This window comes from Mesoplodon mirus, assembly GCF_964341445.2.
Source record: "Mesoplodon mirus genome assembly, chromosome: 4".
Taxonomy (NCBI): domain Eukaryota; kingdom Metazoa; phylum Chordata; class Mammalia; order Artiodactyla; family Ziphiidae; genus Mesoplodon; species Mesoplodon mirus.
In genome coordinates, this window is record NC_138979.1 from 187,016,444 (window position 1) to 187,160,079 (window position 143,636).

General features: G+C 44.5%; 2 protein-coding genes across 7 annotated transcripts; one reads left to right on the forward strand and one right to left on the reverse strand.

Moving 5' to 3' along the window:
* The first annotated feature begins 10,075 nt into the window (after positions 1 to 10,075).
* MARK3 (microtubule affinity regulating kinase 3) lies at positions 10,076 to 117,620 on the forward strand. 6 transcript variants are annotated; one of them, XM_082619784.1, is made up of 18 exons: positions 10,077 to 10,299; positions 29,702 to 29,893; positions 47,382 to 47,435; positions 76,013 to 76,061; positions 78,004 to 78,069; positions 83,018 to 83,088; positions 87,935 to 87,991; positions 90,024 to 90,260; positions 90,420 to 90,539; positions 90,780 to 90,879; positions 91,197 to 91,309; positions 91,803 to 91,956; positions 97,233 to 97,450; positions 100,666 to 100,769; positions 107,890 to 108,147; positions 112,022 to 112,048; positions 113,328 to 113,372; positions 116,666 to 117,620. In XM_082619784.1, exons 1-18 carry the CDS (start codon positions 10,249 to 10,251, stop codon positions 117,009 to 117,011), a joined length of 2,262 nt encoding a protein of 753 aa, XP_082475910.1. In that variant the 5' UTR covers positions 10,077 to 10,248; the 3' UTR covers positions 117,012 to 117,620. The 6 variants fall into 6 exon arrangements, with proteins under 6 accessions (XP_082475911.1, XP_082475913.1, XP_082475910.1 ...); XM_082619786.1 differs by having other exon boundaries at positions 10,078 to 10,299; positions 91,851 to 91,956; XM_082619785.1 differs by lacking the exon at positions 113,328 to 113,372 and having other exon boundaries at positions 10,076 to 10,299.
* An 18,473-nt stretch (positions 117,621 to 136,093) lies between these two features.
* Positions 136,094 to 139,509, reverse strand: CKB (creatine kinase B). The gene is made up of 8 exons (XM_082619539.1): positions 139,430 to 139,509; positions 138,919 to 139,123; positions 138,552 to 138,706; positions 138,346 to 138,478; positions 137,833 to 138,004; positions 136,985 to 137,108; positions 136,571 to 136,760; positions 136,094 to 136,484 (listed from the first exon to the last, which is right to left on the reverse strand). Exons 2-8 carry the CDS (start codon positions 139,109 to 139,111, stop codon positions 136,306 to 136,308), a joined length of 1,146 nt encoding a protein of 381 aa, XP_082475665.1. The 5' UTR covers positions 139,112 to 139,123; positions 139,430 to 139,509; the 3' UTR covers positions 136,094 to 136,305.
* Positions 139,510 to 143,636: the final 4,127 nt, after the last annotated feature.

Here is a 143,636-nt window from a genome sequence, read left to right on the forward strand (position 1 = left end):
ACCAGGGATCAAACCGAGACCCCCTGCATTGGGAGTGTGAAGTCTTAACCACTGGACCACCAGGGAAGTCCCAAGGGTCCCCTGTTTTAGAACATGGAGAAAGGCATCGGTTTGTGCCTGAGGGGAAGGGTCTGTAGGGAGGGAGAGGGTACAGAGGAAAGAGGGGCCGAGGATCCAGGGAGGGTCCAAGGAAGGTTGGAGGGGGCTGGAAGGATTTAGGCCCAGACTCCCCAGATATGCAGGGAAGTAGAAGAAAAAGGTGGCCCTCCATAGGACCCAGGGCTAACTGTGGGGTCTCCCAGCCATGAGGCATTAAACACGTGTACGGTGCAGGCTGGTGGGTGGGTTGTTGCCACTTCTCTGACTCTCAGTGTCCTCTGGGGCAGACATGGCTCACCCCAGTATTTGCCCTTCCCCTACTGCCCCAAGGAGCTCCAACCCAGAAAGGGGAGGAGGTATGCCAAGGCCAGGGGCCACCCCCTTCCTCCTCTGGGGGCTCACCAGCCGCATGGGGTGGGGTGAATCCCACCCTTACAACAAGTTCAATCTGGCAGCTTTAAACTGGGCCAGACTTTCAACAACTGAAAATGTCCAGAAAGTTAGGAATTCAACAGAACTCCGCTGAAAACAGGGAGCAGAGAAAAACAGATTTATAGTCATGCCTCCTACTGAGTTTATATTCCTGAATAAATGTAGTTACAATAATAAGGAATTCCCTGGCGGTCCAGTGGTTAGGACTCGGTGCTTTCACTGCCCGGGGCCCGGGTTCAGTCCCTGGTCGGGGAACTAAGATCCCGAGAAAAAACCAACCAACCAACCAACCAACCAACCAAAACGTAGTTACAATAATGATAATGTTGCAAGAGGTATTATGTCCTTCTTCCCCACACTCCATTTTTATTAGATGGAAATTATGACACAAAATAGGTCCTGGGTTATTGCATTTGATGTCTGACAGCGATCTTAGAAGTAACATGTCCAAAACGGAACCAGATTTATTTCTGTCGCCATCCCCCAGCACCGTTCCCTCAACCACGTCTCCCCCATCTCAGGAAATGCTACTGGGAGCCAGCCTCAGTCCCTCTTTTTCTCTTTTCCCAAGCATCCAGTCCATCAGCAAGTCCTGCAGTCCTGACAGAGCTAAGCTCTCCCAAATCTGACCTGGCACGAACCCCCCGGCCCCAGCTCCCTCTTCACTCCTGGCTGTGCAGCAGCTTCCTCACCAGGCCTGCAGCTTCCCTCTCAGCCCCTCCACACCCGCCGGAGGGTCATTTTATTTTCTTTTTGGCCAATGTTTGTTCATGATTTTTATTTTTTAATGAAAACTGAATAGAACTGCAATTCCCCTCCTAGATGTATACCTAAAAGAATTGAAAACGGGTACTCACCCAGGTACGTGGGTACGCATGGCCATTGCAGCCCTATTCACCGTAGCCAAAAAGTAGCCAAATGGCTATGAATGGATGAATGGATAAACACAATGTGGTCTATCTGTACAATGGACTACCATTCAGCCACGAAAAAGAAGGAAGTACTGACACATACCACAATGTGGATGAGCCTTGAAAACGTTATCCTTAATGAAAGAGGCAAGACACAGAGGATCAAATTATGTCCGGTTCCATTGATATCTGAAATATCCAGAATAGGCAAATCCAGAGACAGAACACAGATTGGTGGCTGTCAGGGGTTGGGGGGGGGTGAGAGAAACTACTTAACAGGTGTGGGTGTTATTTTGGGGTGATGGAGATGTTTTGGAACTAGACAGACATGGTGGTTGCACAGCCTTGCCAGTGTACTAAATGCCCCTGAATTGTTCACTTGAAAATTGTTAATTTTATGTTCTGTGAATTTCACATCAATAAGTTATTTTTTTAATTGACAGGTACATCTCAAGTATTGGTCAGGAGTTGTGATACACAAACGCTCCTGCACTTGCTTCTCGTTTCCCTCTTCTTCCCCTAAAGGTAACCACTGTACCACTACCCTGATTTTTGGGTTTATCACTCCCTTAACGTTTTTTTCAATTGTTTTACCCCCTATGTTTGCATCCTTAAACAATATGTTGGTTTTACATGTTTTTGTTTCTGCACTTTGCATAAATGGAATCGTGCTTTATATAGTCTATATGAACTGTTTTTGTTCTCAAGAACTGTGATTCATTCACGTCGTTCTGCATAGTTGCAATAAAGTTCTCTCTGCTGTATACTGTTTCTTGGTGTGAACATGCTATATTCTTTATTCACACAGATAATGGACAACTAGGTTGTTTCTAGTGTTTTCCTATTACAAATGGCAATGTGGTAATATTTTTATGCATGTCCCCTGTGCACATGGTCAGAAGGTTCTTTAGGGTAAATACTGTGGATGGTATTGCTGGGTTGCAGAGGATACACAACTTCAAGCGTACTCACTGATGCCAGATTGTTTCCCAAGATGTCGATTGTATTCACTTATGCCAAGGAACCAATTTTTGGCTTTGTTGGTCCTCTGTGTGGTGTATGTGTTGCATCTCATAATTTTCTGCTCTGGTCTTTTTTATCCATTTCCACTCCTCCCAGCAGCGTCTTAGAGTGCCTTTCGCTCCACATACTCAGCAACACTTGGCTTTTGTCTGACTGTTTCTGGTGGCTGTTGCATGGTAACTCATTATGGTCTTGGTTTGCATTTGCATTAACAAATCAGTTTCAGCATTTGTTCTCACATTTATTGACCACTGTGAAGTGCCTGCTTTTATGTCTTTCCCCTGCTTTTATGTCTTTCCCATATTCATATTATGTTATTTATCTTACTAAATTGTAGACATTCTTTTTTTTTAAGTCTTTATTTATTTTTGGCTGCATTGGGTCTTCATTGCTGTGTGCGGGCTTTCTCTACTTGTGGCGAGCAGGGGTTACTCTTCATTGCAGTGAGCGGGCTTCTCATTGCGGTGGCTTCTCTTGTTGCGGAGCACGGGCTCTAGGCACATGGGCTTCAGTATTTGTGGCACGAGGGCTCAGTAGTTGTGGCTTGTGGGCTCTAGAGTGCGGGCTCAGTAGTTGTGGCCCACGGGCTTAGTTGCTCCGCGGCATGTGCAATCTTCCCAGACCAGGGCTCGAACCCGTGTCACCTGCATTGGCAGGCGGATTCTTAACCACTGCACCACCAGGGAAGTCCCAATTGTAGACGTTCTTTACGGAGTATGGATATGAATCCTTTATCAGTTACATCTTCTCTCGATTTGAGGTTTGTATTTTCACCTTCTTGATAGTGTTTTTGAAAAACAGAAATTGTTATAGGGTGGAGGGGAGATTTTTTGTAACTGTATGTTCCTTTGAAACTTTTAAATTTTGCACCATGTGCATCTATTACCAAAAGAAAAAAACTGAATAAAATTTGAATTAAAACAAAAGAGCTAGGGAACGCCCTGGTGGTCCAGTGGTTAGGACTCCATGCTTCCACTGCAGGGGGTGCAGCTTCGATCCCTGGTCAGGAAACTAAGATCCCACATGCCACGGGGCAACTAAGCCCGCGTGCCACAACTAGAGAGCCTGAGTGCCGCAACTACAGAGCCCACGCAACACAACAAAAGAGCCCGTGTGCTGCAACTAAGACCCGACGCAGCCAAAAATAAATAAATAAATATTTAAACAAAGAGCTAGTTTCTATCACTTTACCCTGATAAATTTTTTATTAGTCATTGTCTTGAAATTATATTATTCTTGAGTTCTTTTATATGTATCCTGTAAGTGACGCTTAAGAACTTTAACTTTTTCTGTTCACAGCTATATCCCCAGTGCTTAAACCACTGCTTTGCGTAAGGCAGGTGCTCACCTAACACTGTGGAAGAAAGGAACAGAGGAAAGAGAGTGGGGAAGGATAGAGGGCCACCCTTAAGTGCTAACATGGCTTATTATGGGGGTCCTGTGGCTCCAAGGGTTGGGCAGGAACCTATATAACGGAAGAAATATTCTCTCCTCTGACAGAGCTTAGACTTAAAAGTTATGATTTGTATTTGGGAGATTTGTATTTTGGGGGGATGTTTACTTTAATAGGACAGCCCTAAAGGAAGGGGCAGATATGACGCTCCAGGAGAGAGGAGGTTTTATTTACCCACTCATCCTTTTTCTCCCGCATTCTTTTGTTGCCCATCTGTCTTTGCCGCCAGCATGGTGTCAGAGCCACCAGAGTGGAATCTGAGGGCATTGCTTTCTGCCCTGGGCAGCTTGAGCACGCCTCCTGCCCTTCCTGAGTTTCCATGTTCCTGTCTGCAAAATAGAGGCAATAATACAAACACCAACACCTTCTGTGTTGCAGCACCCCTTACCAAGCTCTTTTGTACCCATTACCTCCTATAATGAGCTCAGTGCCCAGTGAGCTAGGTGAAACTGGACGGGAGGAGGAGTGACACTCTGACTCGCAGCCATGTGTGGCCTGGTAAGCCTTGACCTATGTCTCCAGATTCCAAGTCCTGTGCTCATCCAGGGGAGAACTGAGAAGTGCAGCTGCCCAGGAAGGAGGGTCCTCTCTGCGGTGGGAGGGTGAACTCTGCACATATATGCTGGCTATTCTCTGGGCATTATCTCCATGGATCCCCACAGCAACCATGGGTGGAAGGTTCTAATATTCCCATTTGACTGATTAAGAAATTGAGCCTTAGGACTTCCCTGGTGGTCCAGTGGCTAAGACTCTGTGCTCCCAATGCAGGGGGCCAGGGTTCAATCCCCGCTCAGGGAACTAGATTCAGCATGCCGCAAGGAAGATCCCACATGCCGCAACTAAGACCCAGCACAGCCAAATTAATTAATTAATTAATTATTTTAAAAAAAGAAATTGAGCCTCAAACACATGAAGTGATTTGCCAAGGTCACCTAGCATTCAGGGTCATAGCCAGGGTTGAAATCCAGGGTTGAAACTCCAGAGCCTTTGCTTTCCTACCACCTCTGTTGTCTCCATAGACCTTTGGATACAGTTCTAAACAGTGGGTTTTCCCAGCTCAGAGCCGAGTGGACAGGGGAAAGGGCCTGCACAGAGAGCTCCGCTGTCAGGATATAGCAATGACACCCAACAGAAGGTCATATACGTGTGCTTCTGTACCCAGATCTGGATCTATAATCTCCAACAAATGAGAGAATAGGACATTTCAATAGCCTGGGGCCGCTCAGTGCAGGGGCAAATGGCCCTTTCTATCCCCATATCCCCCAAGGCCATCCCAATATTGCAGTGCATCATGGGAACTGATAAAAGGACTATGAGTCCTTCATAAAAGCTGAAAATTTCAGAATAGTGTGTTTAGGAAGGCTGAGAAGCCTGTGATCCATCTCAGAAACAGTCCATCCACAATTATCCTGAAAAGATACAGTACTGTGGAAGAGAGAAGGGTGGAAAATCCTTGACAGATCCATGCTGGGTTTCTAACTGGGCCCTCCTCGGAGCTAAGCAAAAGGACTAGAATGCCCTCCACTTACCCAGAACAAAAGGAACCAATCACCACTAGACAACTGGAGGGCAGAGCACAGCTTTGGAGTCCGATCATGGCTCTTCTCTGAACTGTGGCGACGTGGGACAAGTTACAGCCTCTCTCTGAGCGCTGGCTGACCCCTCCCTCACCGGGCTGGTGCAGTTAGTGGTCTTACCATAGGTGCTTGGTGCATTGCCAATAGCGCTGGAGCACAGTAAATGTACTCAAAATGGAACTCAGTAAATGTACTATGACCTCAGGCAGCAAACATCAAGGATTCTGGGAGTGGGGGAATGCTCACTGGGAGCGAGTCTGAGAAGGTCCTATAGAAAAAGTAAGATGACAGGGCCTTGTAACAATAGGGAAGATTCAACTAGACCAGAAGCCACCCCAGGCAGAACGGCAGGGACAGGTCTTGGATGTGAGAATTCCTAAGCTGCCCGCTGGCCCTCACAGAGGAAAACAATGGCCCCAATGGGGTGAAGAAGGAGACCAGAGCAGTGAATTAAAAGAATAGCAGCATGGGCTTCCCTGGTGGCGCAGTGGTTGAGGGTCCGCCTGCCGATGCAGGGGGCGCGGGTTCGTGCCCCGGTCCGGGAGGATCCCACATGCCGTGGAGCGGCTGGGCCTGTGGGCCATGGCCGCTGAGCCTGCGCGTCCAGAGCCTGTGCTCCACAATGGGAGAGACCACAACAGTGAGAGGCCCGCGTACCGAAAAAAAATAAATAAATAAATAAAAAATAAAAGAATAGCAGCATGTCTGCTCTGACCCCTGATAGGTTGGGGAGTAGCCTGGGGAAGTTGGGGAGGGTGGAGTCTGGAATGGACTTTATATTTCCCTGGGTGGCGGCCTCTAAGCATCTGTGGCCTACTTGGGGGCACACCTGTCCCTGCCCCCAGGCACGATGACCCCAGCTGTCCCACAATTATCACACTCCTTCTCTTCTTGACTTTATTTGTTCTCAGTGCTCAGCTCTCTGCTCCCAGTCAATTACACAACAACAACACACACGTGCACACACATGCTGAGGAGTGGGTCCTGGATCCCAGCAGTCCCCACACCTTCTCAAAGGGGAGTTGTGCTTGTGAGTGCTGTGGTGTGATGGCCAGGCAGAAGCAGGCCTCTCCACCTCTGTCCAAACTAGGTGTGGTGCAGAGAACACAGGCCCAGGGGTCAGGAGATCTGACCACCTGACATGATAGTCTTGGTTAGGAATGCACTGGGCTGCAAGTAACAGACAGCCTAAACTCTCATGGCTTAAACAAATGCGGACTTATTTTTCTTGCATAAGAAGTCCGGAGGAGAGCAGTTTCAGGACTCGTGCAGTTACTCTTTCTTTCTGGTGCTGGGATGGGGTGGGTGCTAAACAGGTCTCCCCACCACATGCCCACAGGAGCTGTGGAGCAAGGACATAGGTCTGGGGCTTCTGAAATCTGGGCCCCATTCTGGCTCTGCTGCTAACCAGCTGTCAACTTCAGACAAGTCACTTCACCTCTTTGAGGCTCAGTTTCTCTTTTGTCCTACAGCAGCAAGGGTAGGACTAGATTACCTTCAGTTTCTTACCTCTCAGGATGACCTTCCTCCTTGACATGAAAGTGGGCACTACCTAGGCACATACACAACTTGGTATATTTAGTTACGTCTTTTCAGTTTAAGGAGGCTGAGATAGAACCTATTTTAATATGACGATAGGAAACAGGAATGTGAAAAAGGACGGAACAAGGGATTCCAGGAGCAACTTCCAGATCCTGCGCTTCCATTCCTTCCAGACCACAGATCCACAGAAGTACATATTTCAGGCTACAGAGGGTCCTTCAGACAGAACAATGTGTTGTTTTTTCTTATCTTTTCTTTTTTCTCCTCCTCTTCCTCCAGTTTTCACATAACATGTACGCCTTGCCTCCCATTTCCAGCTCCTTATGGTACCGTGATATCATTTGATATAAGTGCTATGAAAAGTTCAAAGTGTTTCTTTAATTCTAGCCTTTATGAAAACCAGAAGCATCTTGAGTTAAGTACAGTCAGTTTCACTTCCTACCTCTTGGCATTCACTGACTCATTATTTAATGTGTGGCTTCAGTGAAAAAAGCATCAAGGTGGAAACCTCACCCCCAGCCACTTCTCTGGCCAATGTGGAATGTTCTGAATCATCCAAACCCTTTCTCCCAGCTCCTGCCCAAGGCTGAAACCCTTATGTGGGTCCTCTGGGTGTTTTCCCAGCTGACCTAGTTGACATTCCTGTCATCAGGAGTGCCATGCTGTGTCTAAACCTGGCCTGGCCCCTGCCTACCCCTCCAGTCTCACCTCTCACCTCTTGACATTGACCTAAACCCACCATGTTGTTCCTCATCTGTACAGGCCATCCTGCTTGGCATCCCTTTCCACCCATCCTCACCTAGCTAACTCGACTCATCCTTCTAGACTCAGCATAACCACCACTCTTCCAGGAAGCTTCCTTGACCCAACTCCCTAAGTTGGGCTAAGTGTCCCTACAGGGACTCCCACAGTCTTGTGCTCACCCACATTTCACTTGAACTGTGTGAAACACACATTTAACTAACAAGAGTTCAACCATCTCTGCTTGGCCAAAGAGGGAGAAAGAGAAGGACATTTTAAACAGGGCTGTCCTTGGCCCAGTGAACACTTTCCTGAGAGGGAGAGATGAAAGCCCTGACTGCATCTTAGTCCTCGCATGTTCTTACGCCGTGAGCATCTGTCCTCTCTGGGAATGATTCTGTTGTTTAAAGACGTATATGTCTCACAGAGCAGGAAATGTCCCAGACATAGCAAGAGGAGTCACATCCTGGGGGACCAAAGGAGAAAACATTAAAAATAGAAAAAGAGGGCCTCCCTGGTGGCGCAGTGGTTGAGAGTCCGCCTGCCGATGCAGGGGATACGGGTTCGTGCCCCGGTCTGGGAGGATCCCATATGCCGCGGAGCGGCTGGGCCCATGAGCCATGGCCGCTGGGCCTGCGCATCCGGGGCCTGTGCTCCGCAACGGGAGAGGCCACAACAGTGAGAGGCCCGCATACCGCAAAAAGAAAAAAAAAAAAAAAAAAAAAAAAATAGAAAAAGAAAAGCAAGACATACCCACTACAAGGGCTTATCTGTTATGGAAGTTTTAGGATATGGGTTCAAATCCCAGCTTTGCGGCTAAACAACTTGGGTACTTTGGTCAAGTCATTGTAACCTGTTTAGACTGGGGATCACAAGGTGTGTCTGCCCATCTTACAAGGTTACTCTGAGGCTTAAATGAGGTAACAAATGTAATGTACCCACAAGGTAGACTCTCAGTAACAGTTCATGTTACTCCAGCCCATTCCGCTGTTCCACCTCGGAACCCTGCACCAAAGCATTCCATCCAACGCTGGCTAGGCTCTAGGCAGGTCCACGGGAAACATTCAGAGGCTCCAGAGCAAGGAAGGTTTCTAGGGGAGGTTCCATTTCCAACGTCCCAGTCTGCAAGCGTCCACCGAGCTCCGCCCCAAGGTGGAGCATCCGTCCACCGAGCATCCGACCCGGGGATGAAGAGTCTGGTTATAAATCCCCTACAAGCATTTAGGCGGTGGTCCCAGGAGGCTTCTAGGGCTCCCCGCCCCCTTCTAGCACTCTTCCTTCAGAAAGGCTTTTAGCTGGGTCCGGGTCCATCTCCCTCCTGACCGCGAGCTCCTTGAGGGCAGGACGCGTCTGCCGCCTTCGGGATGCTGAGCCCAGCCCCGGCTGCTCAGAGCCGGAGGCAGGAAGGGTGATTTGAGTCCTAGGCTCCCGGGTCACCGTTAACGATGCAGGAACTCGGCTCCTCCCCGCAGCCCCGGCCCTATAATTGTTGTTATATCTCGATTTGGGGCAGCGCGGTCCCAGCTTTTGAGGGACGCTACCTCAGCTTTTGCATACAGCAGGCCCTCGATCAACACTATAAGTATCAATCCAGCAATCAAGCTCAGGCCGCCGCCCAGGGCCGTTTGCCGGCTCTTTCACGGGTGCCGCGTGCTCTGGACGCTGGGAACCCGCCGCCCCCGCTGCCCGCCGGGACCCGCCAGCCCTGCCCAGCCTTGGGCACCGCCCCCTCGGCCCCAGACCAGGCCGAGTCGCCCCTAGCAACAGCAGCCGGGCCAGCTTCCTCGGGCCGCGCTGATTGGCCGGACTCCGGGAGGCGGCGGTTCCGTCACTTCCGGCATCCGGAGGCAGCAAAGGAAGCCGAGGGGCGGCCATCTTGGGTCCGTGAGGCTCGGAGGTGCCGGGGGCGGCGGTGTTGGCGGCCACCGGGCGGAGGCTGAGGCGGAAAGCGAGCCGGAGGGAGAAAAACAGCCGCGTGCAGGCGCCGCCTCCGCAGCCCCATCCATGGTCGGCGCCCGCAGCCCGCGGGGACCTGTCTTGCACTCCACCTCCTCTACATCCTCCTCTTCTTCAGGGGCCGCCGGCGGCGCTGTGTGGAGGCTCCGGCGCTGAAATCCGCGGCGCGACGGGCGGGGGCGGAGGAGGAGGCGAGGGGGTCCGGGCCCGCGGGGCGCCCGGAGGCGCGGGGACGCCGGTGGGCCGACCCGCAGCCCGCTGCCGCCGGCCCGGCCCCGCCACCGCCGCCCGCGGGGCTCCTCGGCGCGGCCGCCGGGGCCGGGGAACATGAGCCCCGCGACCCGCCGGGGGACGGCCCGGGCCCGACCCGGGATCTAGACGGCCGTGGGGGAGGGGAGCCGCCCTGCCGCGGCGCCGCTCCGGAACCGCCGGGCCCTCGACGCCGCTTCTCCGGCCCCCGGGACCGCGCTGTTTTGTTTCACCCTCGCGTTGTGCAGAAGTGAAGTGAAGTAAAATGTCCACTAGGACCCCGCTGCCGACGGTGAATGAACGGGACACGGAGAACGTGAGTAACCTAGGCGACTGCCCCGGGCCAGGTCTGCGCGCGCCGTCCCCGGGAGCGCGGCGGCAGCCCTCGCCTCGCCTCGCCGCCGGCGGGTCCCCAGGCCACGGCGTTCTGGGCCCGGTGTGCGGCCGTGGGCCCCGGGAGGCGGCCTCGGCGGCCCGTTTCCCGAGCGCGCGGGCCGGGGAAGTGCATCCGCGATTACGCCGGGGGCTCGCTTCGTAGCGAAGCCTGAGGGCTGCAGCGTGGCCGGCCGGTGTCCTGAGAGGCCGGTGGCCGCGCGGCGGTCTCTCCGAGCGTGTGTCGGGTCCCCGCAGCGTACAGGGCTTATTTCCACTAAACTCGCGTTTTAAATTAGGTAGGTAGCTCTTGAGAGGCTGTCGGGTCAAAAACACGTTTGTGGTGTTGATTAAACGCAATTGATTGGATCGAGTGGACTTTCCGTTATGCCTCGTTATTTAAGTTGTCTCGAACTAAATTTAGTGACAGTCACTAAACTAAGTGACAGTCACTAAAACTAGGCGCGCACTGAGGAATCTTCTCGGCCCCCTTCGATGCAGCTCCGAAGCTATTCAGAAGTTCTTGGAGAGAGCTAAGACTTTGTCGAGGAGTAGCCTCGTTTCCTTACGAATCTGTTTTGAAGGAGCTGGTTAAGCACATCTCAGAGGAGGATGTGTAGTCAAGCAGCCCTGCCACGCACTGCCTAGCGGAGGGCCACCCACTCTGGGCTTAGCTTTCCTCCTTCCCCAGAAGAAGTTGGCTTAGATGAGCTCTTGGGTCCATTCTGGCACTCACATTCCGTGGTTCTGTAAAAGGAACCTTTGATTTTGTTCACGTAAACCTTTTCAAAAGGCCAGGAACAGCAAGCAGTTTTAGGGCCTGACAACTTGTAGTAGAAATTCCATTGGAGAAATGTCGACTCTGTCCAAGTGCGTTCAGAACTCTTCTCTAGCACTGGCTTCAGGACTGTTCCAAGCTACCTGTGAGTTATCTTCTGTTAAAAACAAAAATATCTAAAAAATAACTCGCAAAGAAACTTCCCTGGCCTTTTATTTTAAGTGTTATGAGGTAATTCCTGGCAAGAAAATGCTATCACTTAGGAAAAGCTTCCTGGCTCTGCCTGTTTTCATGCTTTCAATTACGTCCTGAGACCTTGTGGCCTAGTGGTATCAAATGCCTTCATTTTAATCTTCAGAATGCCACTTGTTTGCTGGATAGCTGTCAGGAGATTTAATCTGTTTATGTAAACCTTGGTCTAAAGCATCCCTTCAGTATATTAAGGTGTGGTATTTAATGCTCTTTAACCTGGTAAATAAGTAGTACAGTGGTGTATGTTCCTTTACCTGAGATGGATTAGAAATTTATATAAAAAAAAAATTTTCTAGTAGAAAATCTAGACTAGGTGAATCAGTGAACTCATTTTCTCATAGACCCTTTGAAGAACCTAATTCTTACTTCATCATTTTGTTGTTCTTTGACTACCCTGTAGGGCGGAGCAAGCGAAAAAGTGAGTTGATTAGCTTTGATCATTGACTTCCATTGCAAAATCTTACATTGAACCAGAGCAGGAGCTCCATACTTACTGAATAAACTGAAGCCAGAAACAATCATAGCAGGTTTGTGATAATGAAGGATTTACACCAAATGGGTCTTTACCTTGTTCTCTGTTGAATTTGTTGAATTATGGTGTAGTCTTTTTGTGTCGTTAGGAATTACTAACTTTAAAAACAATGTAGGGTATGGAGTATGCCTTTATTCTCATGGAATGTATTTAAAATTGAATTTTTGACAGTGCTAAAATAGAGGTTTGTAGCACATCATTGCATTAGTTCACCATGCCCTGTTTTTAACTCCGGTATTGACATGTTCTGGAAGTAGTTTGTATCTTTTACAGTGTGGTGCCCTTGTGCCAGTGTTACAGGTCTGGCATATACCACATTATTTACTTACCACTACTGAACTGCTAAGTGTTAGACTTCCTGCCAATCGAGTGATGAGGGTTCAAGAATGAATGGGAGTTCTCAGTCTGTTGGGCAGCTCTTTTGTTAAAGTTGGGTGTATTGAGATAGAACATTCACTCTTTTTAAGTGTACAGTTTGATGAGTTTTGACAGATGTATAATCACGTAATCACTATCATGGTCAAGTTAGAGGACGTCTCCATTGCCTAAGAAGGTCCCTTGTGTCTCTTTACAGTCAATCCCCTCTCCCTTCCCCCAGCCCCTGGCAACTACTGATCTGTTATCTGTCTCTATAGTTTTACCTTTTCTAGAACGTTATTTAAATGGAGTCAAAGAGCATATAATCTTGTGTGTAGCATCTTTCACTTGGCATAATGCGTTTGAGATTTATTCATGTTTGTGTGTGTATCAATAGTTCATTCCTTTTTATTGCTGAGTAGTAAGTAGTTCATTGTTTGGATGTACCGGGTTTTTTTAATCCATTCACCAGTTGATGGACATTTTGGCTGATATGACAAATAGCTTTGTCTTTATATTTTGTAAAAAGACTCTCCATTTTGCTTACCCTAGGAATCTTATTTAAATTTTAAGTAAATATAATTGTGGTAAGAATTTTGCTTATAGATCAGGAATAATAAAAGGCAGATAATTTGCAAGAAGAATATTATCTTCATGCTAGTACACTACTCTGTTTTCATTTGTTTGATTTCCAGATGTGAGTATTCACCTTTAGCTGATAGGTGTATAAAAGATAAACTGTTATCAAATCATTTTATTTTATTATTTTATTTTTATTTATTTATTTATTTTTGCCGTACGTTGGCCTCTCACTGTTGTGGCCTCTCCCACAGTGGAGCACAGGCTCCGGACGCGCAGGCTCAGCGGCCATGGCTCACGGGCCCAGCCGCTCCGCGGCATGTGGGATCCTCCCAGACCGGGGCATGAACCCGTGTCCCCTGCATCGGCAGGCGGACTCTCAACCCCTGCGCCACCAGGGAAGCCCATCAAATCATTTTAAGACTCAAAAGGACTAGTCAAACAGTCAGACCTAATGAGGATGTTGAGGCTCAGAGAGGTGACAGGAGCTGCTGTGACTACTCACTGTTTAGCAGCAGAGCCTGTACTAGACCTCAGGCCTCCATCTCAATCCTCTCTGCTTTTTTGTGTACCAGGCTGTTTCTCATAAGCTATGTACTAATTATTCAACTAGGGAGATGAAGTTGTACCAATACACAGAGTATAATTAAAATTAGACTTTTAAAAATGTTTTGCTATGGAAATTTTCAAACAAATAAAGAGAATTTAATAAGTATTTATCAATGGTTCTCAACTGGGGACAATTTTGCCGCCCCCCCCCAAGTGGACATTGGACAATGTCTGGAGACATTGTTGGTTGTCACAACTGAAGAACGTTGCTACTGACCAGAAATGCAGCTAAACATTTTACAGTACATAGGACAGTGCCCCCTGGCCCCTCAACAAAGAAATATTTGGCCCAAAATGTCAAGAGTGCCAGGGTTGGGAAACCCTGGTATATAGTTAGCCCCGCCATGTACTCAACAGCTCAATGACCAGACTTCTTTTATTTGTTCTCTCCCCAAGAAGCAAGCTGAATACATCATATCATTTCATCTCCAAAGCTTTTAGAAGAGATAAAGCTTCTTTAAAAAATGTAACCTTAATCCCTTTATCATAATTTTTTAATATCAAATATCCAATCAGTGCTCGTTTCCTCAGTTGTCTTTTTTTTAAAAAACACTTCGTTCAAATTAGAATAAATCTTGCTTCCATATATTATAGATGGCTAATATGTGAAACAAGATGCTTTTTTAAATTTATTTTTTAAATCTTTCACAGATGAGTCTTTTTTTGAAATAAAATATTTATTTAGTTGCACCGGGTCTTAGTTGCAGCTTGCGGGGTCCTTAGTTGTGGCATGCGAACTCTTAGTTGTGGCATGCATGTGGGATCTAGTTCCCTGACCAGGGATTGAACCCGGGCATTGGGAGTGCAGAGCCTTAGCCAGTGGACCACCAGGGAAGTCCCCAAGATGCTTTTTTTTTTTTTTTTTTGGCTGAGTTGGGTCTTAGTTGCGGCATGCAAGATCTTTCCTTGTGGTGCGCGGGCTCTTCGTTGTGGTGGGCGGGCTTTGTAGTTGTGGCGTGCGGGTTTTCTCTTGTCCAGTTTTGGTGCTCGGGCTCCAGAGCGCGTGGGCTCTGTAGTTTGCTGCACGCGGGCTCTCTCGTTGAGGCATGCGAACTCAGTAGTTGTGGTGTGGGGCCCAGCTGCCCCGCCGCATGTGGGATCCTAGTTTCCCAACCGGCCTCCCTTGCATTGCAAGGCGGATTATCTACCACTGGACCATCAGGGAAGTCCCCCAAGATGCTTTTTTTTAAAGGCAACAAAGAAGTTTGCATTTTAGTTTGTGTTCTACAGTTGACTTGTATAGAGGTCATGGACAAATCCTGTTTGTGTACTGGTAAAATTAGAAATGTATTTTTCACTTACATTTCAAAGCATATGACATTTTGTAAGTAAGCCTGGGTTATTTGCCAAAAGTACCAGAGGTCCTGGAGGGCTTTGCCAATTTAGCAGCTCCTGGTGTGTGTGCACACCATGTACTTACTTATTATTAGTTAATGCAGACAGTCATCAGAATTCCTTATCTCTGTGAAATAAGTAAACTGATGGTGTTATTGTCTAGCCAGCTGTTGGTTGTATGAGACTATAAACCTGTTAAGATCTGAGTGCCTGCTATGTGTATGACACTGTGCTAGGCGCTGTAGAGGATATACCTAGGAACCATATCACTCCCCTGCCTTAGGATTTCCTAGTCCCTGCAGAACAAAGCACCCTGAGCTCTGTGAAACTAGTCTGTAAACTCTCAAACTGGAACAAACACCACAGTCACCTGGAGGGCTTATGAAAACACTGATTGCTGGGCCTCACCCCCAGACCTTGATTCTACCTTCGGGGCCCTAGAGTTTACATTTCTAACAAGTTACCAGGTGATGTTGATGCTGCAGGTCCAGGAACCACACTTTAAAGAATTGGTATCTTAGTATTCAGTGAAGACTTGCTGACTAAACAGTGTTCCTTTAGATTGTATTGTGACTAAAGAAAAGAGATTTCAATGGTTTCAATAACATTTTCAGTTTCCTTGAATTTTGTTTGTTTGTTTGTTTTTTTGTTTTGTTTTTTTATGTGTGACTGCATTGGGCCTTGCTGCGCGCAGAATTTCTCTAGTTGCGGCAAGCAGGGGCTACTGTTCGTTGCGGTGCGCGGGCTTCTCGTTGCGGTGGCTTCTCTTGTTGCGGAGCATGGGCTCTAGGTGCACAGGCTTCAGTAGTTGTAGCATGAGGGCTCAGTAGTTGTGGCTCGCGGGCTCTAGAGCACAGGCTCAGTAGTTGTGGTTCACGGGCTTAGTTGCTCCGCGGCATGTGGGATCTTCCCAGACCAGGGCTTGAACCCGTGGTCCCCTGCTTTGGCAGGCGGATTCTTAACCATTGTGCCACCAGGGAAGCCCTTCTTGAGTTTTTGAAGTTGGTTCTTTGTAGGGAAGTGTGGTTATGGAGAATAAAAATAGTTACCATTTTTGATCCCTGACTATATATCAGGCAACAATACTAAGTACTTTATATAATATTTCATTTAAAATATGTAATATGGGGACTTCCCTGGTGGTCCAGCAGTTAAGACTTCGCCTTCCAATGCAGGTGGGGGTGTGGGTTCGATCCCTGGTCGGGGAGCTAAGATCCCACATGCCTCGTGCCAAAAAAACAAAACATAAAACAGAAGCAATATTGTAACAAATTCAATAAGACTTTTAAAAATGGTCCACATCAAAAAAATCTTAAAAAAAAATAAGTAGGGCTTCCCTGGTGGCGCAGTGGTTGAGAGTCCGCCTGCCGATGCAGGGGACACGGGTTCGTGCCCTGGTCCAGGAAGATCCCACATGCCGCGGAGCGGCTGGGCCCGTGAGCCATGGCCGCTGAGCCTGCGCGTCCGGAGCCTGTGTTCTGCAACGGGAGAGGCCACAGCAGTGAGAGGCCCGCGTACCGCAAAAAAAAAAAAATAAGTAATATGATTTCATTTAATCTGCCTAACTTAAGCACAACTATCTATTGAATCAAGGTGTTTGGGCGTTTTTTTAAAAAAAGTTGGTCTCTGAAGAATATTTTTTATTGGGTCAAAGTGTTTGGGAAAAGGTCTTATTCAATTACAGAGTTGTTTTCATTTCTTTTTATGTAAATTAGATTAAGGTGGAAATTTTCCATGAGTAGAATATTGGTCGTTTTGATTGTGTAGTGCATGAGTATTTATATTGTAATTACTTATAAACGACTCATAAACAGTTTAATATAAATTAATAGTCCCTGTTATCTTTTTTTTTTTCTTTCTTTTTTGCCTGCATTGGGCCTTTGTTGCTGCGCGCGGGCTTTCTCTAGTTGCCATGAGCTGGGGCTACTCTTGGTTGTGGTGCGCGGGCTTCTCGTTGCTGTGGCTTCTCTTGTTGCGGAGCATGGGCTCTAGGCGCTCGGGCTTCAGTAGCTGGGCTCGTGGGCTCAGTAGTTGTGGCTTGCAGGCTCTGGAGCACAGGCTCAGTAGTTGTGGCGCACGGGCTTAGTTGCTCTGCAGCATGTGGGATCTTCCTCGACCAGGGCTTCGACCCATGTCCCCTGCGTTGGCAGGCGGATTCTTAACCACTGAGCCACCAGGGAAGTCCTGATAGTCCCTGTTATCTTTAATTTCGGAGAGAATCGTTCTGGATTCTAAAACGTAGCCAATTTTTTTTTCCGTCTGTGCCGGGTCTTAGTTGCGGCATGCGGGATCTTTTAGTTGCGACATGTGGGATCTAGTTCCCTGACCAGGGATTGAACCCGAGCCCCCTGCGTTGGGAGCACAGAGTCTTAGCCACTGGACCACCAGGGAGGTCCCCATAGCCAAATTTTATCCCTGGAATTTGTTTCCAAGCTGGAAGTAAGAGTCGGGGAGTACAGCCCCTTCTGATCACCATTGGGAGGACTAAAGCAGAAATTCACTTGTCTCACATGCATTTTAAACTTTCAAAATAAACAAGGAGAAAACAAATCTCTTCCCTGGATATCTTCCAGCTTTAATGTTGTCTTACGTAGGAATTTAAAGAATGTGCTTGGAGTTGGTCTGCAAGTAGTAATAAGGGGTTTGTCCTGACCCACATGCACCTGCCTGAACAGTAATTGAGAGGGCAGAAGTTGGCACTGGAAGAAAATGACTTTTTTGCTGCGAGTCCAACTTTTTCTTCAAGCTAGAGTTCTTTAGCACTGCACTTTAGTCACCTGAGCTGCTTGGCCGTGGTTAGTCTTATACAGTCTTATGCAGACTAGATAAGGCATTGTTTCTGTGGGTTACCTGGGATCTTGGTGTTCAGAGTTGAAGCTTGAATAAAGCTTGAGATGTTTTGTTTGTATTTCTTGCTAATAGTTAGGTGTTGCTTGGAGGTGGAGTTGAAATATTGTGGGGTTTGTATTATGCACATTTTACATGGAAATCTGTATTGGAAGAATTTAACATGAAGTTCAAGTAAGCTGAATGAAAGGTTTTATTCCAGAATTTTATATAACCCCTTTCTTTCTGTAGTCAGTCCCTTTATGACTTCATTGAGTACAGTAGCAGACTAGAATGAGAGTCCTGGAGAGGAGCAGACCTAGAACCATTTCCTAGCACAGCCTTTTGCCCTTAGCCTTGCCATTCTTTGTCCAGAAGAATAATTTAAGCTGGGCAAGCAGCTTTTGTTGTTCAAGGCACTTGAGGTGTTTTTGATGGCATCCTGTTCACGTACTGTCTCCACCTCTTTCCTTGTCTTCCTTCCCTTGTGTAGCCCTTGCCTACCGTAGGCCTGCCTTGGTATTCATAGGCACGTGTTAGCTTTACTAGTGGAATGGATTAAAGGAACTTACATTTTTTTTTCTTAAAAGAAGGTTGCCTTCTAGACATTAAGGATATTCAATGATAAAGAACCTTCTACATACATGGTAATGATACATGAATACATGGTAATGTATTCTAGTTGCTTTTTCCATTTCTGTTAATTTAAGTCAGGTGCTTAACATTTATATCCTGCTTATTGTATAGTTGTCCTACTTATTACTGCTGTGGAACTAGCCAGTCCACAACTTAGTATGTAAAACAACAAGTGTTTCATTATACTCACAGATTTTGTGTGAGGAATTCAGACGGGAATGGTTTATGGCTGGGACTTCAGTTTGGGGGAATAACGAAAGGCTGGGGGGTTTGAGTAGCTGGGCTGGAAGATCCACATCCTAAGACCGCTTCTTCACTCACATATCTGGCACCTTGGCAGGTATTGTTAAAAGGCTGGGCTCAGCTGGGACTTAGCCATAGTGGCTACATGGGCCTCTCCAGCATGGAGACTCCAGTGTGATTGGACACATGAGGTGACTCGGTGTTTCAGCAAACAAGACAGAAGCTGCTTGCCTTTTATGACCTTGCCTCAGAAGTCATGTAGTATCACTTCTGCCATTTATTCTTTTTTTTTTTTGATATATTTATTTATTGGGACTTCCCTGGTGGCGCAGTGGTCACGAATCTGCCTGCCAATGCAGGGGCACGCACACTCCCTGAAGAGCGTACCACTTCCGTAGTTGTGGCGCCGCACGTGCTTAGTTGCTCTGTGGCATGTGGGATCTTGGTTCCCCGACCAGGGGGTGAACCTGTGTCCCCTGCATCGGAAGGCAGACTCTCAACCACCGGACCACCAGGGAAATCCCCTGCCATTTATTCTTAAAACGTTAGAGCAGTCATGGGCACCCAGATTCAAGTGGAAGGGACATAGACTTTTCCCTGTAATGGGAGGTATGTCAAAGACTTTGGGCTCATGTTTTCCAACCACTATAATAGTAACTCTTTGGGTTTATAATCTGACCTAGCATTTTTTTGTGTGACCTTGGACAAGTTACTTAACTTGTTCATGCCCCAGTTACCTCATCTATAAAGTGGGATTGGTAGTAGTAATGACCTCATAGGGCTGTTATAAGAATAGGGTCTTCCATGCTGTGGCCTCCCTTACCTCTTTGTCCTCATCTCCTACCTCTCCGCACCCACTATATTCATAGACCCAGGTGTCTTCTTGCTGTTCTTGGAACACACCAGGGACACTCCAACCTCAGTGCCTTGACATTGGCTCTTCTTTTTGAACACTTTTCTTCCAGATATCCACATGGCTAACTGTCTCACCTTCTCCTCTTTTCAAACATCAGCTCAGTGAGTCTTACTCTGACCATCTATGACCCTCCCAACCTCCCTAATCCTGATCTGTTTTTTTTTCCATTGCATTGTTACCTTTAACATATTATCTAATTTCCATATTTCTTATGTTTATTGTATTTTGTCAGTTTCCTCTGGTATACTGAAAGCTCCCTGAGAGCAGGAATATTTGTTTTGTTTATTGATACTATTTCAGATACCTAGAACATGCTGGTCATTTATTACAGGTGAAGAGTAAATAAATATTGGTCGAATTAGTGATTAAATGAGACAATATGTGTAAAGCATTTAGAATGGTGCCTGATTCATAATAAGTAATAGCTAAATGTTAGCCATCATTAGTGGTTTGTTTACTGGTCTTTTCATCTCATCTCTATGTTGTCATTTCTCTCATCTCTCGTGTCCTGTATCTTCAGCCTCTTCCCTCTGTAGTTCCAATGAATTCATCTTCTTTCTCCTTTCTTAAAACCTCAGATAGCTTTCTTAAAGGGAGGCTTGATGGAAAGAGTCTGGGCTTGGAAGTGAGAGATAAAGTGGGAGCCTAGGGCTGGGGTTGAGGGAGAGGTTCTGAAGCCACTGCTGAGGAACAGTGGACCAGATGAGGAGCCAAAAAGTAAGAGCGACAAAACATAAGAGAAGTTGGGATTTGGAGTTACAGGTTTGCATTTGAAACAGGTCACTGAACTATGGGCAAGTTAATTACTTGTCTGTGCTTCATTTTAAAATTTTTAATAATTAAAAACTTTAATATAATCGACATATAACATTGTATTAGTTGCAGGTGTGCAACATAATGATTTGATATTTGTATATTTTGTGAAATGATCACCACAAAAAGTCTAGTTAACAGTTAACATCCATCTCCACATATAATTACAGGCTTTTTTTTTTTCCTGTTCATGAGAATTGAAAAATCTACTCTCTTAGCAACTTTCAAATATATAATACAGTATTATTAACTATGGTCACCATGCTGTATATTACATCTTTTTTATTTAACAAAAGAGAATAACACCATCTATTCAGGGTTGTTGTGATTGAAGAAACTAACACGTATAAAGTGCTTGGCCCAGTCTGCTCCATATAATGGGGGTTCTTCAAATGTTAATTCCCTTTTGAGATAGCTTTTGTAGTGTTATTCTAGAAAACTGGATAATCTAAACTCTGGTTTAGTATTCAAAGTTCTTGACCCACTTCTCTAGCTTGTTGTTTTTTTTTTTAACTGTTCACCTATATAAACTTAACACTACAGCCAAACAATTCTCCTTGGCTGTCTATTCATCTAGCAGTTTCACGCTGCTGGTTGCCAGGTCCTGTGTACTAAGAATACAGAGATGAGATAATTCTTACCCTCAAGGAGCTCATTGTCAAGTACTTTAGTGTAGGAATTAACTAAGCTAAGCAAGGGGATGCAAGACAGAGAAGTACCAGCCTAGTCAAGAACATAAAGGTAAGAAATTGCGAGCAATCATGATGTCAAGGAACTAAAGCCATTTTTTTTTCAGTGTTAGTGGCATATGAAAGAGTTGTGAGAGATGAAACTGGCTAGACTTGAAGGTTAAGAGAGGTTCCCTCCCACCCCCAATCCCCCCAAGCTTTTTAAGCCATCCTTGTGCTGGTGCCTGGCTTGAAATGGCCTTCATCTTTCATTAGAACTCTACTACTTGTCCATCAAAGTCTCCATCCCTTTTTTTCCCTTCGTCTCGCCCAAATGTGATCATACTCTCTGAGTGCTTAGAGCTTCATTGTCCAGCACATGTGGCTACTGAGCACTTGAAATGTGGCTAGTCTGAATTAAGATGTCTTGTGAGTATAAAATATATACTAGATTTCAAAGACAGTATGAAAAAAGGAATGTAAATCTTACTCTTTCTATATTATGTGTTGAAACATTTGGGAATATATTGGGTTAAATAAACTTATTAAAATTAACCTATTTTCATGTTTTTTTTTTAAATTTATGTTATTTATATATATATTTTTGGCTGCATTGGGTCTTCGTTGCTGTGCGCGGGCTTTTCTCTAGTTGTGGCGAGCAGGGGCTACTCTTCGTTGCAGGGCGCGGGCTTCTCATTGCGGTGGCTTCTCTTGTTGTAGAACACGGGCTCTAGGCGCGTGGGCTTCAGTAGTTGTGGCTCTTGGGCTCTAGAGCACAGGCTCAGTAGTTGTGGCACACAGGCTTAGTTGTTCCGCGGCATGTGGGATCTTCCCGGACCAGGGCTCGAACCCGTGTCCCCTGCATTGGCAGGAGGATTCTTAACCAGTGCACCACCAGGGAAGCCCTTTTTATGTTTTTTTAATGTTGCTACTGGAAAATTGCAAATTTCATGCATAGCTCACGAATCTATTGGATGGAGCTTGGGGTATTCACTCTCTGATTTTCTCATGGGGTGGAGATTGCCCCTTGTTTCAGTTACTGTTCCCCGTGTGAGCTCCCCAGCTAGATTATGAGTGTTAAAAGTTTGACACCATACTTTTCTATCTCTTTTATCCCCTTATAGTACCTGCTACTTAGTAAGTGCTTAGCATATAATTAACTGGTCAGAAGCTACCAAGTCAAAGTTTTTAGCCACAATTTATTTGTGCCTTATTCTTCTGAGGATTGGTCAAGTAAATTATTTTTCAGTTTATTTCATTATTATGATAGTTCACTTGCTATGCCAATAATAAGTGTTTTATTACAAGTGAAACCAATTTGAATTTATGCATATGAACAATAATAGTTCCCCTTCCCTACTATTCATATTTTTGGAAACATTTTCATAAACGCAGCTGCAAAAGTCGTATCTTTGATCTGAACAGTGTGAGGCTGTTCTCTTGCTTATTTATTCCTGTTAATATCTATATGTCATTTTCCTTATCCTTCCAACAGGTTACTGTTCTAACATTTTAATATATTGTCATGCGTGTACATGTACGTGTTCTTAGAAGTGTATGTTTCGTACTTTGTGTAAATATTGCATAGTCTCATCTGTGCGTCGAATCTGTTGCTTCTAACTGCTGCATAGCACTCTGTGGTATGAGTCCTACCACATTTTACCTACTTGCTGGGGTAGACTACCTGCCCCCTCCCCCCCTCCCCCCATGCAATGCAGCAATGAATATCTTCATACATGTCCCCTTGTGGAGCTGTGTAAGAATTTCTTGGGGATGTGTAGCTAGGAGTGGACCTCCTGGGTCACAGGAGATGTCAGATAGTGCCAGGTTGCTCTTCTGGATGGCTCTGTCAGCCCACACTCCCGCCAGTAGTGCACAGGGGTTTTTGTCTCCTTGGTTCCTCCAACATTTAGAATTATCCAGCTTTCTAATTTTTTTTGCCAGCCTACTAAAGTAGTTTAATATGCTGCTTCATTATTAACTTGCGTTTCTCTATGGTTTTTAGTATGTCTGGGGGCCTTCTGTAGATTGCTGCTTTTCCTTTGTCCTTTGTCCCTTTTTCTATTTGGTTGTTGTTTATTTCTTGTAGATTCTTAGGTGTTCCTTGATTTTCTAGATATTAATCTGACGTCGGTTTTAGACATTGCATGTATCTTCTGTCATCTTTCTATAAGACCCTTATTGGACAGAAATTCTTAATTTTGGTGTAACCAACGTTTGCCTTACGTTTGTGCTTTTGAAGTTTTGCTTAAATGCCTGGCTCACAAGGATATATTCTCTCACATTTCACATTAACCTTTTATCATTTTACTTGTCACATGTAGGTTTTTTAATCCCTCTAGATTAAAAGGGAGCCTGCCTTTTGTGTATGGACTTAGGTAGGGATCTAGTTTTATTTTTGTCTGTAGACTGATAAAGTGAACCAGTTTTCCCACTGCTATCCACTCAATGGTCCATCCTTTCCCCACTGGTTTATAGGACTGCTTTCATTGTATCTTATGTTCCCATACATTCATGCCTTTTAGCTTTGTATTTTGTTGCATTGGTCTGTTTTTCTGTTGTGCCGATACCCGACAGGTTTTCTTTTCTTTAAAAATTACCGTGGCTTTGGGCTTCCCTGGTGGCGCAGTGGTTGAGAGTCCGCCTGCCGATGCAGGGGACGCGGGTTCGTGCCCCGATCCCGGAGGATCCCACATGCCGCGGAGCGGCTGGGCCCGCGAGCCATGGCCGCGGAGCCTGTGTGTCCGGAGCCTGTGCTCCGCAACGGGAGAGGCCACAGCAGTGAGAGGCCCGCGTACAGCAAAAAAAAAAAAAATTACCGTGGCTTTGTAATATATGTAATCTACGTACCTTTATATGTATCTGTCTGTTGAACTTTTTATTTTAAAATAATTTTAGACTTAAAATTGCAAGATTAGTACAGAGTTCATGTATACTTTTCACTCAGGTTCCCCTGATGTTAACACTTAGATAACCATGGTGCAGTTATGAAAACCAGAAAGTTAACATTGGTCTGATACCGTTAATGATGACTGCAGAACTAATTTGAATTGTCACCAGTTTTTCTCCAGGGTTCTTTTTCTGTTCTAAGTTCCAATCAAAGATCCCACAATTTAAGTTTGTCTGATGTTTTCTCAAAATTAGACTAAGGTTATATAGTTTTGGCAAGGATGCCACAGAAAAGGTGTTGTGTCCCTCTCAGCGCATGCTTTTAGAGGGTGCAATGAAAGAGATACATCTTGTTACTGGTTTTAACCTTGATCAGTTTTCATTTCTGAACTTTTTTTTTTTAACTTCTTTTTCAAGGCTGACCTGGCAGCCATGAAATATTCGTCCATGTACACTTTAGAGTAAGTTTAAGATTACGCATAAATTACTGGCTGGAAATTTTAATTCATATTGCATTGAACTTATTGATTAATTTGGGTAGATTGTATAATATCTATCTAAGAGTATAGAATTCCCATTTACTCAGAGTATCTTTTATGTCTTTTATTAGAAATTTAAAGCTTTCTCCAGAGAGCTCTTATATATTCTTAATTAAGTTACTTTCTACCTACTTTTTAGTTTTTATTGCTATGGTGAATACTTATTTTTAGTTAAATTTTGTGGTAGGTTACTACTGGTGTAAGGAACTGTAGTTATAGGTTGATCTTGCACCTTGCCAAGCTCTCTCTTGAGTTCTAGTGGTATTTCCAATTCTTTTGGTTTGCAGTTAGATCATATCATCTACGGATAACGACACTTTTTTCTCTCCGAGTTTTTTTTTTTTTAATTTATCTATTTTATTTATTTATTTTTGGCTGCATTGGGTCTTCATTGCTGTGCGCGGGCTTTCTCTAGTTGCGGCGAGCAAGGGCTGTTCTTTGTTGTGGTGCGCGGGCTTCTCACTGCAGTGGCTTCTCTTGTTGCGGAGCACAGGTTCTAGGCGCACAGCCTTCAGTAGTTGCGGTGCGTGGGCTCAGTAGTTGTGGCTCGTGGGCTCTAGAGCATAGGCTCAGTAGTTGTGGCGCATGGACTTCACTGCTCCGCGGCATGTGGGATCTTCCTGGACCGGGACACGAAACCGCGTCCCCTGCATCGGCAGGTGGACTCTCAACCGCTGCGCCACCAGGGAAGCCCACTGCCTAATTTTTAGTAGCACTGCCCATATTCTAGTTTTCATGGTGGATAAAGTGGTTCAGGTAAATTCCTTGAGATGGAGAAGGATCAGGACTTCTTTAATCTTTTTTTCTTTTTTTTTTTTATTTGGCTGCATTGGGTCTTTGTTGTTGTGCGCAGGGTTACTCTAGTTGCAGCGAGCAGGGGCTACTCTTCGTTGCGGTGCACAGCCTTCTCATTGCGGTGGCTTCTCTTGTTACGGAGCATGGGCTCTAGGCGCGCCGGCTTCAGTAGTTGTGGCGCATGGGCTTAGTTGCTCCGCGGCATGTGGGATATTCCTGGACCAGAGCTCACACCTGTGTCCCCTGCATTGTCAGGTGGATTTTTAACCCCTGCGCCACCAGGGAAGTCCCTGGACTCCTTTAATCTTTGAGATTAAACAGCTCTGAGTGCCTGTTGTGTGTTTAGTGCTGCCACAAAAAGTGGCTACTATTATGTAACTTTTTTTTTTTTTTTTTTTGGTCCTCAGGTTGTTTATTGTCACCTTAGGGAGGAAAAAAAAATTCATGCATGAAGTAATTGGCTAATAGTACAAGAATTCAAAATTATTTGTTAAAATGCTAGGAAATTTTTTCTTCTGTAGGGCCACTGATGGATGCATGGGAAAAATAAAATGAAGGCCAAGAAAAGGCAATTTAATTTGCTTCTGTTTGAGATAATTTTTTTTTTTTTTTTTTTTTTGCGGTACACGGGCCTCTCACTGTTGTGGCCTCTCCCGTTGCGGAGCACAGGCTCCGGACGCGCAGGCTCAGCGGCCGTGGCTCACGGGCCCAGCCGCTCCGCAGCATGTGGGACCTTCCCGGACCGGGGCACGAACCCGTGTCCCCTGCATCGGCAGGCGGACTCTCAACCACTGCGCCACCAGGGAAGCCCGTGTTTGAGATAATTTTTTAGTTAAACACATTAGATTTAAAAATTTCAGGACTTTATGTATCAAACTAAATATACAAAGTTCAGTAACTGTTGGAATTTAAGAAACATCAGATATTTCAGTCTATGAGTTTACACTCTTACGAGGAAGTACAGGTTTCTTTTGGGTTTGTATTATGATTATTTATTTGCATAAGGGTGTATTAGGTTAGGCTAGGTTATGCTGTGGTAACGTACATGACCAAAATCTTAGTGTCTTAACACAGTTTAAAAAAACTGTCAACTTCATTGACTCCATGAAGAGTGATCTCCATTTCCAGGCCATTTGGTCCTGTGACCCTCCATCTTTGGACAGTGCTCTGGGTTCAGGAGAGAAGACCACAGGGCTGGAGTCAAGCACTGGCAATAAATGCTTCAGCATGGAAATGACATGTCACTTTCACTCATATCTCATTGGCCAGTCTTAGGCACATGGCTATTGGGAACCTCAAGTGAGGGGTGTGAGTTTCTCTGGGAAGTCAGTGTATTGTGGTGGATAATTGTCTACAACAAAGTAGCCAAATAGAGATAGATACAAGCAGAGTTACATCCAGAGCCCAAAGGAAAAGAAATTCTGATGGGCTGCAGGGAGAGTCATGAAGGCTTCATAAAGATGGTGACAAATGACTCAAACATAAGGGAATGAGTAGGATTTTCTTAGGTTTGAAGAGAAGGAAGGGCGCTCAAACTGAGGGAGGATCGTGCTAAAGAACAGTGGATGATGTAGCGGGAGAGGAGGAATGGATTACATCACAGAGGGCCTTGAATTCATTTAACATTCATTCCGCAACAATGTATTGCACAGCTCCTATGTGCCAGGCACTGTTACAGTTTCTGGGAATATCTGATAAGGAACAAAACAGGCAAAGATCTCTGTGTTCTCCTGCAGGTTACATGCTAGTGGATGTAGTGCTAAGGAGTTAGTTTTTATTATAAGTAGATTGGAGAGTATGCAAAGGTATAAACTAGATGCCTATGAATTTTAAGTTTCTGATATTTCTCTTTTACATGCAGAAGACAGTTGATTTGCATAAAAGTTAATATTTTGTCTGTTTAACTGTACCTCACTCTGTAAAACTTAATACATGAAGGGCTGAATTTATAAAACATATAAATTAGAAAGTGTATGTTTGCATTTAAAGAGCTTTTTTGACCAAAATTTTGGATAGCAGTATAATTTTAAAAACTATTTTCATTGCATAAATAGTAAAACCACTTGACATATACCTCATGGGAACAGGGACTTTGTTTTATGCACTGCTGTTTCTAACACTCAAAACAGTGCCCAGCTCATATTTATATAATATCTATTATATAGGGCTTCCCTGGTGGTGCAGTGGTTAAGAATCTGCCTGCCAGTGCAGGGGACACGGGTTCGAGCCCTGGTCCGGGAAGATCCCACACGCTGTGGAGCGACTAAGCCTGTGCACCACAACTACTGAGCCCGTGTGCCACAACTACTGAAGTCCCCACACCTAGCCTGTGCTCCGCAACAAGAGAAGCCACCGCAATGAGAAGCCTGCGCAGCACAACGAAGAGTAGCCCCCACTCGCTGCAACCAGAGAAAAGCCCGCGTGCAGCAACAAAGACCCAATACAGCCAAAAATAAAAATTAATTAATTAATTAATTAAATTTATTTTAAAAAGTCTGTTATACCTTACCATTTGATAAATATTTGAATGAATGAATAGAAGAAAGAAATTTGGAAGATAAAAATTTCCCGTAATTTAACCATGTGAATGTTACAGTGATCAGTATTTTGATATTATTTATTTAGTCATTCCAGGATTTATTAAGTACCTGTTATATGCCAACTGCTAAGATCTAAGGAACAATAAATTACTGTCCGTTTTTATGAAACTTACATCTAGTTTGGAAATAAACATAATGGTTATCAAAATTTTTTAAAAACTGTACTCCAGCTGATGTATAAAAATTTGCGTTACAATATACCTATTTTGTGTAACGCCTTAGTGTAATAACTTAGTTGTTATTTTAGTTTTTTCTTTAATCAAGTCCTTGTTTATAATAGGCTATGTTTTTAAATAATTTCTTAAAATTTATTTATTTTATTTATTTTTGACTGCATTGGGTCTTTGTTGCTGTGCACGGGTTTTCTCTAGTTGCAGCGAGTGGAGGCTGTTCTTTGTTGTGGCATGCGGGCTTCTCGTTGCGGTGGCTTCTCTTGTGGAGCACAGGCTCTAGGCGTATGGCCTTCAGTAGTTGTGGCACACAGGCTCAGTAGCTGTGGCACACGGGCTTAGTTGTTCCGTGGCATGTGGGATCTTCCCGGACCAGGGCTCAAACCCATGTCCCCCGCATTGGCAGGCGGATTCGTAACCACTGAACCACCAGGGGAGACCCTATAATAGGCTATTTTATAACTAGGAAATTAGAATCTTTTTGTTATAGGAACAAAGTTGTTTAGATTTGTAACCAGTTTGTAAAAGTGTGTTTAACCTAAAGTATACATTTGCAGTAAAAAACATAGCAATTGTTTGCAATGCAGTATTATGTGATAATTGAATAAAACAGAAGAGAACCTATCCCAAAACCTGGTACATGAGGGACAGAGATTTACTTAGAGGAATATGAAAAAGTAGATAGAAATTAACGTGGACATTCTGAAAAGGACATCTTTTGAGGACTTAAGTTGATGGCACAAATTCTTAAGCTTTTACTGTAAAATACTTGTTTTTCCTTTTTCCTTGATATGAGTGTGTTACAAAGTGTAGTTTCTTATGTTTATCACCTAGAATCAGGCTTGTTTTGACCTATAGGTAGAGAGAGAGAGAGCATGAGAAACAAGGGACATTTTCCTGCACAAAAAGTTGGAAAAGAGAAAAGAATGAAAGAGGTTGAAAGTGTCTTTGTAGTGTCGTGAGAGTGAGAGGCCTTCCTTGAGCAGGAAGGAGTTAGCAACCATGAAAAGTAGGCAGTGGGGCATGGCATCCTTTGGGCACTAGGGGAAAGAGGAAGCACTAGGCAGCTGGCTGCTTGTACGTACAGAATTGTACACATCAGGATTTGTATCTCTCGTACCTTTATATTTAATATGGTTAGAGGCATATATGATTTGTTTTACCTTTATGGAGTATATTGAGTACTGTATTCATCTCTTCAACAAATATTTGTCAGGGACTACAGAGTCTGGCTGTGTCTTTAAACACACTGTTTTAAATTATTGTTAGCAGCATAGTTTAGAAAGAAGTTGGGAATCTAGGTTCTCTTTGAATTTTTCACTAGTGATGTGGCAGTGAATAAATCTCAGGGTATCCTCATCTGGTGAATGGTGATATTAGCTGTTCTGCCTGCATCACAGGGTGTGTTAAGGATAATATGTGCTGGTACATTTAATAGCATATGAAAAAGTCAAGTTCTTTTTTTTTTAATTTTTATTGGAGTATAGTTGTTTTACAGTGGAAAAGTTAAGCTCTTTACGACTGTAAGGCAGTCCTGTTTCTCTTATTTTATGTTACAGCCACATATAGAAAATATCTCCTTTCTTTCTGAACACCCAGTTGAATTTCAACACTTGGTATTTCTCTTCTCAGCATTTTCTTGTTTTCCTCATAAATTTATATCAGGTGGGCAAATCCCTTTGAAGTGCCACATGTATTGGGATTAAAATTAAAGCAGTGATGTTTTGTTTCTTCAACTAGAGGCTCTTAAAACTTGTCAAGTACCATGGGTCTCTCGTTTCCTAATGTTTGTTGTATGTTTTATTATAGCACACGTCACATGGAGACGGGCGGCAAGAAGTTACCTCTCGCACTGGGCGCTCTGGAGCACGGTGTAGAAACTCTGTAGCTTCCTGTGCAGATGAACAACCTCACATCGGAAACTACAGACTGTTGAAAACAATCGGCAAGGGGAATTTTGCAAAAGTGAAATTGGCAAGACACATCCTTACAGGCAGAGAGGTAAATACAAATTATGCTTTATTTCTGTTGGTACACTTGCTCTGTTTAGTTCCATGTGAGAGAAAGAGAAAAAGAATGTATATATTTGGGCTAATTAAACATTTTTTTAAGAACAAGAAGCTTATGTATTAATTATGTGGGAGTTCTTTTGCTTTCTCATTTCTTTAAATGTTATAAAGATTATATTGAGTTTGAATAACCTTCTGCATTTAAAAAGAGGTAGTGTTCTTTTTCAGTGGTAAATGTATACCTACCACCACAGTAAAAATTCTTAACTTCATTATAAGCTCATGGTGCTTGAAAAAATCAATAGTGTTGTCTGTTTTTATAGATTTATCCTCAAGAAGTTTTGTCATCTCCCCAAATATTTTTCTCATAGTTTATGTTTGATAGGTTATTGTGCAGCAAGGCACATGCTTTCCTAATTTTTGTGATACTGGCTTTCTACTCAACCACATGCCATATTTATTAAAAACACTTCCATTAAAACTGCTACTAGGGGGACTTCCCTGGTGGTCCAGTGGTTGAGAATATGCCTGCCAATGCAGGGGACATGGGTTCAATTCCTGGTTCGGGAAGATACCACATGCCGCAGAGCAACTAAGCCCGTGGGCCACAACTACTGAGCCTGCGCTGTGGAGCCCACAGGACACAACTACTGAAGCCCGTGTGCCTAGAACCCATGCTCAGCAGCAAGAGAAGTCACCGCAATTAGAGGCCTGCACACCACAATGAAGAGTAGCCCCTGCTCACGGCAACTAGGTAAAGCCCGCGCACAGCAACAAAGACCCAACGCAGCCAAAAATTAAAAAATAATAAAAATAAGTTAATTAAAAAAAAAAAAAACTGCTACTAGGGACTTCCCTGGTGGTCCAGTGGGTAAGGCTCTGCTCTCCCAGTGCAGGGGGCCTGGGTTCGGTCCCTGGTCAGGGAACTAGATCCTGCATGCATGCCACGACTTAAGAGTCCGCAAGATGGGACTGAAGGATCCCACATCCTGCAGTGAAGATCCTGCCTGCCGCACCTAAGACCTGGCACAGCCAAAATAAATAGATAATAAAATAACTAATAGGGACTTCCCTGGTGGTGCGGTGGTTAAGAATCCGCCTGCCAGTGCAAGGGGACACAGGTTTGATCCCAGGTCCAGGAAGATCCCACATGCCACGGAGCAACTAAGCCCGTGCTCCACAGCTACTGAGCCTGCGTTCTAGAGCCCGTGAGCCACAACTACTGAGCCCACGTGCCACAACTACTGAAGCCTGCGCGCCTAGAGCCCGTGCTCTGCAACAAGAGAAGCCACCACAATGAGAAGCCCACGCACCGCAACAGAGTAGCCTCTGCTTGCCGTAACTAGAGAAAGGTCTTAGTGCAGCACCTAAGACCCAACGCAGCCAAAAAAATAATAATAATAATTAATAAATAAATATTTTTTTACGCAACTGCTACTAAACTCCCTCCTCACATTCTACTTATGCAGTACAGAACTGTTCTGCCTTTTTTAAATTTTTGACATCATTTATTGCATTTGGATCTTTGTACCTGCAATTCCTTTGCCTAAAATACACTTCACCCTTTTGTATAGGAGTCACTTATTCTGGAAAGTAGTCATTGACAGACTCCCTTTTCCCAGGCATGGGATTCATGTTAAAAATCCTGATACTTTCCTTAGATAGCATGTTTTACTATTACAATTACATAAATAATTATGTTTTACTATTACAATTACAATTATGTTGGAATTGCTTATTTACCTGTCTTCCCCCTCTAGTCTATAGGGTAGACATCAGTACTTAATCATGTTTGGCACATGTTAAGTACTTAATAAATATTTATTGAATGAATTTAATGTTACTTTTGAAGGAAGCTTTATAAAAAAATGCTTCCCATGTACCAAAGCCTCCTGATATGTGTGCCAAGGTGGTATTACAGATGTGCCATGGTACTGATGCCTGCAGCCCACCATGCTGAGGACTGCTGGAGCAGGACCCACCCTGGGTTTGCTACAATTTGCCCTACAAATATTCCGATTTTCTGTGTGTGCTGGGACCTGAAGAAGGTTGGGGAGCATTGGTCTATGCTAACTGGAGTCTTAAGTAAAGACTGTAACTAAAAACTTGCCTCTTCACATTTCATCTCAATTTTAGTGACAGTTCCCTGGTTAAGACTCCTGGTTGTAGAGATGCCTGGACTGCTTTTGGAATCAGTAAATAGCATGAGTGGGTGTAGGTTTCTTTGCTGCCCTTGATCAAAAATTTTTGAAATAAGGAACAAAACCTCTGAGTTTATTTTCCCCACCAATCTCGAGTGGTTACTCGGCCAGTTTCCTTACATAGGTAGAGATGGTGGGTTAAAAGAGGAGTGGGACAGACAGACGCTCTCCCCTTTTACATAACATGTGTGCTGGACTGTGGCTTACCATGTTTATATCTAGTAGGTTCTCTCTCCAGAAATGACTTGAATCTGACTAGATAGTGGGTAAATTAAAACACTTTTTTAAAAATTTGAAATAAACAATTTTATTCTTTTTTCCCCCTATTGTAGGTCTTATCCAGAATCATATAAAATGTAAACATTATAGAAATTCATTATGTAGAAAATAAAATTCCTTAAACTTTCTCTCCTCAAAGAGGATCGTTTTCAGCACAGTAACTTTTTGTTTATTTTAACCAAAAGGGACTCATGGGACTTAATGGTAATTTTTCTTAGCAACATACTTGATCACTTCTGGATCTTAGTGCTCATAGATCTGACGTTATGTTTAATGGAACGTCATCTTCCAGTGTGTGCTGGCGCCATAGTTCACCCCCGTTGGTAGGCATTGGGTGGTTTCTGATTTTTTTGCTATTACAAACGTCTGCCGTGAACGTTCTTTAACATAACTTTCTGTGCTCTTTTTAAGAGTGTTTCTGTAGGATAAATTCCTAGAGGTGTGGAGGTCCTGGGTCAGAGGGGATGAATATTTGATACTGTAATAGGTACTGCTAAATTGGTTTTGAGAGAACATTGTAGTGTTTCATTAGCCCTACCGGAATGAGTGAGAGTGCCCATTTTTCTACACCCTTGCTAATATCGTAGATAATTTTTGTCTATCAGATGAGCAATAAATGGTATTTTTTAAAAAAGATTGCTTTTTCCTGATAAATACTTAGATTGATGATATTTTCGTATATTTGTGTCATTTTTATTTTCTTTTTAAAATAAGTTTCCTGTTGTATATCCTTTATCCATTTTTCTTTTCTCTTTTAAATCTTAGTGATTTAAACCTTTTATGTGTTTCAGACATCAGTCTGATCTGTCTGGGTTTCATGTCTTGGTGAGAAAGGTTTACTTCTAAGATTTTTTTTTTTTTTTTTTTGCGGTACGCGGGCCTCTCACTGTTGTGGCCTCTCCCGCTGTGGAGCACAGGCTCCGGACGCGCAGGCTCAGCGGCCATGGCTCACGGGCCCAGCCGCTCTGCGGCACGTGGGATCCTCCCGGACCGGGGCACGCACCCGTGTCCCCTGCATCGGCAGGCGGACTCTCAACCACTGCACCACCAGGGAAGCCCCTAAGATTTTTTAAATTGATTCTGTTTTTTCTTTAAATACTCCTGTGGCTGGCATCTGAATGTTTAATTCATTTGGTACGTATTTTGGGGGATTAGTATGAGGTGTAGGGTTCTAATTTTTTTTCCCCTGTGTGCATTACTGCTCGTCCCAGATCATCTGTTCTCTCCCCACTGTTTATTAAATTCCCTTTTTGTTTCTCTGATTTAATTTATTTAGTTTTGTGCCCATATCATGGTGTTTTTAGTACTGCACCTTTTGATTGTACATTTTGATTTTTTTGGAGTAGGTTAAGTCCCCTGCTGATTATTCTTATTTTTTAAAAATTTCATTGCTCTTTTTTGCAATTTACTCTGTCAGCTGAATTTTATTTCATTCCATTTCATTATTTTGGTGGCACCATACAGCTTGCGGGATCATACTTCACCGACTAGGGATTGAACCCAGGCCACGGCAGTGACAGTGCTGAGTGGTAACCACTGGACTTCCAGGGAACACCCAGTCAGATGAATTTTAGAAATAAGATGCCATGTTCTAAAAACAGCCTTACTGGAATTTTGACTAGATTAATTTTGATGAAATTAATTGAATTTATAAGCTGATTTGGGAGGCAGTTTGCTGTTTTAATGATACCAAGTGTTTCTATCCAGGCTTATGAAGTGTGTCTCAATTTTGTTTTCAAGGTTCATAATTTTCTTCATCTGGGTTTTGCATAGTTCTTGTTATGTTCATTCCAAAGTGTTTTATAATTTTTGTTGCTGTTGTGAATGGGGTTTATGAATATATGGGAAGGCTACCAAATTTGCATAACATCTTGTATCTGAGCACCTTTTGAACTTACTCTCATTTTGGATACCAAAATTAAGCAAGTTTATGTTATTTTTTAAATTATACATCATTTTTTCTTTTGATGTACAGTTCTATGAATTTTAACACATTTATAGATTGATGTTACCAGTACCGTAATCAAGATACAGAATAGTCCCATTACCTCAGAAAATTCCCTTGTGGTCCCTTTATGGTTGCTCCCTCCCCCATCATAACCTCCTGCAACCACCTGTCTATTCTTCATCCTCATAATTTTGTTTCTTTCAAGTCTGTCAAGTAAATGAGATCATACAGTATATCTTCTCTAATGCTTTTGAGATTGATCCAGGTTGTTGCATATAGTATTCTTAGTTCTTTTTTATTGCTGAGTAGTATTCCACTGTATCACTGGACCACAGTTTGTATCCACTCCTCCACTAAAGGACATTTGAGTTGTTTCCATGTTTGGCAATTATGAATAGAACTGCTATAAACATTCCTGTACAGGTTTCTGTGTGAACATACATTTTTATTTCTCTAAGATAATTAACCCAGGAGTGGGATTGCTGGGTCATATGGTACAAAACTGAAGTTTTTCTAGAAAGTTGGTTTTATTACAGGTTTATTATAGTATAATATTCCTAATAGAAACTTAAAACTCTAGTTTAGTTATTATTTTTATCACTTGGTACTGTTCTCAGCCCACTAGAGACTAAAGTTTCTCCATCAGCATTCTCTTGCCCTTTTATTGGAATGGGATGTATCTTTCCTATTGAGGTAGTAAGACCACTAAAGAAAACCCAGAGTGCTCCAGAAAGTGGTGTTGGTGCTTCAGAGATGTAATTCATTCTGAGTCAGTAGGAGATAAAGAGTTACTATATGTTATGGTAAGAGACAGTTTTAATTGCTGTCATTGGAATAAGACTAACAATGTAGTAGGATTATACAGTGGAAAGAATTCCCTGAAAGAAGAGAGTGGGGATAATCTATATCATGCACTTACGTTACAAGGACATTGTGAACATAAAAGATACTCAAGAAAATTTATGTGATGGAAGAATGGCGTTTTTACTGAACAGACAAATTAGTTTTTGTGGGGTTTTTTTGTTTTGTCTGTTTTGTGGGGGGTGGGGTGCGCACCGCACGACTTTTTGGGATCTTAGTTCCCCGGTCAGGGATTGAATCCAGGCCCTTGGCAGTGAGAGCACCACATCCTAACCACTGGACCTCCAGGGAACTCCCATGAACAGACAAATTAGATTAATGAATTATAACCAAGAGAACGTCTTACATCTAGTGAACAGTTTCTAATCAAGTCTTTAAATAGAATGATTGTGGTAGAAGTCCACTGTAGATGAGACCTATCTCTCTAGGATGATTCTTAATTTTTAGACCAGAAAAACACCAAAATCCTTATTTTATATATATTTAAAAATACAGGCACCAGTCATAAAATTCATCTGATTTAACTCTTTGATGAAAATGCTACCTATTGTCATAGAAGCAGCTATCCCATATTTGGGATTTGGGGATGTTAGTTCCATCTGCTGTCTTGGTTTTGGCTAGCTTTTCACAGCTGAAGATTATTTTGGTTTTTGAAATATTGTTTGTTTTAATGTTACAGTTTTCTTTCAAGTCAAGTTTTTCTTTCAAGTTCATTTTTCCCCTTAGTTATTTTCATAGGCCCCCAGGGATCTCTCCCCTAACGTGAACTACAGGAGAACTCGCTTGTATCTGTCATTTGGTACTTAATTGAGACTGTTTTTTTACTGCCTTAAAAAATTATTTTCCAAAGTAATACATGTGTATAGCTTAAAAAGTCAAATAATGCTAAAAAACTTCTAACTAAAATCAGACTTTCTTTGCCTCCTCTTTATCATTCAGTACCATTAATCAAAGGCTCCTACTTTCAGTTTTCTAGGCTTGGTTATCTCCTGATTTATAATTGTAGATATCACTGACTTTCTCCTTATGGAGGATGGATATAGCTTTCTTATGATTCACTTCCACATCTACTTTGCTTTCCTCAGCCTTTCTATTGCAATGATATATTTGGTTAAAGTTAGGTTTTTTTTTTAACTTAGTCAAGCTATGTAAATGTTGTTCGGTATTGGACCACAATAATTTATTTTCTTATATAATTTTTTATTTTGTCTAGAATTAATTGTTGCCTCAAGTTTTGTGTTTTTTTTTTTAAACTTTCTCATGGTTCTGTGTATTTCCTGCAAATTGATCCAACATATCTTTCAAATACCTTGCAGTACCGATGCATATGATGTAACATATTAGTTCAAGAGAGAATAGGTGGGTAGAGGTTAAAAACAGCAAGATAGTGCTTTCAAGGCACAGATGAATGGGGTAGTGGCTACAGGGAGATATCAGGCCAAGATATTTTTTAAAAGATGGGCAAGAGATTCCCTGGTGGCGCAGTGGTTGAGAGTCCGCCTGCTGATGCAGGGGACACGGGTTCGTGCCCTGGTCTGGGAAGATCCCACGTGCCGCGGAGCGGCTGGGCCCGTGAGCCATGGCTGCTGAGCCTGCGCGTCCAGAGCCTGTGCTCCGCAACGGGAGAGGCCACAACAGTGAGAGGCCCACGTACCGCAAAAAAAAAAAAAAAAAAGATGGGCAAAATACCAACATGTTTGTCTGCTAGTGGGAATAATTTAAGAGAAAGGGTAAAAATGGTGCTTTGAGGAGAGGTGCTGGAATGGGTGAGAGGGGGTGGTAGAGGTATTGTCTTTGGATAACATGGACAGTCCTTACTTAGAAGTAGGAGGAAAATAGAGGGTACTGTGCCAATATTCTGCAGATGAGTGGTTCTATATGAGGGTGGGAGCTTGAGAAGTTTTCTTCTCATTGCAGCTCTTTTTTCAGTAAAATGGAAAGCAAGGATTAGCAACTAAGAATGTGACTGTCAAGGAGATGGGAGATACTAGAGATCTGAGCAAGTTACAGTAATTAACAGGTTAGTAGGAGAGTGAATGGACTGAGAAATATAGTAGAATTACCAGGCAGCCTTAACGCTTCCCTGAGGTTACTGATCATGGATTTAAAGCCGGAATAGACAGCCTGGCTATAATTTACTGTCCAGCAACATTCACTTAACCAGACACAGGCAGACACATTTGTAGATGGTTGGGATTTGTTATAGTAAGTGTAGTGAGATGGAAACAGAGCAAGGGCATTGATTTGGAATACCCAAGGGAGTGATTTCAATTAAAGACAATAGATTTAAGTTAGGAAGTAAGTACTTGAGGGAGAAGGCAGACCATAAGAAGGTGGTGGGATCAATGGCTGTGGATCCCGGTGAGTTCAGATAGTTATTGGGATTCTAGAGTGGGTGGGTGGGAAAGGTAAGAGGAGGTGGTTAGAGAGTGGGAAACTCAAGATTAAGATCATAGTGGGTTTTCCGATATTGGTAGTTCCAAAGTCTAGAGTATAACAGTGTCAATGGCTTTCCCCCCCTCCTTTCTAGCAGCTTTTTAGACTCTTCTCATTTATCCGTGCTGTTGAGAAATTTCACAGTGAAGTGCCAAGGAGTTGGTTTGGTCTTCTTTCTTTGTTCCTGGTGCTCATTGAACCCTTTCAATATGAACATTCTTATCTTTCAGTTCTGGAGAATTGTCTCATTTTATTACTTAAGAATCGTCATTCTAGAATTCTTTTTTTTTTTTTTTTTGGCTGTGCCATGTGGTTTACAGGATCCTAGATCCCTGACTAGGGATTGAACCTGGGCCCTGGCAGTGAAAGTGCCAAGTCCTAACCACTGGATTGCCAGGGAATTCCCAAGAGCCTTGATTATTTTATTTTATTTACTTATTTATTTATCTACCTATCTATCTATCTATCTGTCTTGGTTTTCTGTCTCTGTTTCTATGTTACTTTCTGAGTGATGTCTTTAACTTTATCTTCCAATCTTTTGTTTGTATGCCGGCCTCTCCCGTTGCGGAGCGCAGGCTCAGCGGCCGTGGCCCGCGGGCCCAGCCGCTCCGCGGCACGCGGGACCCTCCCGGACCGGGGCACGAACCCGCGTCCCCTGCACCGGCAGGCGGACTCCCAACCACTGCGCCACCGGGGAGGCCCCTTGTAGCCATGTTTCAGTGCAGCTCAGTGGCATTACGCACATTTGCAGTGTTTGCAGCCATCACTATCCGCCTGCGGAACGGATGCAGCCAGCCGTGTCACCCACAGGCCCCATATGCTTTTGCACGTTCACGTCCACAGATTCTCCGTGGTCCCACATACCAGCATTAGCTGTGCCTTTGCGGTCTTTGTCGCACACGCACAGAGCAGCAAACCCTTTGCACTGCGCAGTGTGCATTTCCCCAGCGGAGGCCCGACAGCGTGGCACTCTGCCTTCTTTCAGCCTGCATACTATAAACAGGTGCCCGTTTGTGGTTATGTAGTGCACATTTTCCACATTTTTGTGCATTGTGTTGGCGATTTTGTTGTTTAAAATGGCCCCCAACTGTAGGGCTGAGGTATTAGCCAGTGCTCCTAAGTGCAAGGCTTTGACGTGCCTTACAGAGAAAATACGTTTGTTAGGTAAGCTTCATTCAGGCATGAGTTAGATAGTGCTGTTCAGTGTTAGTGAATCAATAATGTATAGTAAATGAGGTGTCCTTAAACAGAAACACACATAAAACAAGATTATGTATTGATCAGTTGATGAAAATCTTATGACCAGGGGCTCACAGGACTCTTAACTCTTCCCCCCTAGGAACAGTGGTTCAGTATTCACTAGTTCAGTGTTCAGAGTGACTTCATACAATTGTAATTACCGTGAATAACGTGAATCAACTGTCCTTTTTTTTCTGAAGGAGGAGAGTTACTGTTACTGGTGTTTTCCCCTAACAACAGATATACCCCTAACAACAGATACACGGAAAGGGGTATTAGAAAAGGGTATAGGCTTTCCTCAGATGTCTGATTCCTGAAAACGTTTTTAAGAGCGGAGAAATAAGAAGCACATTGAGAGCTCTCTACGTGAGGTGTGTGGAAGGTGCTGCTCAGGTGCCTGGCTTGGCTTCACAGTGGCTGGGAGGAAAGTTGGCCTTTCGCTGGGACCTTCCGTATTCAAGGCACTGAGTTATTTTCTCTGGTCAGTACTAAGTTCTTCCCGGATTGCACCCTTCTTAGAGCATACTCTAGGCTTGTATGTGCCCTGCTCTGGGTGTCTCTGATTTTTGTCCCCCAGAAATTATTTAAGTCACTTGTCTGCTGATGCCACCTCTCCCATTCTCTTTGCCATTCTTTGTCATTTTGTCTTTATTGTTTAATTGGACTATCAGGTGGAAGAAGAGAGAACGCATGTGATTAGTATGCCATCTTTAACTGAATGTCCTCATTATGGGTATGGAGGTGCTTTTCATTGTTACTTTTATTCAAGTTAATTATATATTATACAGTTTAGAAAGTCAAGGCTTTTTTTTTCTTTTGTTATGTGTTCCCCCCCACACCCAATTTCCTAATCTCCTAAGATGGCCACTTTCAGTCTTTTTAACTGATTCTTTAGGTTTTACTTTCATATCTTTTAATAGCATGCTTTATTCTTAATTATTTTTTCAGTCTTAGGCATCATTATCTATTGACTTCACTATGATTTTTTAAAGTCATCACTGACTTTTAAAAATTAACTCCTTGTTGATACATAGCACACATCCAGAAAAAGTGTAAACATTTGCTTAACCATGACCCAGGGCAAAAATATACCATGACTTGGGCTTCCCTGGTGGCGCAGTGGTTGAGAGTCCGCCTGCCGATGCAGGGGACACGGGTTCATGCCCCGGTCCGGGAACATCCCACATGCCGCGGAGCGGCTGGGCCCGTGAGCCATGGCCACTGAGCCTGCACGTCCGGAGCCTGTGCTCCGCGGCGGGAGAGGCCACAACAGTGAGAGGCCCGCGTACCGCAAAAAAAAAAATTAAAAAATTAAAAAATATACCATGACTTGAACCCCAAAAGTCCTCCTTTTTACCTCCTTCTAATCATTTCACTGTCCTTCCTCCCCAAGATAACCACTATCCTGACTTCTGAAACACCATATTCTGTTTTTTTCTCTTAAAATTTTTCTAGTGGAATCATACAGTGTTTATTATTTTGTGTCTGCCTCTTTTACTCCACCCTGTGCTTGTGCCATTCACCCATTTTGTTTGTATTGTTAGGTTTTAATTTGAAGTTTTATTTTGTAGGGAGCTGTTATAGTTGATAGGCTTGTTCTCCGTTGCTGTAGACTGAATTGTGTCCCCCAGAATTTAGGTGTTAAAGCCTGTTTGGAGGTAGGGCCTTTGTGGAAATAATTAGGTTAAATTAGGTCATAAGGGTAGGCCCCTGATCTGATAGGATTAGTGTCCTTATAAGAAGAGACACCAGAGAGCTTGCTTGCTTTCTTCCACTTGTAAGGACCCAGTGAGAAGGTGGGCATCTGCAAGCCAAGAGGAGCTGCCCATGCTGGCACCCCAATCTCTGACTTCCAGCTTCCCAAACTGTGAGAAAATAAATTTCTGCTCTTTAAGCTGCCCAGTCTGTGGTATTTTTTGTTTTGACAGCCTGAGCTGACTAATTTACCGTTCTTCTGGATTATTGTGTCCTCTTAAAGGACTTGGGATCTTTTTTCTGCCTGCTCTTGTAGATGCTGGTGGTTGTAGATGCTTTAACACCAGTCAGGAGCAGGGTGTAAGGATCTTTTGACCAGTAGTTAATTAACAGGAAGTGGAAGATAAGGATTTTTCCTCCAGTGAGTATTTGCTGCAGGTTTGTTGGACTCTTGATTTGAGGAATGTGTGTGGGGGGGGAAGCCCTTCTCATGTGTGAGCTCTTTTTATTCCTATTTTGTAATTTTCCACTTTGCTTTAGGCGTCAGAGTGAATAAATGGAATTTCCCAGAATTTTACACAAGTGCCAGGGACACTCCTGTTTCCTTGCCTAGTGAATTCCCTTGGCTTTTGCTGTGCATGCATGCACGCACACACACACATATGCACACACACACACACACACGCCCTCCACAACCTTGGGAATGAGTCAGTGGTCTTCTCTCCAGTCTGCATCTTTCTGAGGCACCTAGTGATGCCCCACAGTTACCTCCTCTTTTGGTGACCTCGAGGTCTGAGCTCTTCTCCAGGCTCCAGCTCTGGGCCAAGGTTATTTTGGTAGTTGAGTCATCCCAGCAAGGGAACTGGAAGGAAGAGGGGATTAGGAGCTTCCCCCTCAGTTTTCGTTGCCACACATACACACATCATGTTAAATGATAATGTTTCACTCTGAGGACACTTGCTTTTGATAAAATGACTCTCTTCTACAGTTTGATTTAGCTGAATGCAACACATTTTTTTTTCTGTTTTTGCTTTAGATACTTGTTGAACAGCAGTACTTGAAAATGAAAATGTATAATAACAAAATCAGAATAGAATCTTTAGAAGGTGGATTTTGAGCAGAACCAGAAGAAACTAGTGATCAAGGGGCCTGTCATGAGAATAGAAACAAAGTCTCAGAAGATCAGAGGAAAGAGGAACTGGAAAGGCAGCATTTTTGATGGATTTGGCCATGAGAATGAGGAAGAAAACAGAACTGTGGCCAGAACAGTGTTATTGAAGGGGTTTCTTCGGAAATCCCTTTGGGAGATGGAAATCCCTTGGATCTTTAGGAGATCCAAGTATACCACATAAAATTACTTATGAAAGTAAAGTTTGAAGAAAATTCATTCATTCAACTTTAAATTATTTTTTTCTTTTTTGGCCACGCCACACAGCTTGCAGGATCTTAGTTCCCCGACCAGGAATCGAACCTGTGCACCGTTCAGTGGAAAGGCAGAGTCCTAACCACTGGACTGCCAGGGAGTTCCCTCAGCTTTAAAATAATGGAATTTTAAAGCCACACTGGTATTTGTTAAAACACGAGAAACCCTGTTTCTTCACTGTTTTGTCTCCATCTCTGATGTGTGTGGTTACTAATGTGAGTATTCAAGGCCTCAGATCGCCCCAGTAGGTGTTTATTGAATGCTTCTTGTGTACAGGTAATGCTCTAGGGCTGTAACAGGATGTCTTCTCCCCGACTGAGTTATGCACAAGGTGGTCATTGTTTGCGTATTCCAGCAGCCAGTGTTTCCTTTAGATTTAGTTACTATAGTTTCCATCAAGACTTATATTTTCCAAATATAGAATCAGAATTTTGACTTTGCTTTTTGCAAGCACACACACTCATTAACTCTCCCCTCCTCCACCAATTCTGATTTTTTTCCTCCCCCAGTCAGGGGTGAAGGGGTGGTGGGTTCCTTGCATTTCAGGGTCAGACTCACTGGATGCCTTGCTGCATTGTTTCCCTTTCTTTAGCTCCTTAGGAGGTTAATAGGTTCATAGGAAGTAATCAAATGGCCTGGGCAGGTGGAGGCTTTAAACCAAGTTAATCAGTTTAAAAAAAAAAAAAGCGTTAATATGAATAGTGCAGCAGTTCTTGAAGTAGGGATGTGGACCCCTGGAGGTTTTCTGAGACCATTTTAGGGGGTCTGCAAAATCAGAACTGTTTTGGTAATACTATTTAAGACATTATTTGCTTCTTCCATTCTTTCTCACGAGCGTACAGTAGAATTTTCCAGAAGTATGTGACGTGTGATATCATAACAGATTGACTACAGGAGGACATAAGAGTATTTCATTAAAATGTTATTTATATTAACACTAATAGACTTTTTTTTCCAATTTTTTTTATTGTGATAAAATACATATAACAAAATGTATTATCTTAACTGTTTTAAAGTGTATATTTCAGTGGTATTAAATACATCCATAATGCTGTGCCGCCATCACCACCATTCATCTCTAGAACTCTACATCTTATAAAACTGAAACTCTACACCCATTAAATTTCCCCTCCCCCCTCCCCCCAGCCCCTGGCAACCACCATTCTGCTTTCTGTCGCTATGCTTTTGAATACTCTGGGGACCTCATAAGAGTGGAAGCATGCAGTATTTGTGTTTTTGTGACTGGCTTATTTCACTTAGCATAGTGTCCTCAAGGTTCATCCATGTTATAGCAGGTACCAGAATTTCCTTCCTTTATAAGACTGAATAATATTCCATCTTATGGATGTGCCACGTTAACCTTTTCCATTAATCCCTTGATGACCTTTTTTATTTGGCCATGCTACATGGCTTGTGGGATCTTAGTTCCCTGACCAGAGGTTGAAGCTGTGCCCCCTGCAGTGGAAGTGTGGAGTCCTAACCACTGGACCTCCAGGGAAGTCCCCCTTGATGATCTCCTGAGTTGCTTCCACATCTTAGCTACTATGAATAATGCTGCTATGAACATGGATGCACAAATAGCTTTTTAAATCGTTGCTTTTGGGCTTACCTGGTGGCGCAGTGGTTAAGAATCCGCCTGCCAGTGCAGGGGGGGACACGGGTTCGAGCCCTGGTCGGGGAAGATACCACATGCCACAGAGCAACTAAGCCCATGGGCCACAACTACTGAGCCTGCACTCTAGAGCCCGCGAGCCACAACTACTGAGGCCGCATGCCACAACTACTGAAGCCTGCACGCCTAGAGCCTGTGCTCCACAACAAGAGAAGCCACCGCTGTGAGAAGCCCACGCACCACAACGAAGAGTAGCCCCCAGTCACCACAACTAGAGAAAGCCTGCGGCGCAGCAGCAAAGACCCAACACAGCCAAAAATCAATCAGTCAATCAATCTATCCGTCCATCCATCCTTGCTTTCAGTTCTGGGTACATACCCAGAAGTGGAATTACTGGATCATCTGGTAATTCTATTCTTAATTTTTTGAGGAACTCTGTACTTTTTTTCTTTTTAACAGTGGCTGTACCATTTTATACAGTCCTACCAACAGTGCACAAGGGTTCCAGTTTCTCCACATCCTCACAAAGGCTTATTATTTTCTGGGGGGTTTTGGCAGTAAGCCATCCTGATGGGTGTGGAGTGGTATTTCCTAGTTTTGATTTGCATTTTTCTAATGATGAGGGATGTTGAACGTCTTTTTTATGTGCTTATTGACCATTTGTATAACTTCTTTGGAGAAACATCTCAAGTCCTTTGCCCTTTTTTTTTGCGGTACGCAGGCCTCTCACTGTTGTGGCCTCTCCCATTGCGGAGCACAGGCTCCGGACACACAGGCTCAGCGGCCATGGCTCACGGGCCCAGCCGCTCCGCGGCATATGGGATCTTCCCAGACCAGGGCACGAACCCATGTCCCCTGCCTTGGCAGGCGGACTCACAACCACTGCGCCACCAGGGAAACCCCTTTGCCCATTTTTAAATCAGGTTTTTGTTGAGTTTTCAGAGTTCTCTGTATATTCTGGATATTAATCCCTTATCACATATGTAATTTGCAAATATTATTTCGCATTCTGTGGGTTGCCTTTTTACTCTGTTGATAACATCTTTTTTTGGGTTCTCGGGCCTCTCGCTGTTGTGGCCTCTCCTGTCGCAGAGCACAGGCTTCGGACGCGCAGGCTCAGCTGCCATGGCTCACGGGCCTAGCCGCTCCGCGGCATGTGGGATCTTCCCGGACCGGGGCACGAACCCGTGTCCCCTGCATCGGCACATGGACTCTCAACCACTGCGCCACCAGGGAAGCCCTGATAATGTCTTTTGATGCATAAAATTTTAAATGTCATGAAGCTTTGCCCTATGTTTTCTTCTAAGAATCTGATAGTTTTATAGATCGTAGATTTAGGTCTTTGATCCACGCTGAGCTAATTTTTGTATTTGATGTTAGGTTAAGAGTCTGATAACTTCACTCTTTTGCATGTGGATATCATTTCCCCAGCACCATTTTCTTTTTTTAATAATTTTTAAATTTTATTTGTTTATTATTTTTGGCTGCGTTGGGTCTTTGTTGCTGCGTGCGGGCTTTCTCTAGTTGTGGCGAGCGGTGGCTACTGTTTGTTGCAGTGCGCAGGCTTCTCACTGCAGTGGCTTCTGTTGTTGCGGAGCACGGGCTCTAGGTGCGTGGGCTTCAGTAGTTGTGGCTCACAGGCTCTAGAGCGCAGGCTCAGTAGTTATGGCGCACCGACTTAGTTGCTCCGCGGCATGTGGGATCTTCCCGGACCAGGGCTCAAACCCGTGTCCCCTGCATTGGCAGGCAGATTCTTAAGCACTGCACCACCAGGGAATCCCCCCCGCCCCAGCACCATTTGTTGAATATTATTATGTTGAAATGAGTTGTTCAGCACTTATTTTTAATTTATTTTTCTTTTTAAATTGTTTTAAAAAATTATTTTAGGGCTTCCCTGGTGGCGCAGTGGTTGCAAGTCCGCTTGCCAGTGCAGGGGACACGGGTTCGTGCCCTGTCCGGGAGGATTCCCACATGCCGCGGAGCGGCTGGGCCCGTGAGCCATGGCCGCTGAGCCTGCGCGTCCGGAGCCTGTGCTCCGCAAGGGAGAGGCCACAACAGTGAGAGGCCCGCGTACCGCAAAAAAAAAAAGAAAAAAAATTATTATTTTATTTATTTATTTTTGGCTACATTGGGTCTTCATTGCTGCACATGGGCTTTCTCTAGCTGTGGCGAGCGGGGGCTACCCTTTGTTGCGGTGCGCGGGCTTCTCGCTGCAGTGGCTTCTCTTGTTACGGAGCACGGGCTGTAGGTGCACGGGCTTCAGTAGTTGTGACATGTGGGCTCAGTAGTTGTGGCTTGTGGGCTCTAGAGCACAGGCTCAGTAGTTGTGGCTCACGGGCTTAGTTGCTCCGTGGCATGTGGGATCTTCCCGGACCAGGGTTGAACCCGTGTCCCCTGCATTGGCAGGCGGATTCTTAACCACTGCACCACCAGGGAAGTCCAGCATAATCTTTAAGAATATAAAGAGGACCAAAAAGGGCGAGAACCGTTGACAAAGAATCTTTGAACACTTTCCCCAGCCTTTGACTATAGTCCGTTTCTTCAGGGGTGCTTTTTATTGGATCTGTGTTCTGAGGGACACATAGTAGGAACACAGCCTCATTGACATGGGGTGAGATCATTGGTTGTTCTGGACCTCAGGTGCAAAGCTGGGTTAATTATGTTCCCTAATTCATGGCAAAGCCTCTCTCTTCACTTATGTTTCCTTCCGTCCCCTATCATCACCCCATCCCCCCTTCTCGATATCCATAGTTCCTAGTTCTGGTTATCCGTAGTTCACTTTTTTCTTTTAATTAATTTTTATTGGAGTGTGGTTACTTTACACTGTTGTGTTAGCCTCCACTGCACAACAAAATGAATCAGCCATACACATACAGAGATCCCCTCCCTTTTGGACTTCCCTCCCACTCAGGTTGCCACAGTGCACGTAGTTCATTTTTAAGCAAGAAAAGACAGCCTGACTAGGTGAGGATGTCGGTGCAGGGTTAGTACAACTTCATTTTTTTTCTTTTTTTTTAAGATAAGTGCATATAATTAGAAGCTGTAGCTCTTTCTTCCTATATCTTAGTGGCTTATTTTTAGTCTGCCTCACCCCTTTTTGAACAAAGGCTACCAGGTGACCCATTTGTTGCCTCTGTACATACTCATTTGGCTAGCTTGTAGATTGATCTGAAGCTAGGGCCTTTTCCTTCTCAAAGAGCCAGTGCCTCTTCCTCTTCTCTAAAGAGCTTTTCTATTTTATTGAAATAAAATGTTTTTAAAGTTTTCAGATTCAACACCAACTTATTTGTTCGTATATTTACTCAATTAACCAGCTCCCACTTTGTGCCAGACGCTGTGGAAAGCATTTTGGGCTGTATAAACCTATAAAAGCTATAGTTCCAGCCCTTGTATCCCAGAGTCAGATAAAATTAAAGTGTCAGAAAATAATGAATAGATTTGCTACATTGCCATGTTTTTAGAAGTGTTTTCATTGTATAATCTCTCTCCCCTTTTGGGGGGGGGTTAGGAGGTGGTTTCTGGGAGACTTTTTTCCCCTGTGTCTATAGGTAACTTAAATGTAAAATGTTATAAAATACTCTTATTTGCATGAAGCCCCTCTTGTCAATTATAAAATATTTATAAAATGTAAAATATAATTGTAACTGGTTGAGTTTTAGGTTTTTGAGGTTTGTTTACTTGCTTGCTATTTAACAATGCTACATGTCTGGGCATTTACAAAACTATTACTAATTAGTCTATAATGACCAAATTCTTAAAAACCATAAATATTAATTTTTTTTCTAGGTCGCAATAAAAATAATTGACAAAACTCAGTTGAATCCAACAAGTCTACAAAAGGTAAGATTGGTCCAGTATCCAGTATTTTTTTTAATGATTTTCAGTGCTAATTGTCATCTAATTTGTCCATTAATTACCTCTACTATTATTTTTATTTATTGTGTTTAGTACACAGTAAAGCTTCCTCTTCCTCAAATGAATTCAACTTAAATTTAATATGGTTTAAATGTAGTATTGTTGTATTTTTTTCCTTCAGTTGAAGATAATGATTTTTAAATGTTCTTAATAGCACAAACTGAAGGCTGTACTTTTAAGTTGAATATTCTAAATATTGACTAGAATAGAGTTATAAAAAAGAACAACATAGTTTCATGTAATTAGTCTTAAGCAGAGTTACACATCTTTCTTACAGCTAATACTGAGATCTCTAAAGTCAGCACTTTGGCTTTCTTAAACTACCACAATATGTCTAATCAAGGAGTGATGATTAATTGATATAAAAGGAAAATATAAAAGTAAAACTAAATTGATAGTTGAAAACATGTTTGTTAATGCGCTATTGCCATTTGTATTATCTAATGTAGATCAGAAGTTCTCAACCCAGTGCATGTTAAAATCACCTGGACCTCTTTTCAGACTCCTGATGACTGGCCCATAGGGAGATTTAATTGCTCAGGTAGGGCCTGGTCATAGGTATTTCACTGGTGCATCAGTGAATGATGAATGATCTTCATAATAAGATCCTTCTAGTACCTTTTGGTTTTGCAGAGCCTTTTTACATACTTCATTTGATTTCTAGACTCAGCCTGTGGTAGCTGGGGGATACAGAGACCTAGAAATAAGAACAGGAAGTCCTCTGCCACCTAGCTGAATGTGTAACTTGACGTTGAGCAAGTCACTTAACTTTCTGGACGTTGGGCTTCTCATCTTTAAAAATGAAGATAATTTCACTAAGTGAAATAAGTCAGACAGAAAGACAGGTACCATATGATCTCATTTATATGTGGAATCTAAAAAATGAAACAAATAGACAAACAAAATAAAACAGAAACGGACTTACAGAGAGCGAAACTGTTGGTTGCCAGAGGGGAGTTGAGTGAAATAGGTAAAGGGGATTAACAGATATAAACTTTTAGTTATAAAGTAAACAAGTCATGGGGATATAATATATAGCATAAGGAATGTAGTCAATAATGCTGTAATAATTTTGTATGGTGACAGATGGTTATTGGACTTATCATGGTGATCATTTCATAATGTATTTGATTGTCACATCACTATGTTGTACACCTGAAACTAACATAATATTATATGTCAACTATACTTCAGTTGAAAATAATAATAAAAATAACTAATTAAATGGAGATTTAATCTTTTCATGATGGATTATATTAATGAAATAATACATATCAAAGAATTTTGTAAACTGCAAAGCAGTGCGTAAGATATTTTAAGGGTAATGCCCTATGTACATTTCTAATGTAGTTCTAGTTCTAATGTTATTTTCTATTTATATCATCATAATTTTGAAACTCTGTCCGTGTAGGGGGGGTGGGGGGACTAAGGTGGAGAGGGAGACAGATTTTATCTTGAACTGAAAATGTTATTTAAACAAGTGGTTCTGCAGGGCATAGTGGGCCTTAAGGGCTCTCAGGGTGGCCCTGGAAGGATCCAAAAATTCCAGTCCTTTGTTCTAAAGATGAAATTGTATCCACTTCCTTAAACTCATTTCTTCATATATCTAAGGACTTGGTACTAATTAATAAGTTAAGGGTTACTAAAAGTTGGTATTCAGAACTAAAATTAGCATGTAGAGAAGTTTGCTAAGGATTCTAATACAGTATTCTAATGTTACAGATCTTCCACTATTCGTGTGTACTTGCAGATAACTGGAATTCTAACAGTTTTCTAGGAAGAATTTTATCATAGTATTGTCTTGAGTTGGTTGTGATTTTTCTTTCTTGCTTTTTTTCATTATTTTTGGTCATAGTTTTTAATTACCACTGTTCTTTTTTGTTATTATTCCAAATTACTGTTTGTCACATCATTACCAGTTTAGTACGTGGTAGGTTGTCTGTTGAGCTTGATGATGTGATGCACATTTGCATCAGCATTAATTTTGGCATATAAATAATAAGACTTTTAAGATTTGTTTGGTATAGTTCAAGTATGAACCATCCACAAAAGATTTATACTAAAGGCAGATCTGTCCAAGTTAAATAATTTGATAAGTGTAATGTTTTCAGTTTGTAGGGCATTGTTTTAAATCATAAATCATGTGTTTGTATTCTTATAAATTAGAAGCATTCTATAAATATTTCCTTCACATTCTTTTTCGCTGAGTTCCTTTTCTATGGAAAAGTCGCAGCAGAGTGAAGTATACCTGGCATCTTTTGCCCTTGGAATAGTGGTGCTTGCAGCTTGTTTTCTTCCTCAGCACCACTCACAGTTGTATCACACGTGCATCAGGAACAGTTCTCTTTATATTGTGATTTTAAACTCTGGAGCTTGGTGTATGGCCTTAGGAGCTAACATTTACATTAAACAACATTCTGCCATCAACAATATGCGATCTTTTTGTACTGCCACTACCAAAAAAAATGTGGACTGGCTCATTCAGGCAGTGTTTGAACACAGGTGTTAAAGTTGTGTCATTTCAAAATGTTCACAATATTCTGGCTTACACACTGAATCATGTACATCTGATAAATGCATTTAAGCAAACCTGAGTTGACTGCATATTAGTAAATTGATGTTATTTTCACTGACAAGTTCTTCACTTTTCCTTTTAATTTTTCCAGCCACTGAGTGAATAAATGTTAGATTCTAGTAAGATATATTTTTCTCCATTGTTTTTATATATCTCAATTTCTGAGTACTATCCCTAACACATTTTCTGTTCATAAATGTCTTTTAGGTCAGCCGTTAAAGAACTCTGTAATGTTGTGTACCTTTAATGGTTTTGAAAACAACAGGAGTGAAAAAAATATTAGTCTTCCTCCTGGTTTTGCAAAGTCATTTTTAGCTTTTTTTTTTTTTTTCTTTTTGTGCAGTACGCGGGCCTCTCACTGTTGTGGCCTCACCCGTTGCGGAGCACAGGCTCTGGACATGCAGGCTCAGCAGCCATGGCTCATGGGCCCAGCCGCTCCATGGCATGTGGGATCCTCCCGGACCGGGGCACGAACCCATGTCCCCTGCATCGGCAGGCAGACTCTCAACCACTGCACCACCAGGGAAGCCCCATTTTTAGCTTTGATTTGGTTACAGATAATCTTGTTTTATTAAATTCAAGTCTGTCATTAAGAAGCAAGTTATGGCTTTATTAAGACATGCAAGTAGGGCTTCCCTGGTGGCCCAGTAGTTAAGAACCCGCCTGCCAGTTCAGGGGACACGGGTTCGATCCCTTGTCCGGGAAGATCCCACATGCCGCGGAGCAACTAAGCCCGTGTGGCACAACTACTGAGCCTGTGCTCCAGAGCCCGCGAGCCACAACTACTGAAGCCAGCGAGCCACAACTACTGAAGCCTGCGTGCCTAGAGCCTGTGCTCCGCAACAAGAGAAGCCACCGCAGTGAGAAGCCCACACGCAGCAACGAAGACCCAACGCAGCCAAAAATAAATAAATTTATAAAAGAAAAAAAAAAAAAAGACATGCAAGTACACTAAGTGTAACCCATCTGAAGTTATTTTCTTTTCTCATCTTGGAGTAGTGTGTTAACGTAGAGGGAGTATAGAGTAATGGTTAGGAACACAGTTAAGCCAGCCTACATGGATTCAAATCTCGGCTTTAACCCAGCCTAGCTGTGTGACAAGTCACCTTCCTGGATCTTAGTTTCCCTGTTTGTAAAATGGAAATAATAACAGTACCTCTAGGGCTGTGGTGAGAATTAAATAAGTTAACATTTAAAAGCCCTTAGCACAGGGAGATCAGCTTGGTGCTTTGTGACCACCTAGAAAGGTGGGATAGGGAGGGTGGGAGGGAGACGCAAGAGGGAGAAGATATGGGGATATATGTATATGTATAGCTGATTTACTTTGTTATAAAGCAGAAACTAACACACCATTGTAAAGCAATTATACTCCAATAAAGATGTTTTAAAAAAAACAATAAAAGCCCTTAGAAGAGCTGAGTGTAGTTCCTGTTCCTAGCACGTGGTAAGGACCGAGTGTTTGCTGTTATTGTGTGTCCTGCTGAATATTGGTTTTGAGGGAGAGTGGGAGGTTTTTTTTTTTTAACTTTTATTGGCTTATAGTTGATTTACAATGTTGTGTTAGTTTCAGGTGTACAGCAGAGTGAATCAGTTATACATACACATATATCCACTTCTTTTTTTTTTAAGATTCTTTTCCCAGGAGATATTTTTTGTTTGATTTTTAAATTTTACCCTCACAGGAAATAAGTAAAGCTTAAGAATTGAATAGTAGGTTCTGGCTTAGGTCTCATAGGACTTATTTGCAGTAGACTACTTCTGATCACAGCTAATATTTGCGCATTTAGTATATATTGAGTACTGTATTAGTTTGCTTGAGGTGCTATAACAAAGTTCTGTAGACTGGGTGTCTTAAACAACAGACATTTATTTCACACAGTTGTAGAGGCTGGGAAGTCCAAAATCAGGGTTGCCAGCATGGTCGGGTTCTGGTGGGAGCTCTCTTTTTGGCTTACAGAGGGCTGCCGTCTCACTGTGTCTTCATAGCAAAGTAGGGGGAAGGTACATGAGCATGCTGTTTGATGTCTCTACTTATAAGGGTACTAATCCCATCATAAGGACCCACCCTCATGACCTCATCTAAACCAACTTAATTCCCAAATGCTCCATCTCCAAATATCACATTGTGGGACAACTTCATGAGGTAAGTTCTGTTATTCAGGAAAGAGAGGCCAGGGAGATAAAGTAATCTGCCCAAAGTCCCCTAACTACTAAGTGATAGATGCTCGGGCAGTCATTTTATGATAGGTGTAGTCATCATTGAGTTGAGCATTAATGAACTCTAAATGAAAACATGTTTACCACCATTTAGGCAATAGAGCATTTGCAGTAAGCAATGTCCCAGGTATATTAGTTGGATAGGAATTCATTGTCATTAGATACTAGAGCATGTGCTTCCCATGTTCTTACACATATAGGCGTTCTCACAGTAGCCAGTCTGATAGATATCTTTTCACCTTCATACTCTGTTAGGTGAGTATTACTACCATCTTGATTTTCCATTGAGGAAACAGAGTCTGAGAAGTTGATATAGTCAGACTCTCCAGTTCGTAAGTGATGGAGCAAAGATGTAAATCTTAGTCTGACTCCAAAGCGTGGACTATTTCCACTTCATTACGGCCCCCTCCTGTGATTAAATTTCCCTAACTGAGATGGGAAGTAACCTGAGGCTTTCTTTGTAGTAGCTATGAAGAAGTTAGTAAATAGTTTCAAGGTTGAGGAAATACTGGGTTGGCCAAAAAGTGCCTTAAGTTTTAAAGTAAAAATAAAAAACACATTTTTCATTTTCACCAAGAACTTTATTGAATAATGTATTCACCCTTTTGTTCCACTACCTTCTGCCATTTTTCAGGCAACTTCATAATTCCATCTTCCCAAAACTTTTTATCTTTTTGAGCAAAGAACTGTTTCAGGTGCCTTTTACAGTCTCCCAGGGAATTGACATTTTTTCCATTAAGAGAATTTTGTAAAGACCGAAATAAATGAAAATCTGAAGTTGCAATGTCTGGTGAATACGGCAGATGAATCAGGACTTCCCAGCCAAGCTGTAACAGTTTTTGCCTGGTCATTAAAGAAGCATGTGGTCTTGCAGTATGCTGATAGAAGATTATGCGTTCTCTGTTGACTAATTCTGGACGCTTTTTGCAAGTGCTGCTTTCAGTTAGTCTAACTGGGAGCAGTACTTGTTGGAATTAATCGTTGGGTTTTCCCGAAGGAGCTCATAATAGAGGACTCCCTTCCAATCCCACCATATACAGAACATCACCTTCTTAGGATGAAGACCGGCCTTTGGTGTGGTTGGTGGTGGTTCATTTCACTTGCCCCACGATCTCTTCTGTTCCACATTATTGTACAGTATCCACTTTTCATCGCCCCTCACAATTTGTTTTAAAAACGGAACATTTTCCTTACGTTTCAGTAGAGAATCACATGGGGAAATGCGGTCAAGAATGTCTTTTTCGCTTACCTTATGTGGAACCCATACATCAAAGCGATGAACATAACCAAGCTGGTGCAAATGATTTTCATAGCTTGATTTGGATATTTTGAGTATGTCAGCTATCTCCTGCATGGTATAACGTTGATTGTTCTCAATGTCTCGATTTGATCACTATCAGTTTCAACTGGTCTACCCAACTGTGGAGCATTGTCCAGCGAGAAATCTCCAGCACGAAACTTCACAAACTGCTTTTTTTTTGTTGTTGTTATGCGGGCCTCTCACTGTTGTGGCCTCTCCCGTGGCAGAGCACAGGCTCCGGACGTGCAGGCTCAGCGGCCATGGCTCACGGGCCCAGCCGCTCCGCGGCACGTGGGATCTTCCCAGACCGGGGCACGAACCCATGTCCCCTGCATCGGCAGGCGGACTCTCAACCACTGCGCCACCAGGGAAGCCCCACAAACTGCTTTTGACATGTTCAGCCACAGCACCTTCTCCATACACTGAGCAAATCTGTTTTTGCGTTTTTACCTTTCTTGAAATAATAAAGCATAATATGCCGAAAATGTTTTTTTCTTCCATCTTCAATATTAAAATGGCTACACAAAAATTCACCAATTTTTTTAAGCCTTTTTTTAAATGCACTCTGATACGACAGCTGTCACACACAATCTAACAAAATTGTTTCAAATGAAGTTAAAGACAACTAAGTGCTACTAGAGCCATCTTACAGAAAAAACGAAGCGAACTTTTTGGCGAACCCAATATTTCAAGTACGAAAGAGAAGTAGGCCTTGTACCCCACCTCCCCTTCCAAACTTTGCGTAAGTCATATTTTTATGCAAATTTGTTTATTCACTCCTTCACTTAAACACTTACTAGTAAATACCTGCTGTGTGCTAGGCACTGTTCTAAGCACTGAGGGTACAACATTGAGCCAAATGAAGTTCCTACTTTCATGGAATTGATATCATAGTGGGAGAGCAGCAATAAACATATATAATGTCATGTCAGTGCCATGAAGAAAAATAAAGCAAGATGTATTAACCGTGTTTTCTTATTTTTTGTTTTCTTGATGCTCTGGCATCTGGGGCCTTGCTGACCTGAGATAAGACTACTCCCCAGGGCTGGCTAGTTCCTGGAATTAGTAAGCAACTCCCCGTGAGTACACTGTTCAGATGCAAACTAACCAGTGCAGAGCCCATACTCTGAACCACCTCCCCTATCTGGCTCTTAAACTCCAAGAGGCAATATTTCTCTGCCCTAATCATTGCAGAGCCAGTATCAGACACCTAGAGACCGTACTTATACCCAAGAACCTGCTGAACTTATTCCAGTGAACCAGTCCTCAGCCTGCTTACCCTGCCTGGACTTACCTTTCCTGTGGAAACCAGAATAAAAACTCTTCCCCATGCTTTGCCCTTGCTCCATTGGCCTTCTAACCCATCCTGGTGCTTCCTCACATGGCCCTGCATGGCACTGTGTGCCCCCTTCTTTTGGGAACTATAAGTAACGAACCATCCTTTTAGTGGCACTCTTCTCCTGATCTCTTGGCTCACCATACCTGAATAATAATAGAACCTACATTTTAAAACACAGGGTGGGGACTTCCCTGGTGGCACAGTGGTTAAGAATCCACCTGCCAATGCAGGGGACCACGGGTTCAAGCCCTGGTCTGGGAAGATCCCACATGCCGCGGAGCAACTAAGCCCGTGCGCCACAACTACTGAGCCTGCGCTCTAGACCCCGTGAGCCACAACTACTGAAGCCTGCATGCCTAGAGCCCATGCTCTGCAACAAGAGAAGCCACTGCAGTGAGAAGCCCGTGCACTGCAATGAAGAGTAGCCCCTGCTCACTGCAACTAGAGAAAGCCCGCATGCGCAACAACGAAGACCCAATGCAGCCAAAAATAAATAAATTAATTAAAAAACAAAACCAAAAACACAGGGTGAGGAGATAGTATGCGAGGAATGTGTAGATTTCAAGTGAAAAGTAGGGGTGCCCTCTTAGTAATTCGTTTAAGAAACATTCTTGTTCTCCTGAACCAAGCATTGTGATAAGAAGAGTCAGGTAAGTACCACAGACTCTGGGTGAACCCATGTGGTTTGCAGTAAAAGTTTACTTAGGCCTTTAGGATCTAAATGTTTTTTACCAAGTAATAAAGAATGGAAAGACCTTTGCAGTCCTCCTTGCAGCGTTGACATGGAGGTCCTCGCTAAGTGTTCGTGGGAGGATTGCACACACAGCTTGAGGAGCAGCCACTGCAGCAGCAGTGGGCTGCCGAGGCCTGCGAGTATGCAGGGCAGTGCAGGGCCCTGAGCTGGCGGTTACATCAGGCCAAACTGGGAGCCTTGAATGCCCCGGCTCTTTACGGAACAATCATCTCTGTGTAATAAACTTTTCAGTAATTCCCTAACTTTCCCCTGGGTTTTTCTGACTAAGATTTTGTTATCTTAGAAATACTCAGTCTTCTCGGTGGCAGAAGCTTTGTCACCATGCTTTGACATAATCAATTTAAACAGTAATCTCTTTTTCTTAAACTGGAACCATTAGTTAAAAACAAATGTGTGAATGTAATGAAATAATTGATTTTTTAAAATATGTGTTTATGATAGCTGGTTAGCCAGCTTTAAACATGTATAGGGATGGAGGCACACTCCTCCCTGTGCCATCTTGTTCCAGTGTTGGACAGCTCTAGTTATTATACAGGTTTTTTTTTTCCTTAATTTATTTATTTATGGCTGTGTTGGGTCTTCATTGCTGCACGCGGGCTTTCTCTAGTTGTGGCGAGCAGGGGCTATTCTTCGTTGTGGTGCACAGGCTTCTCACTGCGATGGCTTCTCTTGTTGCGGAGCACGGACTCTAGGCACGCGGGCTTCAGTAGTTGTGGCTGGTGGTCTCTAGAGCACAGGCTCAGTAGTTGTGGTGCATGGGCTTAGTTGCTCCGCAGCATGTGGGATCCTCCCGGATCAGGGATCGAACCTGTGTCCCCTGCATTGGCAGGCAGGTTCTTAACAACTGTGCCACCAGGGAAGTCCCTAAACAGGTTTTTTTCTCTCATAGTTTACACTAGCATCTGTCTTCTAGAAACATGTACAATACTGTTCTCTATTCTTTCATTTGGAGCTTTGGAGGTTAAATCTACCAATCCACAAAAAAAAAAACCTACCAATCCAACATAACCGACTATCTTGGGTCTTCTTGGTCCCTTCTCCAGAGTAAATACTTAGCCTCTTGGGCCAGCTACAGGACTTGCCCTCAACACAGGGCTAGTTTATTCCATATCTGTAATTGATTTTTTTCTTAACTGAATTTATTTCATTCTTGCTGAAGACCATTTAAATGGTTTCCTACCATAATTCCAGTCTGTTCAGGGTATTTTTGAAAAATGAGTCTTTTGTATTAGCTATCACTTCTAGTTTGGTGCTGTATACATTGGACAAGGATGTTTTCATCCAATTAAAATATCCGACAAGGGAGGGACAAGGCACCTCATTGGAGAATCCACCCTTTAGTTGGTCCTGCTGACTCATCAAGCAATTTTTGAGTAATATTCAAACACCATTCTTAAATCCAGACTAACAGTAAGAGAGAAACGGGAATCCCTGTGTTTAAAAAAAATTAATCAAAATTACTGAGAAAAAAAAAAGAATGATTTTAAATTTAAGTATGTGCATAAATTCAAGTATGTGCAAAATACGGGAATTCCCTGGAGGTCCAGTGGTTAGGACTCCACGCTTCCACTGCAGGGGGCACGGGTTCGATCCCTTTTCGGGGAACTAAGATCCAACATAGCCGTGCACTGCGGCCAAAAAAAAAAAAAAAAAGAAAGTATATACAGCAGATTGCCGAATGATTATCGAAGTATTATTGACTATAGATTCTTTTTATCAGGGTCTTTGTGGGAAATTTTACTTAACACCCACTCAAGTCTGGTTTCTTTTTAAAGTTGGTGTTTATTTTGGAGCCCCTGTTAATGGTTAGAGCTCTGTAGTAGCAGTGACTTTTTTTGGCATCCCAGGGAATCTCAGTTGTGGGACAAGCCAGAGAACTGCATATTTGGAAGCAGAGAGAACCCGTTCATGCTTTTCTTATGGTCTACAATGCAATTTACTCTTACTGTTACCACCACTGAGTTATTGGGGGTACTCTTGCCTCAGCCTCCTCAGGGCAGTCTTTTTTAACCCTTGTCGTGCCGTAGAATCATCTGTGTAGTTTAAAAACATTCTTCATTTCTCTTCTCTTTCTAAAGGCAACTGGTTTGAAGATGACCCCTCCTCCAGCGTTTTCAGGGTTCTAGACTGCTGCCACTGCAGCTGCCAGACCTCTCCCCCCTCTCTCGAACTCTTCCTGACCCAAGTTCTGGACTTCTTTCCTTCTCCTTGCCCATCTGGTGAAGCATAAATAATTGTTGGGATCTTTTTCATTGATGAGCGCTGTTCATCTTTTCCTTTCTTAATACCTTCCTCTTTCCATATTGACTTGTAGGAGACTAAACAGCTCAGGCCATTAACAAAAGTAGTTGTTAGAATCCTTTTTTAAAAATTTTTTAAAATTGAAGTATAGTTGTTGTACAATATTATATAAGTTACAGGTGTACAATATAGTGGTGATTCACAATTTTTAAAGGTTATACTCCATTTATAGTTATTATAAAATATTGGTTATATTCCCTGTGTTGTACAGTATATCGTTGCAGCTTATTATCTAATAGTTTGTATCTCTTACTCCCCTACCCCTATATTGCCCCTCCCCACTGGTAACCGCTGGTTTGTTCTCTGTATCTGGGCGTCTGCTTCTTTCATGTATGTTGGATACTAATTCCTTATCAGTCATATCATTTGAAAATATTTTCTCCCATTCGGTAGGTTGCCTTTTCATTTTGTCAGTGGTTGCCTTTGCTGTGCAAAAGCTTTTAAGTTTAATTAGGTCCCATTTGTTTATTTTTGCTTTTATTTCCTTTACTTTAGGAGATGGATCCAAAAAAATATTGCTGCAAGAGTGTTCTGCCTATATTTTTCTCCAGGAGTTTTATAGTATCCAGTCTTACATTTAGGTCTTTAATCCATTTTGAGTTTATTTTTGTATATAGTGTTAGAGAATGTTCTAATTTCATTCTTTTACATGTAGCTGTCCAATTTTCCCAACACCACTTATTGAAGAGACTGTGTTTTCTTCATTGTATATTCTTGCCCCCCTTGTCATACATTAATTGACCATAAGTGTGTGGGTTTGTTTCTGGGCTCTGTATCTTGTTCCATTTATCTATGTGGCTGTTTTTGTGCCAGTACCATACTGTGTTGACTACTGTAGCTTTGTAGTATAGTCTGAAGTCAGGGAGTGTGATTCCTCCATCTCTGTTCTTCTTTCTCAAGATTGTTTTGGTTATTTGGGGTCTTTTGTGTTTCCATACAAATTTAAAAATTATTTGTTCTAGTTCTGTGAAAAATGCCATTGGTATTTTAATAGAGATTGCATTGAATCTGTAGATTGCCTTGGTTAGTATGGACATTTTAACAATATTGATTCTTTAGAGCACTCCATCTGAAAGCAGCAGAATACACATTTTCTTCAAGTATACATGGAACATTCTCCAGGATAGATCACATGCTAGGCCACAAAACAAGCACTGACAAACTTAAGAAACTGTAAATCATATCAAGTGTCTTTTCTGACTACAACACTGTGAGACTAGAAATCAACCACAAGAAAAAAAGCTGCAAAGAACACAAACACGTGGAGGCTAAACAATATGGATCACTAGACCAGTGGATCACTGAAGGAATCAAAGAGGAGATTAAAAAATACCTAGAGTCCTGACTATTAATTACAATCCAGCATCTGCATTCAGATCAGTGTAATGAATTAGGTAAACTTTTACAAACAGGATATGGTAAATGAAATCTAAGTCAAGCCCTCTTCATTTTACATGTTAAAATATTGAGAATAAAAATATATGTATATTGTTACATTTCAAAAATGGTAATAAGAGTGTAAGAAAATATAGCTTCAGTGTTGCTGCTGCTTCATGGGGAAATTTTTAATTTATTGCCAGACTTATTTTCACTAAGGCAGCAAATTTAGAGTACAGATTGTGAATTGAGAATATTAGAATTTATTTTTAATTGTACCAGTTGTTCATTGTGCTAGTTTAGAAAAGCCACTGAAGAACCAACTATTTTATTTTATTTTATTTTATTTTATTTTATTTTGCTGTATCGGGTCTCAGTTGCGGCACACAGATCTTCCTCACGGCATGCAGGATCTTTCGTTGCGGCATGCAGGCTCTTTGTTGCAGTGCATGGGCCTCTCTCTAGTTGTCGTGTGCGGGCTCCAGAGCGCACAAGCTCAGTAGTTGTGGCACTTGGGCTTAGTTGTCCCGTGGCATGTGGAATCTTAGTTCCCCAACCAAGGGCCAAACCCACATCCCCTGCATTGGGAGGTGGATTCTTAACCCCTGGACCACCAGGGAAGTCCCAAGAACCAGGTATTTTAAATGGGTTAAACTTAGAGCCTAGCATGGACCCATTTGTGGAAAATTGAAAGTTGGGCAAAAACTAGACCTTTGGGAAAGAATCCTAGCAACAACAACCAGAATAACAGCCGCATGTTGCTTATTATGTGCCACGCACTGTTCCAAGATCTCAACATGTCAGGTTCCTTTATCCCTGGGGGTACCAGAGGCCCAGAGAGGTCAAGCCACCTAGATTCAGTCAGTGAGTGGTAGATCCCCAGGTGGGGACAGATAGTGGGCTCCAGAGTTCAAATTCTTAGTGACTGTGCACTAACTGACACACTGACTGAACTAACATTAGAACTTAAAGCCCTAACTTCACATAGCCTTTTCCCAACATGTCCCCTTGGAAGGAATCAGGCCCAGCACCTTCCATATGGGAAGGATACAAAGGAGCTTACTGAAGCTCCTTCACCTTGCGTCTGGTAGATACCCAATAATATCTGTTCATTATTTTATAAGTACTAAATTTATTTAATACTAAATTAATAGTTTTCTCATATTGCCCTAATTCCAGGAAGCTTGACCACCAGAACCTTAGGTTTTGAGGCGGTAGGAAAATTTCTTTGTCTTTGAAATACTTGATCATAAAAATGCACATTGGGCTTCCCTGGTGGCGCAGTGGTTGAGAATCCACCTGCCAATGCAGGGGACATGGGTTCAAGCCCTGGTCTGGGAAGATCCCACATGCCATGGAGCAACTAAGCCCGTGCGCCACAACTACTGAGCCTGTGCTTGCTCTAGAGCCCATGAGCCACAACTACTGAGCCCACGTGCCACAACTACTGAAGCCCATGCACCTAGAGCCCGTGCTCCACGACAAAAGAAGCCACTGCAATGAGAAGCCCACACTCCACAACGAAGAGTAGGCCCTGCTCACTGCAACTAGAGAAAGCCTGCGCTCAGCAGTGAAGACCCAATGCAGCCAAAAATGAACGAATGAATGAATGAATGAATTAAATGCTTTACATACAGAAGAATGTTACATATTTGCCATATAAATATGTTTAGGGTATTTGATTCAAGAAATGGTTCAGCAGGGCTTCCTTGGTGGTGCAGTGGTTGAGAATCCACCTGCCAATGCAGGGGACACGGGTTCGAGCCCTGGTCCGGGAAGATCCCACATGCCGCGGAGCAACTAAGCCCGCGAGCCACAACCACTGAGCCCTTGAGCTACAACTACTGAAGCCCGTGTGCCTAGAGCCCATGTTCCACAACAAGAGAAGCCACCACAATGAGAAGCCTGTGCACTGCAACGAAGAGTAGCCCCCGCTCACCGCAACTAGAGAAAGCCCGCGTGCAGCAATGAAGACCCAATGCAGCCCCAAAAAATAAATAAATAAGTTTAACTTAAAAAAAAAAAAGAAAAGAAAGAAATGGATCAGCAGCAATACTTTAAATCAGTCACATTGTAACCTTCCCCAACCTGACCTCCTTCTTTGTTTCCCACTTTACAAGGTAGCCACTAACAAAAATTTTGTGTTACTATTTTCTTTATTTTTAAAATTAATTTATTTTGGCTGCATTGGGTCTTCGTTGCTGCACGCAGGCTTTCTCTGGTTGCAGCAAGCGAGGGCTACTCTCGTTGCAGTGCACGGGATTCTCATTGCAGTGGCTTCTCTTGCTACGGAGCACAGGCTTTAGGCATGTGGGCTTCAGTAGTTGCAGCACGTGGGCTCAGTAGTTGTGGCTCGCACATTCTAGAGTTCAGGCTCAGTAGTTGTGGTGCACGGGCTTAGTTGCTCCACGACATATGGGATCTTCCTGGACCAGGAATCAAACCCATGTCCCTTGCATTGGCAGGCAGATTCTTAACCACTGTGCCACCAGGGAAGTCCCTGTGTTACTATTTTCTTGATTGTTTTTATAATTTTACCACATAAGGGTCCCTCATCAATATAGTGTGAAGATTTTAAATATTATATAAATGGAATCATGTTACTTGTGTCCTTCTCCTATTTGTTTTATTTTGCCCAAATTGTGTTCCATGTTGATGTATTTAGATGTAATTTACTTTCACTGCTATGCTCATTTTCATGGTTATATAATATCCTATTATATGAATATTTCATGATTTATGTATCCATTTTCTGTCTGATTCAGAGACATTTGGATTGCTTATAGCTATTTGTATCACAGACACTGCTATGGATTGTCCCGTATGTGTCCTGGTGAAGTTGTTTATGTTTCTTAAGGATACGTGTCCAGTAGTAGAATTATTGGTTCACAGGATATGTACATTCTCATTCATCCAAAGCAGTTGTGTTAGTTTATATTCCCACCAGTAGCATATAAGACAACTCAAGTAATGTCACATCCTCGTCAAAATTTGATTTTGTCTGATTTTTCAATTCTTGCCTATCTGATGGATATAAAACTATGTCATTGTGGTTTTCATTTGTATTCCCATGATTGCTGATGAGTATTACATCATTCATATTTTTATTGGCTTTTGTTTCTTCTTCTGTGAATTGCCTGTTCAAGCCTTTTCAGTTTCTAGTGGATTTTTTCTTAATCATTTTAGAGATTATGTATTCTGGATACTGACATGTGGCAGATATCTTCTTCTGTTTGATGGTATATGTTTTCATTCTCTGGATGTTGTCTTTTGATGAATAGCAGAATTTCTTAATTTTAACACACCTGAATTGTCAGTCTTTTCTTATATGGTTTGTACCTTTTCTGTGTTCTTTAAGAAATTCTTCCCTGCCTGGGGCCATAAAGATATTTTTCTCTGTCGTCTCAAAGGTTTATAATCTTTAATCCACCTTGAAGTTGTGCATATTGTGAAGTAGCAATCCAATTATGTTTTTTCATACGTGTTACAACTTATTGCCTTGTTTCTCCTTTTCCCACTCTTCTGCAATACAGAGTTTCTGTACCTACCTCTACACACGCATGCTGTGTTCTTCCAAAGTGGTTATTCTGGTTCACTTCACAATTGCTATTTTAAAGGCAGTTTTTTTACATTTATTTTCATATTAAAATTTTTTTTTCAGTAGTAGAATGGCAGGGCTTCCCTTGTGGCGCATTGGTTAAGAATCTGCCTGCCAACACAGGGAACACCAGTTCGAGCCCTGGTCCGGGAAGATCCCACATGCCGCGGAGCAACTAAGCCTGTGAGCCACAACTACTGAACCTGCACTCTAGAGCGCACGAGCCACAACTGCTGAAGCCTTTGCGCCTAGAGCCTGTGCTCCGCAACAGGCGAAGCTACCACAATGAAAAACCTGCGCACTGCAATGAAGAGTAGACCCTGCTCACCGCAACTAGAGAAAGCCTGCGCGTGGCAACAAAAACCCAACACAGCCAGAAATAAATAAATTTATTTTAAAAATAGTACAATGGCAAATGATAAACGGAACCCCAAAATATGTGACAGGAAAAATCTGAGCTAAATTTATAGAAGCACAAGAGTGACAAGGGAGACTTATCCTCTCTCAGGCTATGTATGACACATTAAGTAGAGGAAAAAAAGACAGATCTTAATATAGAGCCCCTCCACTAGCCCATATTACAAATTGCGCATTTTTAATTTAATTAATTTATTTTTAATTTATTTTTTTATTTTATTTTTTATTTTTGGCCACACCATGTGGCATGCTGGATCTTAGTTCCCTGACCAGGGACCAAACCCGTGCCCCCTGCAGTGGAAGTGCGGAGTCTTAACCACTGGATTGCCAGGGAAGTCCCACACATTTGTGCATTTTTTTTTTAAAGCATCCCTTTCTTAGGATACATTACAGTCCTGTGCCAGGAAATTATTGTGATAACTATTCAGATCTATGATGACTGCAACGTAAATGATTTCCTCACTGTTGGGCAATGCATAACTTGTGCAGCTATAAACCGTTAATATGATTAATAAGCCTGCCTAAGAGATCTTTCCAGGCTACATTTTCTGAACAAGCAATAAAAATAGAAACCAATAAAAATAGAAACAAACAAAAAGTACAAGTATGTGGAACTCGAAAACACTCTTTGAATTCATGGGGTCAAAGAGAAAATGCAAACCAAAATTGCAGTGTATCTAGAAAGTAACACTGTGTATCCGAACCTATAAAATACTGCTTTTGGTGTTCAAGAAAATTTGAAACCTTAAACACATTATTAAACAAAAAATGACAATACATTAAATATTCAACTAATAAGTTAGAGAAGGGAACAAAATAAATCTCAGGAACAAAGAATAATGTAAGGAACTTATAAAGGGCAGAAATTAGTGAATTGGAAAAATAATCAAATTATTATGAGAGAACCTTTTGTGCAAATAAACTAGAACACCTAAAAAATGGATAATTTTCTAGGAAAACGTAACTTATCAAAATTAGCTCTACAAAAGAATCTAAATGCATCAGTAACTACAGAAGAAATTGAATAGTGGTAAAAAGGCCAGCTGCCACCTCAGATTGCCATATGCAGAATTTCATGATTGGCTTCTTTGAAACCTTCAGTAAATAGATCTCGAAGGGAAGCTTCCAATTTCTTCTCTGGAATTCACATACATGGCTATCAAAATGTATTAGAAACAGGGAAGAAAACTATAGTTCAATCTCACTTATAACCTCCATTCAAAAATTCGGAATTAAAGTATTAGCATATAGGACTTCCAGTTAAACATTAGTACATTTATCCTTGCTCCTTCCTCCCACTCACTAAAGAGTAGTAAAGGAATTAAAAAGGAGTGTCAAAAATAGAGAAGACTGGCAGACAAAGAATTAAACCTAGTTTGCCAGATGGAAAGCAGATGGATGAATAGTTGTGTGTGTGTGTGTGTGTGTGTGTATGTGTGTGTACACTATTATATATATATTTTTCATGTAATAGACTTAGCAACTCATAGTGAACTGAAACCAATCCCTAAGGGGAGCACTTAGGGGTGGGAATAGGTAGGCTGGTGCCAGCAAAAATCATGCTGAGTCATGCCACAGAATTCAGAAAGTTTAAGGATTAGTTCTGTTAGCTTCTTTTGTGGGTGGAGGTACACGTAGAACTGGAAACAGGATTGGCTTAAAATGTGTAACTGGGCCTCATACCACCTTCAGGCAGCCCGCCCTTCTCTGCCCCAGTAGAAATTGGGCAGTTTATTTTCTGAAGAGGCAGAACTGAAGAGCATCTAGACTTGGAGACCCCATACTAAAAACAGGGGCCCACTGAGTGGTGAGACACTCTTTCTGTCTTCCCTCTCCTTGCTTGCCTCCCAGAACTCTTTTTTTTTTTTTTTTTTTTTTTCAGTACGCGGGCCTCTCTCTGTTGTGGCCTCTTCCGTTGCGGAGCACAGGCTCCGGACATGCAGGCTCAGCGGCCATGGGTCACGGGCCCAGCCGCTCCGTGGCATGTGGGATCCTCCCGGACTGGGGCACGAACCCGTGTCCCCTGCATCGGCAGGCGGACTCTCAACCACTGCGCCACCAGGGAAGCCCCCTCCCAGAACTCCTTAGCCCTTCATGTGTTGCCTGAAAAGGAGATTGGAGGATTCTTCTCCAGGAAAATTGAGTTAAATGAAAATATAGATAGAGACATTTATTGTCTTTCAGTGAATCTACTTAATCTTTGACCGGTCATCCTATGGTCCAGCTTTTATATATATAACTTTTAGTCCAGCATTTTGGTGCCTCTCTTAAATATGGGAGGATAGCCAAGAATCTCCAGATATTTGAGGATAACCTGAAACTAAAACAAACAGGAATAAGAAAGAGAAAGGAACACGGGAAGAGGAAACTCAGCTACTTTAAAAAACAACAACACGGGCTTCCCTGGTGGCACAGTGGTTGAGAGTCCACCTGCTGATGCAGGGGACATGGGTTCATGCCCCGGTCTGGGAGGATCCCACATGCCGCGGAGCGGCTGGGCCCGTGAGCCATGGCCGCTGAGCCCGCACGTCCGGAGCCTGTGCTCCGCAATGGGAGAGGCCACAACAGTGAGAGGCCCGCATACCGCAAGAAATAAAAAAAAAAAAACTATAATTATGTTTTCAAAGATTTTAAAAAGAGGGAGACAGAATGCAATAACAACCATTATATTCATGAAAGAAGAACATGGTGCATTGAGAAAGGACTGTTGGGGAGAGGGTAATTTATGGTATTGGAAAGAAATTCAATAAAGGGGTTGGAAAATAAAGTCAAGGAAATCTCTCAGAAAGTATTACAGAAGTTCATAGAGATGAAAATTAAGAAAGATACCATGTGAAATTGAGGTACCTATCTAGGAAGTCTAGTTTCTGGTAAAGAGGTGTTGTAAAAAGAACTGGGGATAGGAGGGGAGATTATCAAAGACTAACAGAAGGTGATTTCCCAGAACTGTAGGACCTGAATTTCCAGATTGAAAGGCTCAGTGCCCAATGCAGTAAATGACAAAAGACCTACAATATATCTGGACTGAATGCTAATGTACCACAGAGATTGAATCTGTGGTATATTAAAATTTAAATACATCAAAATTAAAGAGAAGGAAGAGGAAAAAATAGGTCACAAAGAATTGTAACAGAATGTCATCATTACCATTCCACACCACTGTAAGCTGGAAGGAAATGTATCGAGGCCTTTAAAATTCTGAGAGAACTGGATATTCATGTGTAAAAGAATGAAACTGGACCCCGTCTTATACCATGCACAAAAATTAACTCATGGATTAAGGATTTAAACAGAAGATATGAAACCATAAAGCTCGTGGAAGAAAACAGTGGGAAAAAGCTCCTCGACATTGTTCTTTTTTTTTTTTTTTTTTTTCTTTTTTCTTTTGCGGTACGCGGGCCTCTTACTGTTGTGGCCTCTCCCGTTGCGGAGCGCAGGCTCAGCGGCCATGGCGCACGGGCCCAGCCGCTCCGTGGCACGTGGGATCCTCCCAGACCAGGGCATGAACCTGTGTCCCCTGCATCGGCAGGCAGACTCTCAACCACTGCGCCACCAGGGAAGCCCTCGACATTGTTCTTCACAATGACTTTTTTTTTTAATATGACACCAAAATCACAAGCCAAAAAAATGGGACTACAAAAAACTTCACAGCAAAAAAAAAAAAAAAAAAAAAAAAATGAAAAGGCAGCCTACAAAATGGGAGAAAAGGAACCCCTACAACCAGTAGCAAATAAAACCCCAAATAATCCAATTTAAAAAGCAGCAAAGGATCTGAATAGACATTTTTCCAAGAAGACATTCAAATAGCCGACAAGTGCATGAAAAGGTGTTCAACATCACTAACCATCAAGGGAATGCAAATCGAAACTGCAGTGAGATATCACCTCAGCCTGTTAGAATGGTGGTTATCAAACAGACGAGATAAATGCTGACAGAGGTGTAGAGAAATGGGAAACCCTGTGAACTGTTGGTAGGAATGTAGATTGGTACAAGTACTTTGGAAAACAGTATGGAAGTTTCTCAAAAAATTAAAATTAGAGCTACCATATGATTCAGCAGTTTCACTTCTGGGTGTATATCCACAGGACATGCAGTTACTATCTCAGAGAGATATCTGAGCTCCCATGTTCGTTGCATCGTATACTCAATAGCCAAGCTAGGGAAAAAACCTAAGCGTTCATTGACAGATGAATGGATAAAGAAAGTGTGAGGAGGAGTATTATTATTATATATTCTAACCTATAATAATAGGAATATTATTCAGCTGTAAAAATGGAAATCCTGCTCTTTGTGACAACATGGATGGACCTTGAGGGCATTATGCTAAGTTAAATCAGACAAATACTCTGTGATATCAGTGATATGTGGAATCTTTAAAAAAAATTGAACTTATAAAAACAGAGAGTAGATGGTGGTTGCCAGGGGGTGGGGATGTTGAGGGAAATGGGGAGCTGTTGGTCAAAGGGTACAAACTTCCAGTTACAAGAGGGAAAGTTCCGGGGATCTAATGTACAGCATGGTGACTATAGTTAACAAGTACTGTGTACTTGAAAGTTGCTGTGAGAGTGGACCTTAAATGTTCTCACCACAACGAAAACAACAAAATGGTAATTACGTGAGGTGAGGGATGTGTTAGCTAACTTTACTGTGATGAAGATTTCACAATATATATGTGTATCAAATCATCACATTGTACAACCTTAGACCTACACAGTATTCTATGTCAGTTATATCTCATTAAAATGGGGGGGGACATTTCTGAGAGAAAACAATTATGACCTAGAATTCTTTTTTTTTTTTAATTGTTTATTTTTGGCTGCTTTTGGGTCTTCGTTGCTGTGCGCAGGCTTTCTCTGCTTGTGGTGAGCGGGGGCTACTCTTTGTTGCGGTGCGCGGGCTTCTCATTGCGGTGGTTTCTCTTGTTGCAGAGCACAGGCTCTGGGCGCATGGGCTTCAGTAGTTGTGGCACGTGGACTCAGTAGTTGTGGCTCACAAACTCTAGAGTAAAGGCTCAGTAGTTGTGGCGCATGGGCTTGGTTGCTCCGTGGCATGTGGGATCTTCCCGGACCAGGGCTCGAACCCATGTCCCCTGCGTTGGCAGGCGGATTCTTAACCACTGTGCCACCAGGGAAGTCCTGACCTAGAATTCTTTACCCAGCCAAAATGTTAATCAAATGTGAAGATAGAATCAGAACATTCTTGCAAGATTTTAATCATACACTTATCCTTCCTCAGGAGCTATTGGTGGGATATTTCACCACAAGGGGGGACAATACTAAAAAACAGAAGAGCATAGGGCCTAGAACAGGAAATCCAACACAGCAGGCCTTGAGAGCAGGACAGAGGCCTCCAGAATATGCATATTTCCAGGGCGCGAAAAGAAAGAATACGTGACTATTTGAAAGTATTTGAGAGGAGATATACACTTCTGTTACAAAGCTTAAGGATGAATTAGTAAAGTGGGAGATACATAGAAAACCTAAGTGAACAAAATAACCGAGACAGTCATTAGCTCAGAGGAAATCAGAAACATTTTTGATAAATAAAAAGAATGGAAATGCATTCCTAGTGTGGCTATAAAGAATATTTGTATAATGTAAACTGAATACTTTAGCCAAATATTATGGTAACTGATCAGGAGGAAGGTGGGAAGGGATGTGGGGTGGGGGACAGGATGTAAGAGAGCTAAATCTTCACTGCCAGTACTAAGAAAATAGCTAATATCGGGGAGGGGCTAAGAAATCATAGAATAACAGCACAAGCATGCTATTCAGAAGTAAGGTAGCAGGGACTTCCCTGGCGGTCCAGTGGTTAAGACTTCGCCTTGCAATGCAGGGGGTGTGTGTTCGATCCCTGGTTGGGGAGCTAAGATCCCACATGCCTTGTGGCCAAAAAAGCAAAACGTGAAACAGAAGCAATATTGTAACAAATTCAATAAAGACTTTAAAATGGTCCATGTCAAAAAAAAAAATCTTTTTTTTTTTTTTTTTTTTTTTTGCGGTACGCGGGCCTCTCACTGTTGTGGCCTCTCCCGCCGTGGAGCACAGGCTCCGGACGCGCAGGCTCAGCGGCCATGGCTCATGGGCCCAGCCGCTCCGCGGCATGTGGGATCTTCCCGGACCAGGGCACGAACCTGTGTCCCCTGCATTGGTAGGTGGACTCTCAACCACTGCGCCACCAGGGAAGCCCCCCCAAAAAAAATCTTAAAAAAAAAAAAGAAGTAGGGCAGCAAATACCTGAGTTGAAAGTGCTTGACATTATGAACAAGGGTTGAGGGTGGAGAGATATATTACATTACACAGTTCGACTTTTAAAACTATATGTACTGCTTTTAGCAATAAAAATTAAACATAATATTTATTTAGCCAACACTGTAATAGAACCTCATGAAGAGGATGGAGAGGGGAAGCATAAGTCTGTGTTTGGAAGGGTTTAGGAAAGCTAAATCCAAAGTTGGAGTCACAAGACAGTGTCTAAAATGGAAAATCAAGGAAGCAATATAATCTGGCATTTTAGAAATATGCAGTAAACAATAGATGAAATAGCTAAAAAAGTTGAAAGGATTGCTCATGAAAGTCAGCAAAGGAAAGAGGGTGAATTTGAGTAAGGACCCAACATTTTCTGCTATGGCAGACAAAGGTCTTATTTCCATACTATATAAAAGGTCTTGCAAATCGAGGAGAAACAGGAGTATATAACCTAATAGAAAATAGTCAAAAGATACACTCAGGCAATTAGTAGGACAGATGGTCAATATTCAAATAAAAAATGTTTAATATCTGAAAAGATAACGTTTTTTCACCAGATTTGCAAAAAACTGATAATACATATTATTGGCAAGAGTGTAGAGAATGAGGAACTCTGTTATTGCTGACATAGTTTAAATTAATATATATTTAGAGAGTAATATAGCACTAACAAAATTTTAAAAGCATGTATGCTCTTTGGCCCCCCAATCTACTCTGCCAATATATTTGCTTAAGTGTATGAGGATGTATATATACAAGGATGCTTGCTCATTGTAATGTTACAACAGCAAAAAGTTAGGGATAACCTACATGATATCAGTACAATTCTGGTTAATTACACTGTAGTACACCCACACATATATCTCCCCCCATCTATAGACAGCTCTTCCTGGGTAGGAGATAGGTCACTGCCTTTCCCTAGTGTTAAACAAATGGTCTTTAATAGTGCTCGTATCTTCTCTGTTATTTGTTAACTTTCCTATTCTGTTGTTTATTTTAATGTTAGGGTGGTTCTGAGAGTAACTAAACTCTCTTTAAGCTCCTTAAGTTTTGCCTTACTGTGCTGGCTGTCATATTTGCTGGACTTTAAAGATATTCCCTGGAAGACTTGCCTGCCTTTCACCCATCAGCAGCCTTGGCCCACACTATGAAAAGGAATAGTAAACTCTCTTCTTGTTAACAGTCCTCAGAATACAGCAGTTTTCTTTTTCAGTAATTCCCCTTTTGTCAAAAAACACTTTTCTTTGTTCATTCTCCACCTTTTTCTTAAAAGTCAAATTAATTGGAGGAGAGGAGATAGATACTACAGTTGTGATTCAGAGTTCAAAGGACAGATAAAAGTATAGAAGGCAAAGTCTTCATCTACCCCTTGACTTCCATCCATCCAGGTCCCTGCCCTGGGGCCACCAGTGGCATCAGTTTCTATTTGTTCTTCTAGAGGTATTCTGTTTATAGAAAAGCAAAGACTTTTTTTTTCCTTTTCACATCAGAGCATTTTGACAGTTCCTTCTCCACAAACTCTTTGGGCTTTTGCTAGGCTCTCTCCCTCAGTTTTGTCTGAGAGGGTCTTTGATTTGTTCTTTTGTTCAGCAGAGGTGCTGTGATCAGTGTGGTAAGTGAAACAAAGGGACATAATGAGGAAAAAAGAAGGTACATCATCCTTCTCTCTTTCCTTCATGAAGTACCCCAGAGATGTTCCAGGGTCTGGGAAGCTGGTTACAAACAGAGGTTTGTGACCCCACTTGAGGTCTGTGGTAGGCATTAGATTCCAGTGTCTGGATTTCATTCTGTCACTCTGGCTGCCTTTTCTGAGTCTTCACTGTGGGCCTCAGCTCTCTTCTCTCTGAAATGCTTGTTCGTTGATGATTTTGTTTTTTCATTTTCCAGTTAGGTGGTGTCATTTCCTTCCAAGGATACTATCCCTATGCTAATAATTCTACAAAATTTATCTCTAGCCCAGACTTCTTTCCTGAGCTTCAGACCCAAATACTAAGTACCATGCTATGCTTTCAGTATCCTCACTTAACTGCCCCTCACATGGCATGTCCAAAGCCAGACTCACCTTCCTCGCTGCAGCTTGAGTCTTCTCTGTCTCAGAGTGGCACCCAGATTCACAAACTTGGGTGTCAGCTTCAACTCTGCCTCCCTCTCCCTTACCCCCTGAATGCTTCTTACCTGTATCTCCTTCTCTTCATCCAAGGCAGCTAATAATTACTCACAATCTTGATTTATAGTTCACCTCTTTCCTAGTAAAGAAAAGGTTGGCGATTATATTCCTGTCCATTCTTTCTAACACATGAGTTGTCATCCAGCGTGTCACTCAGCTGCCATGAAAAGCACAGGCTCTCAACCTTTGGCCTGGTCATTCTGTCTCATACCTGTATATCTGGAGAAGCAAGTCTGAACACTTTGGTCATGATGATTTAGATCACAGTTTAATGACTATGGTAACATCTCACCCCACCCTCTGCTGTCTCTTATATGCTCATTTTATTTTTATATCAGTTGGTAAAATTGTTTTTTCCCAAGGATAATTCCTGTACATGCTCAGTACAGGCTTTGGGGACATTTCTTTACTCTGTAGTACTGTAGGCTTAGTGTGTTTAGTGTTCTCGTCACCAGGGTCCGTGTCTTTGCCTTTAGAGATGTTTGTTCTCCTATCTACCAGTTCCTAAAGGACATAAAAATGGGAAGATGTGTAGAGGGTGGAGATTAGTTGATGAGGAGAGAACTCTTTCACTTTACACATTTCTGTGTTATTTCATTTTATTTTTTACAACTAGCATCTGCATAAGGTTGAAAGGGAATGTAGAGAAATAAGATAGTAGAAATAGGTGAACATCTTATTTAAATGTCCTTTTATAGTAGCAAAACTTTAAAAAATATGTTGTACAATCCTAGTAGGGACTTTGCTTAAAGTTCATGTTTTCTTTTCAATAAATTATTTATATCCAAATTTATCTTCAGCCATCAGGTTCACAGTTGATACAAATAAATGAAATCTCTGGCATTTTAACCATATATGCAAATTGTCAACTTTTAAAAAAATTCTGTGCCAGTACCCACCTGTTGCTCTGGATTTTTTCTGTATTGCCAGCTTGTAATCTGTCGGTTGTTTTACTTGTACATTTCAAAGGTGGCTGCTTGGACTCATGAGATGAGTGTGGACTCTGGAGTCAGACACCTCAGACTCTGGGCTCCGGCACGTGTTAGCTGAGAGAACTTGATCGAGTTTCTTAACTTTCTTAGTCCTCCTCTCCTGTACATTGGAGATGATCGTAGTCACCTGACAGAGTTGGGAAAATTAAGTTAGAGGATCATAGACTTGAAGCATCTAGTGCTGAGCTTCAGACAGAGGTGACACTTGATCACTATTAGCTTTTTGCTTCCTCTCCCCACCCCCTTTGATTAACTTGGTATAGAGTTTATGACCTCATTTCTACCTGACGTATAATTCTGATAGAGGCGGGTATGTAAAGTGACTTTGGCAATACCCTGACACCGTCCTGCTGGGGAGCCTTTGGCTCTTCTTTCTACAGCGTAAGCTCGTACTACTCATCCTTCTGTCTGGTGCCACTCACCTTTCCTCTGTTTTCACAACGCAGCCCTTGGTGTCACCTCTGCTGTATGTAACTCAGGGAGTTTCAAACTTCAGTGTGTTACCGGTAGTATACTACTACTCTCTAAAAATTACTCCAAAACTTAGCAACTTAGAACCATGTGTCATCTCACAGTTTTTGTGAGTCATGTGTTTGGGAGTGACTTAGTTGGATGGTTCTGGCTCAGGTGCTCTCAAGACATTTGGAGTGAGAGCCACAGATGCAGCATCCAAAGATTTGATTGGGGCTGGTGTATCTGCTTCCAAAAGGCCCTCTCACCTGGCTCTCGTGCAGGGCCTGCAGTTCCTCACCAGCTGTGGGTATGAGTCCTCATTTCCTTGCCATCTGGGCCTGTCCATTGAGGTGCTCAGTGTGCTCACAACATGCAAGGAAGTGATCTGTGAGAGCAAGGAGGGAGTCCCCGCTCCTTTTACGACCTAGTCGGTCTCTGAAGTCCCCTCACCATCGCCTCTGCCTTACTCTGTTCATTAGAAGCAAGTCACTCAGTGCAGCCCCCACGCAAAGGGAGGGGTATTAAGTTCTGCCTTTTGAGGGGAGGATTGTCAAAGGATTTGTGGACCTGTTTGAAAACCACCGCACCTGGGGTGGTGGTTGAAATGTGAGATTCTCAAGGCCCATTTCAGATCTAGTGATGGGTAGAGCCCAGGAACCTACAGTTTGCACAAACACCCTAATGATTCTGATGCTGGTGGCCTGAAGCCCACACTTGGAAACCCACTGCTCTGCCAGATGGATCACTTGGTCTTCTTTAAATAGGCTTAATTGGTTGCACCTCCCTGTCTTTGCTCACATACATGGAGCACACATAGCCAGTCCATTTTCAACTACATAAATCCAGTTACCTCCATGGTGCCCACTACCCCAGACATAAGTGAGCTCTCCCTCCCTTGAATCCCTGCAGTGTTACATTTTGTTCCCCTGCTCTTTGGTTCTAATCACTTCGGTTCTGATGTTTTAGTGCCGCACTGCTAGTGGGATTTAAAAAACAGTCGCTTTCATTTGACCTCTCTCGCCAGCAGAACTACGACAACCCTGTGATAGGCATTCTGCTACTCAGGATTTCAAAGCAGTGTGGTCATTAGAATGCTGAGGAGCCTGGCTCAGACCACACTTCTTGGTAGTTAGTGCTTTCCTGCAGGCATTTGTCAAACAAATGAGTTCCTGTTGCAGGCCAGGTTTGGTTTCAAGGATGCAGTAGTGAAGGGAGACAGACGTGCTCCCTGTGGATGAGGACACAGCAGTGAACTGGTCAACAGAAATGCATTATCAAAACTTGAAAGACAGTCTAGGAAGGAAGTAAACAGATTGCTATGATGTAAAACAAAGGAGACCTACTTAGATGAGGTTTTTAGAGAATCTGCCTGAGTCTTGAAGGATGAAAAGGAAAAAGACTCTAAGGAAGGAAAGAGCTTAGTATGTTTTAATATCTGAGAGAAATCAGGGTGGCTGGAGCTGAGGTTGGAGGGTAGGCAGAGGCTGCCATGGCCGTGGTCAGGGTTTCATTCTAAATGCAGTGTCCTAAGCTGTGTTAGTATGATATCCAACTTGGCACTCTTCTAATTTAGTATTTGTAGAAATAACTGGGAGGTTCAAATTATAGCTACAAGTCCAACTATGATGGATTGGAAAATGAGATTCCTGTGTTAGCTTGACAGAGGGAAATTAAGAAAGAACTCAAGCCTGTATGGTTGTCAGGGAGGCTATCTTCTCATCTCAGAACAGAAAATGTGGGAATGACCACAACAGCAATAGGAAGTATTTATGTTGGAGATAAAAGTGCTCCTGCCTTTAGGGATGATCCAGTATTCTAGACAGGAAGGCTCTTCATCTTGATTACATGTTTTTAAGCTCTGAGCTGTCTGTAGGTCACATACCATGCCTTTCAGCTGTTAGCTGCTGATTCAGTTCTAGATCAGACCTGGTGGACGAGGACAAGCGCAGGGAGAGCCCCAACTTCCTTTTCCCATAGCCAGCTGCTGCTCGTTTCCCAAACCGCTTTCCAACCTTGCCTCCTGTAGGCTGTATAGTATACTGGGTGCTGGGAGACTGGTTCTGGCCATATTCCCCATGGAAAGATAGTAGGACCTTGGAAGATCTTTTCCTCTCTTTTTCTGGTTTCCATTTGTTTGCAGGAGGGTTGTATAAGATGACCTCTAAAATTCTGTTATTTTCTGAAATCTCATATTAGCCCAGGCCCTAATGCTGTGACCCGCCTCTGAACTCACAGCATGTGTTTGTGCTACAATTTACTATTTCCCCTTATTCTGTGTGATGGGTAGTCAGCTTGAAGTGGTTTTATTCAAAATCTTCTTACAGAATTACTTGGAATTATCATGATGCCATTCATTGTGACTATACAAGTTTTGATTTGCAGAATTAGAACCCCTAGGTAGTTATTGAATCAGACTAAGTCTAATCACAAACTATTCCTGCTTAAATCTGATTTCTGTGTTCAGGATAGCAAAATATAATTCAAAGTATAATTCACAATAGCAAAATATCATCCTCTTCTGGGACCTCTGCTTTTTCATAAGATAAAATTAAAGTATTTAGTATTAGGTAACAAAACTACTTCATAATTACCCTGGATTTCCATTTCTTAGATGTGGACTACTAAACATTATCAGTGAATCAGTTATCTAAGAGAAAATTTACATTTATATTGCAACCATGGAATATAAATATATCTTCATTAAATATATATATAATGTTTAATAACCTGTGTTGGGGGAATTGTGTGTGTGTTTGTTTTTTAGCTCTTCAGAGAAGTAAGAATAATGAAGATTTTAAATCATCCAAACATAGGTACTTTCTGCTTTCTTAAATACTTTTGGGTCTAAATGCATTCTTGAAAGTATGTCATAAAGCTAAACATATATTCCAGGAGTGACAGGAGATTTCTTCCCTTCTCCCAGCCCAGATATACTTTTAGAATATATATGTGTATATATATAGTGATCATTTTTGTTAACTTTTTGAAATTACTAAAGATAGGTTAAAAGATTAATGTAAAGCTTTAATTCAGTAGAAACATATGTAATCAGATTATAATTTTCTAATTTTTAATATATTAGAAAATGTCATAATTGTACTTAATTTATAGATAGAGAAGAGGGAATTATAGTAAGTTAGAGTTACGATTTTCAAAGGTGTAAAACTTTCTGCTCTAGCTGTGTTCCCAAGAAAATACTGGTACATTGAATCATATTTTAAAAGACATAGGGAACTAGCTAGCCAACTCTGGATTTCAAATTCCAACTTCCCACCAAAAAAATACTGCCAAGAACTAGCTAACTTAAACCTTTTTGTTTTGTTTTTTAATTACTTATGTTGTATGCTGATTAGAGTTCTCTATACTTACTACTAAATGACATATCTTGGAAAATATAAATTTCTAAAATTTAAATTCCCATTGGATTAAAATAGTTTACACAGAAGAGCCAATATTTGCATTGGAATTTTATTTTATTTTATTTTATTTATTTATTTATTTTTTTTTGGCCGGGCCACGTGGTTTGTAGGATCTTAGTTCCCTGACCAGGGATCGAACCCCAGCCCCCTGCAGTGGAAGCTAGGAGTTCTAACCACTGGACTTCCAGGGAATTCCCCTTGCATTGGAATTTTAGAAAGCTGTTATTTATATGTTGATGGTTTACCAGCATATATGCCTTAAATTTCTTTAAATAATTTTTCTTAACAGCCTGAACATATATCATCTTAGAAATGATATGATACTTTTATTCACCAGTTCGACAAACACATCCAGTACTGTGTAAGGTACTTTATTTGATCTAATACTCTGTGTTAAAGCATCAGAAAATAACCCACAACATAAGAGATTAGCATTCTCCCTCCCTGCTCCCTTTTTTGCTAAATTTAATTGTAAAGTATGTATTACCAAAGTAGATACAGGAGATAGTGATTTGATAGCTTGAGAGATTAACTTCAGTTTCATTTAAAAATTTTATATTTCTGATTGATTTGTTATGGTTTTATGAATTAGCAGTAATAGAAATATTATTTGTATCTGTAACAAGAGACTGCTATAGTAGTCACACTGACCCATTGAAAATAATTCTTTTTAAAAAGTTCTTTTCAATTATTTATAGTATAATCCCTTCTACTTTGCCATCTCTGGCTTTAGAATAGAAACAAAGGAACCTCCTTAGGAATTCCCTGGCAGTCCAGTGGTTAGGACTCCGCACTCTCACTGCCAGGGGCTCAGGTTGGATCCCTGGTCGGGGAACTAAGATCCTGCATGGCACAGCCAAAAAATAAATTAAAAATTTAAAAAAATACATCTTTAAGATAAAGAAAAGAAACAAAGGGACCTTGTTCTCTGAGAATTGTGATGTTTCCCAAGCAACAGAAGTCTCAAGTCTTACATGTATCCTAAGCCATAATGACAAGTGAATGGACTTGCACTTCTAGGAATAGAACAGATACAGACGTAATACAGGATGAAATGAGAGCAGATACACTTCACTAGACTGCTGAGTGCATCCTGAAGTTACACCATTTGAGCACCTAGAAACTATGTTTATTTTTATGGAATTCCATGTTTTTATAAAATCTTTTCTGCTGTTGTAATATATTATAAATTTTCCTAAAAGAATTTTGTAGCGGGCCAGCTATTAAAATCTTTAACAGGAAAAAGTTACTTTTTGTAGTTATAGTTTATATGTACATAGTATTGTGCATATGGACATTTGTTTCTTTTTCTCCTGTATCTTCTCCCCTCCCCTAGTGAAGTTATTCGAAGTCATTGAAACTGACAAAACACTCTACCTAATCATGGAGTATGCCAGTGGAGGTAAGAAATTTATAAATTGTTTTTCTTTCTTTCTTCCCTTTTAGAAGAATACACAACCACACAGCCCACACGGATAATTGTTAAAGTTTCATTTAACATTCAGAGTCATAATACACTAGGATGAGAATCAGGAAGGCTTATTCCTAGCAGTTCTGTGGGTTGCTATTAAGTGTTTCATTATTCACATCATTAATTGATAATATGCAAATACTTGGATTTTTTTATTATGATATAACATAAAATTTACTGTTTTAACCATTTCAAGTATATAGTTCTGTGGCATTAAGTACATTCACATTGTTAACCATTATCATCATCCATCTTCAGAACTTTTTCATTTTCCCAAAATGAAACTCTGTCTCCATTAAACAGTAACTCCCCATCCTCCCTCCACCCAGCCCCTGGCAACCACCATTCTGCTTTCTTTCTGTATGAATTTGACTACTCTAGGGACCTCATATGAGTGGGATCATACAATATTTGTCCTTTTGTGACTTCCTGTTTCACTTAGCGTAATGTCCTTAAGGTTCATCCATTTAGTAGCCTGTGTCAGAATTTCTTTCCTTATCAAGGCTGAATAATATTCCATTGTGTATATATAGCACATTTTGTTTGTTCCAGTACTTGAATTTTCAAAAATATCAGTGCATTAGCCTATTTGAAATAAATGTGTATTGCATGTTAGATGGACGTCTTTATCAGATTTTTATGTCATTGGTGTCCATCATTTCCCAAGGCCAGAAATGGTGGTCACCGTGTTTATGGTTAGACTTCCCTAAAATAAAGATTAAGGACTGGTAATTATTTGCCTATAAGGTTGTATACATGTAGACATTTTTATGAAATGAATGTATATCGCTGTTATCTTTTACAAAGATTCTTATTTTAGGGTTATGGTTGGGCTATGCTTGTAGTTTTTGGACTGTGTGTGAGTTTTCATTATTTGTGAAAGGCAGAAGCTTTCTTGTTTGTGTGTTCCCTGTCTCTAGCATAGTGCCTGGCACGTAGCAGATACTCAGCAAATAAGAATTGAACTGAATTAATTAAATTATAAACTACTGGAGACATACTCTATTTAACTCTACAGTATAGATTAAATTGTTTTGATTATAGTAGAGTTTTGTTTTGTTAGCACTTTGATCCAGGATGCAGAACCTGGAGACAGAAAGTTGAATCACAGCCTCACTGTGGTGAGTTAACCATTAAATAAAAGATTGTAAACCTGTTGTGGGCAGAGCAGGCACACCCCTGGCACCACTTTTTCATACTCCTAGTTCATTATTAGTTGTGTGTTTCATCTTTTAAATGTGTGGTTTGAGAATTTAGTTGGGATTTTCGCAGTTGAGGAGCAGTAGGAAGAGCTGAAGGTTAATTGTAGAACCATAAGTCTATACGGAGTTCGAATGCTATCTACTCATCTTACGGTTCATAATCTTTTCATTTGTGTAGCCACTGCAGTGTACAAGTGTTTTTTTCTCTTACCTGGTCTCCTTTGACTTTCACAATGCCTCGGTGATGTGGCCAGGCGGTGAGCGATGGGCTTTTACCCTTGAGGAAATGGAGGCTGGGAAATCTCACTGTGGTCATGTTGCCAGGCCTGGAGCCCAGCCTTCCGACACCATATAGCCTCTGCTGATTGGTCAGTCAGTCACGGCTTTCCGTTCCCATCTATTTTAGGTACCAGGGTCCTAGAGATTGCTCTTTGTAGGAGAAGTCAAAAACATCTGAGAAGTGTCCATCCAGGAAGAGGATGGACTCCAGAAAAGACAGACATGGAGTCAATCCAGCCAGTGCCTCTCATTGGCAGTGTGACCTCATAAGTTACATGTCTCTGAGCTTCTTACTGGGCATGGGAGCACAGCCCTCCTTTGAGGGCTCAGTGCCATTGCTTAGCATTATAACAGCACTGATTGGTGGTGGTGGTGGTTTATTGGCTTGGGCCATTTGTTTTAATCAGCTCAACAAAGCACCATCTCCAGGGCAGCTGTTTTATTGTTGATACATTTGCCATTTTGAACAACAAACGTTTCATTAAATTGGCTACCTAGGGACTTCCCTGGTGGTCCAGTGGGTAAGACTCTGTGCTCCCAATGCAGGGGGCCCAGGTTCCATCCCTGGTCGGGGAACTAAATCCCACATGCATGCCACAGCTGAGAGTTTGCATGCTGTAACTAAGAGTCTGCATGCCACAACCAAGAAGCCTGCATGCCGCAACTAAGACCCCACGCAGCCTAAATAAATAAATAAATAAATAATTTTAAAAATGGCTACCTACTCCTCCCCCGCCTCGTATTTTTCAATTTGGTACAATCATGGAATTTTAGAATTGGAAGGAATCTTAGAAGTCATCCAGGGCAATTGCCTGATTTTTACAGATGAACCTAAAGCTCTGAATGGTTGTTCTATGCCAGTGGTTTCATCACTGGTTATAGTGGCAGGACCTGAACTAAAACCAAGGGCCTTCTGAACTGTCCTGTCCTGTGTCCTTTCATCAACCACATGGGCCGTGACCTGAGCAGGGAGAGCCACTGTTTGCAATTTTTTCTCCTAATAAATAATAGCCTTTAGAGGTTTTCAATTCAGCTGCTTAATCTGAGTGTTAATGCATTTTTAATAAGGGGAAAAATAAGAGATCTGGGTTGTATTCCTGGTTTATAACTTAGTGACTGTGAGTTTATGGTTCCAAAATCTCTTAACAGGTTTATATTGCATTTGAATTTTAAAATATTTTAAAATTATATTGACAGACTTGGACTTTATCTGTGTGACTCTACAACTACTGGGTTTAATCCATTACGTTTTTCTAAAAAGTCAAAACTGTTCCATATGTTACGCACGCATCTTTGTTTTCACTTTTTAACCACTTGTTTTGACATAGTATATTATTCTGCAAATAGAAAGGTCATTCTCATAGAAAATACTGACATTTTACTGAGCTGATATTTAATTTTATAATTCATCATAGTTAAATGAATTGTGTAGTGTAAATTAACAATAGGTAATTCCTTTTAAAAGATCATTAGGGGGCTTCCCTGGTGGCGCAGTGGTTGAGAGTCTGCCTGCCGATGCAGGGGACGCGGGTTTGTGCCCCGGTCCGGGAGGGTCCCACATGCCGCGGAGCGGCTGCACCCATAAGCCATGGCTGCAGAGCCTGTGCGTCTGGAGCCTGTGCTCCGCAACGGGAGAGGCCACGGCAGTGAGAGGCTCGCATACCGCAAAAAAACAAAAAAAACAAAAACAAAAACAAACAAACAAAAAAAAGATCATTAGGTAGTCAGTGATAACTTCAAAATATTTATACCCATTTAATATTTTAAAATTTATTCAAATTTAGGGCTAAAAGTTTAAGTCAGAGATATTAATGTACAGTTCAGAATAACCTCTTCCTCAAAAATATTTAAGTCCTGAAACTAAGCACTTTTTAAGTATCAAAATATTTTAGTTAACTGTTGTCACTAAGCTGATGGAAATATTCTTTATTTGTATGAAGTAAATGTGATTTTTTTTCCCCAAACACATTTTATATCCAATTTGCTAAATTAGTACTCTTTGTTGATTTCAGAGGCGTTTCTTTATTCCAAATTGATAAGCAATTGGCAGTACTGTTAGGTTCCTTGAAATGTCACTTCTCTTCCCTGAGGAATTAATACTGTGTAAACTACCACCTAGACGTCCACCAGTGAGTTCTGTTGGCTTTTCCTTTGCACTGTGTCCTGAATCTCCCCACTTGTCACCACCACGGCCGTTTCCCGCTCTCGGCACAGCCACCCTCTTTCTTGTCCTGAATACTGTGCTCTCCCCAGTCGGTTTCCCGGTCCCTTCCTCAGCCCTAACCCTCTTCTCCCTCTAGCAGCCAGAGTGATCCTTCTAAGAAGCCAGTCACTTCATATTCTCCTCTGCTTCTCCTCTCACTTAGAACAGCCTCCACAGGACTCTTCTTGATCTCACTTCTCCTACCATCTCTGTGCTCATTCACTACCTCCCTTTTCCCTTGTTCACGCTTCTCCAGCCTCGTGGCCTCCTTGCTCTTGTCTCTGTCTAGAATCTTTCTCCCAGATAACTAGCGTCCACTCCCTCACAGTAGTCAGCGCAATGCTTACACACACAAACACACTTCCTGTTTCTTTCCCCTGACTTTTCTCCACAGTACTTTTTATCATCTGATATACTGTATATTCATTTGTTTATTATCTGTCTACCCCCTCCTAGAGTGTAAACTCCATGAGGAAAAGGACTTTGCTTTGTTCACTGCTGTGTTTCCCCAGAGCCTAGAACGCTTCTCAGCAGTTAGTAGACACTCGATAATTACTTGTTGAATGAATGAGTATATTCAGGAAATGCTTTTTTGTCATGGTCCTGTAGTGAAGACATCTTCTTTTAACACAAATAACTTAACCATTTTAACTTTCACTTTTCATTGCCAAGTTTTTATTAAAGCATACTGGAAACATAACCTTTAAAATAAAAGGTGTATAATTTAAACATACGAGAATTTAATGTTAAGGCTTATCTTTAGCTTAAAAGATTTTATCTATAAACTTTGCCTATAGTTAAGGCTAAGTTAGTTCAGATTCCACATATTTCTGTTTATCTTCATACCTATATTTTAAAAATTAAAATTAGAGCGGGCTTCCCTGGTGGCGCAGTGGTTGAGAGTCCGCCTGCCGATGCAGGGGACATGGGTTCGTGCCCTGGTCCGGGAAGATCCCATATGCCGCGGAGCGGCTGGGCCCGTGAGCCATGGCCGCTGAGCCTGCGTGTCCGGAGCCTGTGCTCCGCAGCGGGAGAGGCCACAACAGTGAGAGGCGTGCGTACCACAAAATAAACAAATAAATAAATTAAAAAAAATTAATATTAGAGCATTGCTAAAAGTGAACATTTTCAGTTTATGGGAAAGTTAATGCTCAGAAGTAGGACTTCTGCTTACTTTTATTTCTCTCAATTATAGGTGAAGTGTTTGACTATTTGGTTGCACATGGAAGAATGAAGGAAAAAGAAGCAAGATCTAAATTTAGACAGGTATGGATTGCTGCACCTTTAATTTATTGATTTAATACGTTTTCTTGCTTAAACCCTAAAGCAAACAAGTGTTTGCCTCTATAAATGTCATAAGGCCCATAGGATGGATCAGGCTTTGGCCGTTCAGTTCAACACAACAAAAATTGATTAGTTTATTTAGTGCTTTCATGCCTAAGGCACTGTGCTAGAGGCAACCATGGGTTCTAGTTCTAGCTTTGTAATTGAAATTTTAGTCCCACTTTTTTTTTTTTTTTTTTAGTCCCACTCTTAACCTTAGTTTTTTGACAGTTGAGCCTTAAAAAGCAAGAGCCTTGCAAACACTTGAGATTGCATTAAAGAAAACCATTTCCGGGCCTCCCTGGTGGCGCAAGTGGTTGAGAGTCCGCCTGCCGATGCAGGGGATACGGGTTCGTGCCCCGGTCTGGGAGGATCCCATATGCCGCGGAGCGGCTGGGCCCGTGAGCCATGGCCGCTGGGCCTGCGCATCCGGAGCCTGTGCTCCGCAACGGGGGAGGCCACAACAGTGAGAGGCCCGCATACCGCAAAAAGGAAAAAAAAAAAAAAAAAAAAAAAAGAAAACCATTTCCAAGTTTTTAGCAAGAAGTGGCACAATCCCAAAATTCATTATTAGTTTTGTCTTACATAAGCCAAAACCAAACAGAACTTAACCTGTGAATTAATGGCTTACCTTCTTGCTTGCTCTACCCCATGGCCTTAAAGAGACATTAATTTTAATAAATAGGTTTTGGGCCTCCCTGGTGGCGCAGTGGTTGAGAGTCCGCCTGCCGATGCAGGGGATGCGGGTTCGTGCCCCGGTCTGGGAGGATCCCATATGCCGCGGAGCGGCTGGGCCCGTGAGCCATGGCCGCTGGGCCTGTGCGTCCGGAGCCTGTGCTCCGCAACGGGAGAGGCCACAACAGTGAGAGGCCCGCGTACAGCAAAAAATAAATAAATAAATAAATAAATAAATAAATAAATAAATAAATAAATAAATAGGTTTTAAGCATAAAGGTGACTTAACTCTCTAATAACAATTACTACTTATTGATTGATCATTACCTGCTAAATATTGGGATAAGTGCTTTACCTACATTAATGTAAATCTTGGAGCAGCCTTGTGAGTAAAGAGTATTATGCCTGGGGCTTCCCTGGTGGCGCAGTGGTTGAGAGTCCGCCTGCCAATGCAGGGGACGCGGGTTCATGCCCCAGTCTGGGAAGATCCCACGTGCCACAGAGCGGCTGGGCCCATGAGCCATGGCCTCTGAGCCTGTGCGTCCAGAGCCTGTGCTCCGCAACGGGAGAGGCCACAACAGTGAGAGGCCCGCCTACTGCAAAAAAAAAAAAAAAAAAAAGAGTATTATGCCCATTTGCTAAAGATAAGGAAACTGTGGCACAGGAAGACTAAATAATTTGCCCAAAATTTGATGACTGGCAAGTAGGAAAGCTACCATTGAGTCAGAGACACGTCCTCCGACTGCAGGACTAAAATCCTTCATCATTATGATGCGGTCTTCCTTAGATTAGGAATCAGCAAACTCCTTCTGTGAAGTGCCAGATAGTAAGTATTTTAGGCTTCGTAGGCCATACAGTCTGTTGCACCTATTTAACTCTGCTGTAGTAGCACAGAAGCAGCTTAGGCAATATGTGAATAAATACACTCATATGATTGTGTCCCAATGATACTTTATTTGCAAAAACAAGTGGTGGGCCAGATTGAGCCTACAGACCATAATTTGCCCACCCCTGATTTAGATTAAAGGAAGGAGCAGGTACTTTATTACTTCTAAATTAAGGCTGTCCTCCCATAGTTTTAAGTTCTGTATTTAAATGGCAATATAGCCTCATTTCTCTCAGAACCTTTAAATGTTTGTTTTATTAACATTTAAGGTTGTTAAGGTTGAAGTATAGATAGGAGTCTTTAAGGGTTTCACAATATTTAGAAAGGCAAGTTTAACCGATTTTCAAGATTTCTCTTAACAGTTGCCTCTTTTGATTTGCTTAGTCTAGTGTTTACAGTTAAGGACTTACAAATAAATTTCTTAACTTTTGCTGTTGCTTAAATTTAATTTGATTTAAAAGTACTAATGGTACTTTGAATTAAAACCTGTTAGATATCAAAGTTGAAATTGACTTTGGCCATCATTTAAATTCTCTGATCCTCAGTTTTTTTAGCTATAAAAAGAGGAAGTTATACTTGATTAATTCTGAAATCCTTTCCAGTTCTGATATCATTTTATCCTGTGGTCTATGGAAGGAAGCTCAAATTTCTCTTTATTACAAAACAAGTCTGTTTGGCCCTTTCCATAACTGTACTCTTAATTTTTATAAATTGGCCACCTAAAAGTCAAGATTTTTTTGCCTCATAAAACTGAAATTCCTTCCCACTCAGATGAATCTATCTGACTTGCAAATGTTTATGCAAATATGATTTATTGACTGCGAGGAAAAGGCTCTTGCCAGCCGGCAACAGCAGGTTTGAGCCTGGACTTTCTCCAGGGAAGCAGTTCAGTGCTTCGACCTGTCCTCTCTTCGTCCGTCTCCGCCCATCCCCCAGGTGGGGTCTGACTTGTCAGGGATCCTTGGACATTTATCACGCAGCTTCTTATCTTAATTTCCTGCAGAACTTCTGAAGCATTATTGGGGGCACCTGTTAGTTGGTCCAGGAAGGAGAGTTTATGTACTTGTACAATTACTGGCTTGGTTCACAGTGCTTACAATTAATGTAATCTTTTCTCCTGCCACAGTGTTTCCTTAAGTCCACTTACTAAACCTGGAAGGATCAGGCATATTGGTGCTTCCACTTTTCTCTGTTTCTAATTGCCATGCCTTCCAAAAGTTTATGTCATAGTTACTTTGATGAAATAAAAAGTTTTCCTATTTATTACAAAGAGAAAGGTGTGCCACACACAGAGTACACTATGCTTGATCTGTTTTCTGTCAGAAACAGGCCCTTCTTTCCATATGCATCAGCAGATGGCTTTCCCTCTTCCCATTTCCTTCCCCACGCTCATCCTTGTTACTGTTTATGCTGTTCTGATTTATGCTGGCTGAGCTCTCATTCTTTTCAAAGAGAGAGAAGAGGCTCCTGGCTCCGCCTTCTTCCCTCAGCTCTTTCTGGGTGGGTCGCTGGTGTTGCTGCCTGTGTTCTTTCATGTGTTGCTGGAAGTGAATTAGGCGTGCATTCTTATTTCACCTGGGAAGCATCTGGGTTGTCAGCCTTCTTTGGAAATAACTGCTTTTACCTTATAAGCAGAACGCAAAAAAGCAATAATTGAAAGTTGAGTACTTTCAGGTTATTGTGGCATCAGGTTAGCTTTGAGCTGTTTGGAAGTAAAAGAAGAGAAATTCTCTTTGAGAAAGGGTAGGACATTGTCACATCTGGTTCGGAAGCAGAATTTGAAAATAACCTATGAGAGAAATCTCAATATGGGGGCCGGGTTGGGGGGAACAGGGAAAATTTGATCAGGCAGAAGTAAGGTAGAATTTACCGATGTCCTTCCTAGGCAATAAACCTGTTACTTTGAGGGAAACAAATCTATTGATATTTCACTTTCCCAGTTTTCATGCTGACAGAATATAGAACAGCGTAATTGTTAACAGATGCTCTTAAAACTGATATTTTGGCATTGGAATTTGTGTAGCTTTAGTTGATTTTGAGTGGGCTGGTCTTCTGCATATGCACTTTATAGAGTATGAAGCTGCTTAGTGAAGCCCTGATTTTGGCATCATTCCCACCCTAACCCCAGCCCAGCTTATCCTTGCTGCTAATTCTGAACCAAAATAGCAACCAATAGAACAGCCCTCTCTGAGTTTTTGTGTCCAGTGTAGTTACATGCATGTTGCTTACAACAAAGTTGATGATGATTTGGAGAAACAAGCAGTATTTTCATTATAACCCCAGTTTTATAGATGTGTAATCATATATATTTAAATACACATATGTAATACCAAAGTAGAGACTAGAGGCAAATGCACCAGAATAACAGATATCATCTCTATTTGCTGGTTATAAAAGCATATTGTTGTATGTACTTTTCTGTATTCCCTAAAGTTTTTATAATAAGGATATAAAAGTTGTATAATTAGACAAGGAGACTTAAAAATTGCTAGTAAGTGTGAAATTTCAGTAGAGCAGTTATTTAACAGTACCAATCAGGGAATTCCCTGGCAGTCCAGTGTTTGGGACTCCACACTTTCACTGCCGAGGGCCCAGATTCAGTCCCTGCTCGGGGGACTAAGATCCCACAAGCCGCACAGCGCGGCCAAAAAAATAATAATAATAACAGCACTAATCACAGGAGTAATCAAAAGTTGGCTAAATGGAAGCACATCATTTGCTGAGAGTAGGAGGGATTCTTCTTGATAAAGCACATCATAGTTTTCGTTGTTTGTAGTTCACACACATCACAACATTCATCCTTCCAGTTTACGGAAGAGGAAGCTGGTCCTCAGAGAAGTGAAGTCAGTTTTGCTGTCCTTGAACCTACATTAGCCAAAAGGAAGAGAGTGTTGTAGGGACTGTCCGGGGAGAACCAGCCTGGATAAACTCCCAGCGCCGATAGTCCATAACTGCCGGCTTGGTTTTGAGTTAACGACGTGGGCATGCAGAAGTTGCACCAGAGCCTTCTGATCTGGGGCAGGGCTCAAGAAGAGATTCTCTAGTTAAAATTAGAAAGAACAGAACAGCCTCACTTAGCTCTTCTTGCACTCACTCTCAGTCTCTCCAAATTGAAAAGTTCAGAGCATGAGAAAATTATATTTAGAGATCCACGCAGACATTGAAGTGAGTGCTCACTGAGTATTCTGCACCAACGATGACTAATAACCTTGCATCTCTCCTGTCCAGATAGTGTCTGCAGTCCAGTACTGCCACCAGAAGCGGATCGTTCACAGAGACCTCAAGGTGAGTCCTAGTGCCCTTCCTAGTGACACTTTCCTTGTGTGTGCTCAGTTCTCCCAGTGCTCATGACACAAAGGAGGCATAGATTAGACTGTGTTATTAAATTTTTTTAAAAATCCTAAGATATATTTTACATTTCAATTAAGGCAGCTCATAGTTGGTCTCTGGAGAAAAATCATCCTACCACCAAACAGATGGGGGCCTCCAGAAATGCATGCTCTCACCTGGACAGTGTCTGCAGTGCTGCCTGGCATCCTTTTCTGTTTTTCTAGTCAGCATTCTCTCCTGTTAACAGCAGTGGTATTTAAATGAGACCTACTTCACGGTTGTCCACCTCTGCCCACACTCCTGGCATAGGATAAGGTTTCCTATTTCACAGAGAAAATAGAAACACCAGGCAGAAACTCCCTCTTTCCCAGCTGCACCTGCATCCACCCTTAACCTTTCAGGATTTCCCTCTTGTTACAGGACAGCAGGATGCCTCTGCTGACCCTGCCTCTGTGTTCTGGGTCCTGTGTCCCTCCAGGGGCTGCTTCACTCTGTTTTCTCCCATCTCTCCCTTCTTCATCCGCCCTCTCTCTCTGCTGGCGTGTCACTAGCAGCATGTATAAAAACATGCTCAAGTTTATACTCTCTTTTACCGAAAAACCTCCCCACCCCGATTCCCCTTCCTGGTACACCCTTTTTTTCCTCTTTACCTTCACAGCTGCATTTCTCTAAACACTGTTTAGATTCTCTCTTAACTTGATATTCACTATTTTCTCTCCTCACATAACTGTTATCAGTTTGCTTGTTCTCTGCTCACCCACCCTTGCTGCATTCACATCCACTCCAGTAGCTGCAGTGGCCACCTATATGTTGATGACCCCCAGATCCATTCCTGCAGCCAGAGCTCTCCTCTAGGATTTAGTGTCTAGCTGACAAAAGGACACCTTCACCTCAGCATCCCTCAGGTAGCTCGGGTTCAGCAAGTTCAACACCTAAACTCTTCCTTCCTAAACTTGAATTTTTATTTCTCATTGTGGTGACTGTCCTTCAGGTGCCTCTCTCTCCTTTACTCTGCCGTCCACTCAGACCCCAGGTCTTTTGGCTGCTGTTTCCTGAGTATCACTTGAGCTCACTCTTTTCTGTCCCCACTCACACTCTCCTAGTCCAGACCACCAGCATATCTCGTACCTGATTACTACACTAGCCTCTTGCCTGGTCTTCCCTGCTTCCAGTTTTGCCTCTTTCTTCCATGTCTGTTTCCTACATTGTAACCAGAATGGTCCTTTAAAAACACAAATAAGATTGTCATTTCCCGGGCTTCCCTGGTGGCTCAGTGGTTGAGAGTCCGCCTGCCGATGCAGGGGACACGGGTTCGTGCCCCGGTCCGGGAAGATCCCACATGCCGCGGAGCTCTATATATCCAGACACTAATATGACACCTGGTGTGTAACTGCCACCTGGTAAATGTTTGTTGAAACAAGTGGAAAAGACTGTGATCTCTATCTTGAATGAAGTTTAGGATGCTCCCTCCTCAATAATAGCCATTATACAGCTTACTTAGCAGTGTTTATGAAATGTGGCTATCCACCTAAAGTGAGTATCTATTTTTTAAAAGCCCCTTATTCTTAAAAAGCTCTTTAAAGATGTTATTGATCATGGACATTTGCTGTATAATTAGTGCTAGAATCAGTCTTTACAGTCGGGCCTCCATATCCCCGGGTTCTGCATCTGTGGCTAAGGAGGGCTGGCTGTACTATACCGTTTTGTTTGATGATGGATTATGGTATCCACAGGGGGTCCTAGAACCAGTCCCCTAAGAAGGCTGAGGGATGACTACACCTCATATCTGTTACTGGTTATTAATGCTGAAAAATGAGGAATTCTGATTTAGCTCCTATTTTTTTTCTCTAAAAAGAATGTTTGCTTATTCATTAGGGTATATTAACTTTACATCATTACAAAAAGCTTTTGTGAAATGCCTGATTCTGTCACAGTTCTGATTATATTTTGGTTAAATTTCATTTTTGTCTTGGTGTTTTCCCTCTAGGCTGAAAATCTATTGTTAGATGCTGATATGAACATTAAAATAGCTGACTTTGGTTTTAGCAATGAATTTACTGTTGGCAGTAAACTGGATACGTTTTGTGGCAGTCCTCCGTATGCAGCCCCAGAGCTCTTCCAGGGCAAGAAATACGACGGGCCGGAAGTGGACGTATGGAGCCTCGGCGTCATTCTTTACACACTAGTCAGCGGGTCACTCCCCTTTGATGGACAGAACCTAAAGGTATAAGAAGTGGTTGCATCCATGTTCTTCAGAAAGCTAAAAGGATTTTATAAAATGATAAGAGTTAATGTGTTAATGTTGTTTCAGTGGGGTTCTTGGAGTTCTTTTTTAACCTAAAAGTTGACTCACTAGTTTTCTTTCCTCTCTGCCTCCCCAAAGGAACTGAGAGAGAGAGTATTAAGAGGGAAATACAGAATCCCTTTCTACATGTCCACAGACTGTGAAAACCTTCTCAAACGTTTCCTGGTGCTAAATCCAATAAAACGAGGCACTCTAGAGGTAATCACATACGTGGAAATAAGGAACAACTTTGGAGCGTCTTTAAAGTATTTTTAGAACTTTGCTTGGTTTGTATGATGTATTGAATATTATCCTGGGGTTTTTTAGGTAATATTGAGACATTTTTTAAAAGTTATCCTTTGAGCCATAATCGATGAAATGTTGAAAATAAACTTTCCTAAATATTGTGATTACCAGAATGTTTCATTTTATGCTGCTAATGAACAGTTCACCTTTCAGCAAATTATGAAGGACAGGTGGATCAATGCAGGGCATGAGGAAGATGAACTAAAACCATTTGTTGAACCAGAACTAGACATCTCAGACCAGAAAAGAATAGGTAATTATTCTGTGCCTGCATGTTGGTGTATGTACAAGTAACATACTTCTGTTTTGATTCATACGTGTATGCCTAAAATGGGGATAATGGGAAGTTAAGCATAAGTTACATGAATCAGCTTATATGTTTTGTCATATTTAGGAATTTATCTGCAGTTTCCTGTAATAGCACTCAGTAACTCAGAAATAAGCCAACTGCCCGTTTATGTTAGAAAATGTGTGATCTTTTGGGTCAAATAAAGGAAATTATTTTACCCTATAACATAATGATTTCTTAACCAAACGAAACACATAAACTATATTATACCCTTCTTTTAGATATTATGGTGGGAATGGGATATTCACAAGATGAAATTCAAGAATCTCTTAGTAAGATGAAATATGATGAAATCACAGCTACATACTTGTTGTTGGGGAGGAAATCTTCAGAGGTAAGAATAATCAGATAAAAACCTACAATATCCTTTTTGTGAATTATTAACTCATGTAAACTCTTAGGTTTTTTTTAGTGTATATAACATTTGATAATATTTTTAAATTTACCTTTAAATAACTAACTCCTATGGCTATTATGAGACACTATTTTAACTTTAAGATAATAACCTTTAATAATTTGGCTTCCATTAAGTTAACCTATAGTCATTAGTAGTTTTTAAATGATGTAAAGTATCAGATGAAATAAATAGAGCGTTTTAAGTTTTTTGAAAAAGCCTGGAAGGAAGAACATAAATACTTATCCTTGTGTGAGTTTTTCCAACAGTCAGAAAAATACTTTTGCCTGAGTTGAGGGTTGTCATTTTTGTACACTGATTCTTCTCTCTCAGTGAACTACTTATGAGAGGTTTGTGTATTGTAAGTTTAGTTTCATAATAAACCATTTGGGCTCGTGTTGTGGTTTGCTCTGTTTTTCTCATTTTCTCTTAGCTGGATGCTAGTGATTCCAGTTCTAGCAGCAATCTTTCACTTGCTAAGGTTAGGCCAAGCAGTGACCTCAACAACAGTACTGGCCAGTCTCCTCACCACAAAGTACAGAGAAGTGTTTCTTCAAGCCAGAAGCAGAGGCGGTACAGTGACCATGGTAAGTTTGAGACCATTCCAGTGTGTTCTCTCAGAGTCTCCCGTTAACCAGGAGGCCTCCTAACACTGGGAAGCATCCTTTTGCTTGTGGACTACTGGGGTTGGAGTTGCTTGATTTCCCTTCTTGACATTGCAGGACAAAGCAGTCCTGCAGGTTCTGGCATATTTATCTCAAGCTCTGATCTCCTTGGTACACTCAGTAAGCTTTTTTTTTTTTTTTTTTTTTAATTTATTTATTTTTGGCTCCTTTGGGTCTTCGTTGCTGCGCGCGGGCTTTGTCTAGTTGCAGCGAGTGGGGGCTACTCTTCGTTGCGGCGCGCAGGCTTCTCATTGTGGTGGCTTCTCTTTGTTGTGGAGCATGGGCTCTAGGAGCACGAGCTTCTGTAGTTGTGGCTCGCGGGCTGTAGGGCACAGCCTCAGTAGTTAGGGCGCACAGGCTTAGTTGCTCCGCAGCATGTGGGATCTTCCCAGACCAGGGATGGAACCCATGTCCCCTGCATTGGCAGGCGGATTTTTAACCACTGCGCCACCAGGGAAGTCCCTCAGTAGGCTTTTATTGAGTAAGACCTGACTGCTTAGAAGCCTTAGCCACATGTGACTGTTGAGCACTTGAACTGTGGAAATGATTTTCAATTTTGTCTCAGTTAAATTTATAAAGCCATGTGCAGCCAGTGGCTACCACATTGGACAGCGCAGCCCTGGAAAATGTATAGTATCCCAGTTTTGCCTTAATTGGTTTAAATTTTTGACCTGTGTCTTTCTCAGCCACACTCTAGCTGTTGGTGTGTCTAACCACCCTCACTCTTAAAAGTTTTCACCATAGAAGTGAATATTTCATGAGACTTAAGACCCTAAAAGATATGCTTACCAAACCTGACAGTTATTCTACCTTCAAGGCAGCCCCATTTGTTGGAATCCAGAGACTCTAGCAGGTGTGTGTTTATTCACATATTATTATTTCCTTTAATTCGAGCGTGCAGGAACCGCATTTAGGTTGGCCTGGTCCTAACTTTTAAAAATACATCCTCACATGGAACACCCGTTCATCTCTTTGTTCAGTTCATTTCCCTTCTCTGGACTTTGTCCACCTCCATTCTTTCACCTTGAGATGTGGCACTTGGAATTGCACAGCGTGTTCCAGGTGTCTGCAGCTTTGGTTTTGCACCAAAAGTGATGACACTCTGGTTTCCATTTCTCTCCCTGCTGCTGCTGCCTCTCTACTTGGTGTGGGCCAAAGCAGCACATTGTCCTGACACTGTCAGTACACTGTCTATTTGTCTGCTATTTTCTAGGGTATAACTGAGAGCTCAGAACCTGTCTGATGCCAGGATTTGTGCAGGTGGCATTTGTAAACCAAGTGTTGATCTGGGTCTCTGTCTCTTGTGTTCACATTAGTTGCTTACAAGGAGGGGTTTTCCGTGTACTGCAGAGCAATTAGCAAAATGCCTACGTGTTGCTCTAAATCAACCAGTTTAAAGGGAATTGTTCCTAAATCCTGGAAGAAACCTGGTGATGGAGTTTTCTCATGTCCCTTTCCCCAGCTCAGAAAATTTTAGACCTAAAAAGAGCTCACCAAACCCCCATATTAGCAATAAGGAAATAGGGCAAGAGAGCTCACCAGGTCTTCTGAAGTTAAATAGAAGTGGGAACGCCTGAGACAGACCCAGGATTCCTGGCCCCTGGTCCTATGGCTGTGTCCACTAACCCGCCCATTACCTCATATAGTAGTGCTTTTATAATAATAATCATCCTTCTTTCTTGGAGCCTCTGATATTAAAAAGAAGTTCACAAAAGAATATTTCCAGAAATTCTGTATATAGAAAATCACTGACCCAGTTCCACATTCTTTGGGGATGAAGATAGTGATCAGCAAAAAAAAAAAAGATTTGATTATGCCTCTGGCACTGTTCATTTAAGTGCTGAAAATGAGATAGTTTCCAAATAATGAAATCTAGTAAAGCACATCCACTTGGTACCAAGTGAAGGCAGACAAGCCTGTAGATAGACCAACTTTTAGCTTGCCCTCCCACCCCATCTCATCTCTCCTCTTGTTCCCTACCTCTGGATGCCAATGATTTATATCTGCCTGCTTCTGTAAAATCATAACTTAATTTTTATTTGTGTTTCTTAATTTCAGTCCCATGTGTGAACTCCCCTGTATGTATGTACATTTTTTTCTAGGAAGGGTGATCTTCATCAGATTTTCAAGGGGTTCTTTTATTTAAAAAAAAAAAAAGGAAAGAAAGTGAAGAATCACTGTTCTATTAACCAGTCAGTGGTATTGGGGAGGTTGGTAGTGATCAGAAAAAAAAATAAATTTGCATCCATTTCTCACATCTTATACAAGGTTGGATTCCAATTGGAATAAAGATATAAATATTAAAAAAAGAGACAGTGAGCTCATTTAAAAAAAAAAAAAAAAGAAAGAAACTGGGGCTTCCCTGGTTGTTCAGCAGTAAAGAATCTGCCTTCCAGTGCAGGGTACTCGGGTTTGATCCCTAGTCGGGGAACTAAGATCCCACATGCTGCAGGGCAACTAAGCCCGCATGCTACAACTACTGAGCCCACGTGCCTCAACTAGAGTGCGCGTGTGCCTGCGTGTCAATGTGCTCTGGAACCTGCACGCCACAACAAAAGATCCAGCATGCTGTAACGAAGATCCCACGAGCCACAACTGAGACCCAACGCAGCCTAAAATAAAATACAAAATATATAAATAAATTAATTAAATAAAAATTATTTTTAAAAAAAATCATATTTTGGGGAATTCCCTTGCGGTCCAGTGGTTAATTAGGACTCTAGGCACTTTCACTGTTGTGGCCCGGGTTCACTCCCTGGTCAGGGAACTAAGATCCTGCAAGCTGTGCGGTGTGGCTCAAAATTAAAAAAGGAAGAAGAAGAAGAAAAATCACATTTTTGCGTGATATATCCACACCACAGAACACTACTCAGCACTAAAAAGGAACAAATTATTGACAAATACAACAATTTGGATGGATCTCAAGGGAATTATGCTGAGTGGGGGGAGACAATCTCAAAAGGTTACATTGACTCCATTCACATAACATTCTTGAAATGACGGAATTACAGAGATGAGAACAGATTAGCAGTTGCCAGGATTTAGGGAAGGGACTTGAGGTGGAAGATAGGTGGCTGTGGCTGTGATAGGGTCGCCCACAAGGTCCTTGAGATAGAACTGTTCTTCATCTTGACTGGTGGTGATCACATGAATCTGCACATGTGATTAAAGTGTGTAGAGATGAATACCCACGCACATAACACACAGTGCAAGTAAAACAGGAGCAGTCTGAATGAATGAGGTCAGTGGGTTGTATCAATAACTGTTTCCATGCACAATCTCAAATCCTAAAATGAAAAAAAAATCTTTTAATTTTCTAAATAGCAATAATAAATGTTTCAAAACAAATTGGTAGTAACCCTAAAGATTCAGAATGTCATTAGATGTATCATGATATTGAGAGGAAAGAGAAGTATTAAGGGTAGTATCATCCTATACTTGGCTGATTCTTTGTTTTATATGTTAAAATAGCCAAACTGAGAACTTGATTGTTGTTCTCCCATAAATCAAATCTTTGTTTACTTTTAATTCAGTTCTAAATAGAGTTACCATTATTTATTTATTTACCACACCATGCAGCTTGTGGGATCTTAGCTCCCCAACAAGGGATCGAACCCGGGCTCTCAGCAGTGAAAGCACAGGGTCCTAACCACTGGACCACCAGGGAATTCCCTAGATTTACCATTTGGATTTTTGTCCTAGAAGTAGCTTTTCTGTACCCCACCCCATCCTTTTTTTTTAATAATTTATTTTTCTGTTGAAGTATAGTTGATTTACAATGTTGTGTTAATTTCTGCTATACAGCAGAGTGCCTCAGTTATACACATATATACATTCTTTTTCATATTCTTTTCCATTATGGTTTATCTCAGGATATTGAATATAATTCCCTGTACTATACAGTGAGACCTGGTTGTTTATCCATTCTATATGTAGTAGTTTGCATCTACTAACCCCAAGCTCCCAGTCCCTCCCTCCACTGCCCTCTTCCCCCTGCCATCCATTTTTTAATAGACCTAAAATATAAAGGCTTTTCTACCATAAATGATGAGCATTTGGTGCTGTTCCTTAAGATTACCACTGGACGTCATATATAATGAATATACTAGTTATCTCGTTCATTTCCAAAATTCTTTGAACTCCGAATCTCCTGTGTCATCAGAGTCTCTAGGTGATTTACTGCAGGACATCAGTTAATTGCCCACCTGGGATGTCCCTAGGCATCCTCCTCCTGGGAGGGGGTCTGACCGGGAACATCCACCCATGTCCTCCCTGTCACTTCCATGAGAAACATGCTTTCTTTTGCTTATACTGCCTCTGCCTCTCCTTGTCTGCTCAAATTCCTGTTTACCTAGAAGGTTATGAGTGCTGTAAAAAAGATGCAAGGTAAAACTTCAAAGGAAAGAGCCTGTAAATCTGTACTGTTCTTTTCTAAAAGGTGACAGCGTCTCTTACACAAACAGGATGAAACTCACTCAGGTGTATAGACACCAGGTGAACCAGTTCATTCTGCATGATGTGTGTGCATCAAGTTAGTTTGATTATTTATCTGTCCAGTAACACCCTGTGAACAGAAAGACAACTATATAAGCCTATTAGTTAAAAAAAAAAAAAAACTTTAAAAAAGTAGAATGTTAGGGACTAATAAGTGAAATTTTAAAATTGAATTCAGGACTTCCCTGGTGGTACAGTAGTTAAGAATCTGTCTGCCAATGCAGGGGACGCGGGTTTGGGAAGATCCCACATGCCACAGAGCAACTAAGCCCGTGCGGCACAAGTACTGAGCCTGCGCTCTAGAGCTTGCGAGCCACAACTCCTGAAACCCGTGCACCTAGAACCCGTGCTCCGCAACAAGATAAGCCACTGCAATGAGAAGCCCACACACCGTAACGAAGAGCAGCCCCCGCTCACCACAACTAGAGAAAGCCCACGTGCAGCAACGAAGAGCCAACGCAGCCATAAATAAATAAATTTATTTTTAAAAAAAAGTGGTTAGGTAATTTTTAAAAAATAAAATAAAATTGAATTCATTGCATAGGGAAAACATTATACATGAATGGGAAGCATCTTAGAAGATTTCTACTGTCTTATATTTTCTTAGATGAATAGAAATCTTGGGTCATCTTATAAAGTGTTCATTTTCACAGGATAAAACAAAACTATATTCTGACTTTTAAAAAGTGAACTCTGTATTTTAGCTGGACCGGCTATTCCTTCAGTTGTGGCGTATCCGAAAAGGAGTCAGACCAGCACTGCAGACGGCGACCTCAGAGAAGATGGAGTTCCCTCCCGGAAACCAGGCGGCAGTGCTGCTGGAGGAAAGGGAGTTGCTCCAGCCAGTCCCATGCTTGGGAGTGCGAGTAATCCCAACAAGGCGGATATTCCTGAACGCAAGAAGAGCTCCACCGTCCCCGGTGTAAGTATTGTCGGACTGTAGGGCAGGCTAGGGTTGTAGGATTGAAATGATAAGACATTTTGCTCCTGTTTGTTCATCTGCCTACAAAGCCCTACCCACTGGGCCACCAGGCACAGTCTCAGCCTGTAAGGATCACTTGCTCTGTTGCACGTATTTCTTGTTGAGCCGTATCCCACTGGATGAGTGATCAGATCCTTTATGTCAAGGGCTGTTTTTAGTTACTCCATAAACATCTGCTAAACTTCAGACTGTATCAGGTGCTGAGATATGGAAAGACGTCATAATCTAACAGAGGAAATGAATAAAACCAAATGGGGACAGTGCAGACAGGTGATGGCAAACAGAAACCTGATGGAGTCTGTACAGGGCACTGTGAGCTCTGACTGCCAGAGATTTGGTGTTTGCCCTGCATCTCAAAGGGCTCTATCGATACAGAGTGTTGACTGAGTCCTTACCATGTGCCAGGGACCATGCTGAGTGCTTTTTCATGTATTAGCTAAATGTTAAAAGTGAAGAAATTGAAGAAAAGTTAGGTAATTGTCTAAAATTATACTGCTAAACTGAATCTGTCTGTCTCTTAATCCCTGCCCTGAACAAAATCTCCCTAGGAGTAGGTAGTATTTGTTAAATTGAATCTATTCAGTTTCAGAAACTTCTTGGTGAATTGAAATGTGTTCTCTCTGACCTAGCATAGTGATTATTATTCTTAGCACTCCAAAAGTAATTTTTTTAATGATTTGATGTTTGTATTTATTGTGAAATGATCTCTAAGTCTAATTAACATCCGTCACCATACACAGTTACAGAATTTTTTTCTTGTGATGAGAACTTCTTAGATTTACCCTCTTGGCAACTTCCAAATATGCACTACAATATTGTTCACTAGAGTCACCATGCTGCACATTGCATCCCCAGGACTTATTTATTTTATAATTGGAAGACTCAAAAAGTAATTTAAAAAAGAATTTGCAGAGAATGAACAATTTTAAGCATATTCTGTAACCACATTTTTCCCTAAAAGTTAGCGGTGATAAAGCCTTCCCTCTACCCTAAAGAAACCCCAAACTGAGGAGCCCACATGGAATCCGTGCTGCTCCCTTTGGCCGGTTCTTGGGGAGGGGCTTATAAAGGAACCTAGAAGGTTTTGTGTGTTCCATCCTTTGACATTGTGCTTTATCAGAGTAAACGCTGTGTGGAAAGGTTTTTTATTTGGCTTCCTAATGCAGTAAAATTGGATCGTCATTCCATAGCCCTGCAATTTAAATTCAGCCTCCAATTTTTGTTGACAGTTACCAGAAGAAGAAAAAGACTTTGTTCCCTGCCTTCATAACTTCCATTCCTTCACTCTATTCATCTGCACACCCCCCTTTTGAAAGTATATCCCAAGCATTATTAGCCACTCATACATGATTATTTATAAAGGAAAGTATGTTATTATAATTTTCTCCCATTTGTTTTCAGCTTCCCTATACATGATCTGCTCATGCTGTATTAAAGGTGGCTGCTTTTATCTTTGTTTTAAAATTGTTATCTGATAAAAGTTTTTACTTGTGACTTTTGTTCCTTGCTTTTTAATTTTGAAAGTATTAGCTTTTTACAAATTGATGTGAAATTCACATGACATATAATTAGCCATTTGAAGCATACTATTCAGTGGCATGTAGTACATTCACAGTGTTGTGCAGCCTCTACCTCTCTCTAGTTCTGAAACACTTCAGAGCACCCTGTGCTCATTAAGTAATCACTCTCTCCAATCCTCTCTTCCCCAGCCCCCGGCAACCAGTAATCTGCTTTCTCTCCCAATAGGTTTGCCTATTCTGGAGATTTCATATAAATGGACTTATACAAGCCTCTTGTGTCTGCCTTCTTTTACTCACCGTAATATTTTCATGGTTCTTCCAAGTTGTTGGGTGAACTCATTCCTTTTTATATGCCACAGTTTGTTTACCTTCTTACTCGTTGATGGACATTTAGATTGTTCCTATCTTTTGGTTATTATAAATAATGTTGCTGTAAGGATTTGTGTACAAGTTTGTGTACCGCACCTGCCGTATTTGAGTCTCTATTTCTCCACATCCTTGCCGATACTTGTTATTTTCTGTTTTTTTTAATTATAGCTATCCTGGTGGGTGTGAAGTGGTACCTCATTGTGGTTTTGATTTGCGTTTCCTAAATGACCAGTGATGTTCAGCATCTTTTCATGTGTTTATTGGCTATTTGTATGCCTTCTTTGGAAAAATGTCTATTCAAGTCCTTTGCCCTTTTTTTTTTTTTTTTTTTTTTTTTTTCTTTTTGCGGTATGCGGGCCTCTCACTGTTGTGGCCTCTCCCGTTGCGGAGCACAGGCTCCGGATGCGCAGGCCCAGCGGCCATGGCTCACGGGCCCAGCCGCTCCGCGGCATATGGGATCCTCCCAGACCGGGGCACGAACCCGTATCCCCTGCATCAGCAGGCGGACTCTCAACCACTGCGCCACCAGGGAGGCCCCCTTTGCCCATTTTTAAATTGGGTTGTTTGTCATCTTGTGGTTGAGTTGTAAGGGTTCATTATATATTCTGGATATTAAACCTTTACCAAATATAGGATTTGCAAATGTGTTCTCCTATTCTGTAGGTTCTCTTTTCACATCCTTGATAATGTTCTTTGATGAACAAAAGTTTCTTATTTTGATAAAGTCCAGTTTATTTTTTTCTTTTTGTTACTCATTTTGGTGTGTGTGTCTTATCTGAATCTCTCGTCAAATCCAAGGTCATGTAGATTTACCCGTCTTTTTCTAATAGTTTTACAGTTTTAACCCTAATATTTATTTTTCTATTTTTTTAATTTTTGTTTTATTTGTATATTTACCTTATATTTATAATCCTTGCTTTTTAATTTTTTACTTTGAAAGTATTACCTTTTAAAAATAGTGGATCTCTCTGTCTGCTTTGTTTTAAATAATCCATGAGTTATTACTCTGTAGATTATTATAGCCAGCTTTTCAAAGTCACTTTACCATAGCCATTTTTCATTATTGCAGAAACATTGGAGGGTAGGAAGGAGGGTGGAGGTTGCTGCCTTCATCCTCTTCTCTGATCTAGTGACCAGTACTGTTGATATTTTAGTGTAGGTTTATTTAAAGAGTATTCACGTTTATTTAAATTAGGTGGGGGTTTTTTCCTATTGTACTATACTTACTAAATAGTTTAAGACCAAAATGCCCTTTTTTTTAAATAGAGTAATACAACATCTGGTGGAATGACGCGGCGGAATACTTACGTTTGCAGTGAAAGAACCACAGCTGATAGACATTCAGTGATTCAGAATGGCAAAGAAAACAGGTATGAAATTTTACCTGTTTGCAAGAAAATTTGTTTTTCCCAAGAGAAATGGAAGAATGATATTTGCTTCTCAGTTTTTATAGTCAAAATTCAAATAATAGTGGTAAGTATTCGCTAATGGTAAGTTAAATTTGAACGCAGAGTTTTAGTGAGATCCTAGAATTCCAAATTCCTCTCATTGTCCAGAGCTTATCCTCCTGGCCAGCTGTGTGTGATGATTGGAAGGGTTGAGTTAAAGCAGGGAGCTTTCCCAGAGGAACTAGATGGTAAGCTATGGTTTAATTGTAGAATTATGAACAGGGAAATGGAGATTATTTTGTGCATATGAATAACTTGAACCAAGGCTGGAAGGGGGAAGGACGAGGACCTGAGACTGGGAGCCACACCTCAGGGAGATGTGGAGCACCTGGTGGGGTGGGTGAGCCTTCAGTCAGAGGTCAGCAGTGTGTCAGAGGGGCATGGTGGACGCGTGGTAACACAGTCTTCACCTGAAAAGGACACACTGGAGTATCCCAGAGAAATGGAGAGTGCAGTCTTCTGAATGATTTTAATCTGGTAGAGAGGCAGTCATACATTGGATAAGCATGATTTAAAATACTAACAAAGTAATGTGTCAGTAAGGAGTTAGATCATGCAAACAATTTTCTTGGGGTTTCAAAATCAGAAACAGAGAAGTGGGATTAAGTACATCCAGAAACCATGGAGGAGAGCTAAGTTTGGGCAGAGGGAAAAGTGGGTGGGGGGAGTTGGATTGGTAGAGTAGTTAAATATATTGTATATAGAACAAATTTCCCAATTGGGCATGATTTTCCTTCTTTCTTTTTGGAAAAGTAGTATAAAACTAGATTCAAAATGGTGAGCTAAGGTCAAAGTGAGCAGATAAAGTTCTGGAGTAGAAATCCATAAAATAAATTCACATCGTCTTCCATTGTCCCCTGGCCTCTCTGAACATTGCTTGATCATATCACATTCTCATGTGTAGCATCAAAATTGTTTTTCCTCTTTTTCTGACATTTACTTTTTGAAATTGCATTATAAGATTTCTGTTTCCTTTAGATCTCATCAGTCAAATGAAATGTTTGATCAGTAACTTATATAACAACCTAAGCAAAAATTCTTCTGTCCTTAAAACCAGACTATTTTATCATTCCCCTCTTCCACAGACCACTTATGTTTGAATTGACATGAAGGTAAAAGCTTACTATGTGAGATTACATTCATTTTTCAGTGAATTTTTAGAAATATTTACATCCTGGTATTCTGTCTTCTGATTCCTATGTATGTGCTTGTTTTAACATTGTCTTTTTCGTATGATTAAGAACTATTAATAATTTGAGTAGAGCAACTGGGCTAGATAGCTTTTAAATTAGTGATTGATATATTTATTTTTTAATAGTGGTCTATTTTTTGGTAAATTTTCTTTTCTTACAGTTACTTTGTTAAATCTATCAAATTTCTTCTAGTTCGAAGTGACTGAATAGGAGATATCAGAAGACTTAGAAGTTTCTTTCTTCTTCTTTTTTTTTTTTTTCTGGCCTCATGGGATCTTAGTTCCCTGACCAGGGATTGAACCTGGGTCCCCCACAGTGAAAGTGCTGAGTCCTAACCTCTGGACCGCCAGGGAATTCCCAAAAGTTTCTAATCTGTTATGGATTTTAGTCTATGGAACTAGAAAAATGTTGTTTCATGACCCTTCTTTTTACAGATTCTTCCGAATTGTTGAATTATTCTATCAGATTCCTTTTGAACTTTAGAATATACAGTTCTCTGAGGTGCAGAGTCAGACTTTTATCTACAAGGCTGTTAAGACCAAGGTCTAGGTCTGCTGCCTTGAGTTGTGCTTCTGTGTGTGCATCTACTCCTCTAATTCTCCTTCCCCACAGTTACTCAGTTCACTCTTTGGAAATAGTTTTAGGAATACTCTGATTGCTTTGGAGTCATTACCTGTCTGTGTTCTACCTGCAGACACCTTCCTCAGTGGGGCTACCTCCTCCTTATACCAACCTGGGCCTTAGGGCATCTGTCAGCATCAGCTCTTTAAATGCTTTGCTTCTGAAAGTGTTGTCTTTATCTTCAGACAGAGCCCCCAGCCACACAAGCTGGGGCCCATGATTTTAATAATATCTGGATTTTCTTTTTCTGTCTTACAAATGAATTGAAAAATTGTGGGAAAATATTGGAGGTTTGAGTGCCAAACTGGTGGTCATATTTTTTACTTCCAGTTAAGGAAGGCATTAAATGTGACAACTTTCTCACCCTTAAAATAGATGCTTGAGTCATAAATTATGCACTGAGCCTTCTCTGTGCGCAGATGACTTCTTTGGCAGATTGTTGCTTTTTCCTCTCCCATATATATCTTATTCCTTGACTACAATACTAGTGAGGTACAGGATGCCTGGATCTATGTTAACTTCTGAAAGAAGGACATTAATTCCCATTTTAGCCAGAATGTTCTGACATGGGATAGATGTCATATCAAACAAATTGAAAATACCTTTCCTTTAATAACAGTAAGTGGATTAGAATTTTAGAAAGATTATCAGGCATAGACATAAAACCAGAAGATTAACAGGAACTTCACACAATTTGAATTTTAAGAAATCATACTATTTCTGTAAGTTAAGGTTTAAAAAATGACTTTTTCCTTGTACCCAGAACTACTAAATACATAACGCAGTTACTGTTCTGTTTATGTAGGTTCCTGTGGGGTCTGTGAGCTATGGCCATCATTTGTGCCACTTTTCTGGGGGAGGAATTTTGTCCAACTTGATGCAGCCCATTGTGATGTTAGGGTTGTGTGTTGTAAATAGAATTTTTGTGAGTTTGCACAGACTTGGCATTCGGCGAACATTTATTGAGTTTACTGTTCCCTAGATTGAGGTGCTAGGCCTACTTTAGACGTCAAGAAAACCACATCTGTTTTGTTGCTTGCTTTGTGGAGCTCGTGATGTGACATGATTAAACTTCTAAAGAAAGAATTCATTTAATTGCCTTTAAGATTATGTAAAAATTTAATAATTTGTAATGAATATATCAATTTACACTTCCTTTTTAAGAAGGTCTTTGACTCTAAGGAGGGTCAGTTTTTTGTTGTAAAGTGTCTGTCCACACAATCGTGCCTCCACTGTCCAGCCAGGGAGCAATGGCCTCACGGGGAATAGACTGAGCATCTCCCTGCTCTGGATAAGGAAAGCCATTTCCTTATCCAGAGTCTTTGGGACCATTTATATCCTCCAGGGAAGATGCCAAATAACCCCTGCCTCCTCTTCTGCCCCTGCTTTTTTTTTTAATGCATCTATTGATCTTAGCTCCTAATTTGGGCAAGAGAACATCAGCAGCTGGGCAGGGGGATAAAGTGTTTGACGACTCTTGACCTGCTCGGAACAGGTAATAGAGCCCAAAAGACAGTTGTATTTATCTGTAACTTATTAAAGTAAAATTATATGTATCTATGTGTATGTATGTCTGTACGTGCATATTGGAAACAACAAAGCATTTCTTCAGATAGTTGAATCACTTAGGACTCTCTGTGTTGCAGGTGACAGAAACCCAGTCCAAACAAGTTTAAATTTAAAAAGGCATCTATGAATTCCTGTAACTAAAAAAGGTCCAGGGATAGACTCAGGGTTCATCTCATAGTTCTGCTGCTTCTGCAGGAGTTCCTTGGTGGACTCAGCAGTATCCACCTTGACATCTTCCCACACTCAGCTCTGCTCAAGCAGAAGCCCTGGGGCTGTCTTCTGGGGCCCTGTTGGTCTGGCTCTGGCCATGTGCCCATCTCTTAATCTGTCACTGGCCAGGGTAGCTGGGAAAGTCTGGGGTGGAGTCAGCGACATCGAGAGACCAAGAACCTATTTCTACCGAAACAGAGTTCAGGTGTTTTTGCCAAAAGGAAAAGACTGTGAAAAACACGAAAGTGAATCTGTGTTTAATCTTTATAAGCCACTCCCCCAAGTGAGAGGGCAGGATTGTCAAACAGAAACGCAGAGACAAGCAGATCTTCTTGAGCAGTTTATTACGAAGACCTGTCTCCTTCATATTGGGACTGTTAGAATTCCAGTGGCTCATTTCATTAATGTACCTTTTCAGTTAGGAGACCCCGGGGACACGATGAGATTGCAGGCCGTGCTTCCAGGGCGCATGAGCAGACAGGAGTCACTGCGGTACAGTGTGGTGTCAGTAGCGGGTGCCTGCACTGAATACATAGAGCGGAATGAGTCACTCCTGATGGGAGAGGGCACCGGTGGAGACTTCGCGGAGGGAATGACCTCTGGGTTGAATTTTGATGAAAATAGAAAGATGCCAGCTCTCCAGACATGGAGAATAGCTCCTGCAAAAGTTCTTTGACCTGATGCACGACCAAGCGACTGCACATCATCAGGTGGGCCCGAAAGTCTAGTTCCGGGAGGTAACAGTGGAAGGTCAAGCCTGGAGAGGTGGCAGGGGCCGAGCTGTGGGCACCTGAGGATGCTACTTGGATGCCAGCGTGAGGAGTTTGGACTTTATCCTGAAGACGCAGTGTGCTTTTGCATGGTTAAAAGCAGATGAGTGACAAGGTCAGGTTTGTGCTTTAGAAAGTTCACAGCTGTATGATGGACAGATTGGAAAGTGTGGAATTGGAGACCAGTAAAGACAGATGACTTAGGACTGGGCCTGTGGGAGAGGGGAAGCGCCGCACAAAGACCCTCAGAGTAGAGGTGGGGAGGCCCGGGCTCGCTGAAGTGCTGTGAGGCAGTTGACACCAACAAGATGTCCCAGTTGCTCTGGATGTGGGGCATGAGGGAAAGAACCTGATGTTTCTAGGTTTCAGGCTTTGAAAGGATTTCTGTAGAAAGTCACTGAAAGTATGGTCAGAATTCTAAATCCCTGATTATCTTTTTTTTTTTTTTTTTTTTTTTTTTTTTTTTGCTGTACGCGGGCCTCTCACTGCTGTGGCCTCTCCCGTTGCGTAGCACAGGCTCCGGATGCGCAGGCCCAGCGGCCATGGCTTACGGGCCCAGCCGCTCCGCGGCATGTGGGATCTTCCCAGACCGGGGCACGAACCCGTGTCCCCTGCATCGGCAGGCAGACTCTCAACCACTGTGCCACCAGGGAAGCCCCCTGATTATCTTTTAAAGGAAAGAAACTGCCCCTTTGAAATTCCAAGGACATGATGACTGAGCTGGAATTAAGGATGGGGAAACTCCCTTAGGTAGTTTTGTCCCATAGCTGTCTGTGCCAGGTGAAACTGCAGACATGTAGCCACTTCTGTTACTCTTTTTCTGTCTGTAAACAGTTAATTCACTCTTATTAGTTTTCCCACCTTGAAAAATGGGGCTCTGTTGACCCCTTAGGAATTCTGAGTATTGTTTATAAAGAAGTGAAAGTCCTCTGAGTAGGAAGGTTTTAACAGGATACTTTTTAAAAATAAATTTATTTATTTTATTTTTGGCTGCATTGGGTCTTCGTTGCTGAGCACAGGCTTTCTCTAGTTGCAGCGAGTGGGGGCTACTCTTTGTTGCAGTGCGCGGGCTTCTCACTGTGGTGCTTTCTCTTGTTGCAGAGCACGGGCTCTGGGCGCTTGGGCTTCAGTAGTTTGTGGCACGCGGGCTCAGTAGTTGTGGCTTGCAGGCTCTAGAGCACAGGCTCAGTAGTTGTGACGCACGGGCTTAGTTGCTCTGCAGCATGTGGGATCTTCCCGGACCAGGGCTCGAACCCGTGTCCTCTGCATTGGCAGGCGGATTCCTAACCACTAGCGCCACTAGGGAAGCCCAACATAGGATACTTTGATAAATACAAACAACATAGGATATTTAAACAACATAGGATACTTTGATAAATACAACTAGTTACTACTATACCTGTGATTTTACTAGTCCATTTAAAATATGACAGTGTGCTTTGGGAACAGGTCAAGAGCATAGTGTGCTCATATTATAGATTCACTTTGATTTGAATGGAGGCATCTCTTTTAGGGTAGGCTTAATTTTATACATAGCTCGGAAGAGATCGTCCCTCTCACATAAATATTCAAACGTGTATGATGTTATTTTCTTTAAAGCTGATAAACTTTTTAAATTGCTGTTTTAGAAAAAGCAGATACAGATTAGCAATTGCTCCAGAATCCCCAAAACAGGTTTAAGAGATTTTTGTTCCTTGACAAAGACGAGATGGTTTGGGGAGGAAGGTTATATGCTTTGAACAAGAGTTGCTCTTTTTGTCACTAGTCCATCATACTGTTGTTTCTGCCTCTGCCTGAACCCAAACCCCCTCCCAGCCTGATGGAAATGTTCGCTTACGCAGCTAGCCCTGCCTCTGTTTGTAAGACATCTTCCACCTGTCGGCTGCGACATCACAAGTCGATGTCCATGTCAGGCTCTGGGCGCCCCAAGATGATGTTACCTCCAATAGACAGTGAAGGAGATAACTTCAAGGCTATGTAAGAAAAATGCACATTCCTTGTGAAACTAATGTGTACCCACTGCTTCTTAATTTTGTGCTGTGGATTTTATAGTCCAAGATTTTGTTCCAGTTGTCTACAAAGTGTCCTTCCTGTGTGTGGTTTTAGTTCAGCACATCCTGTCTCATGGTGTCCCTGGTCATCTTTGTGTCTTCATGCCTTTGCACACTATAAAGGGTGTAAGAAGTTCCCCCTTCTTTCCAGGTTGCTTTCAGCATGTGGCATTTTACAGCACTTATGCCATTTTTGTGCTTCCAAAACTTTTTAGTTGCCTATTCTTCAGTTTCACCTGCATAGCCTTTATTTCTTTTGTATTGGCAAGGTTCTCTGCATGTAAGCAATTTGAGAGGGAAGCAAAGGAAAAAAAGCTTGAGTTAGCTGTTCTTTGTTCTAGAATTTCCCTGCATTAATCTTGTCCTTGAAAATATGTGTGTACTGTTCCCTTAAACTCCATGAGGTTTTGTTTGATTATGTACTATTCCTTTGGTACCCTTTGCCATTTAACTTACCTTTTGCTCCTAAGTCCTCTAAACTACCCCTTGGATCTGGATTTATATAACTGGTTTTCTCCCCTCTATATCAAAGGTATATTGTGATTGTAAATGTTTGTGTGCCATGCTTGCTACAAAGCCAGGGTTTTGTGAACAGAGACTAAGAATCTGTCATTCTCTGACCTCAAAGCACTATCCCTGACCAGAGAGCTCCAGTTGCTTCAACGCGCAGTATTAACAGCGCCACCACCCCAGATCGGACCCGCTTCCCAAGAGGCACTGCCAGTCGTAGCACTTTCCACGGCCAGCCCCGGGAGCGGCGCACTGCCACGTATAACGGCCCGCCTGCTTCACCCAGCCTGTCCCATGAAGCCACACCACTGTCGCAGACTCGAAGCCGAGGCTCCACTAATCTTTTTAGTAAATTAACTTCCAAACTCACAAGGAGGTAAGTGCCTAGGTGGTGCTGGTTGCTTGGAGCAAACACAAGGGCAAAAGGAGAAGTGTCATCTTCCTCGTTGTGTGAAGCCACTGCCCAGATGCTTTTCATTTTGTCTTTAGCTGACATTTTTCTGGTTTGCATATCTAACGCTATACTTTTAAAACCTTTCCGAAGAGAAATTACAGAGCTCAGAGTCTTTTCACAACACCAAAAGTTCTCTAGCACTTGGGAGGCTGTTGTTGTTTAATTACTTCTCCTTTTAATCTCACATCTCTCTACATGGCGTGTACACTTCAGTTTAGCAAAACCCCAGATCCAGCGTAGTCCGGGGGCTGGCACCCCATAAGTAGCCACTGAGGAAGACGTGTATGGTGTGATCATCCCTAGACACGGAGGAGAGAGACATTTCCTCTTCTCTTGTTGCGTTCCAGTGTCGTTGAGGAGCACCAAGTTTCTTTGAGCTTCACTCTTGAAATTGTTCTCTCTGTTGGCCTGAGTTATAATGAGAACAAGGTAACATTCTGTATTGAATAGTTTTGGAGATAAAATCCTTGCCTTATTCTCAGGAAGAAGCTAGTATCTGGTCCTGTATAAAATCTTTTGTATGTCCTGTAGACTGTCACTTGGGGCCTTGGGAAATCTCTAAAGGTCCCTTGAGGTACTTTTTATTTCCAGAATCTAGTTTAGAGGTTGCAAAGCCTAAAAACATTGGCTGCTATAAGAGGAAAAAGAAAAGATACCAGTCTGCATTATAAGCAAAGGCACCTTTAGCCAGGACCACACCCAGGAAACCTGAGAGCCCCTGCAGTTCCAGGACACCCAGAGGAAATTCTTTGAACTTAAGCCTCTCTGTGGATTAGTCTGTCCGAAGTGTCCTGCAGGTTTTGCCTGTTACAGACCCTCTGATTCATCACTTGTGTCTTCTTCACAGAACAACAGTGGGGTCTTCCCAGAGTCTGAAATGATACACGGCCTCCTCCTCCTCCTCTCTTCTCTGACTCCCTGTGGCCCATTAGCCTACTGATCTGTTCCGTGCCGTCTTCTTTATTTAACCTGTAAGCTAAATATCACTTTTCAGTCTCCCCCAGTAATTTTATTTTAAATCAGTCATCTAAAACTCAGACAAGTCACGTTAAACTGTCTTTCCCCAGATGATCTGTTCATTGTCAGGATGTCAAATACCAGCTTAGGGAGGACTCCTGATACCCACTGGCATTGACTAGAGGTCAGAGGAGTCCAGGGTTTCTGGTCCACCCTATTACTCTCTTAGACCCTTTGCTGAGATGTCCCATCGCGGGCTGGGCAGAAGAGCAGAATGGTCTGAAGGGCCTTGCCAGATTTGGGGCACCCATTTGTGGCCAGCAATAAAGACAATGAGTTCAACCCAAGAAGAGTCTGATGACCCCCAAAATAACGCACTGCTTCCTTTCAGGGTCATCCCAGGTGCTGTCCCCAGCCTCCCTTAGCTCCTTCCTTGGAGCCTAGGCTGCTTAATGTCAACTGATATTTTGCCCTCTGGTCCCCGAGCACAGAAGGGATGTGTGGCAGTCAGGTCTGTCTAAGCTCCAGTCACAGGACAGTCAGCTTTGTGTCCTTACACTTTGGTCAATAATGGGCTCTTTTTTTTTTTTGGTTTTTTTTGGTCATCTTAATACTATCATTGATAAAAATAACATCAGCCACAGTATACTGAATGCTTCCTATGTGCTAAGCTAAAGAGATGTCTGTAGATTTATAGATATAGGAATACTCATTTTATATACATAAAAAAGTATGTGTGTATGCACACACATGCATTCTCTCTCACACACTCATTTAATCTCCGTAATCTACCCTGTGGAATAGACATTGTCCTCCTAGTTTCATAGAAGAAACTGGAAGCAAGGTTCAGAGAGATTAAGGCACGTGTTCAAGATCCTACAGCAGAAGAGTGCTGAGTCAGACCCGTGGCTCCAGAAGAGCCTTGAACCCACTATGTAGTGTCCCTGGCAGAAAACGGTAAAGCACTTGTTACAGACGTGAGTCCTTTTCCCATATTTTCTAATTAAATTTATTTCATGTATTTGAATTGAAATTGAAGGCTGAGGCTTCTTGTTAAAAATATTCTAGAAGGCTGAGGCTTCTTGTTGAAAATATTCTAGAGGGGGTCATCTGATTTTGTAATTTCCACCCCAGAATTTTTACAGAAAGTCTTCTGTTTGTTAGTTTGCAGACTGAGACCTGTAGCCCCCCTTGGTGCTGTACTTCAGTTGTGGTCAGTTCATTCTTAAAAGCAGTCAGAGTCCTTGCTGCCACAGCATCAGCTTCTTACCCTCTCCTAACAATAATTGTGAGGGTTAAAGTTCTAGTGCAGGAAGGCCTCAGGTGTTGGCACGTAGATGCCGCAAGGAGACCTGCTGTGACGTGGTGGGACTGGCATCAGAAAACTCGCCCTCTGCTCCTGGCTGTGCCCTGGATGTTGTGAGAGCTTTAGAGAGCTGTGGGCTCAGGGCGCTCAGAGTCACCCATACTCTGCAGGCAGGACAGCCCGGGCACAAGCGCAGGTGCCTTTGTGCTCCTGGGAGCCATCCACGTGGCCCCAGGGCAGAGTGTGAGAGCCTTAATCCTGCAGCTTCCTCCTCTTTATACCTCAAGGGATTTAAGGGAGGAAGAGTTAAGAAAATCAGTCCTGTGGTACCTGAGCAGTCCCCTTGACTTTTCTCAGGTAGAAAATTCGGAAATGAAAATATGTTTTAAAGGCCTTTTAATCAGTTTTCACGTGCATGAACTTCCCTTACTGTGTGTAATCCTGCTGTATACTACTTTTGATCTGATTATGGAGTGGTTGGCAGTTACCTCCAGTAGTTAGATACTTTTAAAATTGGTAGGTATCTGAAGCAATGCAAAAGTCATCCCAAATGAGGAACAAAAACAACGAAGGAAGTTATTAATTCAGTCAGTCCTCAGATACATTTGCGTGCCTCCTGTGCTGTCTCAGAACTGAGATTGAGAAAGAGCTTGACAGGCCCAGCTCACACTCACCCAGGAATGCTGATTGCGTGATCATACAAGCCTGAGCCATAGTTTGAAATTTCCTTTGTCAAATTCTGTTCAGCACAACCCAAGCATCTCCTTAAATTTTTTTTTAATGAGCAGAGTCACTTCTTATAAATACAGCTCATTCCATTTATTACATAAAACGTAAAAATGAACCCCCCACTGTTGTCTTGTCATTTAATTTTCATTCATTTTGATATCTAAAGCTCTAAAAAGTCTACTTCATTTTAAACTCCCAGTAACTTATTACAGTTCTGTATGTCAGTTATATCATAACTGGAAGGGAAAAAAAACCTAACCTCCAATGATGTTTTTTCTTAAAAAGTGATTTATACGAAACCACTGTAACAGACATTCTGTTAATGTCTAAATCATCTTCCTGAAGTAAGTAATGATTCTCTTCATGGGTAAATATTTTTACAATGAAATTTTTAATGTTTCTGTATAAGGTGATATTTTTGTTCATAAGATATTCTGAAGAAAGTTGAGGAATGTTACTTTATTTCTAGTACATTGCAAATGGCTTTAACACAAAATGTTGAATTTTATTATCTTAAGGTGTACCCATCTGAAGAACCTTAAAACATTTAATTATAGTTAATGTCAATATTTACTGCTAAATTTTTTCTTACAAGTACAGACTTTTTATATTTCTGTTTAAAAGATCACATACTCAATTATTTGTGATAATTTTACTTTTTCATCAAATGTCGCTGTTTCATTGTTCATTGGACAGGAGAGGAGCCCTGTTTTACTTGCTGTTTTTTGTTCTATCTGTAATTGACTATTTAACTTGTGCAACTCGTTTTTGTTAATTTTTTTTTTTTGGCTTAATTTCTTTTAGAAACATGTCATTCAGGTTTATCAAAAGGTAGGATTTATATATACACATTTTTTTTTCAATCCTCACCCTGAAATGGCTCCTGCAATTAACATCAGGTTTGGCTTTCTAGCCCTGTTTTTTTTCCTTAAACACTAAACTTTCTGCTGAGAACTAAATACTTCTTTGAAAGGAAGCTGGAAAGAAAGAGATTAACTCTGTCAGGCATTTTTAAAGGGACTGTGGCACCCATGTAACAAGAGGCCTACGCATGCTCTGTGCATTTTCTTCCTTTGGTAGAATTATTTAGCATCCAAATAATTCTGTCTTCATACTAATAACACTTAGCATGCTTCTGTTTGAAGAATGAGATGTTCAGTAACAATGTGCAATTCACGATTAGCCTCACGCATGCAGACGGTAAGTGGTGACTGTGTTAGCTGTCATCTTTTATTTCATGAAGGATTGCATCAGCAAAAGGCTTTAAAATGACAGATAAATCAGCTAATATCCTGATACTGGAAATAAATGTGAAATTCACACCTACAACCTCATTTGTTGGGGTTTTTCAGAAATTAAGATGTGGGCAACTGTATAGCAGAAACGTTTTAATATTTTCCAAGAGTTGAAGAGTGAATAGTATTGTTTCTAAAAGGCACTTTCCACCAACCTCTGAAGAAAGTATGTCTCAGTTTTACTTAAAGCACTATCGTAAATGTTACTCTTACTAGGTAGATAGTTTTTTGATGATGACACTCAAGAGACCAGAGCGTTGCTCACTGTCTCGGGATGCACACACCCTTGAGGGAAAAGCTGCCACTGCAGCCACGTCGGGCCTGCTCCTCTCAGCTCACCAGCGGGCCAGCTTATGGGTTTTTATGTGGAGGCCACCAGTGGGTCACGGAGAGGCTTTGTTCACATGAGCTCTTTATCAGAAACCGTGGGAAGAGTGCTTTCTTCCTGTGGGAAACTCCACTCCATGATTATTTAATTGGAAACCCACTATACTTTGGGTAGTGATCAAAAAGAACACCTCCAGTTGAAGGCCGTGAGTGTGCGCAGATTCCAGAGCTGGGCAGGAATACCTGTTGTGTATGTGAAGCAGGTGTGCAGCCAGCCTCCTGCACGGCCTTCATGAACACATGGGGATGGCCTCTGGCAGAGTCACACCTACAAGAGTACGAGTTTTAATAAGCTCAGCTGGTGACCCAACAGTGCCTTGGATTTGTTCATTTTATACTGTGTTTGTATTTGGGTTGGTCGTGTACTGGTGTGTAAGATATCTTTTCTCTTTCCCACTTCTCTGTGCTTCTGCATTCTATTCATTGAGGCTTCCAACTGAATATGAGAGGAACGGGAGATATGAGGGCTCAAGGTGAGGGAAACTATTTTTACTTAAAATATTTTATAGGTATTTACCTCATTTCTGTGGCAGAGGCAACACCCTTTTCTGAACGTTCTGCATCTGTCCCTGCTCCACGTGGAATTGCTTAGTGCCACCAGCAGTATGTGGTCAGGAAGCATTGCTGCTGCCGTTGGCACCTGGCAGCCACAAGAGGGCGCTGGAGTGCTGCCGCCACCTGCTGGTGGAAGCCTCTGGTCCCAGCCCCACCTGGGTTCTCACTGGTGTTTGGGTGTTAAAATATGCATTCCTAGGCATAGGAACGTGGAATTGCCATTTGAAAACTGTGACCAGGTAGCCTGGACCTCAGCAGCAGATCAGCCAGTGGCCTAAAGCCATTTCAAATATAGATGCTGTTTTGGGACTACAGTTATATAAATTTGAACATTAAGTGTAATTTTTTCTCTTTTTCTTTTTAATATTTGTAAACTCAAAGCTGAGCAGAAGTGACTTCACTTTCTAAAGTTTGATATTAAGTTGACTGTGTTCCTTCCTTTACCACCTCATTGTTCCCCTTCCCTTTCCTAAGGCAATAGTGCACAACTTAGGTTATTTCTGTTTCAAAAATTTGAACGAAAACTTCATGCCATGGATTAGTTTTCTTTTGCGAGACACCTGTATATCCCCTTGTTCAAATGTAAATGTTCCCTTATGCTTTTGAAATAAATTTCCTTTTGTAATTAAAAAAAAAAAAAAACCGCATTCCTCCTGCCTGAGCTCTCCTGACCCGAGGTGAGGTCTGGGAGTCTGGAGCATTGTCGACCTGGTGAGAACTCCTGGCATAGTTCTAGTCTCAAGGAAGGAAAGCAGAATATTTAGGAGAATTTTTTTTTTGGCCGCGCCATATGGCTTATGGGATCTTAGTTCCCAGACCAGGGATGGTACCCTGGCCCTGGCAGTGAAAGCACCGAGTCCTAACCACTGGACCTCTAGGAAATTCCCTAGGAGAATTTTCATATCTCAAATTAGATGTCCTTTTTTTTTTTTTTTTAAGAATGATTATGTAGGGAGTTAAGTGGTTAGGACTCTGTGCTTTCACTAGGTCCCAGGTTCAACCCCTGATCAGGGAACTAAGATCCCACAGGCCGTGCAGTGCGGCCAAAAAAAAGAATGATTATGTAGTTGAGTGTTTTGCTTTTAAATTTTCTGTACCTGTCATTGCATGGGTCTGGCGGCGGGGGGAGTCACCAGCTGGGCTCAGGACTCTAGATTTCTTCCACTTGTGCCCTTTCTTACGACAGTCGCCACCATGCTGTTTCAGGTCCTTGTTAGCCCATTTCCTCTCTTCCTGGTCTTTCTAAAACACAGCTCTGATCATGACTACCCTGAATGAAAACCTGCAGCTGCCCCATCGCTTGGCCAACCGTGTCCATATGAGGCCCTGTGTGGCCTCAGCAGCCCCAGTTTCCCCCACACACAAATCCCTCAGTTGAGGCAGAAGTTCGGGGTGAGAGTCAGGCAGCATCCCCCCGCCTGCCCTTGAGCAAGTCTAGCTGCCCTGAGCTTGTCTCCCCAGCCATGGTTGGGAGGGACTAACAGAACCCACCTCCTGGTGTGCTGAGGATCAAGGGCTCAGTACATGCCAGCAGCTGTCTTGCGGGGTGAGACTGCGCCCTCAGCTCCAGCCCGTGGGTACCTTTGATTTTGCCCTCAACTCATTCTGTGCTTTCCATACCTCCTTGCCTTCCACCTAAGAGATTTCCTCTGCTCTAGACACAGACTTTCTCCCACCTCTGTCATGTTGAAACCCCGTGGTCCCTTGTAGGTCTTCTCAGATGCCATTGCCCCCCCCGCCCCCCACCCCCGGCCTTGCCCTCCGCTCCGCCCCTCCCTTCAGGCGGCCCCACCTCTCTGGGACTTGTGGTTTAGTCTTTCCTCCCCTGACCCCAGCTTAGAGAGCTTTTGCTTGTTTTGGTAACCTATTTAGTATTTAACAGCACTTTATACTTAGGAAGCTTTCAAACAGTTTTGGTAGGTGTGAACCAAACTGAATATTCTGTTAGCAGGTGGCTGACAGGGAGAGTTCTATACACAGTAAAACCTACGGCCTGCTCTCAGCTCTGATGAATTTGCCATAGGACTGAGTGTATTGAACATACATACACTGTGAGTTTTTAATGCACAAGCCTGTTAGGTATTCACCCTCCTAATTGAGAATGTCAGTAACGGTTTGTGGCAGTAATGATTAAATACCGCAGAGCAGTGAGATGGTAGATGCCTGTTGGAGTTCCTGAGAGAGCCGTGCCTGGGACCACAGCCTGCACCTTGCGAATCTGTACAGTTTGCATTCAAACTGGTCATTTCAGTGCTTGGCAGCAAGTAAGCCTCAACATTTCATTTTCCTATTTCAGTAGTAAGGTAGTGTCATCTAAGAATTCTTTTTAACTGTGAAATTGGAAGTTTAAATTAACAGAAGGAAAAGTGCTAAGGTGGTGGTAGGGGACTGAGAGAATGGCCCACCCCGTTACCTAGCTGTGCTTAGCATCTGGGGCTGTTTGCCGGGAAAGCGATTTTCAACTGTGTTGAGTCACTGGTTATCCTGAGTAACAGTTACAGTGGAGGTTATGATGAATTGAATCTTTTAAAATTGTGGTAGGAGGGCTTCCCTGGTGGCGCAGTGGTTGAGAGTCTGCCTGCCGATGCAGGGGACCACGGGTTCGTGCCCCGGTCCGGGAAGATGCCACATGCCGCGGAGCGGCTGGGCCCGTGAGCCATGGCCGCTGAGCCTGCGTGTCCGGAGCCTGTGCTCCGCAACGGGAGAGGCCACAACAGTGAGAGGCCCGCGTACCGCAAAAAAATTGTGGTAGGAGAAACAGCCAGACCGAGCAGACCTGGTGGCTGGGCTGCTGCCGCCACCTCCCTGAGCTGGCCTGTGAAGGGCCCTGCCGGCACCTTGCCGCTGGCAGCCAGCCTGGATGGCACGGGCTGGGCTCCGGAGACGTGCTCAGCTAGCCTCCACTTCGCCTCCTCCCAAGGGTTCTGTTTAACACATTACTTCCTTAGTTTTCACCGGATGGCTGGTGGAGACTTTTCGGCCAGGTAGATTTTTTACATCTGTGGCTTATGATTGGGACTGGAAGGGGGTTGTGGAGAAATAGGTGAGTACTTCTTAGCAAAGGAACAGACTACCAACCGTGAGCCCATGCGGGAAAAACGCGGAAGTCATTTATTATGCTGTATTGAAGACGTTGGTCGTGAGCTGGGTAGAGGAGAAGAGGTGGGTTTTCCTGTGCAATTAAGAATAAACCTGCCACTGTGCCTTTCAGTCGCAACGTATCTGCTGAGCAAAAGGAGGAAAATAAAGAAGCAAAACCTCGTTCCCTGCGCTTTACCTGGAGCATGAAAACCACTAGTTCCATGGATCCCAATGACATGATGCGGGAAATCCGCAAAGTGCTGGACGCCAATAACTGTGACTACGAGCAGAGAGAGCGCTTCTTACTCTTCTGTGTCCACGGCGACGGGCACGCGGAGAGCCTTGTGCAGTGGGAGATGGAAGTGTGCAAGCTGCCAAGACTGTCTCTGAACGGGGTCCGGTTTAAGCGGATATCAGGGACGTCCATAGCTTTCAAAAATATCGCTTCCAAAATTGCCAATGAGCTAAAGCTGTAACCCAGTAATTATGGTGTAAATTAAGTAGCGATTTAAAGTGTTTTCCTGAACACTGATGGAAATGTATAGAATAATATTTAGGCAATAACGTCTGCATCTTCTAAATCATATTAAAATATAAGGACGAGAGCACGCCTGGGAGCGAAAGCTGGCCTTTTTTCTACGAATGCACTACATTAAAGACGTGTGACACGTGTGCCCTCTGTCTTATTTCCATTGCCCTGAAAGTCAGCGTGTGACATCCATCTCCACGTGCCTCCTGTCTGTGCGGGTGTGAGAGTGGACGGTGTGTGTGTGAAGTAGTGCTACGGAAGCATCTCCTTACACTGGCAACCAGAGTTGTTACGAGTACCTCTGTGGGAGATTATTTGGTGCTAAAACATTAAAATTGCCAAGGAGGAAAATACTGAATTACTACTAAGAATTAACTTTAAGACTAGTTGGTAATTAATGCAGGTTTACAGTTCATGCCTGTGGTTTTGTGTTTGTTGTTTCGTGTTTTTTTTTTTTAGTGCAAAAGGTTTAAATTTATAGTTGTGAACATTGCTTGTGTGTGTTTTTCTAAGTAGATTCACAAGATAATTAAAAATTCACTTTTTCTCAGTAAAATCTTGCATTGTCTCCTAATACTGTATTTAAGACTCAGATTAAGGCAGTGACTTAAAAGTATGTGTTTTTGCCTCCACCACCAAGTTGAACAAAAGCAAATGGAAAGTGTGCGAAGGCCGGGCCACTTTTTCCTTAGCGTGGATCCCAACATTTTGTGATTTGTAGCATCTTTTTTCCCCAAAGGCAATAAAGGGAGAAGATGGCCCTCCTGGTGACCTGAGCAGGATGGGAGTCGGGAGTGGCTGTCAGCCTCAGCCTCGGGAGCCCCGGTGCGCCCCCGTGTGGAGAAACGCCAGGCCTTGGCAGTTCTGGGTTTGTTCTCCATGAAGTATGTAATTTTCCTCTCTTGTTCTTTGTGATTCAGTACCTGATTTAGACTCACAGCCGTTTCCCAACATGTACATGGTTACGTAAAGAGGGTAATGAACTCATCAGTCAGTTTGATGCTTTAATCTCACGGGGATATTATCACATTTATTGGTGTGCTGTTTGGGTTCTGGGTTTGTCGGTGGTGGTCCAAGCATGAAAGTCTGGACAGTCACGCAGTCACCAGTACTTACTGTCTGCCACGGGCAGAGCACTGTTTGGGGTGTTGGGGATGCACCCCTAGCCTCTGAAAGCATATGTCCTAATAGGAGAGCAGTCAGTAAGCAATAGTACAGTATCTAGTGTGGAACAACGTAGTAAGTGGCATGAACAGTGTCCCAGGGCAGGGTCAGGCATTCCCGAGGTCCTGGGGCTCGGGTGGGGAGGGGTGCAGCAGAGTGGCTGCGTGGGAGGCGTCCGCGCACGTCTCCCGGAAGAGGATCTGGCCGAGGCCGGAGCGCAGCCGCGAGCTGGAGCAGAGTGGAGGGCGTTTGGTCAGGGTGCCAACTGGGCCACGGAGGCGATGCAGATGTGTTTTCACTCCGAGATGGGATCAGCTGGGGGGGTTCCAACAGGAGGAGAAGAGTGGCCTCAGGCTTTCAGACGCTTGTTCTGGAAGCTGTGTTGCGAATTCATCCCAGGGCGTGAGGAGAAGCCAGAAACGCCATTTGGAGGCTGTCGGCCGTAATTAGGTAAGAGGTGATGCTGCCCTGGTGAGACTGGTTGGATTCTGGGTATGTTTTGAAATAAGAGTCAACTGCATTTACTCCTGGATTAGAAATGGGTAAGTGAGAAAAAGCCAAGGATGACTGTCTAGTTTTTGGCCGGAGCAGCAGAAAGGAGAGGGTTGCTGCCCATGAAACAGGACGGGTTGTGGGAAAGTTTGGGGGTGGGAGAACAGGTTTGGACGCATCGAGTTTGAGGTACCTTTACACACAGGTGGAGACTGGGGAGAGACCCCAGGAACCCTTGGCAAGTGAGAGAAGCTCATCAGAGCAGAGGAGAGGACCAGTGCTGAGCCCCAGAGACAGTGCCTGGGGAGGCCGGGGAGAAGAGGTGGGCCTGGCGGGAGAGCCTTGTGGTGGGAGGAGTGCCAGGCCTGTGGTCCCCAGCCAGGGTCAGGGAAGGATGGAGGGGTCAGTGCCCTTTGACCTAACAAGAGAGCCGACCATTTTCACCTTACTGGTGCTTTCAAACCTTTGTGATTACGGGGAAAAAAACAAAACAAGTCCCCTCCTTTTTTCACTTGAGGCATTTTCCTTTCTCCTCCAGACCCATGCCCTTTCAGCATGCACTTTTCCGAGAGCTCAGTGTGCACGGCTTCCTGTGCAAGATGGCCCTGCAGGAGCTGCGGGGGTGAAGCGGAGCTCTGCCAAGCAAAGGTGTGGCTGCAGCCGAGTTTTTCTGATCCTGTTGCCTTGGACGTGTTTTAAATTGTTTTCAAGGACAAGTTAAATACTAGACGTTAAACTCCTTTAGGAGAACTTAGTTTACCACGTGCCCTAATGAAATGGCCACTCTTTATACAGACACAATGTTCATATTATTTTTGATTGCTTATTTGTCGTAAGCCATATCTGCGTCTTAATATGTTACTGACCCAGTCAGAAATTGTGTGTGTTTGTAGCACCAATACTCACCTGCAGAAGTCATCTGAACTGGTGTATGCAAAAGGCTCTACTGACGAAGGTTTGGGCTTAGTGGCAGCATAGGTAGCGTTACCTTCACTGACGTTAAAACATGAAGTCTCATCCATTACTGAGGGGCCCATGTCCTTCCTTGAGATACTACATCCTCAGGATATGGCGTTTTTATTCTTCATACAGTGAATGTTTTTTACTTTATTTGGCTGCGTTGGGTCTTAGTTGCAGCACGTGGGATCTTTTGTTGCGGCACACAGGCTCTTTGCAGCACATGGGCTTCTCTCCAGTTGTGGCACGCGGGCTTCAAACCACACAGGCTCAGTAGTTGTGGCACACGGGCTTCAAACCACACAAGCTCAGTAGTTGTGGCACACGGGCTCCAGAGTGTGGGCTCTCTAGTGTGGCCCGCGGGCTTCAGAGCTCACGGGCTCAGTTGTGGCGTGCAGGCTCCAGAGTACGTGGGCTCTCTGGTTGAGGCACACGGGCTCAGTAGTTGTGGCACGTGGGCTTAGTTGCCCCGTGGCACGTGGGATCTTAGTTCCCCAACCAGGGGTCGAACCCATGTCCCCTGCATTGGAAGGCAGATTCTTAACCACTGGACCACCAGGGAAGTCCCCTATGGTGAATTTTGAAAGGGGATATTCTAGAGTACTTTGATTACTTGAGACAAAGCCACACTTTTTTCCTCATTTACTTCCCTGGAATCCCTCAGAAGTGAGGTGAGGTACCTGGCGAGGCAGTACTACTGGCTTTATTTACCTGACAATCCGAGTGTTGTCTTACTCTTGAAAATAAGGCTTGTCTTCCAGTTAGGTCGACTTTCCTCTCACCTAGATCAGGCAGATCAGAGGAACCAAGACAGCGTTTCTTAGTGACGTGCCTTGTTCGCAGGCTGTCCTTCCGTTTCTAAAAGTGAAGACCCGTGCGGAAAACTGTGAAGAAACATGACTAACTTTCAGAAGCACAACTGTGATCGCTTCCACAGCATATGTTTCTCCAAAAGTCTAGAGATTTGTTTAAAAGACAAATCTCCCTCCATGTGCAGTATGAACAAGTTACTGTTGCTGTGGAGACTGTCCCTAGAATACCCTCTCCCGGCAGTTCTTGCTCAATGAGTGGTGCTTGGTGACCGTGGGATCCACGGGGCACTGGTGGTTTCCGTGAGCAGCATCAGGGAGACACAGGGACCTGGGAGGCATGTCTGTGAAGTGCTGTCTCTTCTGGTCTGGCTCATTGGATCAGAGGGTCCGAACTTGGCTTTTTTGGGGTTTTGTTGTTGGGCTGTTTTTTGTTTTTTATTACTAATTTGCCATGGGACCCTTTAGTCAGCTCAGCAGCCACTTCTGAATGGGGAGGGAAATGGTTGCTTTTGAAGGGAGCAATGTAAAGAGGGTGACATGCCTTGCAGGTGTCCTGACAGTGCACAGGTGATCCAGGTGTGACTGTCCCCGAGCGCAGACCCCGGCTGTCCTGGCCAGTCCTCGAGGAGGCCAGAATCCAACAGCTTCCTGAGTTGGTCTTGGTTTGCCACGTGGAGAGACCAGAACCCAGCCAGAGGTGACGCTTCCTCACAGGCAGTGCTCGCTGCGTGGTGCGGTGGCATCCCAGTGTGGCTGCCCGGCCGCTGGTGAGATTGGGGGATATGTGACAGAGCAGCATCACAACCCTCAGGAGTCAGAAAGTGGGACTTCCCTGGCGGTCCAGTGGTTAGGACTCCACATTCTCACTGCTGAGGACCCGGGTTCAATCCCTGGTTGGGGGACTAAGATCCCACAAGCTGTGTGGCACAGCAGGGAAAAAAAAAAAAACACAAGCAGGACATCTGGGCCAGACTTAGGTCCCCAGGGAAGGGAGCTCACCTGGTGAGGAGGAGATGTGATGTGTGTGGAGAATGGGTTGTGGTGGGAGAGTCCGAGACCTTTCTTTGTGTCTGGGCCAGACTCGGGGGTGGCTTTAGGGCCCGGAACAGATAGCAGGGTGGGCATTGCGAGGAGGCCTTTGTGAACTCAAAATAAGAAAGTCCTCTGCCAGTAGGGGAGCCCCTGGCCACAGCAGGGGCGCTGAGCCTGTCCCTGCTAGTTGCTGCAGCAGGGTCTGTGTGGCCAGGAAGGGCGGGCAGGGCGGATTCCGAAGCAGGACCTCGGGATTCCCTCTAGACAGACTCAGAGCCCTGTTTAAAAGTGAATTGGGCAGCGTGGCCTAGAGGCGTACGCCCTTGACCTGGGCAGCCTGGTGTCCAGATTCCAGCTTCTGAACCTCAGGTTTCCTCCTCAGAAAGTCAGCATGTTGTAAGAGTATCTCACTCTGGGTTGTTGGCAGGGTCCACCAGGCAGCCAGTGCAGAGCAGGACGCCTGGCAGGCGTCTGGAAGTCAGCAGGGCGCACAGGCACAGGTCCTTTTAAAGAAGAACACCAGCCAGTCCTCTTCTCTTCCTTCCTGGCTTGCCCAAGGCACAGAAGTCCTTGAACAGCACACTCTGGCTCTCAGGAGGGTACACTGCCCTGCCAGCATAGACCTCATAAGGACATTCCCCCAGTGTCTAAGGTGTAGAGTTCTGGGCTCAGAACCTGCTGTTAGGAAAGTTGACAGGCCTGTGCCACCACCTTCCTGGCCGCAAGCCTTTGCCGGTGTCCCCAGAGGACAGGGAGGAGCAGCAGGCCTGGTGTGAGCGCGCAGACAGGAAGCCGACAGCGACAGCGCCGCCTCCACCAAGGCCGGCCCCGGCCTCTGCAGGCCTGCTTGCCCAGCCCCGCCCTCTCACTGTCTGCTGCTCCTGCCGCCCTGACCGTCAGCGTCACTCACAGATTTGTTCTGTCCCTCGTCTCCTGCCCTGACTAGAACGTAAGCCCTTTTCTTGATGTAACCCGGGTACCTGGAGTAGTGCCTGGGACACGGCACAAAATAAGTATTCATTGAGCGATGAGGATCAGGGTGGTGATGGAGCACGCGCAGGAGAGGTCTGGAAGGCACAAGGCAGCTAGCTAGCTATTCATGAGTTTCCCCTGTAGCTGCCTCTCCCCCGATGGCCCAGGCTGAAACAGGCAGCAGCTGTGGGAAGCCATGTTTGGTCTGTACAAGGCCCATCCTACTTGGTGTCCAGCAGCTCTCCGAGCCTTTCCTGTTTTACAGACGAGGCCCAGAGGTGGGATGAGAATGGAGCCCACAGTCCAGGTGACCGGTGCACTATTCTCTTCACCCAGCTGCCTGTATAACCGATGCCCATATGGTGTCATTCAGCTCAAGTGGGGCTCAAACCGTGCAAGTTCCTGGGGATGTACAGGAGGAGGCCCCGCATCGCATGACATTTGCAATCAGATGTGAAACTGCAAGTTGAAACGCTTGGCTTAGCACCATACTCTGTCCCACGCCACAGAATCGCTCGGTCAGTGTAGCGCTTGGATTTCAGGCCACTGAAAGAGTAGCGGCCTGAAGGTCGGCAGTGGGTGTGAGCTGTGTTCAATCAGGTGGCCCGTCAGGTTCGCTTGCATGTTAACAGTGGCCCCCGCTCTGACTGCTTGTCATGAGCAGGAGCCTCCCACAGAGCAGGGTCACCTTGGGGTGGAGGCCAGACCACGCTTGCCGAGACGACCTGGATCTCTTGGGGTGAGGGCAGGGGAGACTGGGGGCCATGTCGGGCACTTCTGATGCCATCGGCGTTGGTTTGGTCGCCTTGCTGATTTATTTTGTTTTTTGTGGTGGTTTGTGTGATGGGGCTGAGTGGTTGCACATTCTGAGGTTCTCACATCCTCTCCCAGCTCCCTGGATATTCATTCTTGTGGTTTCTAGTTATGGTGATAAGTAGAGGCCTTCCTGGGGGTGTCACCAAGAAAAGAGACGACCGATCATACCACGGCTCTTCCCTGTGCCATTTGTACGTTCCTGCTCCCTCTACATCCCACCCACTTAACCCATCTCTGAGTGTTATTTTAAGCCAGAATCGTCCCTCACGCAGAAGGGAAGTCTGCAGTTGCTCATCAGGAACTTCTCTGGTTTCTGCTGGGCGCCTCCAGTGCCAGAGGGCTGCGAGGAGTTCGGGCTGGTTCTGCGTTTTCCGGATGCACAGCAGCTTCCTGCACCACCCTGGGAGTCTCTCCTACTCTCCTTGACTAGCGTTTAACTAGTCAAGGCTCAAGTATTTGAAGATAAAAATTGTATTCCCTCCCTGAATTTTGCTTCTCTAAGTTAAACTGCCCCAGTTCTTTTCAGATGTTTCAGGACAAGATGTGAAGATTTTCTATCATTGTTTTTATGTTCATGTATTCCTTCATTGACATTCATACTTGGGGGCGTTTAAGGTGGGACAGCTACTCTGGAGGGCCCTGTGCTGAGCTCTGGGGATCCAAAAATAAGGCAAAACCCGTGTCCTCTAGAAGCACGTTCTCACAGGAAGAGGTACACAAACAGAACCTTGAAACCTGGTATGGCCAGCGCTGCAAGAAGGAACACCAGGGCTCGGGGCTAGCAGGAAGCCCAGTCTGGGTGGAGGAGGCACATAGAGATGACAGGTATGGCCTGAAGCCCCCCAAGTCTGCTCAGTGGAAGAGGAGGGCGTAGCGTGTACAAAGGCAGGCACAGCGGGCCCATCCCATCTCCAGCTCGGGACATGTGTAAGGGCAGCAGTGGGTCTGGCGTGCTGCCGGACAGGCTTTCTTGTCGCCATCCCAATAAAGCACGTCTCAGACAATGCACCTCTGTTCTGTTGAGGGGACTTAGGGCCAACACTTCCTTAGGCAGTGACGTGGCAGGCTTCTGGGGAGAGTTCTGCTGCAAGACCAAATGAGACCCTGCTGCCCTGGGAAGCCAGGTCCCGGGGACCAGAGAGGAAGCATCCTAGTGTGGGGCACCTGGCTCACCAGCTCTTTGCAGAGCCGAGGTCTGCACCGACTTCCCCCCCCTCTCTTGGGAGGGAACTGCCAGCAGTTCCCTGGCACACAGGAGGTGTGAATACTTTCTCAAAGCAGGCATGTTCTGCATGGAGATAAGCTGGGAAGTAGGAGCATGTGCGGTCGGGTTCATTAGCGTGGCACCAGGAGTCCTTTGGTAGAGGGTTCCCCTGAGAGCCATGTCCCAACACCAGAGCTGGGGGCTGCTCCTCCAGCCCCAGACACACCCCATTCCCTGAATGCACTGTGCAGCCTGGGGGCTGCTGTGCTGGTCCCTCCTTGGCTCGGGTCCCCAGGCCAGTCTCTGCTTGTCCTTCAGCACCCAGCTCAGCTGTCACCTGCTGCCCACCGTCTTCAGTGTTCTCACCTGCAGCCCACCTGGCTTCTCTTTGTGTCTCTGGCCCTCTCCCCTCCTTCTTTGAGCTCTAGAGGCTTGGCATGGGCTTGTCTCATGACTTGTCACATACCGACTTAACCTGTGGGTAGAGGGTGGGAGTTCCTGTTACCCTGAAAGGCTGTGCAGGACATCCTCTTGTCTTGACCTCGCTTGGTGTGTAGGGCACGTTTTGCTGGGTTGAGTTTCCCAGTATCACAGCATTAATGAATTGAACCAAAACACTGGAACGGGACTGGAAAGGCAAAGGCATGTATATCCTATGTCTTTGATGCTGGGGAATAGAGGAAAGCCATCAGCATCTGGATCCTCCTTTTTGGTCTTGAGGAAGGAGGAGGAGGCGGGACCTCTGGCCCCGACCTCTGCTCACAGCATCTCCTCTCCAAGACAGGCACTGGCGCCGTGACTGCTGGTGCGCAGCCCAGGTGGCCCCTGTCAAGCATAGTCGACAATTTCAAGTATGGATGAGTACGGACCACCTTTATTCTTTTTTGAAATTGTAACGCTACTTAATGTGTTGGGCAGTTGGTGGGTCAAAAGTATTGACAAGGGCCTCCCTGGTGGCGCAGTGGTTGAGAGTCCGCCTGCCGATGCAGGGGATACGGGTTCGTGCCCCGGTCTGGGAGGATCCCATATGCCGCGGAGCGGCTGGGCCCGTGAGCCGTGGCCGCTGGGCCTGCGCATCCGGAGCCTGTGCTCCGCAACGGGAGAGGCCACAACAGTGAGAGGCCCGCATACAGCAAAAAAAAGAAAAAAAAAAAAAAAAAAAAAAAGTATTGACAAAACTAGACTTTTCACTCCAGTGAAAATTTGATAGTTTTGTTTATTTGCTAAATGGTGTACTTCTGTAGTAACCTGGGCATGTATTGATATTAACACAGACCACCCGTACCAGAAATAGGAGCAGCCCAGTTTGGGTGAGGTGGGATGAATGGGGAAAAACCCAAAGCCTGACCCCATAGCCAGTGTTCTCTGGAGATTCACAGTGAAACCATTGCATGATGGGGACTAGGAGAAGGACGGGTGAGGGCTGAGGTCCTTCCTGGTTTTGCTTGTTTGTTTAAAAGAGAGAAGAGGTTTATTCAGGGAGATAAGTACTCCATAGACAGAGTGTGGGCCATCTCGAAAGATGAAAGAGGCACCAGGGTACGGGGTTGTCAGTTTTTATAGTGGTGGGTAATTTCATAGGCTAACAAGCGGGAGGAGTATTCCAGCTATTTGTGGAAAAGGGTGGGGATTTCCAGGAATTGGGCCACTGCCCACTTTTTTACCTTTATGGAACTGTCGAGGCACCTGTAGGTGTGTCATTTACCTTCCTGATGTGTTTCAATGAGTGTATACTGAAGCTCAGGGTCTAGTGGAAGTAGACTCTTCCGCCATCTTGGACCAATTTGGTTCTAATCAGTTTATGTCGTGTCCTGGGGCTGTGTCATTCTTTTAAAGGTTGTGTCTGGCCCCCTTCCTGTCTCATTCCCCTCTCAGAGATTTTACTCCCATAATCTTATGGAAAGCAGAGGGGCAATGGTCTTCTGCCTTCTGTAGCTGCTTCAGGGCTGAGTAGGGTCATTGACCCTGCTTATCAGGGAGTAAAAATCTCTAGATGCCTGATCTAGGGGGTCCCAGGGGTTGGGGGACGGGGGCAGCTTCTTGCTTTGAGTTGGTATGGGCTGGAATCCTTGCATAGCCATCATCTTGATGTGGAACTGTTGTAACTGCTTCCCTAGCCTTTCTATGAATCTTTTTGAAGATGAAGCACTTTTGTAACAGCGTCAGAGTACAATAACTGTCTATAAATGACAAAAGACTTAAAAGGCCGGACTTCCCTGGTGACACAGTGGTCAAGACTCCGTGCTCCCAGTGCAGGGGGCCCACGTTCGATCCCTGGTCAGTGAACTACATCCCACACACATGCCGCAACTAAGGAGCCCACCTGCCACAACAAAGACCCGGCGCAACCAAATAAATAAACTAAATAAATACGAACAACAACAACAAAAGGCTTAAAAGGCATGGTTAGGCATCTGACCACAGTGTAATTGATAGAGAAGCTTGGTTATTGTTGTGACACAACAATATTTTAAGGTAACAACTAGAACTCTAGCTTCAAACCAGGACATACCCAAATTTTAGAGACTTTATATAATTTTTAGAATGTCTATAGTAATAACATTCATCCATACAGTATATTTTTAAGTAGCTTTATGGCTCGTGTGATCATGCTTTCTATGTAATTCAGCATACTAAATAATACTAGTTTGGGACTTCACTGGTGACCCAGCAGTTAAGAATCTGCCTTCCAATGCAAGGGACGTGGGTTCGATCCCTGGTCGGGGAACTAAGATCCCACATGCCACGGGGCAACTAAGCCTGTGCAATGCACCTACTGAGCCTGTGCACCCTGGAGCCCACCCAACACAACTAGAAAGAAGCCTGCGCTACAACGAAAGATCCCACGTACCTCAACTAAGACCCAACGCAGCCAAATCAATCAATATATTTTTTTAATAAAACAAATAATACTAGTTAAATATTTCTCTCTGAGACGCCTCAGGAGCCCTCTAAAGCATCCCAAAGTTAGCTGAAAGTCAAAAGAACTTTGATTACCATTTGAATTTGGGAAGTTTGTCAGAAAGTTTTAATTAAAACACTTGATCAAGTGTAAGATCATCGGTCTCTGTGAGACAATACTAATTTCTTAACCAAAGTTACAAGAGATCTCAAAAACAAATACAGATCACTTAAAGACAATCTGTTATCAAAAGCGACATTCCAAGAAAACTTTGTTCTCTTAACAGAAAGAAAAACCAAATCCAAGTCTTACCTTAGCTTACTCCCAACCAAATCCATTTACCCAACTAAATTCAATCCAATCTTAGAAAACCCTGATCGTGCGTAACTCTATTCAGTATTTTTTTCATTCCTCACACCTTTTACTGAAAACACATATCTTAAATTTTGTTTTTTCCACATTGAGTTATTTTTCTTGCTGACAAATTTGCAATAGATACAAGGTCTAGTAAACCTAGGTTCAACAGAAGTATTATACTTAACATTGATGACTCTAAAGACATGTCTATATTAAACCAACAAGCTTAAGCCACCTTCAATACCGGATATCAGTTTAGTACTAAATATTTTCCAGATGACATGAACCTGAAATTCATTCTGGCCAGATTATTTTCTATTTCTGAGCATTTATATAAATGCTTAATTTCCTTTAAGTCAATTCAATAGAGCTCTTTTACGAATTAATTTTTGTCAATACCACACATCTACAACACACATATAGATACAAATGAACACACAAACACAGAGGCCTCGTAGTTCCCATTCCAAAATTTCAGCCATGAGTCAGGTACAGCAGTGTAAAATCCATCGGTCTATAAAAGAGGTTGGATTAAAATTGGGTTTCTGGAAAAAAAAAATGGGTTTCTGGCAGATGGAACAAATCAAGCTCACTTATCTAGATGGCTAAACCCTTTCTACTAATATTTACGGAAGGTGTTTAAGATTTTTATTTGTCCTTGGCAAGTTCCAAATTATTTATGCCCCTTTTCAAAATTTGCATTTTAAAAAGATGGCAGAGGGACTTCCCTAGTGGTCCATGTTTATGACTTCGCCTTCCAGCGCAAGGGGTGCGGGTTCCATCCCTGGTCGGGGAGCTAGGATCCCATATGCCTTGCGGCCAAAAAATGAAAACATAAAAAACAGAAGCGATATTGTAACAAATTCAATAAAGACTTTAAAAATGATCCACATCAAAAACTCCATAAAAAAAAAAAGATGGCAGAGACAAGAGTTGCTGGTAGGACATTTGCATCTCACAGGCACAGGCATGTTCCTCCTAGGTTTCCCCTTTGTTTAATACTTACAAGCCTCTTAAAATAAATAGGGAAGGTTTTGGGAGTGGTAAAAGGATTAGTGGGCTTCGGATTATTTTTGGAGCCACACCTCGGTTCCTGTAAAGACTTGATTTGTAAGACAAGGACAGTTTTTTGTTTGTTCTTTTAAAGAATTGGGTGGCTACCTCAGTGATATTGAAGGACTGATATACCCATTCACCTATGTTGGAATGTTTTACTTTTCCTTATCTAGCTTAGGGGAGAAGCCCTCCCCCAAAATCCCTATCAGGTATGGTTAGTTTAGTCAGAACAGTGGCCTCACATTTTGGTAATCTATTTACACACAATTTTGGGGATCCTCCCTGGGTTTAAGAAATTTTTAAATTATGGCCCTCAGTCCGGCCTTTGAGGAGGCTTTCCTATAACCTCACGTGATCCCATTTTTACAGATAGCTGGACAATTTTTAGCCCAATTTTTTCACTCATTCCATTCCTATTCTGTAGGCACCCTCGGCTTGAATTTTATAAGCACACACAGTGGAGGCATTCATGGCATTACAGTATTCGGATTTGCCCACTCAAAGGAAAAGTGATACTGGGAGTCTGGGAGCGGGGGAATGCAGAAGAAAGCAACCTTTGGTTCTAGCACTGTGAACCAGTTCAACAGCCCGTAGTTTTAAAACTTGGATGGGGTGGAATGGAGACCTTCTCTCACTTGGGACTGAAGCACGCTCCCCTGGCCAAGAGTAATTGTTTTTCTTGGTGGATGCCTGGAATTTAGTAAGCAAGTCCATTTCCCAACAAGGGAATAGGGCACTCAGGCATGCGCAGCACTTGGTTTGGGGCTTTCCATCAATCCCCGTTATCTTACAGGATTAGGAGGACAGGGGTCCAGGGAAATTAGCACAGAGTAGGCAGTCTCCATATCTAATAAGAAAATACCTTTCCTACCTGCCGCGTCAAGGGTTACCCAAAGCTCCTCCGGAGAAGTGACCATGTGTCACTGGGGAGCGGCCCTGTCAGTCTTTGGTCCTCTCAGCCATCGTTGGTCTGAGAGCCCCGAGTCCCCTTCGGCACTGGGGGCAGTCCCGCTTCCAGTGGCCCTCTTGATCTATCGTGCAGGGTCCTGGTGGACTTTTCCCATACAGGGAGCATTCGTTCTTCCAGTGGCCCTCTTATCCACACTTAAAACAGATCCTTCCTCAGTGAGACAGTGGCTCTGATCCAGGCTTCCTGGATCCTGTCCTCACCATGGGTCTTTGCAAGGGTGGGAAACCCTGAGATGGTGCAGGGGTTAGCACCTCTGCCAGTAACTGTGCTTTTTGCTGTTGTCCCTGAATCCTTTTTGTCTCTTCAACCCTATCTGTATTGTTAAATATTCCGAACGCCAAATCCATGAGCTGATTTATGGGGGTCTGGGGTCTCCAGCTCCCCAGATGGGGCATTAGGGGTAAATGGTCTGGAAGACTGTGGCCCCCTCAGAATTGGGGGAGGTAGGAGTTCCTGGTTGTGGACCCCAGGGAAGTGGACTCATAAGGGGTCATCTAAAACATCAGGCTCCCGTGGGGGAAGAAGGTACTTGGAAAGGGGTGTGAGCCAGGCACACCCGGCAGGAGTTCTTTAGACCTGGATTATGGAATAGGGTCATGAACATTTGGATGGATGGGACTTCCCCTCCATTTACCTTTCTTTTTTTTTAATAAATTTTTATTTTATTTATTATTTTTGGCTGCGTTGGGTCTTCGTTGCTGCGTGCGGGCTTTTCTCTAGTTGTGGTGAGCAAGGGCTACTGTTCGTTGCAGTTCGCGGGCTTTTCATTGCAGTGGCTTGTCTTGTTGCGGAGCTCGGGCTCTAGGCGCGTGGGCTTCAGTACTTGCGGCTTGCAGGCTCTAGAGCTCAGGCTCAGTAGTTGTGGCGCACGGGCTTAGTTGCTCCACAGCATGTGGAATCTTCCCGGACCAGGACTCGAACCTGTGTTCCCTGCACTGGCAGGCAGATTCTTAACCACTGCACCACCGGGGAAGTCCCTTTCCTTTTGCAAAATAAGTCCAGCTGCAAGATGGATTATAATTTAATGACCCAAATTTTTTTGCCAGATCTCTTGGTCCCCTAGTTCGTACTGGGGCCATGCAGTATTGCAAAAGAAAATTAATTTCTTTTTTTCTTAAACCATCTTAAGTTTTCCCCAACTAGCTAATATGCATCCTAGCAGAGAGTCCTTCGGGATGCTTGTAGTTGCCCCCATTTTTTATTGGGATGTCTTGACATGACAGGGGTCTGATTGATCCTGGCCAGATGGTAGTCATTTGTTCTGGCATTCTCCCAGTGTCAACAGTCAGGTCCCTGAGAGCCACCAGCCAACCTGAAATCTGCCAGGTTGGTTAGCCTGAGGACGCCCCTTGGATTAGTTAAGGAAAGGAACAAGAGTCCCAGGACCTAAATCCTTCAGAGACGGAGGGAGGAGACCTAGGCCCTGAGCCAACTAAACAGGTTAACTTTATCACTGAAACAAAAGAAAGAAACAGATAGAGCCGGGGGCCTCCAAGGAGGCTCAAGGACCAATAGACAGTCCAGGAAGTCAGGAGAGGAGGATATAAGAGGAATCCAGGATAGGAGGGAAGGTGTGCGGCCACACACTTCCTCAGAGAGGCTCGTAAGCCCACTGAGAAAGGTGCTCGCCCGCTACCTCTGCTCAGGGGTTGATGAAGTCCGCCTGTGACCCCCACAAGAGAAGTGCTCGCCCACACTTCCGCTCAGGGGTGTCTGGGCTCCCCACGAGATGTGACCCTTCAGAGGGAGCATGACGCCCAGCTTGGTATCAGTCGACGAGGGGGTTGAAATAAGGAGCATACTGAGTGGGACCAGGAAGGTGCACAGCAGGCCGAGTGCGGACGTGCAGAGGGAGCTCTGGGTCGGACCGGACCGGGATGGTGGATGGGAGCAAGTCTGGGGGTGTTGGCGCCACTGCCGGCAGTCTCTGCTCACGTGTGTCCCATCCTGACTGAGTGCACGCTGGCTGGGAGGGGCCCAAAGCCAGGCTGTTTCTAGAGCCATTGGTCTCAGTTCCAACTAAATTCCTGGGCCAGCAGGCACCAAGCCAGGCCTGACATTGCAGTGGGATGAGTGTGTAGCCAGGCAGGACCCCGCCCCAGTCCCCAATGCCAGGTCAGGAGTGATACTGGCTGTCACACGTGTGCACCAGGTTAAACACTCGAGGGTGTTCCACCCGCCGGGCTTGGGTGCCCCTTGTCTGAGGTGGCCTCTGAAGCGTTTTCCCTGCAGCCCCGGATGCCGTGAGAGTGTCTTGGAAATGTGCTCCTCTAGCTGTGCAGTTGCGTGCCAGGCTCAAAGCCAGGGTTTTGCTACGAAAGCAGAAGGGGAGAATGCACAGAGATTTATCAGCAACAGGAGGGGCTGGAAGGAGCACTCAACCTTTCTGGGTGTTCAGCTTAATTATTTAGGTTGAGCCTTAGATTTTGACAAGACCCCAACTCTGGGAAAGGTGTGCAAGTTAGAACTTCTGAAACCAAGCAGAACATCTTCATTTCTCTGTGTCTTTAGCAAAGCAGAACCAGCTATACAAAGACAGATTTGGGGGAGAAAGGTAGAGAGAGTCCAGATGCTGGGAATGGATCCCTGCAGAAAGCCTCTAGCCAGACTCGGGAACCGGGATTTTTGTCATCCAGTTCACATGTGAAAAGCCTCAACCCTCAGCAGGGTCAAAAAGCCTTGCTTCTCCAAGCTGAAATTCTGTCCCCTGTTCATTGGAAACCTCACAGGCAGCAAGATGACTTCTTGCCAATGAAAAGATGTTTTCCTTTGTTACCTGTGGAGTGAGTACATGTGTGCCCCCAAGGGCGCTTTATGGGCTTTGGTGTAGGCACCAAGCAGCTCCAAGGAGAAATGCAGGATGAAGGACCTTCCAGGCAACTGCCACCAGTTCAGCTACTGATAAGAGCAGCAGGTCCTGCACACTGGACGTCTGAGATGTTGTGAAAGGTCAAAGAGCAGTGAAAAGAGCCCAGGACTTGGAACTGGGTGGGCTCGCTGGTGCTGACCCCTGAGCCAGTTCACTGTTTCCACCCCAGGGGTGGGGAGAGGCTCACCCAGAGCAAATGGGGGTGGTGGCGGTGAAGCCCAGCAGCCCCAGTGGTCTCCCACCAACTGGGACACATTAGAGTGTTTTTTTTAAACCACTCAAAAAAAGAATTTGTTTCAGCTATTTATATAAGTAATATGTGTTCACTGTAGGAAATTTGGAAAGTAAAGTATAAAGAAGGAAATCACCTGTTACCCCACCACCCACAGCTGACTACTGTTGTTCGGGATTTTTCCATACGTGTTCTGTGTGGGATCCCAAGAGTACAAGCTGTTGTATAACAGGCTTTTACACTTCTGCTTTTTTTCATCATGTCACCGTCTCACTGAGCTCCCCACGTTGCTGTCGATGCCCGCGTGGCGCCACATCGAGGGAGGGAGGTGGCCTGGTTTTTTAACAACCCTTTATCGTTGGAGTCCTGACCAGCTCTTCCCTGTTCTAAGTGACTGCATCACTTCATTATCTCTGTAGGGCAATGGTTCTCGAAGCAGCTGAGGGCCAGTTTGGCCCCCCCGGGGACACTTGGCAATGCCTAGGGACATTTTCTTTCCATTGTCGCAGTCGGGGTGGGTGATACTGCGGCATCTGGAGGTTGGAGGCTGGTGATAGTGCTGAGCACCCGCAGTACCCGGGGACCGCCCCCCTCCTCCCGCCAACCGGCTGTCGGTGGAGAAGTGTCTTGGCTGGGCCCCGGCTGCGTCACAGGTGTGATGCTCCCACTGGTGCTGGTCGGTGTCCTCCGTCGAGACAGTGAGCGAATGCGAGTGTGTATTGTCATGTGGCGGGGCATTTCTTAGGCCTTCCATGTTTGACCGTGGTTTCAGGAAAATTAAAACCACCGTGTTTAGAGGTCTCTTGAATCCAGAGGAAAGGGGGAGAGGTTGTAGGGACTGTGGCTGAAGGGTCCATGGGCTGCTGAGCAGAGGTGCCCTTGCTGAGTGTATAGTCAGCTCTGTCTTGTCCTAAAAAAGAATTAATGCAGCTTACAGCTTACAAGCGTGCATTCAGTACAGCCAGGTAAAATAAATGAGAAATAAAGTGAGAAGTAAAAGTGAGGCAAAGGGAAAATGGGGGGGAGGAAAACAAGCGGCCTAGGGGAGCAGCAGTGGGTTTGAGATGGCGTAGCTCTGAGCCTGTGGAAGACGCTTCCCCCCAGGGTCCCAGGGAGCTGTGCCTGCCCTGCTCGCTTGACCAGGTTTCCGAGAGCCCAGGTGCTGTGTGTGCCCCACCCCAGCTGCGGGCGAGGGCAAGAGGGCAAGGCTTAGGCCACTCCAAGGGAGTTGGCTTCCCTGCACCAAGCCCTGAGAGGCCTGCGCAGGTGGTGAAAGGGAAGTGTTGGAACATTCTCTTATCAGGAAGTGACATGCCTGCCTGAGCAGGGACCTCAGGTACCCGTGCGCACGGGAGGGTGGCTTCGGGACAGTCATTCCTGAGCCTGCACCCCTGGGCTCAGTCCAGGTGGTGGTGAGGGGGCCTGAGCAAGGAGGAGGTCCTTCAGCTGGAGGGAGCACGGGCAAGGGCCCTGGGGTGGGCGCGGGCAGACGGGCCAGGAACCCTGCTGGCCCCTCGGATGGTAGCGACACAGCCAGACTGGGCAGCTCCTGCACCAGCTCGGGGAGGCCACCCACTGTTCCCGCTGTCTCCTGAGCTGCCCTCAGCCTCCCCTCTCTGCAGGGCGAGGCCTTCACAGAGGAGAGGGACACCTCCTGTGCTCGTCACAGCCCTTTTTACCCTGAGTCTCCAGATTCTACTAAGCACTGTCTGGCCTGGCCCAGCCCACACTGGCTGGAGGGGGACAGTGGCTGGAGGAGGAAGCTGAGCAAAGGGGCCCCCTGCCTGATGGGAGCCCCTGACCTGGACCTTCATGGCAACAGGGCCAGCCCAGAACTGGCCTCTGGCCCCCCGGCCAGTCAGGGACCCCAAGAGGGGGTGCAGAGACCCCTTCCCTGCCAGTCTTCTGCACCTGGGGGCCTGCCCCCTTATGCCCAGCCTATCCAGGTGTTCACTCACCCAACCTCTGGGCCCATGCCCCCTTCCCTGGCAAAGGCTCCTGAGAGCCCTCCCCAGCCTGGACACCGCCTGGATGGGCCCCTCAGACCAAGCCTGGCCACTGAGGAAGATGCCAGGGCGCACCTCCTCCTCCACTGCTGCCCCCCCCAACCTGCTTGTCCTGGGCCTCGGGGTCTGGGTTGACAAGCTGCCCCTGGGACGTGAGCACCCACAATCCTTAATGGGCAAGACTGCCCAGTCCAGGGCGCGGAGGCCATGCCTGGCTTCTCCCAGGTGCAGGATAACCTCAGGAGGACTGTGTGGCTGATGCATGGGGAGTTGGGCACTGCAGACCCCGATGGGGTTGAAGAACGGGAGGACAGAGGCGGCCCTGGCCAGCAGGTGGCAGCACAGACTGTCCGCAGAGCTGAGGAGCTGGCGAAGGAAGACGAGCCCAGGACCCTGGCTGGCTCACCCGTCCCACCCAGGGTGCCCACCCATGGTGGGACCCCCAAGTGAGACCAGATGGGGACAGCAGCAGCCGGGAGGTGGCTGGGAAACAGACCAGAAGGCCATGTCCCGAACAGCCCCAACCTCCTTCCTGCTCGGGGACCCTCTGGTGGGGACCTGCCATGGGAGGCCCAGGGACTGGGGCACCTGAGTGTCCTGGAGAGGAGGCTGCAGGGAGGAGGGGGACTGACGGGGCCCTGGGGCTTCCTGGAAGGGGCTGGAGGGCTAGGCTAGGGGCGAGCGAGGGGACAGTTCAGCCTAATGGGAAGCTGGGAGGGAAGGAAGGGGAGGAGAGACATTATTTAGGAGATGGAGTAGGTGTTGAGGTGGGAGAGGGAGCAGCTGCCTGCAAGAAGAGGAAAAGGGTTTGGGGGGAAAAGGTACCAAGTTTCTGGGCTCCTGCCCTCCCCCCAGCGTCCACAGCTCCCCCAGGCTACAGGATGGGGCTAAGCAAAGTGCCAGGCTCCACGCCCCAGGCCCCAAAATCCTTTCGATGCTCAGGCTGGGGCTCTGCCACCCCGGAGCTCCTCCCGCACCAGCCCACCCCAGGCCTGCAGGGAAGCCAAGCAGACAGGATGGCGGAGAGGCTCATGGAACAGGACTAGGTGGGTACAGCAGGGTGCCTGCCTCCTGGTCACTGCTGTCCCAGCTTACAGTGAAGCACAAAGGGCAGACCCAAGACTCAGGCCTCGGAGCCTGGCTGCTGAGCCCTGGGCTGCCCCTGGAAAGGGGAGGCACCACTCAGACTTTGGGCAGGCCAAAACCCTAGTTTATTTCAGCATCAGCAACATCGCAACCATCACAAAAATAAACTCTACCAAGGGCAACAGAAGTCTCTACAGCAAGGCTAAGGGCTCAGCCGCCAAACGGCGAGCCTCAGGGGTGCATGGTGGGCACTGCCCGGACAATAAGTTAGGAAGCAGCAGGGCTGGAGGTGGTGGCAGATGCAGGCCAGGGCTTCACTTCTGGGCAGGCACGAGGTCATCGATGGCCTGGCCCTGCTCCAGCCGCTGCTCCATCTCGATGAGCAGCTTCACGCCGTCCACCACCATCTGCACCAGCTCCACCTCCGAGAAGCCCAAGCGGTCTGCATTGGAGACGTCAAAGATCCCGCCCACGGCAGCCGTGTCCACACCGCCTGGGGAGACAGCCAGGTCAGCAGGGCTGGAGGGGGGAGGCTGCCCCGGCAGAGAGGGGTGCCTGCAGGCCCCCCACCCCACTCACCTGTGCCTCGCTTCTGAAGCCGCAGCCGCTTGAGCACCTCCGGGAACTTCTCGTGCTTGCCCAGGTGGGGCAACTTGATGTGCACCCCTGCCCGCAGCCCTGTGCCCAGGTTAGACGGGCAGGTGAGGATGTAGCCCAGGTGAGGGTTCCACATGAATTCGTAGTTCTTGGACTTGAAAAGCGTTTCAATCTGGAGGTGGAGGTGTGACAGGGGAGGCCTGGCTGAGACACCCCCCAGGGGACCAGCTGAGACCCGGGAGCCCCCCGCAGGACCCTGAGGCAACTGACACCTGGACTCCCCAGGAGGTTAATGGGGCACCTACATCTCTGCCTGAACCAGGGGGCCTGGCCCTGCCCACTCCCTGGCACCCAGCCCCCACTGTGCCAGCCCAGGTTGCGGGGGCCAGGCCTGACCTGGGTGAGGCCATTGCAGAAGCGGGTGAACACCTCCTTCATGTTGCCCCCCTTCTGCATGGAGATGACCCGCAGGTGGTCCTCCTCGTTGATCCACACCAGGAAGGTCTTGTTGTCATTGTGCCTGGGGGAGGGGCACAGTCAAGCCTCCTCCCTGGACTGTGGTCTCAGGGCACATCCAGAAAAAAAACTCTAGGGGGTCCCCAGACCGGAGGCACTTCCCAGGTCCCTGGGGTACTCATCCCAGCTGTACCCAGGACTCCAGCCCCGTCAACAGACTGGGGGCACGGAGGGAGGCCAGGACAGCTCAGAGGGGTCAGAAAGAGAGGCCTGAGCTGCTTCCCCAGCTTGCCCATCAGGTACTGTGTGGTCCCTCCCACCAAGGGGATAAGGGGCAGAGGCAGCCAGCACAGCCCCCCTACAGGGGGATGCGCTGTAGCTGGGCGCGGAAGCCCCACGATACACGCACAGTGTGAACAGGAGCTTGTAAGCCCTCCTCCCCCACCGCCCACTCGAGGAAGCGTCTGCGTCACCCAGCACCTGACTGACTCCCCGCGGGGAAGCGGGTGGGAAAGGAGAGAAAACAAGTAGCTCCAGCTCCCCAGAGGGGGGTGGAAGAGAAAAGCCAACACGACTGGTCCCCCACCTCTAAGATCCTGAGAGGCTGAGGCCTCTACTAGCCGGGGTCCTTCACTTACCTGTGAGGTCAAGGTCACCTGCGAGGAGGCCTGGGTAGCACCAAACCCATCCCAGGAGCGCGGCCCCTCCCTCTTCCTCCTCAGCCTCGCCAGGGAGAGGACCAAGGCGGGGAGTGGGGACCCGCGGGAGGGGGGTTGGGGAGTACGCACCAGATGCCGCGGGCATCCGGCCAGTCGCGGGCCATGCCCGAGGCCAGCAGCAGGGGCGACACGGGCTTATCGAAAAGGAAGTGGTCGTCGATGAGCTGCTGCTGTTCCGCCTCGGTCATGCTTTTGAGCGCGTAGTACCTCCCCGCCAGGTCACCGTCCAGGCTCGACAGGGCTGCGGAGGGGCGCGCTCAGGAGGACAAGCGGGTGGGCTCCTGTCCCACACCGCCACCACCCCTAGCGACACGGATCCGCCCCACCTCCCCGTGCCCGCTCGGCTTGGCTGGAGTCCAGTCCTCCCGGTCTGGGCGGCGGGCCGAGCCGGTGACCCGGCCCAAGCCGACCCTCGCCGGGCCCCAGGACGCTGTAGGCGCGGGGCTGGGCCTCGGTCCCTCCGGGAAACCGGAGCCAGAGCGCAGATAAGAGCGCGGCGTCGGCGGCTCGGGTGACTAGTAAACAAGCCGGCAGGGGCCGGGACCGGGACCGGGAGTGTGGCCCGGCCGGCCCGACCCTTACCTTCGACGGCGAGCTTCTCGATGGCGCGGCGCTCCCCGCGGCTGCAATGCGGGGGGAGGCAGAAGCCGCGGATGCTGCGGCCCGTGCGCACCCGCGAGCTCAGCACGTAGTTGGGGTCCAGGTCGTCGCCGCCCTGGGGGCCAAGCAGAGGTGAGCTCCGGGAGACCCCTCCCCAGGCCGACCCGCCGCCCCGGGCCGCCCGGCACCTGCAGGTTGTCGGCGTTGAGGTCGGTCTTGTGCTCGTCTGTGGGCTTATAGCCGCCGTGCCGATCCTCAATGATGGGGTCAAAGAGCTCCTTGAACACGTCGTACGACTCCTCATCGCCAGCCACGCAGCCCACGGTCATGATATAGGGGTGGCCTGTTGGGGGGGCGCGGAATGGGGACAGTGACGTCACTGCCAGGCCTCAGCGAGCCGCTGAGGACCCTACCGCTGTGCGCGGGAAGAGGGCGCCCGGACTTTGGCCCGAGGGGGGGACTGGCATGGGGAGGGGGGACTCTGGGTCCCAGCCGGGGGTTGTCCCGCGGATACGGCGCTGGCACCCTGACCCCCCGGGACTGGTGTGCGCGTACCTGGGTTGTCCACGCCGGTCTGGATGACGTCGTCCAGCGTGAAGCCGCTCGGCGTGCTCTTGGCGCGCAGCTCGGCGTACAGCTCGGGGGTCAGTACCTTGGCCATGTGATTGTTGTGGCCACTGAGGTCGGGGTACTCGTCCTCGGCCGGGAAGCGCAGCTTCAGCGTGTTGTGGCTGTTGGAGAAGGGCATGGCGGCGGCGGGCTGCGGGGAGACGCGGGGGTCAGCGGGCACCCGAGTCTCCGGGCCTCCTGGGAACCTGCTCACCACCCAGGGACCCGGGCACCGGTCGCCCGGGACGCGGCCAAGGTCAGCGGGGTCGGCACTGCGCGTAGGGGGCTACCATATCGCCCAGGACCCCCGGCCTAGCTGGCGCGCCCGCTCCAGGCGGCGGGCCCCGGCGTGCCGGGAGCGCGCGACGCCGCGGCACCCGAGCCCCCTCCATGCGCAGCGCCCCTGCCCCGGTGCCCCGCTACCCACCCCCACCCCCCCGCCCTCGGGCCCACTCACTGAGCAGCCGGGCGAGGGCGGGGGTTCTCGGTCGGTCGACAGCTCAGGGCGCGGCGCAGGCGAACAGCTGCCGCTCCGCGCTCCCGCGGCTCTTAAGGGGCGCGACGCGGGCCTCCCATTGGCCGCTATTTATAGCCCATTCATTCCATTGGGCCGCGCTACGGGGTGGTGCCGTCGCTTTGTCCGCCGCCCGCAGCCCCCCAAAGCCCCCCCACCCCAGGCAGCCCACCCCGACTATCCCCTCGCCGGGACCCCGCGCAGCCCGCCTACCCCACCCCACGCCCGCCCAGGATCCCGAAGCCGGAAGACATTCTGGATTCCCATCCCCCGCCCCCCCAGCCTGCCTCCGAGCGGGAAACCGAGGCAGGAGGGCCACCAGGCCCTTGAGGACGCTCGGGCTTGTCTGCACCATGGCTCCTGCCCTCCCTCGTCTTGCCTGTCCCCGCGGTGGTTGCGGCGAGGGGCCAGGCGAGGGCGTCCAGGGCTTCCACAGCAGGTACTGCCAGACCCCCGCCGCCCCCCCTTCTCCCGCCCCGTCCGAGCTGGCCCCGAGCCGCCGACCTTCTCCAAGGTGCCCGGGCGGTCTTGGTGCAGCGCGAAGGCACTCCGGAGGCCTGGCTGCGGCCCAGCCCGGCGGCACCCTTTGTGCCTTGACCTTGGGCAAGTCCCCAGGCTTTGGGGCGTCTGAGCCAGACACCCCGGGCCCAGCCCCTCCTGGTTGATGCGGAAATACTCTGGCTTTGCCGGGGAGTGCACAGTCTCAGAGTCCCCAGACCCCAGGCCTGTGCCCTCTCTGCAGGAGACAGGTTCATCTCCCCACCCCACCCCCAAAGGCAGTCCTCGGAGACTTTTGGCAAAGACTGGAGGAAATGCTAACAAACAATAAGCACATGTGAGATTAAAAAAAAAAAAAAAAAAGACACTAAAAATCAGAATCACGCAAGTTAAAATAACGACTATGCCTTCCACTAGCCCCAGCACACCCAGACTGGCAAAAAAAAGAAAAGATTGATACCAGCCAGTGTTGGCTATGGGTTGGAATGTGGGGAGACAGGCATTCACACGCTGCCTGCAACTGTGAATTGCTACGTCTTTTTAGGAAAGTAATTTGGCAGTATCTATTAAAATTTTAAATGTTCATACTCCATGACCCAGCAATCACACTTCTAGGAGTCCAGCCTATAGACAGTCTCATTTCTCTTTGCAGATAGACCAAGAGATGTGTAGTAGGAGAAACAAACACAAACAAACCCGGATATAACACGATGCCCATCACTTGGGGCCTGGCTGGGGGTAGGGAAGGCATCTCCCCAGTGTGGAATATTATGCAGCTATTAAAAAGCGTGAATTGGAGCTTGTGTGGTTGAGGTCCATCATATGTTGCTTTGTGAATGAAGCAAGGAAGGGGGAATACCCTTATCTATGTGTATATTTAACAAAATCCCTCCAGGACTGCACAGTGTGCTCTGTGGGCAGCAAGGTGAACCCTGCTGCGGCTGCTGCGAGAAGACTGGCTGTGAGCAAGCAGCTAAGTGAACAAAATGTCATCCGGAGATGGGAGGAGATGGGTCCTGTGGAGGCTGGGGCAGAGCGGGCATTGCAGCGTGTTTGGTGCCTCTGCGGAGTGGGCGCTGGAGCAGGGGGCGAGCACGTGCCTCTGCCTCTGCCTGTGTGCTCTGTCCCCTGAGGTTGCTGCGGACATACTCCTGCCTCTTCTCTTGCTCACCTTGGCGTGTTCTGACCTGCTCGCAGTCAGCATTTTTCAGACCGATGAAACAAGCCAAGGTAAAAAGGCAAATGGGTCTGGATTGGCCAGACAGCAGGTGTCCCTTAAGCCTGAAATTCCTGCATTCTGTGCCCCCTGCAGCCCCTTCCCCTAATTTTAGAAATATCTGCAGCTGCCTTTCCCAATTCTCCACCCCAAAGGCCTGATGGGCTCAAGTTTCTGTTTCTAGAAACAGAGCTGCTGGTCCTGGAGGCCTATTTGGCTTTCAGACCCCAGCGGGTGGAGGGGTGGCATTCAGGGCCTCCTCTTTGTCTGTAGCCTCTGCAGCTTCACAGAAGGCCCCCCTCCCCTACCCTCAGGCCACCAAGGGCCTGACCAACTTGGGAGAACGGGGGCAGGAAAGGACCCCTGCTCCCCTTTCTCTCCACAAGCAAGGTCCACACTGGAGAGGTGAAGTCCAGAGGCTTGGGGTCTTGCGCAGGGCCAGGCCCTAGGGATGCTCCTGCCTGGGGCTCCAGCAATCCTCAGCCTTTGGAGATGAGTGTTTTGTCCTAATTTTGCAGATGAGCAAAGGGAAGATCAGAAGGTGCGTGATGGGGGACCGGGTCGGAGGTCTGGCAGTCCCTCAGCGGTCCTGGAGCGACTGGCCCTGTGCTAACCTGAACTGGGGCCCACCCTGAGGACCCCCGGCTGGCCAAGTCTGGGCTGGACTCAGTCTGATAGCACACATGGTCAGCAGCTGTGATGGGGGAAGTGGGGAGGGGGCCTTTGAGGCCTTTAGACCCAAAAGTCAGGGTGAGGCCCCCCACCAGGCAGGGGCTGCTTGGGAGCCTGGGTGATCCCAAGCAGGGGAGCAGGAAAGGGGCCAGGAGGGTACCGGCCTCCACCTCATCAGGAAGAACACTGCCCCCAGCTACACTTGCCCTCGTCTGTGGACCCTTCACTCTCCCTAGGGCCCACAGGAGCTGGTTTGGCCGCGTCCAGGCAAGAAGCTGGGTGACATCACCAGGCCCATTTATGGTCCAGGTTTCTTGGAAATCACACCTGGTTATAAATTAACCACCTGGCCCTGGAGGGGGTGGGGAGCCTCAAAGGAGTCCCTGGCCTTTCATCCACAGAATATGACCCCGCTCAGCAGGGCAGGCACAGAGCTGGGCAGGTGGAGGTGAGCCAGGTAGGAGGGCAGGGCCAGGATCCAAGCAGGGGACGTGAGGCCATCCTCAGAGTCTGTGCTCAGAGTGCAGCCAGGGTGGGCATTGCTTCCTCCTGGTGCCCTGCCCCTGAGCTCCGCAAAACTCAAAGGGGAAGTTAGTCAGGATCAGAAAAGGGGCAGGGGCTGCTTTGTGGTCACAGAGCATGGTGGGGCAGGAGACTGAGCTGGTCAGGGAAGAGGAGACCTTGGGTCACCTGATCCCTGCCTGAGATGAAAGCAGAGCAGCCTCCCCCAGTGGGCATCCTCAGGGTCTCCCTTTCCTCCAGGGCCTACTTCCTGCCAGTTCCCAGCTTTCTTCAAATCTGCCACTAGTTCTCTGAAGCCAAGTTTACTGGCTTTAAATCCCAATCCCACTTTGGACACATTGGCTGTGTGATCTTACACAAGTTACTTGACCTCCCTGAGCCTCAGTTTCCCCATCTGTAAAGTGGTGGTCCCTCTCTCACAGGATTGTGGGGAAGACTCAATGTAATGACACTTGGCTGGGCTCATACAGTATCAGTTCCTTTTGGGGGGGGGCCCAATATATAAACTCTGCCCTGGGCAAAGTACCCACCTGACCTGGCTAATCAGTTGGTGCTTGAGGACTTAGGCTGATGGGGCGGGCTCAGATGGACAGCCCTGGGAAGGCTGCTTGGAGGAGGGGGCAATGGAGGAGCTGGCCAGCCAGCCACAGAGAGGCCAGTGGGAAGTTGGGAGTCCTAATTTAGGCTCTCAGTAGGCACTCAGCCGCTGAGTAGCTGCAAGCCTGGGGAAAAGGAACCCCCATGAGAAGTGGAAAGTTGAGATCTCCCAGGACAGCGAATAGGGGGTGATTCAGGCTGGTGCAAAGTCACCTGGAACAAAGGTTGGTGAGCCGTGGATGGAGCTGGGTTGTCTCAGTGTCGAGAGCAAGAGGCAAGGAGACAGTGATACAGCCACACAGGCAGCTGGTGGCCAGAGCACTGGCCCCACAGGGACAAGAACCCACAGAGAATGGGAGGCCACCAAAGGCCCCTCACCTTCTTCCTCTGGGGCTCCAAGACCCAGGCCCAGTCAGGGCAGGGGCATGGAGGGGCTGAAGCTAGGCACCTGGGTCTCCATCATGGGCTCTGTGGTCCACAGACACCCTCGCCAGTCCTGGCCCCAGAGGAGGGAGAGTTCAGAGTGCCTCACAGGTTGGCAGGGCTCTGGGAAGGGATTGGCTCTGTAGGGCCTGGCTACTCCCATTTGCCCAGGGTGGAGCAGCCTGGGCCTGGGAAGTGTGGCCTAGGGTCATTGCTAGCTGG

Excerpts from the sequence above, each read along its gene's own strand:
- MARK3 (XM_082619784.1), top strand. The coding sequence starts at position 10,249 with ATGTCCACTAGGACCCCGCTGCCGACGGTGAATGAACGGGACACGGAG. Across the intron at positions 76,062-78,003 it reads TTTAAATCATCCAAACATAG|TGAAGTTATTCGAAGTCATT; the intron begins GTACTTTCTGCT and ends CCCCTCCCCTAG. Across the intron at positions 91,310-91,802 it reads TGGGGAGGAAATCTTCAGAG|CTGGATGCTAGTGATTCCAG; the intron begins GTAAGAATAATC and ends ATTTTCTCTTAG.
- CKB (XM_082619539.1), bottom strand. The coding sequence starts at position 139,111 with ATGCCCTTCTCCAACAGCCACAACACGCTGAAGCTGCGCTTCCCGGCC. Across the intron at positions 138,005-138,345 it reads CGAGAAGCTCGCCGTCGAAG|CCCTGTCGAGCCTGGACGGT; the intron begins GTAAGGGTCGGG and ends GCCCCTCCGCAG. Across the intron at positions 137,109-137,832 it reads CCGGATGCCCGCGGCATCTG|GCACAATGACAACAAGACCT; the intron begins GTGCGTACTCCC and ends CCCCTCCCCCAG.